The 144179-nt window shown below is 37.7% G+C and overlaps 5 protein-coding genes across 13 annotated transcripts; 2 read left to right on the top strand and 3 right to left on the bottom strand.

The window, feature by feature from the left end:
- Positions 1–33993: 33993 nt before the first annotated feature.
- On the top strand, positions 33994–89782 carry LOC108039442. Of its 9 annotated transcripts, none has more exons than XM_044460426.1 (10): positions 33994–34094; positions 35613–35973; positions 82435–82644; positions 83098–84048; positions 84699–85046; positions 85518–86200; positions 86907–87045; positions 87756–87880; positions 88096–88491; positions 89489–89782. In XM_044460426.1, exons 3-10 carry the CDS (start codon positions 82453–82455, stop codon positions 89616–89618), a joined length of 2964 nt encoding a protein of 987 aa, XP_044316361.1. In that variant the 5' UTR covers positions 33994–34094; positions 35613–35973; positions 82435–82452; the 3' UTR covers positions 89619–89782. The 9 variants fall into 9 exon arrangements, with proteins under 9 accessions (XP_044316361.1, XP_044316360.1, XP_044316362.1 ...); XM_044460425.1 differs by having other exon boundaries at positions 34025–34094; positions 35304–35973; XM_044460427.1 differs by lacking the exon at positions 33994–34094 and adding an exon at positions 34176–34250.
- LOC108047967 (TNFAIP3-interacting protein 1) lies at positions 65114–67767 on the bottom strand. Its single transcript, XM_017128406.2, has 2 exons — positions 67379–67767; positions 65114–67077 (listed from the first exon to the last, which is right to left on the bottom strand). Exons 1-2 carry the CDS (start codon positions 67557–67559, stop codon positions 65306–65308), a joined length of 1953 nt encoding a protein of 650 aa, XP_016983895.2. The 5' UTR covers positions 67560–67767; the 3' UTR covers positions 65114–65305.
- Positions 75992–94501, bottom strand: LOC108039443 (rab3 GTPase-activating protein catalytic subunit). The gene is made up of 5 exons (XM_044460430.1): positions 93112–94501; positions 92586–92758; positions 77144–77673; positions 76856–77085; positions 75992–76790 (listed from the first exon to the last, which is right to left on the bottom strand). Exons 1-5 carry the CDS (start codon positions 94426–94428, stop codon positions 76290–76292), a joined length of 2751 nt encoding a protein of 916 aa, XP_044316365.1. The 5' UTR covers positions 94429–94501; the 3' UTR covers positions 75992–76289.
- A 282-nt stretch (positions 94502–94783) lies between these two features.
- On the top strand, positions 94784–95661 carry LOC108039444 (myb/SANT-like DNA-binding domain-containing protein 4). Its single transcript, XM_044459410.1, has 2 exons — positions 94784–95135; positions 95194–95661. Exons 1-2 carry the CDS (start codon positions 94808–94810, stop codon positions 95610–95612), a joined length of 747 nt encoding a protein of 248 aa, XP_044315345.1. The 5' UTR covers positions 94784–94807; the 3' UTR covers positions 95613–95661.
- Positions 95662–96024: 363 nt separating this feature from the next.
- On the bottom strand, positions 96025–97884 carry LOC108039445 (cytochrome b-c1 complex subunit Rieske, mitochondrial). The gene is made up of 3 exons (XM_017116463.2): positions 97700–97884; positions 96575–96954; positions 96025–96348 (listed from the first exon to the last, which is right to left on the bottom strand). The coding sequence occupies exons 1-3, from the start codon at positions 97791–97793 to the stop codon at positions 96130–96132; spliced, it is 693 nt and encodes a 230-aa protein (XP_016971952.1). The 5' UTR covers positions 97794–97884; the 3' UTR covers positions 96025–96129.
- Between the last annotated feature and the right edge of the window lie 46295 nt (positions 97885–144179).

The raw sequence follows: 144179 nt of genomic DNA, 5'->3' as shown, positions 1-144179 counted from the left end.
AATGCCAGTCAAACAATGGGCAAACAATGGGAGCCCGGCCGAAAGAAAAGCTGAAGGCACTGCTGAAAATGAACCCGCAAAATATGGCTCACAAATAGGGGACTCTTCTGCAAGAGGGGCAGAATAATGCGGGGATGGAGAGTGGTAAAGTCTTTCGATGACACAACGGAGATGAACGCGTGAGAATGAGTTTAAAACGGAAAATAGTGGTTATTTAATAAAACTGTTTACCGATATAATCCAAAAAATTCTAACCATAGTTTGTAGAGATATGATGGTATAGTACTTCTTTAGACCATAGTTTGTAGATATAGGATAGTATTTCGATGATTTCAATTCTAAACAAAATTTACTAGTTTCAGCAAAATCCTTTTCTTAAAAAATAAAAATTTTAGAAATAAAAAAAACCCACAATACTGCTAGCAAATGGATTAATTGTTAATATTTTAAGAGGTGTACTTTGCCTTGAAAACAATAATATTTACTAAACTTTTTTGGTATTTTTAAAAATATATAATTTTTTAGTTATATCATGAAAACTAGCTTTGTCCAAACTCTTGTTTTGTCACATTTTTTGAGCATTATTACGGAGATCCCCAACCGAATCACGTGCCCATCTCACAGCTGATGGCACTAAAGTCGAGGACCGGCAGTCCAAACCAATTGAGACCCGACTTTGGAAGAGCAGCATCCAGAGAGCTGTTTTTGGGGCTACGTTTGTCGGAACTGTCACATTAAAATGGATGATTTATTTGCGCCCCTAATTTATTGCGCCACAGTCGCAGTCACCGGCCGCGTTTCGTCCTGGCAAAGGACAGGATATTGAGTACGCGTAATGCATGAGCGAGTGAACGCCGGAACGTGGGAATTGGGGAGCGGAAAATGGGAAGTGGGGACTGGGGGAATGTGGAACGGAAACGGGAACAGCGGGGGGTGGCAACAGGAAATGGGGGGTGTGGCAAGTGGCAGTGGGGCTAATATAATGAATTTTACACGACACCAGCGCACTTGGCACTTAATAATCGCATTAGGGTGCTAAGCAGCTTGATGACAGGGCGGAACGAAGGGAAACCGCAAAGCGGGGAATCCCCCAACTTACCCAACTTCCGTTTCGTTCCGCTTTGTTCCGTTCCCCAGCTTCTTATCGGCCTCGAAATGTTTTATTGTATTGCTTATTGCTACAAATGAGGCCGTACTTTCCTCGCCTTTGTTGGGTCCTTTATTTGGTCGTTCAAAGGCCCAATGCTGATTATACAAATAAGGATTCACGATCATGGGAATGGCCTCACGATAAGAGCAGGTGTCTGCAATTTACCTCAAGGGTCAGCAACATAATGGTCAAGATAAGCGAGGGAATAATGTCAGCAATTGGGTTGGAATTACCTTCGAAAAACACACAAGTTACCCGGAATTACACATGCTGAGTATAAATAATAAGTAATAGAATAAGAATAAGAATAAATAAGTGTTTTTAAATAAATTGCTTATTATTAGTTTACAAAACTAAATTTAACATTTAACATATTGAAAAGCACAAATTCAATATATTTAACTTATAAACCTTTTAAATCAATATTGTTCTTGTCACCTTAAAATATTTATTTTAAGATGCGAGTATTAGATTTAATCTATTTGAATCCCAAGTTCCTTTTAGCTGCCAATATATTCAATCTATTCTGCTGTTTCTCAAGTATTTTAATCTCTATCCACCAAAACCAAGTAACGTTGATTCGGTTTCAAAGGAAATATCGCAAATGAACTGCCACAAATACCTTTTGCCCTTTCAAGACATCTCCTGAGTATCCATTTCCCCCAAGAATCTTTGCCGCTTTCCTCTAATTTTTACCTTGCAACACATTGATAGCAAAGAGCAAACGGAGAAAAGTGAAAGAGACAACTGGCCAACCGAAGAAAGAGAGGCAGACAGATGGAAAGCTCATCAGTTGACACCTCATATCCTTTGAACATTTTCCAATCGAAGGACTCTTCTTGCCTTAGTCCATTAGAAATATTGCGCGCCCTTCGTTCAATTTCTTTATTACAAAAATCGTTCGTTTCTTTTTTATTTGTTTAGCTATTTCGTATTTCTTTCTCTGTTGCATTTTGTGGGAGAAAGGGGGGAGGGAAGAGGACCAGGTCCAAGACCAGGTGAAGCCGTGATTGAAAAACACTGATAGACTCTGTAAATAGATGAAATGCTGGCCCAGATGTGGACCAGTATGTGAGGCAAAGACGAAGGAAGCGGAGTGGCTGCCACATCGCCTATTCAATTGGCTCTCCCCATTGCACTTTGCGAATTTGATCGAGTGAATGGCGTCACAAAGCAGCAACTCGAAATTGAAGTTTTTTTTAGATTCTTTTTATACATTTTTCAGTCCATATATTTCACTTGCTCTGAAGGGTATAATGGAATTGATTATGTTTACATAACAATATATTTTTGTTTTGATTCACTAAGTTTGAATAGAATTAATCATAAAATATATTTATTTTTATATATCTTATAAAGAAAATTGCCAAAAGAAGGAAATTAAATATTTGTATTTTATATTATTTATTAGGCATTAGTATTAAGGCAGCAATTATTAAAAGTATTTTTATGCAACGATCAATAAATACATAGTTATTATTGAACAGTTTAAATGTATTTATTTCTGTATAAAAAAAATATTTTAAAATAAAAGCGTTTCTTATACTAAACTGGTCAGGGTAAAATAAAAAAAATTATTCAGTATTTGTTTGGAATAGTAATAGAAAACTTATAACAATTAAAGTGTATTTATCCATCTGCTTGCTAAAACTTCAAAGCTTTCCCCCAAATATAAAACATTTTCATTTTGTTGCCAAAGCGAATAAATCAATTCAAGCACATAATATGGGAAAAAGGACCAGTAAAAAAGATAAAAATTAGAGAAATAAGAGCTGCAGCCAAACAGTGGCAGACAATTGAAAATGTGGCAGTATGATAAAGGGAAAACCAGGATCAGGACACGTGTGAATGCTACACACAGCCCACAACCACAGCCCAGTTCTCAGGCCCTAATCAACATCAACTGCCGTTTTGGCCTCGTCTGCGGCTGCTGCATGATATTTTGTAATTAGCGAAAAAACATTTTCCGAATTTTCCGTGCTGAAATTTGCAATGCAATGAGGTAGTTGGCCGGCCGAAAAGCAAACAATACGCGAACATGGTAAAACTCATTAGTGCCAACGGCAGCTGCAATTGCGAAAAGACAAGCATTGTGTGGCTGTTCGATTAAAATTCACAAATTTCAGGATGATTCTATGCACCCGCCACGCTCAAAACCAAACATATTATTGTTAATTAGTCCTAGGGGATTTGAACTTTGTGCCGATTGTTTTAGGCCAGTGCATAAAATTTGATCCGTCATGGCTAAAACGCCATTTGCTTGTACCGAATTATATTCGTAATTTACATGCAACATTAGGTTGAATGGAAAATGCGCAAATTTATCGATGGCATAAGTCATCATCAAGCTGAAATCCTGCCAGCAAGCGAAGGAAAATCAGACAAGGATTTCAATTGAAAATGTGTCACTTCGATTTAGTGCTATAGAGTGCACTAAATTATTGGGGATTTGGGAAATTTGTAAACGGAAATGATTATTAAATGATTATTAAATGTATTTAAATGTATTAAATGTATTTATTTATACCACTTCTCATTTCAGATAAAAATCTTTAGAAAGGAGATGTCCATAATATAATATGTACATATTTTGAAATTCAAATTAATTTTTGTTTCAAGTTCAAATTTAATTGTAAGTTTTCATTTTATTTCTTCTTACTTCAACTTTGCCCTATTTAAGGCAGTTTTAATTGTGGGTTCCACTTAAGTTTTAAATGTAAGTTTGCATTTTCTTCACCACCTTCAGATTGAAGACGATCCCTGGCGAAACAAAAACAAAAGCCGAGCAAAGGAGCCCAAATCTCATTTGCCCGCATCTGGTGAGCATTTGGCAAATAATGCCGTGAGTTTCACACATTTAATTAGTTTAATTAGTCGCCCGCGCACACACAGACACACACCCGCACACACTGGCCACGCCCATCGAGCCGCCCTCAGCTCGCTTAATCATTAATCAGCTTTCATTTTCTTTGACTGCTACAAACATTCTTTTCGCCGCCGCCCTTCAAACGCCTTGCGCTGCTCGCTTAATTTTTAACTTTTAACACAGATGCCAGCTTGAATGGCACTTTGCCACGCCCCCCGCCCTCTGGGAGCACCACCGCCCCCTTTTGGCTAATTTGCTTTGAGAGCAAAGTTGGAGGAAAACAGGCCACTGACGTCATTACCATCACGACAGGCTAAATATAGCAGATGAAAATCGAGGTGCAGGGCGGGGAAAACTTTTCCAAACTGTGTTGTGTGGCATTTTGTCACATCCAGACATAGAAAATTCGGATAATTGAATATTTTTCAGGGCGTCGGCAACAAAAACGCTTTCGAAATTGGGTTAATTCTTAAATTTCCCACGGCGAAGGAGGAGGGGAGCGGTGAGGGGTGGCCAAATCCAATCCCAGCCACTTGGACTCGCGGAGAAACGGATGGAAGGCGAAATCATTAAAATTAGATTACGGAATCCCTCTCACATTTCCGCCGGAAATTGCACTTTGCGTGCGGCAGAGCATCGCAAGGATCCTGCGAAGGATCTGGAACCGGAGTGCAGACCTGGTGACGTCAATCGCAATCGTCCTGAGCTCCTCGGCAAATGACAGATTAGTTAATAAAATCTTTTTTCCGTCCGCAAATGACTTAGCCAGGAAGTGGGGACGACGCCGGCAAATGCAAGCCAAATCCCGTCTAAATTTGTCATCCGTCATGCTAATAAAATATGCAAATTTCTTCTGACACTCCGGCGGGTGTTAAAGCAGCTTTTTTCGCTCCCTTGCTCGCTGTTGTTATTGTTTTCATGATTATGTTGCATTTTTTATTTCAGCGCAGTGAGGGAAGTTTTTCATTCTTTTACCGTTTGACTTCCCTTTCTGGTTTCCCTTTTTGTACTTTATTGGTGACTTAGTAATAAGCTTAGAGAATAACATTGAAATGATTTATCATTTATCAAAGTGCGTTGAATTTATTTTTCAAACTCATAATATTTATACCTTAGAATTCTTTTTTGTTTTACTATTTATTTCTTTAAATAAGGATCCCATAAATTATTTACGCCTTATATGGTGGTATTACAAAATGGTAAATTATAATCTATTTTAGCAGAAAGAGTTAATCGGTTTTATATTATATTTTAAGTCCAAGATAGTCTATTTTATATTTAATTTAACTCGGAAAGAATGCATACATTTTGTATTATTTATTTACTCTGAAATACTTAAATATTTAAGTATAGTTCTAATATCATTTAATATATTTTAATAAACTCCCTCTGTCCACAACAAAGTGCTCACTTTTCCACCACTTCATATCTAAGGGCAACACGAAATAATTTTCTAGACCTGACTTGTTGCATGTTTTTTGTGCAGTTGTTGTTGCCACACATTTTTTCCTGTCTGTTGTTCTTGTTTTTGGGTTTTAGGGGAAATACATAAACATGTTATAAAATATGCACATTATAAAATGTGAGAAGAGCTAGACAAAAGCCGAAAGTAATTTGCACACTCATGGCCACCGAAAAAAAATATGAAAAAAGAATGCTGAAAGGAAGGCAGTGGGGCTCACATTTTATACAAGTTTTTGCTGCTGTCTCTTGGTTTTCTGTTTTTGTTGGTGTTTCGACTGGGTTTCATAATTTCCTTCCTGCTTAGGTTTTGTGCTGACAACTTGCTGCAAAATATATTTTGGCATTTATTTATTTGTGTCTTGCATCTTGACAGTTTTCTTTTTTCGCTCTCTACTTTTCCTGTGCACTGCAATCGCATAAATATTCCAAAGCACGAAAAGCTGAAGTAGTTTTCAAGTGCAGTCAACGCTGCGTATGCGTAATAAAAGCCAATTTCGTGGCACAAGAGAATAAGTTTGGTATGAGGGGTAAATGGCCAGAAACTATAGAAACGTGTTGACTTGTACAGCAAATTTATTGCGTTGTAAATTTTATTGTATTTCTGAAATGCAATTTCAATGAAATCAAATAAGATGCGAAACCGTTTAATATTTTTATTGCGATTTTAGTTCATCATTTGGTTATCTTGTTCAATATAATTGATCGATTGATGCTCAGCAAAGTACAAATTTGTTTAATAATTGTTTAATAGACAACAAAAAATATGAAATTTAAATGCCACTAAGAAAAGAAAGTTAGAGGGGAGAAATCAAAGAGATCGTTAGATACTGATTAAGTTGTGATTAAAAGAAAATACTTTCATGACATCTAAGAATATACACGAAATATTATAAGTGTTACTGCTTTTAAAAAAAAACATATTATCACTAGTTTTTAATTTGAAGTGGTGCTGCTTCTTATTTAATATTTGGATTTTCTGTCTGCATCCTAGCTGAATATATTATTTTTACTTTTAAATTTTACCAAATACTTTATTATTTTATTTTTTATTTCAAAACTTTTAATCACTCTTTTTAATTTCGAGTATGATATAATTATTTAATTCCATATTGAACTTGGTAAACCACTTATACAGGGTATTAATACCGAAGAACGTAGCAGAAACACGAAGCCTCAGGCAATATGAAGTGCAGTGAACTGTGCACTCTACTCTCATGCCATCTCCCTCCATCCATAGCCCCATCTCTCTTCCTCTCGCAGTTCCAGCCAAATTGCAGTTGAAGGCATTGCCTGCTGATGAGATGAGCGCGAGCTGCCAGCCAAGCCATCTGCGTTCCACATGGCGTATGTGTAATGCTTCCTTCTCGATACTCGCGTTTCTGTATGTGTTGCACACAAAATGCACCCGGGTATCCGGAACTGCATTGCTCCTTCCGAAACATTTAGCTCGGGCCAAAGTCACAGCTGAAAATCAGTGGAATTCACTACATTCGAGTACTGAATTCCACGACATTCTCAGTACCCTTAAGGGGATTTGTTTTTCTTTTTATATTTGGTGTATTTGTGCCAGTTTTATTGTTATTGTTGAAGGAGTCTGGAATTGTCAGTTGCTTATATTTGCAGAGAAAATGTTGTGGCAAATTGAACGGACTTTAAGTAAAGAGGACAAGTTCGTTATGGTTATGGGGCAATTTGTTAGTTTGTCAATAATACTTCCCATTATAATTCTTGATTTATGATCGCCTTTCTTCATAGCCTTCTCATAATGTAGTGTGTATTTAATAGTCTTTCAATTAGTTTTCTTATCTTATGTATTTGTATTATCATATTTTAAATGCTGCAGATGTCGCTTGTTCAAGACTTAAAAAACTTGTTTGACCATCAACTGTAGGCTTATGCAAATAACAAGTTTTGCATCTGCTGCCAATTTACGACTGGTTCAACAATTTGACACAATGACTTTTAACATCATTTTTGCTTACACAGTGTCATGTTTATCAGTAAGATTTGACTAAAAATTAAAAAGGAAAATATGTGCTCAAATAAAAAGAAAACATTTGTAGAAACAAATCGAAACAGAATAAAGTAAAATGTAAACCTTTCATTTAGAAATTAATGTTTATTTATAACAGCATATTCTACTATTAGAATTCCAAGTTATCAATGTTTTTTATATTTTTTAATCAGTGTGTCTGCTTGGTGTTGCCCAACAAGAGGTAAATAAAAAAAGATGAGCCTGCAGATGCTGCCGAAACCGCTAATCTACGTCAGCTGAAAAACAACTCCCAAGATTACCATCACCATTATCATCAGCCTCGGAAAATGTGAATATTTCGGTTGACTCTTCCGCTGATTGATTATTTATGGGCACTTTGTTTTGTGTGTGTGGAAATGCGGAATGCCTTAACCCGTGTACCCAACGGGCTTACAGAATCGAATCTGGTTTTTTGTCTGCCGCCATTCACGTAGCCACATAAAAAGCCAATTTCGTTTTGTTTTCTGACTGGGATCTCTGACAAATCGTGCCCCAATGCCCAGTGTCGTGATAAACGTCAGTCACTGTCTCTGGCTGGTTTTTGTCTTTGAATTTTTTTTCGGAACAACATTTATTTCAAATCAAAGCCATGACAGTGAAAAAAACAATGACTTACAATCTGGGCAGGGAATCCCTTTTGTTTTTGGTGATAGTTCTCTGCCCCAAATGGCTTTTTTTTTGCATAGGCTTTTACCATGACCTTCCATTAAGTCATTTGTAATTAACCTGGCTCCAGTTGGCAAATGACATTAAAGCATTATAAATAAAATTTAATAAAAGTCAACTTTTGACTCGGCGTAATTATAATTTACTGCAATGACACGCGCTGACTCCTGGTCCTTATATCCCCCACTCCCGCCTCATATTTTACGCCCTCTGTGGTGCAGGTGTAATTGTAATTACTCCACGCACCAACCGTCCAGAAATCCAACCAAAAACAACAAACAACAACCAACTGGCAGCGGCAAAGTGACTCGAAGCTCGCTTTTCATTGCGAGAAATGTCCATTTAAATAGCTTGATTTATGCCATCGTCGAGCTGCAAAACGGTAAAGTAACCACAGAACAGTGGATGATATTGAACTTATACTGGTCATAATCTCAGATACTATGTGATAAATTAAAAAGTATTTATTCCTTATTGATTTATTCTACAAAATGTTTGTAAGTTTGATATATAAGCTAAGCTTCCTAAAATCATATTGCAAAGTTCGAAGATTTTTTTCTTCATCTGAAGATTGCATTATAAAACTTAAACATAGTTCACAACAAATTTTTTTTTTTTTTAATGTCGTTATCATTGAAATCTAATTGCAAACTTTTTTGTTGGATATTTCAAATCATATTTATTATTTACTTTTATTCTAAAGTCAATATATGTTATTTATGATTTAAGAAAAAGAATTTTAAAACACTTTTTCATATTATATAGTAGTTCTTTATAGCTTGAACTTAACTTTTAATATATTTTTAAAGGAAGGAAATCTAGATGCTAATTAGTTTTAAAAATTCAATGTATTAGTTTTAATTAGTTTATATTTTTAATAAAATCCTTTACCCTACAGTATCCCATTTACGACCACTGTTTTGGGTATGTCCTGACCTAGTAGCAGTCCCTCATTTTCGGCTTTTGCCACCGAACTTTGTCCATTCCGTGGGAGAAAGGGGGCGTGGCGGGTCGACGCTTTCCTCTCGCTTTAAGTGTATTTATTTGCGCTTTATTTTTATGACTGGGCCCCGTGTAATTGGCGCTGTGAGCGCTTGCTCGCTCCGGAGCGCATTTTGATGGCCATATACAAGTTGGCAGGAGGGGGAAGGTCCTAGGGGGAGGGTCATAAAGTGCACGCTCCTTGTGTTTTATACGCTTTATTTAAATTCTCCCGTAGCTTTGGCCCACTTCCACGCCTTCGTTTCTGCGAATCCGCTAGCCTCCACCCTTCATTTATTTTTCACAGTGTTTGCTGGTCCATGTGTGTGTTGTTTGGAGTCAGTTGAGAGTTTACTCAGTTTTGCGCATTTAAATTTTTAATTAAATTTAAAAAGTTCAATGTGTGCGGAGTAATTTGTTAAATATTTATTTATTTATTTTCCTAGCACTCTGAATGGCCACCGAATGGCATAACTCAAAGTGGCCGGCAACTAAATGCCAATCTTAATTACAAACCATTTAAATTGCATTTGCAACAAGCCACATAAAAGTCATTCGATTATTTCTGAAATAGAGAATGAGAATGGATGAGACCAACTGATAAGCTCTTAACGATCCATTTGACTTTAATTGGTTTCTAGGCTAAGATGACTCTTTTGTAGGTAATTTTTGGTTTTGGATTTCTTAATTTGAATTGTCAATAAACAGTAATGAAGGAAAACTGTTTCAGTTATGATGATCGAATTGGTATAATATTCAAAATATTTTCTTTTAATTACATTTTTTTTTTACAGTAAATACAAATTTTATTTTGAATTTATAAATTTATAATATAAATATTTTGATAAAAAACATTTTTTTTTGTGTATGAGATTCATCATAAGTTCACAAAATTCTGCTTTTAGTTTGCTTACCATTATTTAGAGCTTTGCCCTCATAACTTTGTTTAATGTTGATAGCTTATTGCTATTAGTGAAAACCATTTTACATTTGCTAATTAGAGAAAGATTATTAATTGCATTGTTCAGAAAATTATCACATAGTGTTATTTATAGTTTTATAAATGGAATAGTAAGCTTATTTATATTTTGAAATAAATGCCTGTTGTTTTTTATTGATTCAATGCATTAATTTAAAATATTACATAAATAAACATATTTTTATTATTATGTGAAGTCTATGCAGTAAATTAATTATTTAAATTGTGTGAAAAAATTTGATCCGTTATTTCCGCTTCGGCTTGTTTATTTAAAAAGTTCGGAGCAAAAAAAATAACAACAAAAGCTTATTAAATTAAATGTGCTTTATGGATTCATTTAAACCTTGACGCAGCTTAATTGGTAGTTGTTTACAAACATATTTCGGGTAAACAACATTTCAATCTCTGTCCGGAACTGGGTTCAATGCATAAAACTCGCTGAAATCATGCGTGACCAGAAGGCGGCGACAATCGCAATCGCCTGGCCACATAAATCACGGCCAAAAGCACTGAATGGGATGGCAGCAGACAACAATGACAGCCGCCGCCGAAGAAATTCATTTGCATGCAACACGTTGCCGTGTGCGCAAACAAGAGTGGGTGGGATGGATGGGCGGTGGGTGTTTGGCCAGGGGGGCGTATGAGCGACGTGTGCAACGCGGCGTATGTGTAACGGTTGCAGCGACAGATGCAGCTCCACAGATGCGACAGTTGCCACCCGGACGGGTCCAAAAGCAACAGCAGAAAGCAGCACCGTTGCAGTTAACTAAACAAGACCCGGTCAGCGGGCAAATTGTATTTGTGTGTTGACCAAATTGAACAGGGCTGCAAAAGAGGTTTCAGAAACGTGCAAGCCACAAAGAGGCACTTATCAAAATTAAAAGCAAAATTTAGGCCTTGAATTAAAAAAAAAATAATGTATTATTTTATTGTAAATTACTTTTACAATTATTTTCTAAAACAATATTTAAAAATCTATTTTATTTGTTTGTTTACTTTCGTCATCCAGTTAAAAAGAGTAGCTTATTTTTTAATTTACAATATTGAAATGATAATGATTTTATTTAACATTACTTTAGCTATTTCCAAAATAAGCAGTTATTTAATTTAATTGTATTTAATTGTATTAAATGTTTAAATTAGTAATAAACATATTTTAGACCAAATTTTAAAGCAAACAAGACTTTTTAAGCCACTAAAATTAAGAGAAATGCTTGGCTCTGATTTTGAAACTCCTAACCCACTTTGGCTGGCCATCCCTGGTCGCCACAAATCACGCACAATCGCACACCAGCACGCCCAGACGGTCGCAAACACACTCGGTGTAATCTAATTGCTGACATGGCCAGACGACAGCGAATGGGCCAGACCAGAAAGCAGACCAGAATCGAGATGCCAGCACCGGCCAGCTTGTACCATCATCAATGCTGTGGAGCAGAATCGAGAGCCGAGAACCGAGAACGGGACCCAAGCCAATCCAATCCGATCCGATCAGAACCGGATGCTGGTTGTGGAATTATTGTCACCCAACCACATTGCATGGAGCGTAGAACGTGTTTCGCCTGAAATGGGCACAACTTAATCCAAACAAGAAACTGTGTCAATTCTGGGAGGGAAATAATTAAGTGGAATTTGATTTTAGCTGCAATTTTAATTTTAATGCGCAGGGAAAAGTTGCGGAGTGGCTAAAAGGAGGAGTACTTACCACTTACCACCTACCACCTACCACTTGGTAATTGCGAGTGGGCTGCGCTTTTACTCTGTGTGGGCTGCAATTCATGAGCTGAATTTATTAGAACCACTCGTTCTATTTGTGTATGCCCCTCCATTTTTGCTCTTCTCCACTTTTAGTTAGTTAGTTAGCTACCGCAAAGCAAACACACACACACTCGCACACGAAACGCTTAAATGCACTGCGACCCTGTTGACCTTGCCTCGATTGTGTGTGTGTGTGTGGGTGTGTGTGTGAGTGGGCTGATGGCTTGTATACATATGCAGTACTCATGCTGGTTTAACAGCATCCAACCAACTCGATTCCGTTTGCCATCATCTCTTGACTGGAAGTTAGTTACACTAACAGGTAATCATGTCACCACCCGAGGTGAGCTGCAAATGCCAATTCAACGGGGAATTCAATAACAATTCCATTCCATAAAGCGCTACAACATGATAACTGAAAACCAATTTCGGCTAAATTAATTTACAAACTAACCAACTGGCGAAATAAAAGAGATAACTTGTATCGTTTAAATCACATTTTATTGCACGCACTAGGGGTTAGCAAATTACATTTCATTATTCCTTGAATTAAATTATTTTTTATTTATTATAAACGTATACGAAAGCCAAATGTAGTTATTAACTCACGGATTTGGTCAAATAAAAAATACTTTATTTAATAAAGTAATGGGGAAAATACATTTATTGGCCAAACAAAATCAATTTGAAGTTTCGGGAACTTGAGCATTTCACATAATCACATATTTTCGTATTATTTGCAATAAAAAGTTATAGTTAAAGTAATAAAAGTTATAATTTTTACCTGTTTTTTCCAATAACTACTATTTGGCATTACAGCAACCAACAAGCTGAAATAAACTTTATCTAATGTAACTGCTGACTACTTTTGCCACAAATGCTCATGTGTTTCCTAAAGTTCCAAAGATTTTTGCTGCCAACTCACTGTGGGAAGTTGATGCCTGGATTTGGCATCTAATGAGAAAACTGACACAGACTTCAGAGTTATATGTGTTACATGAACCACACAGGTTATGTCACAGTGATGAAAGGCAGGCAAACCCTTAAAAAGTGTCATAATATTAAGAAAAAATCAATGAATTCTAAAATTCATTTTGATTTTAAGGTAGTTAACTTACAATATAAGTAACAGATTTATTCATAGTTTTTAAATCAGGCTAGATAAATAAAGATCTTGAAATAACAAATTAAAGGAATAAGGAATTATGGAATAATAATAAAATATTTTCCACATTGTAAAGTCTTTTCTCTTTGCATTTCATATTAAGTTCAAATTCATATGCAATATTATTTACAAGTAGTAGGTACTATTTATACAACCACTAACCTTTTTTTCCTTTCGCATCACTGATCCGACAATCCCCGCACTTTTGCCTCCACTTCTGCGGAATGTTTCTCCCACACTTGTTTTAATGGCAAATGGTTATTGCATTTTATGCTTTACTTTTGCTTTCTCACCGAGGTAAGGAGATACTGTGTACTGTATACGGGTGACTATGTAGCGAAAGAGCCAAGGCCCCGAGCTCATTACAGCAATGACAAATCAGTTTTCTTGTCAAACGCAACGATGATGTCAAGTGTGGCTGTGGATGTGGGTGTGGGTTTACTACTCTGTTCCTGTTTGTTGTTCGTGTGCAACTGGCGTTTTCCAATTTTCCAGCCAAACTCGCTGGCCAGAACCCAGGGCGGATTAGGATCGGACTTAAGCCCGGGATGAGGATGAGGATGAGGATGCGGGACGTGTCCCAGTTCATTTCGTTTGTCTGCAGACATTTATGACACGCTGCCGGCTGCAGCTGAAGTTTCCAACAAATGCAATTTAAATTGAGGCATTACTTTGGTCAACACAATCATCTGTGGGTTGAGAGGGCTTTCAGGATCAACTCGAGAAGATGCCAAGACAGTAACAGTTCTAAATGAAAAGTATTTAGCTTGCGCTATAAATTTAATTATGTGGTGATTACATAATTGTTTAAATGTGCTCTTTAATGGAGTGTTAAAATTTTAGAAAACAAAGCCATGGTAAATCATTCTAGATAATAAGTAAAGGTATAAAGGTAAAAGGTATTTATCGCACATCGTTTTATAGTTTAATTTGTTATACCAAATATAAATGTTCCATATCAAATGAATATCAGAGTTATTTCTTTATTTTTAGATAACATCAATTTATGTTGCCTATGAAATTATTCAAATATTAAATTACCATACAAGGCAACAAAATCAGCTAACCGAAAATATAATTAATAGCCGAAAGCATAACACACAGAACTTAAAAAACAAGAAGAAAAAAATATGTCGCTTCAAGTGCCTAATGTAAATTTCACTTTCATGAGATATTTATGAACTTCTCATTATGATTATTTAAATTCACTTGGCTCTCAAGCACGAGTCTAATTGCATGGCCCAGCTTTCCGCTGCTTTCCATTTCATTACGGTTTCAATTTACTGGACAAAAGTCTCTTCTTTAATTTTATTTTTCCGTGGTCGGGCCCCGAAAATTTCCATTTGATTTTCCTTCTTATTTACTTGGTTCTTTCACTTGCTTTTTTTGGCACAACTTTTATTCGCATTGAAATGATTTTAATGACAGCAATTTGTGTTTCGAAATCGCGCAACATTAGCTTTGGAACCCAGATATTCGCCGCGGGCGGATGAACTGTTTTTGGGGGCTGGCGTTAAATGAACGTGTTTATAACGCTTAACTTTCAAATTAAGGCTCGGCAGACATGAGGCGGAAGTTTCGATTTGTTGTCTGCGGCTAGCCGGAGGCTTTGGGAAATTGTCTTCGTCTCACAAGAAGGATAAAGGGCCCCGAAAATCCCCACAGCCGGGTCATTACGTCAGCAAAGTCTTCCCCTCGAATTTTCCATCCAAAAAGGGAATCCTCTTGCGCTATTATTATCCCCAAACCGAATTGTGGGTTAGTGGCACGGCACTCGCTAGTTGAAAGAAATGCTTTGTGATTTCTCCCGCTCGTTATTATCACACTAAGATTTTGATTGATGAGATTTCGCAAACGCCTGTCAGCCGGAGCACGTGACCCGCCCCGAAATTTTTATGTGGGCCCTGATTTTGGCCAACTTAATGGGGGAGTTGCGGCCAAAAGCCGCGGGCCTCGATTAGTTTTTCTTCGTTTTTCGGGCTTAGTTTGTCTGCCGGCAAGTGGCAGCGTTTAAAGGCTGAAAGTGACGCGAACTTCTGGGCAGGGGTTTCATTTTCTCCGCTTTGTCTATTAAATGGTTCGGCAAGTGGGGCGAAATTGCTTTTGTGGGATTGGGAACCCAAAAACAGACAAATTTTCTGCGGATTTTAATGGTAGTATTTTTATTCGGGGATTTAAGAGGAAGAAGAATATTTAGAAAAATTCTTCTCCCGCCAATTTTTTCTAAATATATAGGTAGATTGAAAACGATATCTTTACATGCTGAATTTAATTTAAAAAGTTTTATTGCACCATTTGTATATAATAATTTATATAATATTTCCATTCCAATTTTGTCATTACATTTCTTTCATTTTATATCCTTAAGTAATGTTCATGATACAAATTATCTGACCATAAATTGGCAATGCTATCTTCATCCAGCCAAAAATAGTTTTTATGCAGCCACTCCAAAAGTTTCCTGTTTTCGCTGGCCATCAGTAATGCTGTCTATTACGCCTGTTGGCTAACAAAAATAAAAACAATAAACAAGTTGCTACAAAAGCAACACTTGTTGCCCCATCAACGGTGCCACAAACACACACACACACAGAAATTTAACGAGGCTCGGGGCACAGGTAAGTGGCAAAGTCAACACCGAAAAAAGAGAGGTGAAAAAACAATTTGGCGATTATATTGTTCACGTGTTGCCAAATTCTCCCCTCTGCCGCCACAAAAAGCGTCCCTTACTTTGTGTCTCTGCATCTGTTTTCATTGCTGCCTCCCTGCTTTTTTTGTCATTTTACAAGCATTTTCCCATATTAAATCATAAAAGTATAAAGGTGAGATGTACAAGCGGCGCGCGAGTGCTTGTAATTTATTTGTACGGCTTTTTTATTTACTTTTTACCTCTATTATTAGTATTATTTGTGTGACTCGTGCTGCAGAGTGCTTGGAATGAGAATGGCGGTGAAAATACCCTGTACAAGTTTGGTTTAACTTGAATGAATTAATAAAAAATTCTTAAATTTAATACAAATATTGAAAAACTCTAAATAAAATAGATAACAACATCATTGACTTGTCTGATAAGTGTAAAATGTATTTATATACCTTAAAGTTACTAAATTTTATAAGTTTCTTATTTCTTCTCTTAAAGGTTCATGATAAACAATTTTAATAGTATACAATCTGATTATTTTTTATTTTGACAATAATTTGTAGGCTGTTTTACAGAGTTCAAGCTTCAGTTTAGTAAGTAAGCCAAGTAAGTCCCCGCTGTTGCAAATTCCTTTGGGTGTTGCAAGAAACTGCGGCAAGCTGTGTGATAAGTTGTTATACCACCGGCCATAACAATTCCACTTACATCTCTTTTTCCCGCCTGTAATTTTCGAGGGTGGTGTCTGTCAAAAAAGACAAACGAAAATATTACCATTTTTTATTCGTTTATGTTGCCAATTTCAACCGAATGGCTGATTTTGCAATCAAGATGCGTGTGAGCCAAATTATGCAAATGGAAACGGGAGAATCACCAGAATGATTAAATTTAATTGTTGAATGCATTTCTGATTTTAGTACTACATCTTTTGCAATTATAATTAAAGCTTGCAAATATTATGTCCCTTAAAAATTTCATTAACAATTTTTTTTAAAAATCTACATTAAAATAGAAGACTTACTTAGTGATACCTCGACAATTGGTAAATTTGAACCACGCTCTTGAAATATAATCGAATTTAATTTGGGAAATTCCTGCTTCGTGAGATGACATATTATTCACTGCGAGCTTTGCATTTCAAATAGAAGAACTGAAGAAATATTTATTTATTTATGTAGAAGATGTCGACTGGAGGCAGCTGCCCAACCCATCGAAAGATTTATTTGGAGGAAGACAAAAAGCATCGAAAGAGGGAATTCGAGTGCCCACCCGACGCAAACTCATCAATGAAATAATTTAGTGCGCTCTTCGTGGGCGGGGGATTGGTCAACCACGCCCCTTTTGCCGTGGCATACTTAAATTTATTGAAGCTGTGCGTGGAAAATATCTCTTGCTTCTGACGTTTTCATTGCATTCATTTGTGTAATTGAACACCTTGGCAAATGGAGGAGTGTCCAAGAAAGTGTGGGCTCCAGAGTGAGATATACAAAGATGTACAAAGATATAGATATATATAGAGATGGCCCGAGACTAATTATACAATTGCCGCGCAGAAAACGACGGCTGCTCCTCTTTTGGCGTGCGAATTAATTAAAGCTTCAACCTTGAAGAATTTTGCATACTAAAGAGCCTCAGCTCTCTGGTTCAAGGTGTGTTCACTTAACTAAGAAATTCACTTCGAGTTCTTCGGTAGGCCTGCTCTGCGATTTGTCAAAATTGAAGTCACCCCAGAGACCATTTCTGGCTTAATGACTTTGACAGCTAATAGCTCGTACTAATTGCTCTGATCCCTGACACGAAGCAAACTTTCAGCCGGGTCTGAGCTTTGAGCAATCCAGACAACAAATTAAATTATATAAATTAAAACGCCTTTTTTCGTCACCAAAATGACGAGCAAAAAAGTGAAAACATGTTTAAAGAGTTTTTTTTATTTAATTTAAGGGTCATCCAAATGCTTTAAGCTGTAATTTTTTTTAGTAAGCACTATTTATTAAACACGACATATTTTTATTTGATTTTAATTATTCACTATTCTTACAAATCAGAAGAAGTTGTGTGCAAACAGGGCTTGCAGTAGTAAAGGTTTATTGAATTACTTTTTTTTTGGCTATTTATTTTAAAATGTAAAATTATTTTCTACTACTTTCCTTTTGCAATCAGCAATATCCCCCTTTATCCTTAAACCTCACAACCACTGTGCTGCATCAAGAAATCAACAAACTTTTATTTTGGGTACGCCTTTTTCTCTGTGGGCGACATTCCGTCTCTGGCTTAAACTGCCAGTTGCCAGTTAGCAGGCAAATTGCGGTCTGGGCCAAGACGTTTGCTGGCTGACTCTTGACGGTAATGATGACGCCCGACTAAGAAAACAAAGAGCCAGACAAAGTAGTCGATGGTGATGTAGTTTCACAGAGAAAAACAAGAAAGGAAAGCTAACTTCGGGCGGAGCCGAAGTTAAAATACCCTTGCAGAATATTCTGCAAATTATATTCTCCAAAATTATTCATATGATGCGTTCTTAATACTCATAAAAAATTCAAACTTCCTAACTTTAAAAACACCAAAGTTATGGCATTTCCAATCGTTCAATTATGTATATGGCAGCTATAGAATATAGTCGGCCGATCCTTATGAAATTTGATATGTCGGATTGATTGGGCAAAAATAAAACCCATAGAAAATCCCAACTTCCTAACTTAACAAACACTAAAGTTATGGCATTTCCGATCAATCAGTTATATGGCAGCTATAAGATATAGTCGTCCGATCCTTATGAAATTTGGTAGGTCGGATTAATTGGCCAAATATAAAACCCATAGAAAATCCCAACTTTCTAACTTTACAAACACCAAAGTTATGGCATTTCCGATCAATCAGTTATATAGCAGCTATAGGATATAGTCGGCCGATCCTTATGAAATTTGGTACGTCGGATTGATTGGCCAAATATAATACCCATAGAGAGTCCCAACTTCCTAATTTAACAAACAGCAGAGTTATGGCATTTCCGATCAATCAGTTATATGGCAGCTATAGGATATAGTCGGCCGATCCCGGCCGTTCCGACTTATATACTGCGTGCAAAGGAAAGAAGGGTGTGTGCAAAGTTTCAATTCGATATCTTTAAAACTGAGAGACTAGTTCGCGTAGAAACAGACAGACGGACAGACAGACGGACAGACAGACGGACAGACGGACAGACGGACATGGCTATATCAACTCAGGAGGTGATCCTGATCAAGAATATATATACTTTATAGGGTCGGAGATGTCTCCTTCACTGCGTTGCACACTTTTGACCAAAATTATAATACCCTCTGCAAGGGTATAAATATACGCAACTCTGACTTTATTATAGGAAAATGAATTTTTATATATGGCATTGATCATGGTTTTCCGATAATGATTTTTAAAGTATTGTTGCTTGCATTTAAAAAGTTGTCGTCAAACTTACGTGAAATTAAAAAACTGTAGCATAACAAGTAAATTTAAATATAATATATGCATCATTTTATCATAGCTCTAGAATTTATAGTATTTTAATAATTTTTGGATTATGTGAAGTTTTTAATTAACGGAGTAGGGTCAATAAGAAATAGGATTTGTTTCTAAAATGCAATGAGTGAAACCTAACATTTGGAGATAGTTTAGTTATAAAACAATTTATATATTGTTGCAAAATTTGTGGAAATTTAAAAGAAGTTTTGTTAATCTATTAAGGACTCTGAAATTGTATTTTGTTTCGAGTGAATTCCTAATATTTTTCCAAGTTTAGTAGTTATGGTGCACACACCCAAAATGGGCCCAAAAACGGCTGCTGCTGCCCTCCAAAAAGCTTCTTTACTGACCCTATTTGCGGGGGCGGCAGGGATAGGGGGTGTGGCAGTCGCGTACAGTGCGTGCTTAAGTAATGAGGCCCAAAAAAGAAGACCGGGCCAAGAAGATGAAGAAGTCGGCGGCAATTAGAAGACGTGAAAAACGAAACTGAAAACGAAAACGATGACGAGGGCGACAGAAGACCAAAGACCAAAGACGCTGACGAAGTCTGAATGACTCGAGTCATTTGCTGGTGGGCGTGGCAGTGATTGCGCTGACACAAGGTATTACAAGGGGGCGTGGCACCCGGCCCTTTAACACCAGTGTAAGTGCATGTAAAGGTTAAGCTTTCAATTAACTCGAGTGCAGCGGGAGAAAAAACTGAAGAAAAAGCCAGAAGACGTAAGCGATTCGAACTCAAAACTAACAAGAATAAAAAATGGGGGAGAGTCAGAACAAATAGAGGCGGGGGAAAAATCATCAAACTGACCAAAGTAATAAAACGAAATGAAATGAAACGGAAATGAAACTTAACGACTTCCAAGTAAATACACAAACAACAGGCAAAGGAGAAACTTTTCACATACCGTTGCCATGCACCCGTTTCTCACTACCAATTTATAGTGCTGCCCAAAAGTTGGAGGTCCTGCGAATACTAGCCCTTACAAATTTAAAGATCAGAGGATCTTAGAAAAAATATACCTCAATATCTGTTAAGCTGAAATTAATGAAGGGAAAGTCGATAATTTAATAATAAAATATTTTAAGCACAATTTATTTTGTAGTTGATAAGATTAATACCCTTTTGACACTTTCAAAATGAATAGAAATCAATAAAATCGGTAATTTTTTTATAATCCTTTTATTATTACGTTTGTTCTTATATTCCAAAACAATTGACTGTCGAATTCAAAGGTTTTTAAATGATTATTGAAAAATGTAATAAATAATATCAAAAGGTTATGCTCATACTCTGCTTCGTAGTACACTAATATATTTTGCTGTAGACAAAACTATTAAATAAAATGTATGCTGAAATGATGAAGAGTATTACCCATCAAGAATCCTGCCAAATTGGCATCGCTACTCTCGTGGCTTATTGCATTCCATCAGCTTCTTCCCACTTTATGCGTAAGTGTGTGTTGTGTTTGTGTTTGTGTTCGGCGCTACTTAAACTTTATCATGGCAAAAGGACAAAAGGGGAGATCGAGGCGGCAGAGGGAGATACAGCGCCAAAGTTTGCGCTCAAAACAAGCAAGGATTCCTCCTGCATTTCACAGCGCCTTCTACTCTCTTCTCTCTCCACTCTCCTCTCTCCTCCCTGCTCTCTCCTCTATCCACTCTCCTCTCACCATTCTCCTTTCTCCTCTCACCTCTCTCCACTCTCCTCTCTCCCTTCTCCGTTTCGCATAAGTCCTCTTTGGGAGTTTCACTTCTCAAGTTCAGACTACTTTCCCTCTCCCACTCGCGTTTAATGCCAAGTTTTATATTAGTAAGAAAAACAAAGGCATACATTGACTCGCTTTTTACTTTCGACTCCATTCTGCGATGTGTCCCCTTTCCAGCACAGAAAGTCAAGTTAACTTTAGTTTATTTTATTCGATGCAACACATATTTTCCTCCTTGTTTTTCTTCCACTACTTCCACTGTCTCTAGTTTGGCAAGAGTGCGTAAATTTTGTTGGCCAGTCCAAGTTCTGCCATATAAAGTTGCTAATGAATTGAAAGGTGCCACAAACTCGGCTGGTACAACATATAGTAATCCAGGCATACACATTTCCCCCCCGCCCGAAGCTAAAACGGAACTGGTATTAAAAGTTCATAAAACAGTCAGGTCTCGGATAACTTCACAAAGAACTTAATCGAATAACTCTTAACACTTTTTAAGTAAATTTGAGAGTAAACTTTTAGTCTCAAATGTACTGGCTGATAAAATAACTAACACATTGCTTTGCAAACAGATTAAATGCCCTTAAATGCATTTCAATAAATTTAAACCATTAACGAAACCTAATCTATTAATCTCCCATTTATCCATTCAATTTTTAAATTTATTTTATTTTTCTATTTCTTTTTTTTTAAATTGGTTTTCTCCATTACACATAATTTGCTATTTTATATCACACAACCGACCATAATTGTTTAATATGTGTCGCACACAAGTAAAAATCAAATTAAATGTTTTATTAAATGAATTATTCAATTTATTATACGGAACAATGACAGTGTCGTTTATTATGCAAATCGAATTTGATGTAGATTGTTAGACAATAAAATTTCAAAGTCAACAAACTGACAAATGAAATTGGTTTTTAGTTCAGTGCTTCCGGTTTTTCCATAAAGAAAAACACAGTGGAGGGGAAATGTGTTTAACTGAATTTGCATGTAAATAATGCAACTCTTTAAATTGTAATAACATTGGGGCTGAATGATTGTTAGGTTTTTGCTTGTTTCGCACAATTTTAAAGCCAATTTATAATGCGTGTGACATCTAGAAAAGTTGTGGTTATATTTTAGTATCAACGGCTTTGCTGTCCATGTGTGTCTGGCTAAAAATAAACCGAGACCAGAAGTCAGTTTATGGGGCTAAATCCACTGCACAATGCTGCCCCGAAGTACTGGCCATTACTTTGCGAGGAGGGGGGGGGTGAAGTGCTGGCCAAGATTATAGCACACTTTAAAGGGCCCGCAACCTTATATTGCACTTAATAGCACATAAAACTAGGACGTGATAATGCAACGCACCAACCGAAAGTGGCCATAACAGCAACGAGATGGAAGCCAAACCAAAACAAACACAAAATAGGTGAGCCAAGGAAGCTGGAGATAAAAATTCATGAGTGGGGAAGAGTGGCACCCAAAATTGTATATTCCTGCGCTTACATAATTGGGGATATTAACATACAAGTTATGACCTCCACCGCCAGCTGTTTAAAGTAGATAAAAGGAGAGGAGGGTGCAGAGGAGGTGGTGAAGCAAGCACGGGATCCGTAAACAGAGACTTATAGATAGAGATAATATTAGTGGTAAGGGAAATGTCAAGGAAGAAACTATCCATAAAATTACAAAATGTTGTAAACACTACTAAATAATCTTGCCGTGTAAAATATTTTAAATATATTATTATATTTAGTACCATAACTATTGTGTATATTATCATCATTGATAATGTTGAAAAATTACAAGGTAGAAAATAACTAAAGTTAAAAACATTTCAAACTATAAAATACTTCTTAAGCAGTTTTAACAACACTGTATTTATCCTTAAACAAGAAAGGAAGGGTATTTCGAGATCGATGAATATGCTAGAAAATACTATATCTCAAAGTATAAAGATATATGTTAAAAACAACGAAGAAAGACTGTTTGCAAAGTTTCATCCAGACGGACATGGCTAGATCGACTTCTCTGGTGATTCTGATGAAGAATAAATATACTTTATAGGGTCGGAAAAATAATAATACCCACAGCAAGGGTATAAAACTACTATTCTTTTTTTCTTAAAGTTATACTGAAAACCTTTATCCTTGTCATTGCCACTAAATCTGTTTGTCCTTTAAGTCATCGAGCCAAGAAGTTTACAGTTTGAAAGCTTTCAATTAGTTTGTTTACACAATATTTTAATTTACTTAAGTCAAATTGAAAAATCGGAATGTAATCCCAATCCTTATCCAAGCTCAAGTCTGAAGCACCCACTCACTCTGATTAGTTTGCCATGGTTCTTCGATGGTCGTCAGCCACAAACAACATTTCAGGGTCCTTTTTGGCACCCATCCCCGAATATATTTATACATCTATCGCCCATCTATCATCGGTTGTAAGCCCTGAACTTTGGCCACAGCAACCACATCATTCATTATTCGGGCGGGGGTTCTTTTTGCTTAATTGACAACTATTTCGTTTTTTGTGCTGCGCTGGTGCTTAAAACTTCCACTGGCATGTCAAATGTCAGAGTGTCCGTTCGGAAAATGGCAGTGGGGAAAACAAGAGCCAGCAAAACAAATTGTCAGCCAAGAAGAACCGCAAGCAGATCGACGTAAACAAAAGAACGGAAATCCAAGACGCATTGCACACATCAGCAGTTCAAACAGAGCTCAATTGGGCGTAACTTATCGGCTGAAATGGGCCCTCCAGCCACGCCCACCATCAATCACGCCCACACAGTTTTGTGGAACAAGACTGGTAAATACACATACAAATTGGTCGTTTCGATTGAAATTTTTGCCACTTGCCGAGAGCAAAAGTTTTGCAAGCAAACAAGAGTGCAGAAATGACCAGAAATCAAATCAATTTGCGACTTGAAATCTGGTAAACATTTCACTCCACAACAATTGCCTTGCACCTTCTCTATCCCCTCACAACTTTAAAGTTGTCTGATTGTCAGTTAGACATTCAATTGCAGTCATTCACTCACTCAGTCACTCACTCAGTCAGTCAGTCATTCATAAGAAGTCATTCGTACGCTTTCCCTCCGATCCACAGACACAAAAACCATTTTACTACCAATGTGAGCACTTGTATCCATCCTCCTACTTCCGCTTCTTCATTTGTCTGCTTTAAAATGGTCGCTTTGTTGTGCTTTTCAAGTGCTCACTGTGGCAGGGATATAAGGATTACAGAGTGGCTTTCTATATCTGCACTATAAGGCAGAATGATATACTATCCTTAATTCCAGATTAATTCGGTTGAATTTCCTAATAATAATATTTATTTTTCAACCCTATAATCGATGGTTCGAAGATAAATTCTATTTAAAAGCGACTTTGAGCAAAGATTACCATTTCATTAGATATTCTTTCTCAACCATCTTTTAATCTCCACATATCCTAACCTTAATTCCAGATACATTCAGTTTAATATCGAACGAATAATTTCCTAAGAATGATATTTATTTTTAAACCCAATAAACGAAATTTCGAAGAGAAATTCTATTTAAAAGCGACTTTGACCAAAGATTACCATTTCATTAGATATTCTTTCTCAACCATCTTTTAATCTTCAATCTCCACATATCCTATCCTTAATTCCAGATACATTCAGTTTAATATCGAACGAATAATTTCCTAAGAATGATATTTATTTTTAAACCCAATAAACGATAGACCAAAAAGAAATTCTATTTAAAAGCGACTTTGGCCAAAGATTACCATTTCATTAGATATTCTTTCTCAACCATCTTTTAATCTCCAATCTCCACATAAAATCGGAATCGGATTTTAGAGAGCCACACGAAATTCATGGAATATAAAATGCCAGTTCCTCGATCCCCTCACATTGGTTTTTCATTTTTCAGGTTACAATACAGTTTTGTGGTTGAGCCCTTCCATTGTTTCGCCCAATTGCTTTGGGGGCACAGGACCAATTCCCTCACTGAAATTTTCCGATGTGTGTCAATAAAGTTTAGAGGAGTGGGGGAAGTGGTTTGGAAATCCTTTAATTGACTTTGGGGTTTCGTCCTGAACATTTTTGGAGAGGGAAGATGAGTGGCAACACGATTTCTTTGCCGAGTATCCCTCGATGAGTGTCCACATTTTGCTGTTCAAACTTTGCCTTGATTTCTTTTTTGTTGTACTCTTGCTTTCTGCTTTGGCAAGCGTTTTATTCTATTCCATTTTATTTTTGCATAATCGATTAGCAGAAGCTGAGCGAAAAGCGGGACTAAGCCGAGGCTGTCAGCTTGCCATGACACATGGAAATCATCTGCGGAGGGGCTCAGCACACAGAACATGCCCACAATAATCATCATTCCGCTCATCATACCATAATGACTGGTATAAAAATCTATGCAAATTCCGGAATTGGGCAACATTCGTTGACAATTATAGATACTCACAGTGATGGGCTGCATTTGGGGGTTATAAAGATAGAACAGAATGGAATCCGCCATGAATATGCTGAAATTTTATTGCCGGGTTAAATACTCGTGGAACAAAGCAGCCACAAAATATATCATAAATTCCGTCACTCATTGTTCCCTGGGATACGAAAGTGTGAAAAATCATAGTAAACTTTATAAATGAAAGACCCACTGTTTGTGATATTAGGTGTTATTTTGAATTGCCAACTGTTAAATGACTTTAAGTTATAAAATTAAAAAGTTTTTAAACTTTTTTGATACCTATACATCTTTAATTATACCCGTAAATGTATATATTTTGTAATACTGAAAACTGTTTTAACAATTTAAAATGTCAGCTATTTATTTATGCCTTATGCTGTTTTATATTCACCCACATATGCCAGAAATGTATTGATGAGGTTTTCTTTTGCATGCCCATTGTTTGCCTCTTTTAACTTTGCTTCTATTTCTAGTTCATCCTATTGTTCAGGAGATTTGCTAAAGGGTTCCTGGCACTTGGCCCCCTAATTTATGGGCAACAGCCAACACTTTTCTTGACCCAAAAATTGAAAGCGTTTCTGGTTTGGCAAATTGAGAGCTGGCCATTAGCCAGTTTGAGTTATTGTGGGTTCTATGGATGGGCTTTCAGGTAACACATTTCTGCTTGGGAGATATTACCCACAAATGAGAGTAAACCCTCAAATAAATTAGACCTTATATTGAGCTCAGATTTTGTAAAACTACTTCGTTTATTTTTACTTTTGTGAGTGCCTGCATCAATTATTTTTGCAATAGTTTACTCCGTTTACAGCTCTCTCCAATCTTCATTAATTTGAAAATATTACTTAATTAAATTACAATTTAGTTTGAAATTCAAATTGATTAGCACTCCACTTAGTTGGACAGTTGCTTTGCATAATTCATTCATATTGCATTGCAATTGCTCAATTATGTATACGCCATGTTGGCCTGCAGTTTATTCATAATTTTGCGCATTAAATGTGACAAGGAAAAACAAAGAACAAAAAGAAACTCAGCAATAATTTATGTACAAATAAAACACATTACCAGCGACAGGCGTTTCACTTTCATTTCAATTGACATCAGCCAAAGCGAAGTCACTTAAATCGTGTGCTCAACATTTAAATTAATTTCATTTTATATGAGGTGTGCAGTGCATGTCATAAAGGTATACAAAATTATTAAACAAAAGTTGAACATTAATTGTCAATAGTGGAGAGCAGATTCAATTAGAATTATGGAAAATGGTACTTATCTTTTTGAAAACAAAATTATACAACTTTTTTTTCGGCTATGAAACGCACTGTTTTTTGCAGATGACAAGCAGCAAATTGAAATCAAATGTTAATGTTCGTCCTGTTTCGCTTGAAAAAAATAAATAAATAAGTCACTTCAATTGGCCAAATAATTGATATATATACGCATGCACACAAATACAAACGCAAACTGGCACGTGTGCCTGCACATTAAATAAATATACATTTAAATAAATAATTGGACAGGATTTGTTGCCATTTTTTTTAAGCCATTTACCATCAACTTTCTAAATATAATTGGCAAAATGTGTAATTTTTAATGGCCAACGGCTGTGTGAATATGTTTGCGGTTTGTTTAATTATATTTGCATTTCAGCGCGAAATTTCCGCCATCATCTAGGCAATGTCAAATAATTTGTGGGATGTGAAAAATGCAGAACACAAAGTAAATCAGAATTACTGCGGAAATAGCGCTGAAAAGTTGTCTGTTCAAACATTGTTTATGGCCCAAAATGTTTTATTTAAATTTGCATTGCATTCATATGTGGCCATTAAAAATGGGGTAAACAGAAGGCGTTTAATTAGAGTTGATTTATAATGCAAAGTATCCCTAAACTTGTTTAAAAATTACGCCGAATTACGATGCTTCGGCTAACTTCTGTCCATAATCCTTTATAATTAGTCTGCGCATGAGGAACCCTTGATTTCCAATCCCTTTTCATTGTTTCCGTTGAGAAATGATGCAATGGTCCTGTTACTGAGTCCTGCAGCTGGATATTGATGCCTGCCACTCAGTTTGCTGCCGGGGCGAGTGACATTGATATGCCTAATGAAGTGATGCATGCACCACCTCACATGGCCATAGAGGATTCCCTTGTTCTCGCTAATAATGCTGCACGAAAGGCGCTACAGCCAAACACAATCTAAGACTGGATCTTTTGATTGTTGTGCTTTGAGGCCCCGCGAAATCCTTGTTTAACTCAAAGAAGACAAAGCCCATTGAACGAACGCTGCACTGGTCAAAATGAAAAGACAATTTACACATTTTTCGTGCTCTACACAATTTTAATATCCGCTTTTGATTAACGTTAACGAAAATGAATGCACATTAACCAGAAAATGTAATAGTAAAGTGATTCTAAAATTACTCCAACAAAATAGTTTTCCATTATCTTGAATTTACCAGTTTACACAATTAAAAATAATATATTCTTTCTTAAAAAGGTTTATGTTTAAATATTACCACTGTTACAAAAATAAAATGTAATTAAAAATAAATTAAAAGGTGCCTAATACCATACCTTAATAAATTTAACAAGAAAGTTGCAACTTAATTTTTAAATAAATTGATTATTATTATCTATATTTAGGACTACACTTAAAAACAAATGTTTATTTCCTGGAATATTAAGTTGCTTATTCCCTAGTGTATTTGTGGACTTGGGCAAGGATAATGAAACTGACCGCAACATTATTGGCCCGAGTGTTGCAAGTGTCAGGTGGCAAGGGGTGAATTCGGTTGGGGGGCTTAAGCAGGTGTAAGTGTAAGCTTATTGTGGGTTTGGCATGTGTGTGGGAAAAGGGGGCGTGGCAGGGGGAATGCGAGTCATGTAATGCAGGTTGGGCTTTAGTTTGGGTCCCGTGCGTGCCGCTTGACAGAGTTAACATTTTAATTGTCATGAAATATTCATCAAGCGGGAGTTGCGGCCAGTCTCCTAACATGGAAATAGTTTTGGCACGGTATGCAAACCCTTGCTGAAAAGTGGGTCGGTTTCTTTGTAATCCATAAAATATTATGCGAGACCAAAAAATGTTTAAAAATATTTTAGTTTAAACTAGTTGTTTAACTAATTGTTCAAGAAAATTCAAGGAATTTCGTGGAGTTTTAAGAACATAATAACAAAATATTCATTTGGAATTATTTAAAAGGTCACCTTCATAACTGTTAGCAATTTTTAAAAATGCATTATAAATAAGTAATACACACTTCTTATATTTTTGAGTCTATTTAAGCTAATTATCATTAAATATTTTTTAAGTGCTGTTGTTGTAAAATCCTGCTAATGGAATTCAATTAAAAAACTTCATAGCAAATTACATTTCGTTAAGAAAAAACATGTTTTTGTCGAGTCTGCTAATGTGCTAATTAATATTGCAGCTTGAACTGTAATGACCAGCTAACAAATGCCCTTAAAAAACAAAACATCAAAAGCAACCTCACAACTTTTGGACCTCCCCTCGGGCCGCCATTACTCCCTATTAACTATTTAAGGCGTGACAATAAAGGGGCACGGCATGTCCGCAGTCGAATAGCCGAGCAGTCTTTAAAGTGACTTTGGGTCGCACATTTAAAACTTAGGACAGGCATTATCTTCCCCGCCCCCCGAATTCCCCCATTGTTGTTATTGTTGTTATTGCTGTTTATGTGGGGGCGTCTGCTTTGTTTGTCAAGCGATTAAGTTGTAATTATGCGATGCTACGTGTCCAAAGACTTGGAATGGTTTTTGCTTTTTTGGTTTTCTTTGCCCTCTCTCCATTTTATTTGCCGGTCGGATTGTCCTTCCAAACAAGAAAGGAAAGCTAACTTCGGGCGGAGCCGAAGTTGATATACCCTTGCAGAATACTCTGTAAATTATATTCTCCAAAATTATTCAAATGATGCATTCTTAATACTCATAAAAAATCCCAACTTCCTAACTTTAACAACACCAAAGTTATGACATTTCCAATCGTTCAGTTATATGGCAGCTATAGGATATAGTCGGCCGATCCTTATGAAATTTGGTAGGTCGGATTGGCTGGCCAAATATAACACCCATAGAAAATGCCAACTTCCTAACTTTACAAACACCAAAGTTATGGCATTTCCGATCAATCAGTTATATGGCAGCTATAGGATATAGTCGGCCGATCCTTATGAAATTCGGCATGTCGGATTGATTAGCCAAATATAAAACCCATAGAAAATCCCAACATTCTAACTTTACAAACACCAAAGTTATGCCATTTCCGATCAATCAGTTATATGGCAGCTATAGGATATAGTCGGCCGATCCTTATGAAATTCGGCATGTCGGATTGATTAGCCAAATTCAAAACCCATAGAAAATCCCAACTTCCTAACTTTACAAACACCAAAGTTATGGCATTTCCGATCGTTCAGTTATATGGCAGCTATAGGATATAGTCGGCCGATCCCGGCCGTTCCGACTTATATACTGCGTGCAAAGGAAAGAAGGGTGTGTGCAAAGTTTCAATTCGATATCTTTAAAACTGAGAGACTAGTTCGCGTAGAAACAGACAGACGGACAGACAGACGGACAGACAGACGGACAGACAGACGGACAGACGGACAGACGGACAGACGGACAGACGGACAGACGGACAGACGGACAGACGGACATGGCTATATCAACTCAGGAGGTGATCCTGATCAAGAATATATATACTTTATAGGGTCGGAGATGTCTCCTTCACTGCGTTGCACACTTTTGACCAAAATTATAATACCCTCTGCAAGGGTATAAAAACCAGAGAATGGGATTATGGTTAGCGGTGCCTAATGACTTGACATTAATAGGTGTGGCACTCCAATTTATCTCAGATATACAAGAAAAGATTCATGTGCAAAGAAATTTCCAGTTGTTGAAGAGCGGAAAAGTGTTGAAAAAGAGTAAGGACAAAGAAAGGCTTGTTAAATCCCAATTAGAAAGAGGAAAAAATGCAACTGACGACATCCATAAGTCAAAAATGAAGAAAAGAAGAACAAAAAAAATAATGAAAGGGAGCTAAATAGACAATGGTAAATTTCAGGAAAAAAGGAAGCCAAAAGAAAAAATAAATGGAATGAAAGAAAGCTCACTAAAAAATGAAACTACAAATAAGAAGGAAAAGCTAGAGTCTTCACAAAAAAATATGCGTGTAAACTGAAGACCGCATGTAAAAAAATTAAAAATCGAATTAAAAAACTTTGACAAGTCATGTATGCTAGCGCATAAATATGTTCCCAATTAAAAGTGAGCATCAAAACAGGAAGAAAAATGAGATTAAAACAAGCGAATTCTGTATTAATTAATGACTGTAAAATAATATAGCATACTTTTTGGGGATTTTGCAGAGTTATTGCAAGTGCTGCAACCTATTTCAACAAAACGATAAATTATTCAGCCTATAACGTTGAAAACCACCATAATGGTGTAAATATTTAAAGTTTGAACCAACACGAAAGCCGATTATCAATTATCAAAATTATTCACATTTAAAACAACAAAATACGGACTAAATAATTACGAGTATTTGCGCTTAAATCAAATCAACCTCTCCCCTGTGTTTTAGATTAGATGGTAAGTAAATAATCCACTGGCTAATTAACATATGGACAATGCCCCTGATAATAGCACGTTTGATGGTTCAGAATACCTGGCTTTAAGTTCTGAGTAAACAATTTGCGCAATTAAATGTGAAAAGTAAATATGAAATCAGCTTTATGTCGGCAGATTAGGGAAATTATTTTCATTTTCCAGCGGAGGAAGGGCTCGTGTCTGCCTCACGTTTGCCGTATTAAGATATCGCCCCAGTCGTACACACACATATACATATTTAATGTGCTAATTTTTCAGCCATAATTTCCCGCCTGCGTAATCTAGCGGGGCAGAAAGAGAAGAGCCTGTTAAGCTGCATGCCCCACGTGCTGCCAGTGGCATTTTCCTGCCGGCACTGCTCCTTCAGGCGGATATCCTTTTGTTGTCGAGCGCCTTCGACTTTTATCGCTGCTAATAGGCCACGTCACCTGCGAAAAGCGGAAAGCAGGGATGAGGCCAAAAAGCGGCCAAAACGAACGGCAAGAAAGGCCAAAAGAAGAGACAATAAAAAACCAAGTGCAGCCTTGAGGCCTCAACTCAACAGCAGCCACAACTCACTCAGCCCAAAAGGAGATAACCGAAACAAAACCAGAAACCAGCCAGAAAAAAAACAACTGCCAAACAGAAGTACAGTGTTTGGATGCATGGCTAAAAAATTAAATCAATTTTCATTTTTTTAAGCTTTTTGCTTTGAGTTCTTAAAGTAAAAATTATTATAAAAAATGTTTTATTCGTTATCATAAAGCTACTTAAAAAATGTTTTATTTGTAAAATATTTTCTTATTTAATTTTAGCAAGTTATTGCTCTTAATAAATAAAATAAATTATACTGTCAATTTCTAGCTCAACAATTTCAAGTAAACAATTCTATATCCTTTTTTGTTCAAATAATTCTTTCTAAAGTCTGAAACATTTGGGTGAATATACTTATTTTGCAGTTTGATACATTTATAGATATATTTTATATAATGCAACAATCCTTTCCTGTACGTTATTTCTATAAAAATTTTCAAAAGCGGACAACAAAGTATATTTATTTATTTTTATATTTCAAAAATAAGCGAAGGACTTTTGTTTACTTCACAAATCACTGCAGCAAATTCCATGCATTCAAACTGCAACTTGCTAGTATGAGTGGCATATTTGAAAAGTTTCGGAGTAAGAAAGTGTAAAAGAGGAAGTGAGGTGGCGAGTTCAAGCTTATGGAAAAACGCATTCGCATAACTTGCACATTCTCTCGAAACTTGCTGAATCTTTGAAGCCCAACTCGAACGTGAATGGGAACTCGGGAGCATTTCAGGTATTTCAGGGACTTGTCTTAGCACCCAACTATTTAAAGCTGCAGAAGCGCTCGTATATTGCCCCACATAATTAGTTGCGCTTAAAGTTTGGTGTTCGTTCCTCTTTTTTGTTGGCTTGTTAGTGGGTGCTCATTCCTCGAGAGGATGTTTGGCTTGTGGGTGGAGGGGGGTGAGTTACGGCCCTTTTTTGTGTTTTTCGACTTTTGTTTGGGCGGTGCGTGGTCTCTGTTAAGTCTGGAGTTGGCCAGCGCTGTAAATCAAAGCCGGCTGTTTAAGTTGGCTGTTACATTTACGACATTGAGACTAATGTTAGGCAACAGAATGCAGTTGTGAATCGAACCAATTCATAACATACGATATTACATACGACGACTACAGGATATTACATATTTTTCTGTTAGTTAACAGAATTTTGGCAACGCCGGGATGGGGAGGGTCTTGAGGAGGTCAACGCTGGCAGTCTTGAGGTTATGATTTCGGTCGTGAGGCTTTCCTGCGCTTTTCTGATGGGGTCCCAGGGTCGTGGCGGTAAAGATCAGTTTCACGGTCTGGCAGCACTGTATTTTGCACATGGGTAACACACGCGACGGGAAAACAGGTGTATTTGATCACTTTTCACGGAAAACTGTTCGCGGCGACCTGCCCCCTACCCCCGGCTACCGTCGACAGCACTTTTTCTCGCGGAAAATGCGGCGGAACGGAGAATTTCGCGACACACAGATTTCAGGTACAGGCAGTGTGACCAACTTTGGGATTAACGCAAATATTCTGCGTTTTCTCCAATGTGGTCATACAGTTTTGGCGCCGCTGTCCAAAGTTCTTAAGTTACGTAAACAATTTACGTAAATGTAAATGTATTTGAAGATGGCCCACAATAAATAAATAAGTAACAATAACTTTAATTCATATATCTAAACAATACAATTAAATATTAGAATAGTGTATCTTAAAAGATTATCAACGGTCTTTTAATAAATATTATTCTTATTTTTTAACTGATATTCCATATTTGAGATGATCTGATCTCACTTTTATATATCTTTCTCTCTCTTCCACCTGACCACGAGCTGTCAACATGAAATAAAGTGTAAATTCTTATTGTGAAATAATTATATTATTCTATCAACCCAATTTGAAAGTGGTCTTACAAACCATTTAGCGTGATCTATTCACCAACAGCTATTTATATTTATTGCTATTTGGTATTTAAAATCTGCACAAGTCTGGTGTACATTTTCATAACTTCCGAAACTAAACAACTGGCTCATTAAGATCCCATTCAGTTGGTAATAACCATGTTTGTATTAATTTTGCATCATCTTCAAATGGCTGGCCGCTTCCTCCAACCTTGCTAACTTTTGTAGCTAATTGAAACCCAATAAATTGGCCTGCATGTCTGGCCAACTCAAGCAAGGCGAAAGCAGAGGGTTTAATGCACCCCCGAAAAGGCCAAATAAATATTAGCTTGGCATGCAAGAAGATATGCCAGTTAGCAGAGGGTTAAAAGCCGGTTAACACTGAAATAGAGTCGCTGTTTGGTGTTAACATTGCATGAGCTACCATTCTTGTCCCTCTCTCAAACCTGTTAGGATTTTAACATTGCGCTCTCTCAAACCTGTTATTGCAAACATGAGCTGTAGGACGGTCGTCGCTGTTAGCTGTCAACATTGTGTGGAGCCCGACTTCAGAGCTCCATGCTTGGCTTTCAGTCGCTTTCAGTCACTTTTTAAGGCCCAAACGGTTCGAACGTTTGAACGGCGAATAGCGGAAAACGCGGAAGAGAATCGCGTTGGCAAGCGGTAAATTCAAAAATAGTGTTTCGAACAACGAAATTAAATTAAGATTCCTACACACTGCGTCTCCGATTCTTGGCTTTCAGTCACTTTTTAAGGCCCAAACGGTGCACACGTGGACGGAGTTTTTCCGGAAAACGCGATTGGGAAAAAATCACGATAGTGCGTACGGATTTTTGTGTTCTTGTGCTTGTTTGTGTGTTAATTTTCCTGCATGCTTTTCCGCTTATCATTTGCACTTGCGAATATGCATTCTATGCTACCAACAAACACCAATCCTGTTCGAAAACCAGTTTTCTGTTTTATTTGGCTTTGATTTGGCGGCGATGGCGAACAACGGTTTCCAGCTGGTCCAGAATTCTTGAATGCGCGCCGTGACGTCGCCGAGATGAACGCTGGTTTTGGCCAAGAGGAGACTTTGGCCAACCGACTCGACTCGACTCGACTCTATCAATAGAAGTTTTTCATTTGGTTTACCGTTAGTCGGCGGCAAGTCTAGAGCTTGTTGTTGTTGCTGCTCTCGAGTGGGCAGCGCCAGCGGAGCGTGCATCACCTGGGTTTAGAAAGCCAGAGAATCGGATCGACTCGGTCGTCTCTCCATCTTTGGCTCCTAAACGAATCAAGAAAAATCAAGAGAAAAATAGTAGAAGAAAAAGCACACAGAAAAACACCAAAACACAAAAACCAGTAACAGCGGCAGAAGGCTTAATTAAATTTAAAGCACACACTTATGGCCAGACTTCACTGATTGACCGACTTCTTGTAGCGAAACCAACTGAAATGTATTGAAACCGTTAATTGATTTGTTTATTTGTTGTTTAAATTGTTGCGGAAAATTGGACAAATACTTCAGTCGGAAGTGTAAATAAAACGAAATAACTTTGGCGGCTTGTTTGCATATAATTATGTGGCACAATTTATATCTCAGCAATTGAATATAAATTTAGTCATATTTTAAAATAACTATTCTTCATATAAAAATATCAAATATTTTTGTATTTAATAAATGCCACATAATAAACAAAACAATTTAATTTCATACATTTTGTTCGCAAGAAAAATCAGTTAAGACTTGAAATTTAAATAAACTACAAACCAGCACTAATTGAAATTTAAATAAAATTTTGTTTTAATTAAATTTTCACAATTCGAATAATCACATTGAATACCAAATTCCATAAACGAACTAAAGAATTCCCTTTGATAAATGCGCAGCAACAGTACAAAAAACGACCAAAACGAGAACGGAAATTACAAAGATTTTCGAATGCAATCATAATTATAACTCGTAGCATTCCAGCCGAGTTTTCATTCTTTGGGAAAACCACACGAAAACATTCCGGTGGCAAACAGGTTGCCATGAGCCCGAGAGCAACAACAACAACAGCAACACCAAAGGGGAAAATCAAACACGTGCACAGAAAGGAAAAGGTTAACAACACAGAAAACGCCAGCAAAAATAAAAACAGCAAACAGCAGCGGTAACAACATTACGTTCTCCCTTTTTATTTTGATCAAACACAGGAATAAACCAAATTTTAAAACCGCGCGCTAACTGAAAAAAAAGAAAAATTCGAATATAAAACGGGGGAATATAAAAAACGGATATAAAGGAATTTCAAGCGTTTGGCATTTTGTCAACCAGTAAAAGGGCCAAGTGACGAACAAAAAAAATATAAAACAGGGAGAGGCGCACAAGTGGCTGCAACAAAGGTTTCCCCTGAACCACCAAACCTGCAACCTCTGACACCCCGAAACAAAAAAAAATAAAAATCTACCTTCGGCCGGAAAACGCTTGTTTCGGCACGCGAGCGAAAGAGACGGGACGAGAGCGAGGGAGGGAGACAGGGACAAGAAACAACAGCAGCAACAACAAAACAAACAGGTGAGAAGAACACTTGCACGAATGAATGAATGAATAAATGCCGGGGTTGAGGGATTGAGGAATTGAGGGAGGGCGAGTGTGTCGGAGTGAATGAATGAAAGCCACAACTAAGAACTACAGTGATCCCCCGGAAATAATCATATATAGGTGGAACCCTTTTTTCATGTCTTTATTTTTACTTTATTAGTACTTTTTTTAACCACCATTAGCCATGATTCACCTTGCTGAGACTATGTGCACTAAAAGAAAGATTATTAATTGCATTAAAATACTTACTTAGTTGAACTTAAAAAAAAAACTTTTACAAGAAGATCTAAATTGTTTTAAAATTATTTTGATTTAGAGTTTTTCATATAATTCTATATTAAAATTTGTGTCAGAAAATATTTAGATCTATTTAAAAATGTTTGTTTCTATTTATTTCCTTATATTAAAATATAAAGGATTAATATTCCCTGACTTGTCTTAGGTATTTAAATAAAATTCTGGTTCTCTTAAATATATAATATCCATCAACGGCAGTGCCCACCGTCTTTTTTTAGTGCTGGATGCGATGGAGTGATTGAATCTGATAAAGTACAATAAAAAAAGGCTTTCCTCGTGCACGAGGATTTGCCCAAACAATTCTTTCCCGCCGCGGTGCTTTTTTGTTCCATTTGACTTGCCCTCGTGGAAAACAGGGAGGCCTGCTCAATAAGCAATTAATATGCACAAGTGTCTGCCCAGCGAGTTCCACCCGAAATCTCCGAGTGGATTTGGGCCCCGAGTTGTGTCTGTGTGAAAATTGGGAAATAAAAGAAAAGCCGAGCCCAGCGTGGCACATTGTTTCGGTTTTCCACGCAGTGTTAAGAGCTTAATTTAATTCCGAAAAGGTTTTCCAACTTGAAAATGGAGTCAGAGAAATTACAGACACCGAAAAATCAGTGGACAAATTGAATTAGAGATATTTATATGTTTATTTCGCTTCATTTTTCAACGTGAAATCGAAGAACCTTTTTCCTCCAATTAAAGGAAAATTCTTTCTTCGAATACAGAATTTCCATGTGCAGCTCTACCATTAATTTGAACGCAAATCTGGTTCTATTATCTCAATTGAAATTTTCCTTTGAGTAATTTGATACAAAATTTGATTCGCTTCTCGCCGGTGACTACCATTTTCCCCTGCTGTTTCTCCATTTCTCCAGCTTACCCCAGTCACGATTGCAGCTTTAATCTATGGCAATTTATATTTGCTTTTGTTGGTACTAAGCATATTCACCCTGAAACACACACATAACTATTATTGAGAACAGGAGCGTAGTCTACAGATTTTAGAGGGGTATTTTTGGACCAAAGGGAATTATAAAATATCACAAAACATGGAGAGCAAACGTCTTCAGTTCCTTGAAATAAGGTAGAACCCCTCCCATTTCTAAGCCCCTGACCTTGGTGGAAATTCTTCTCAAAGTAGCAACTAAAGTTAACCAGGAAAAGTTGGAAAAAGCGTCAGAAGGAATGCCAAAAATACGCAAAACAAAGGAAAGAACGCCGGCGAAAGAAAAACGAATTTCGAAAAAGAAAAACAATGCCATAGAAGAACTGATATAATGCGCTCCGTATTGTTGTAGCCAACTCGATTCCGGCGAGACCCCTGTGAAATATCGCACTTTGCTTATAGAAATGCTTGGTTATCTATGCTGGAAATAGAAATTCAGGAAAAGTCCGAATAAACAAAAACACAAACAGTAACAAAACGTATGGCAAACAAAACGACCGACGAGCGGGGAGGAAAACCAACTCGCACACACAAAAGTAATGTGAAGCACAATAAAAGTGTCTAACTGTATGAAGAAATGAAAGTCAAAATGTGTGTAAAGGGAGGGGGTTTTGGCCAGAACACATATACGTATTTGTATGTGTATTTGTATATGTATTTGTTTCAGTGTTTGAAAGGGGACCCCCCACTTCCGCCTTACTTCACACAGCATCTTCGCCGGCTTCATTAGCGGCAATACAGTTTGTATTCTCTTTCGTTGATCTTGATCGTGAACTCGAAGATATTTAGAAAATGTGTTAAAGCCAAGAATTTGAGCGGCAAATAATGGAGAGTCGGTCTAATCGAGACTCGTGTCTGGGTTTTGAGAAGAAAGCGTGCAAATTATGGTTTCTACGAAACTGGGTGCCTGACTAAAGAAGACTGCCTACCACACCATCCATCCACCACCTGTTCCATCATACTCCCTAGATACAGTGGTTGATATAGCAATTAATGTATTAAATTTTGATTGCTCGGTAATTACTATATTTCTTCTTAAAGTCTGCACTGTAGATCACTTCTTTCTTTATGATTTAGCGGGTAATTTTAGGGGCATAACCATTTATTTGCACACAATTAAATGATGAAAATTTAATTGGAAACTTTTTATGAAAGTTGAGCTTAGAGTTTCCAGAAAACTAAAATAAAGTATTTTAAATAGACTTTATATCTAACTAAATTTTGAAAAAGAAGGTAATGTTTAGACTTTATTGCTTTCATATTGCTTTATTTAGTTATTTATGCAAAGCATTCCATTACTACTTAAATTCCCCACAATCCATCATATTGCACCTCTGCACTTCAAGAATTTAACAATCCATCTAGCTGAAAGTCAAGCTGTTTCCTCCGCGAGTCGTAAACCATTTCCTTTAGCCATCTGGGTGATTTGGCCACCGAAGCCGTAACCGCTTCCTCGGATTCTATTCACTCCCGAAAGAGGGGTTCCCTTGCGGATAATTGAATTATGATCGGGGAGTGTGTCAAGAGTGGGGAAAAAGGGGGGCTTACAAGGCTAATGAACACAGGCTGAAGGGTAGTCGAGTGGGCCAAGAAGATGGGGCCAACACTGAGGTGATAATGATTTTCGTGTTCATTATGATAATAATGATTATGCTGCCACTCAGAAGCGAGTGGAAAATGTTTGAGACATAGGAGAAAAAAAATAAGTCGCGGCAATGAACTCGAAAGAAGAAATGCAGACAAACAAACAAAGAGAAGTGGTAGAAGAAGCATGCATAACTAAGTAACTGCCACAAACAGAGAAAGAGACAGCAGCAGGGGGAGGTCAAGAGATAGCAACAGAGCGGGAGAAAGAGATAGCACGGCACGCAGCATGCAGTTTCAGTTGTCAGTGCATCATTATCCAGCTGAGATTTTTGTTGGCCTATTAGAAGGATGGCCAGTGGCAAAAAAAAAGTTTTCATCTCTCTAGCTGCAAAATGGAACTGACAAACACTGAGGAAAATATTGATAAAGTAATTTTTAGATAGTTTACCTATATATTTAAGCTAGGAAATATTCAGATTTATTTCTACAGTATTTAAATAAATGACAAATTGAAGTTTAAATAACTTTTGTTAACTACTACTTTATAAGATAAGATAAATTTTCCTTTATCAGTAACCATTAACATTTTTCTTATTTCCCAGAAACGAATACAATTGAAAATAATTATTTTACCCAATACCAAACTTTCTAAAATGTATTAATAAGCTTTGATAACAAAATGTATTAAAATATATTAACAAAATCATTATTTTAGCCTTGATTTTTTCTTCAGTGCATCTTTAAGATGCATCTGCGTCATCTGTTTTTGACTAAAATGTAGTTGGTAGAGGCGAACGAAAAAAATAGTTCGTTTATAAAGAGAGAGGTCATTCATCCAGCGTTTATCACGTTATGCTATGCCTAACCCCCTCCCCCCGTCTTTATTAACATATTTCTCTTTCCCTTTCTAACTACCTGCTTTTTGAGTTGCCACTCGTGGTGTTACCAAGTGTGATTATGGCCTCAGTTGTTGTTGATCTTTGTGTTATTCTACTTCTTGTTGCCAGTTCTTTTTATATTTACTTTTCTGAGATTTTAGGCAATTATTTTAAGTACTTAGCTTAGTTAGGATAACAGATATGTGTTCTTAAATGGCTTTATTAGAATCTTTAGTTTTATTATATAATTCTGCAATTGTAGAAAGTTTTTATAGAAATGTATGTACTTGAACTTTAGTTTCGTTTTATTTTTTATTTTTTAAACCCATTAGTTCATTGCCACTTTTGTAATGAGTCCAAAGTTTTCGAAGGGTATTCCCTGGACGATTCCTTTTGACTTCTCTTGAATTGTTGCTCCTTTATTCTGCGGGATTTTCCTGTCCTCATTTCCTTCGCAGCGCCCACCACTCCTAGTGGCTAGGGAAATGGGAAAAGTGGCGGAGAAGTGGAGGCTGTCGGGAAAAGAACCCAACTCGAGTCCAGACTCTCCCCTGACCAAATTCTCGCTGTCGTTCCACGCTTCTTTTACTGCTGCCGGTGACGCTTGCTTTTATGCATGCCTGTTTTCCCTGCCTTTTTTTTTTTGGCCTACGGTTTTTGGCCAACAGGAAATAGCCGACATTAGACTGGGCTGGCACGTGTTTATGTTGCTTTGCTATTTTATTTTATGCTCCACGCTGGGGCAGGAAATGCGACAGAAAAATGCATTTTCTGTTTGGCATGGAATTCAGGAAAAACTGTTGGCAGTTTCGCATCTGCTTTTTGTTTTATTTTGTGCAACCAGGCTTTTTTTAAGCGATCTATGCTTTCGGGTTGCTTTAGATTTTATTTTCATTCCGGTTAAATCCAGAGGAGAAATACATCTTTTATATGTGAACATTGCTGCAGAAAATTACGTTTTTATGCCAAAATAAACGAGAGACTTAACTAAATTTTTATTTTTCAAAGGAAATTGAATCTTTTATGGTAACTATAAAGTTGAACTAAACGGTTTTTTTCTGCGCTAAATATTTAATGAATGTGAATAGTCTACTGAAATACGTTTAAGCTGGATTAACCATGTCTTTTTTATGGGACCTATTTTAATATTCTGCAATATTATACTCAAATCCTTTTAAATTGAAAAAACAATGCATTTTTATAGGAACTTTAACAAAAACCTCTGAAGTACTTGGCTTAGTCAAGAATCCATTTAAACCTTTTAGTAAAATTTAAGTAGTAATAGTAGTAAACTATAACTAATTAGTTTTACCCAAAGTCCAAGACAACAATTGTTTACATTTTTTGTATCCAAGAGACTAAGATATGGTTCAGTTTCCTTCGTTTCCCAATTTATTCGAAGCCCTTTAAGAATATTTTATACCACTCCTTCACTCATTAAAAGAAAATTCTGTTGCCGGGGGCTACTTCAAAAGTCACTCTTCCCGAAACAACAGCAGCTGCACCATCCATTTATCCAACTATCCATCTACACTGTGCTGCAGGGCATTTTCCGTCATCGAGGTGAGGAAAATGAAAAATGGTAAAGAAGAAAAGCTAAATGAAATAGTTTGAAGCTTTGTTATCTCCGTTCTGGTCTCTTCCACAGTTTATATTGTTTTGCATTATTTTAATTCATTTCATTTGGGTAATCCCCCAAAGAAACGGGTATAAAGAAAAACTCTAAATTGATGTTCTGTATCAATAAATCAGTATGAAAATGAAAGCGCTGTGGTGAAAATTGTTACGGTTCTTGGGAGAGCAACCGTTATGCTGACTGCATACACTTAATTAATTTCCAAATAAAATGAATAAGAAAACCCACAAGAGGGGCCAGCAGCAATCCATATGGCAAAACTTTTAACTTACAATTCAATTTATATTTCAGCAGGAAAACAAGAAAAACTGAAAGTAGAACAAGAAATAAAAGGAAGGCAACAAAGGCGGCGATAGAGCAAAGGTAAAAAGACAAATTGCAACTTTTTGAGGCACAAAAATCACAGTTAGCAGATAGTTTTACCCCCTCCCTCGCCCACTTCCTTTTCCATTTCCCTCCTCCCCTTCCAAGGACATAAGAAGAAACTTTGCCCTGCCGCCAGGACACTTGAAACAAATTGCAATTTGTGCCTTTGCCTACGGAGCGGGGTTTAAATGGTCCTCCCCTTTAGTTTTGTGGGTGGATGTTCGTTGGGGTCTCCAGTGTTGCCTATAAATTAAGTGCAGCAATTAATAATTAAAAAAGCGTGTTAATTAGATGGCCACATACAGGGCCTAATAGAAAAGGGGGGAGAGTGCGGGAAGATAGAGCTGGCGGAGTTGGAAATGTTTCGGCTAATTGCACTTTCAATTAGCCGCATTACAAAAATCCTTTTGGTAAATTTTGTATAATCTGAAACGAATTTTAATGGCATTTTAAAGTAGGGAAATTAAGTTTATATTGCTTACAATGAACTTTATTTTAGTATAAATATTTAAGAACAATTTTTAAGTTGCAAAATTCTTTCAACTTTGTTTTAATTTATAATTTGCTTTCATAAAAAGCATTTTAAAAGATACAGCTGCTTATATGGACACTATACATTTCTTTCTTTCTATTTTATTTATTTTATATAAACACAATAAAAATTAAGTCTTACTATGTAATAACAAATATGAAGTCCCTATAAATAGCCAGTAGACAATCTTAATATTAAAATCGTGTGAATAAATCGAGCATGTCACATCAGCAGAACTAACTGCCTTTGTTATGGTTACTTATCCGTGTTCATCGCTTTGTCTGCCCGCAAAACAGTCAGCGGAATAAGTTTTCCCGCACCTACAATGCTTTCCAGCATTATTCGAAGGTGTATGCGAACTTTTGGCCAGCACTGTGCTGGGTGTTTTGCCATTAAGGTGGTTATTTCAGCTTCCTTCCGATTTTTTTTGCCCTCTTTGCGCGCCATTTCATCTCCAAAAACATTTTTCGCTGACAATTCGCTTGGCCAACTAACGGGGAAATCCCCGTTCCCATATTTCATTCCATGGCAAGCCATTTCTCCACCGCTGGATGGATGCACCCAGACAGAATTGGCGACTGCTGACTGCTTAATATTTCACCGGACTTCGTCGACTCTTTTATTACATAACTCGGATTAGGTTTGTCCAGAAGCAGCAGCGTGTTCTCTACTCTCCCAAATCTGAAATGCCCCGCACGTCCGTGGCTTTGCCTAATTTAGTTATGCATCCAGAGGCACTATTTGGCCCCCCGATTCATAACCGACTGCCCATTGATTATTCACAATCAATCAGCGTATTGAGTCGGGCCTATTCCCGTTACGATCCCATTTCCCGTTACGCCTCCTATTCCGATTACATTTCCATATCCATATATCCACTTGAAGACCACAATTAGATGGGCAGGCCAGCCACGGAATTCCGTTCTTGGACTCGCCGAATCGCAATTGGATTTGGCTGTGCCAATTAGTTAATTAGCAGATAAGTGAAATAGGGCAGCCGAGTGCTGGGAATACCAAATAAATAAATAAATTAGGGGAGGTGCAAGAATCCATTTTAATAAACTGCTCACAACTAATGAAGATCGGGAAAAACTATACGTTGAATACATTGGGAAAAAAACCAATAAGGTAAGTTAGGTAAAAGTCAACAAATCGTGGAAAAAAGTACAGTAAAATATTTAAATAGTAAATAGTTTAAATAGTAACAAATGAAAATGATTTTTTTTCTATGTAGTAGTTATTCAGTAGAATAGTAGTAGTTTACAAAATATCAAAAAACAGGTTCAAAAAATAATAAGCTCGACTTTAATGAAAATTCCAAAAACTAAACGACAGCGCGTGCTTAAATCACCAAACAAGTAGCAAACTAATCAAGCCAAAGCACATAATTATTTGCACTTATTATGTGCGAATTGGAATAGAAAATTGCAGACTTGTCCGCAAAGTCCACAAAGACCCGAATCGAATGCCAAATGCAATTTATGAATACTGTATAAACTGAACCAACGACATTTAATCGAGATCCAGAACAAAGCACAACAATGCCCAATGCATATCGAACCAGTACCAATCCTAACCGAATCGACTAAAACCGTTTCCGAATCACAAGCCAACAAACAAAATAAAATAAAGGCTAAGCGGCTTTTGTTGAACCGCAACCTGCAGTGCGTTGTGCAACGCTGCGTATACGCAACAATTAAGTCAGCAATTCTCTATGTCTTTTTCGCATTTAATTTATTTCCTGGCTCACCTTGCCACATAATAAAATCGAGCAAAAACAGACAAAATTTAAATAAGTACAAATACCAAAAAGTTAGCAAATAAAACAAACTATTTGCTCAGATCTGGACCATTTTAAATGAGTTGAATTCGGTTTTAAAGAAAAATATTATGCGAATCCAAACTAAACCGAATGGAAAACCGCTGAGCACAGCAGTAGCGAAAAAAAGGCCACAAAACATAGTTTCTAATGAGGCAATTTGAGCAAACGTCAAACAATTAAAGCAAAGCCAACAAATGAGCGTGTAATTATTTTATAATTAAATTCCATTTAGCCAAGACTCATGTCTGAAAGACCACGACAGTTGGCCTATGTTGGCCTGAAAATTTGTGTAAGCTTTGTGTGCACTTACTGTTTGCAGCAGGTGCAACAGGTGTAAATTACGACAGCGGGGCAAAAAACAAAAAGGGTGACAGCTGTAATCGCAGCAATCAACTCGAAAAACAACAGCTAAAAGCACAAAAAATCAAAATCCGTTTCCGCCACTGAAAATTAGTGAATTTTGTCGGCAGCATTGGGTCAACAAAATGCCTTTTGACCAACTCGTCAGTAACCAAGAAAAAAAGCAGTAAGCTAAAAAATAAAGACAACAGCAAAGCCAAGTTATGAAATGCAATTAAGAGAAGGATAAAGGAGAAAACTAAAGTTGTGCAAGAAAAATATTGAACTTTTTTATACACTTTTCTTGGTGCTTTAAATAATAGTGTAAGTCATTAAAAAATATATATTAGAAGGTTGATATAGGTTTAAACTATTAGTTCTTAAAGATCAAAACTTCTATTTAACTTTTTTTTGTTTTTTAAGCTACGGAAATGTAGTTTTTGGTTTTTATTTTTAAATTTTCAACTTTCATTGTACTAAAAGTCAGCACAGTTCACGGTTTTGCTTTCTACATAAAGCCAATCGTGCGAATAATACTCCACGATACCAAATGTTAAAAGAAATAGTAAAATAGAAACGACCAGAGCACGTTTTCAAGTCAGGGATCAAAGACGATAGAGATTTCAAGGACTGCCACGAGTTAAATGTGATAGAAATAGTTTTCAATTTAAAGCTAGAAATAAAGAAGAATTAAATCCATCACCTTTGCTTTACTCTCACTCATTTTCTGTACAATAAAGTTTTATAGTAAATTCGAACTACTCTCTGCAAATAGAGTAGAGCAATTAGGCAGCCCGCTGCACTTGGTACTTTTCCCTTTGTTGTGTTTATTCTGAGTTGGCAAGACAAAGTTATGATTTGTGTTATTGTTTTATTTGCCGTCGGGTTGCCAGTTTTGTTGCAATCGAAGCGGGCTAAAGATTGGTGAAAGTCAGTCGTGTAATTTTACTCATTTTCGCAGTCACTCGTATGCGTGCAGCGATTTTAGTTGTATTTTATTTCAGATATTTGCTGGCTGTTTTATTTCGTTTTATTCGGTCTATGCCTTGTGGGAGGTGCTGGCACTCGATTGAGCCTTCTAGAGTGGAGTGAACTAGTTTCCATTTAATAGTTATAGCCCAAGAGGCACTGGCCAAAGAGAGCATGAAATGTGCAACGAATTGTGCAGCCGCACAAAAAGATTTATTGAAGCCGTTGCTGCTGGTGCAGCTATTAACAAAATTACTTAACAAGCGGCCGAAAAAAATCCAGAAAAAAATAGTATAAAACTACGTACAGCAGCAGGAACTCCCTGAGTTATTGCCAGTCGGCTGGGTTTCAGTTTTGGTCAGGTTAAGAGGACCGAGAAGGGAGGCCAAAAACCACAGGAACTCTGGGCGACAGGGAGCAGGCGACGACCTTGTGAGGCGGCGATATATTCTATTTAATTGCATGCGCGGTGCAGACCAAAGAAGACCAGAGAGGCCACAACTCTAAGCCGTTGTCAGTATTTTCGGGGCTGGAAGCCGAGGATTCGGGTTCCGCCTTCACATGTGCTGGATGGCCTGCAAAACTCCCAGCACAATGGGCGAATGTTAAGCCCCGGATTACAACGGACATCAAAAGTGGGCGGTCCCTGGGCGCTCTGATTTATGATTGCACAATAGAAAGATAGTGGGGCTTACACACATATGAGTGCCTATATTCAACAGTATTTAGTTAGGCTCTGCATGGAGTGCAATCCAGGGAATATTCTAGTGGAGTTTGATCAAAAGAGGCCCTAAGGAGGCCGAAGAGTTGCTCTGTTTTAACCTTGTTAATACCACCAATAATACAGTACAGTGGTTGATGTTAACAAGCTAAAAAATAAATAATATAATTTTGCATTTAACTGCAAAGCCGTTTTGGAAAATTTAATCGGATTTAAAAACCGTACCTTTTGCACACCATAATTTACCAAAATGATGTTAGACTTCATAATCCCATAATTTCTGAAAGTCAGTTTTATATTCCATTACAAATTGTAGTTAAATTAAATTTTGGAAATTATTAAAGGAGTAATGGCATCAGCGAAAAACAAAAGTATTAGTACATATTTAAAGAGAAATAAATTACAAACTTTTGGGGGAATAGGGAATGGTAACCCCGAAAGCCTATCCTTTTGGTGCCAAATTGAATACCCTTGCAAATCTGGGAGTTTAATCGAATCCCCAGCAGATCTTGGGGCAAAGAACCCATTCGCAGCACCTCACAATTTGCCATTGATTGGAACTTGGCCGCCCATCGAACCCTTTGCAGTCAGCCGCAGAAATGTTATCGCCTGCTTGCCTTTTCTATGTTATAAATTTCCGCTAACGACGCCCCTGGCACTAAGAGGAGTTGCTTTGTTTCGATGGCTATTTTCTACTCCGGGTTCCCCCCCCTTTTTTTGGGGGGACTATCGTCCAGTCGCAGCTTTGGACAGCAGCAATGGCACGGCAGCAACATCGCAGCGACAGCAGCAACATCGCAGCTACAGCAGCAACATCCTAGCTACAGCAGCAACAGCAGAACCAATTGCGGTTGCCGCCTGCCAATCGGCAAAAGTTGACGACCGCAGCGCAGCTATTGCAATGGCAGCAAAAACAACAAAATCGAAGGGGGAAGGGGGAGCGATATTGAAGGACATTCAGTGGCGATCCAATTTGTTATTTTGAATTTTGCAATTTTCGAGTCGGAACTATTTTTGCGCACCAAAAGCAATCGGAAACCGGCACAAAGCGATGAACTCGTGATGGGGGGAAAATGGCAGCATCCAGATTTTCCTCTTCTCTGTCTGTTATTTAATTAAATGTTTCGCGAATTTTTGGTATGGAGTAGGGGAGTGATATGTTTCCCAGAAGAGAGAAGAGGGCGAAGAAGGGGAATGGGCGTGGCAGCGGCATTGGTAGCTCTATTATTAGCCACCAAGAATTGTTAATGATTATTGGTTCAATGGAAATGCAAAATTATGCATTTTCTTCAACTATTTTTAGGGCCCATCACCGCCACTAACCTTTTTGATTGTCGTTTCTTACTTGGTTTCCCGTCAAGGACGCAGTGGCAAGCAAAAATTCAAAAAAAATCCGAAGTCAAGGGCTAAATAAACTTTGTCGCCCGGGCAAAAGAGCAAAAGTGTTTGACAATCGGACACTCAGAGAAAACTAAGAAAAGTTGCAAAACCAATACAAACATACGTAGCATTTCCAATCGAAGTATTTTAATAAAAATAAATAAAAGCTTGCCAGTTTCTATCGTGAAGTTTTAATTTACAAGGACCTTGCAATTTAAAAAATAGTTTTAAAGTAATATCAAAGATTTATTTATGTAAGTTTAAATTACTTAGCTAAGCACACATTTATAAAATATACAAAGGGATTTATTTCTAGTAATAGCAAAATTTCGCACAATCAAAAATCGAAGTAAATTGGCTTAGTTTCGTTTATATAACCCAATCATTCTGACAATCAACTCTCGAAATGGATATTTTAAGTGCCTTTTACTGGATTTTTATTCCCTGTGCAGAACAGCTCAGAAAATCGCATTCCACTTGAAACATCTATCGCTTTTCCCTCTTCACTACATATAGATGTCTATCAATTTGAGCTGCTATCCTTGTGCATATCCTTTAGCCATGGCTCACTGTCGACAGCTTGTCTGCCTCCTTTAAAATTCCCCTCTTTGTTTTTCCCCTGGCTTTCTGTGTAGAAAATTTATTGAATTTAATATGCATATTGCACGAAAAATGCATGCACTTTTTTTTTGCCATATGCCGGTAGCTTTCTTCTGACGAACCATACTCCTTCCCTTTTGTCATTAAGCGTTATGCAACGTCAAATTGTTTTCATTGTTGTTGTCACTCTGAGAAGGAAATTTCAATTTGGATTGTTGATGGCAGTATTTTCAAGTGAAAAATGCTCGAATGGCTGAAGCAATTTTGATGAACATTTTGGGGCTTTTTTAAAATGTATAAAACAATTGAAAATTTTGGTAAGCATTCTGAATATTTAATTTATTTGCCTATTTTTAAAATACAAAAACACTCTTATGTGTTTTTAATACATTTTCCTTTCTTTATAATCAAATCAACTAATTTGGTTTTCCTTTCTTTCTTTCTAGGTAAGTTTTTTTAAGAAGACACGAATGTCAAGGTAAACCCTCTAAACAAATCTATTAAATTGGAACCTAAATTTAGTCACAATCTCCCAAAGACCCAAACTTTGACCCACTGCGATCCCATAGAGGTTTCAACTAATTACGCGTGTGTGTGTGTGTTGGTCAGTGTGTGTTGGACACTTTTACGAACTGCTCTCAAATGACCCATTAAGCTGGGTCATTAATTTTTAGCCCAATGACCCCGCTAAGACGACGAAAAAAGCGAGAAACCAGAGAAAGAGAGAGCAAATTAAAATTAGAAATATTTGAGCGGCACACAAATGAAACACTAAAATTGCGCATAAAACAAAATAAATAACCAATTAAGGCGGCGACGACGGGATTGCGAGAAAAATTCCCCCGGAAAATCCAGTGCGAAATTCATTAATTAGCCATAATGGTCGCCTCGCCGCAGGGGGCGTGGCCTTCAGGGGGCGGAATGGGTGGTGGGGGGTGGAGGTAGAACGGAAATGTCTGTTGGCTATTGGCTATTGGCATATCAGAAACACATGTCTCTTGTCATGTGTGCCAAATGTGGCATGCAACATTTAACTGCGGAACAACAACAGAAGCTGCGTCAACTGGCAACAAAAACAGAGCCATAAACGCGGCTAATTGCCAGAGGAATGCCGCCAGAAGGTCAGGTCATGTCACTGCGGAATGGCACTTGGGGGATTCTGAATCCAATACAGGCAGCCACATTACACTCGAAAAAGAATCTATTAAAATGAGAAATTATCAGAAAAATGTTCTAATGTAATGTATCCTCTTGAGGCAAAATTGTATTAATAGCAACAAATGAATATATTAATTGTAATATTAATTATTTATTAATTGTAATAGGATTGATTATACCACATAATTTAAAAGCTACAAAAATCTACTGTACTGTATGCAGTATTGAACCAATCTAATAAATTTGGTCTGTCTACGGTAACGTAGATTATAAACCTGTACAGAAATTGCCACCGAAATGACCAATATCAAGTCCAACAGATTGCTCTAAAAAATCCATTCGAAATGCTTTCGATTTTCCTCCTATTTTGCCTCGTTTCGTTTTTGTCGAGTGTAGAGAGGCTGGCACATAAGTAATATAGTTTGGTATGTGACACGGATTGGCAGTTTCGAGCGGCGTATGGTGCGTAAATTGGTGAAGAGCCCAGATTAACCGTTAATGGCCAAGAGTGTTGGGATGCCACCGATGTTTTCAGATGTTGTTGCTGTCTGAAATTGCCACGCTTTTTGATTTTCGGTATTTTTCGGCATTTAGTTACGCTTCCCAGCAACGTTTTAAACTTGTTTGTTGGTCAGTTGGCCGGCGATATTCAATCCCCGACAATCGCCCAACTCGATTGACTCGTTTTTTCGGGTTTTCTTCTCTCCGACTTGGCCAAGACATAATAATGATGTTTGATGATGCGGTAACTGAGATGAGGCTCTGTGGATTCCGTGCCGCCGTTTAGACCATTGGCAATTTGCCGATGTTTATATGCCTATTTGAGGCCGTTTTTCAACTTGGCTTCATTCTCCGCTTCCAATTTCAATTGACTTCGACTTCGTACAGTTTGCCATTGGCAATGCGAGTCGAATATATAAACATAGTGGTGTCGTCTGCTGCAGAGTTGGGCATTTGGAACCTGCCAGCCAGCCGACTGCACTTATTTCTGTGTATTTAGGACAACGGGAACCCCAGAGACAAACATATTCCGGAACGAAATGAGCTCGGGGAATGCAATTTATGTGGCACTCATTAAGGATCAATTGATATGGCCCACAGTCGAGAAATAAACAATGTTAGGAATTAGTAAAACGTGGTCTATAGTTAAGGCTTGGCAGATACATACAAATGCACTCTATAGCTATTAGAATATTCTTTAAATAAAGGATTCATCAATTAAATGTCTATAGCAATAACCAGAAATGTATATATTTTTTGTTGAACTTGAATTTGTTTTTACAATGTCTCATTAAATCTCTGAAACCTGTTTGCATTACAGAATTGTAGCAAGTGGACCTAATAATTAAATGTTGATAAACAAATATAATTATTTATATTTACATAGATACAGAAGATGATTCACATTTTTTGTTGGCAATTTACTACCTTATCAGAAGGAAAAAGAGTGATGAAAAAGATTTATTAAATGCATTTTTTAATTACATTTTTTTCACGCACACATCATAGATTTACATGCAGTTTATTTGCATACTTAATTATGTTTTTTAAAGGACACGGATTTAAATCTAACCTGTTCTCAGCCTATATTTTTACAAAATCCCAACGATACCAAAAAAAAAGGGTCCCCAACGCTTAATACAGAGGCGACAGGAGTTACAACATACTCGTAAATAAATAACAAAGCCAAAGCCAACGAAAATTCGAGCTGAAGTCATGCGTATTAAATACCATGGAAAACGAACAAAAATCAACCAAAATCAAATGCAAGCGGGGATAAAAAAAGACCGAAATCGACTAGCACGAACTAAATTGCAGGCAATCATTTGGAAATACAAAAGCAAGGCACTAAAAAATAAGAAAAAAGTTCAAAAATCACAAAACAAACCAGTGTGTGCAGTCACGATTAAATGTTTATGTGTATGCATGGGTATAACTAAGCGTAAACGGTTGCAGTTAGTGATTCATGTTACTAAATACAGCTATATTAGAGCCGGCACATTTATCGCCATCGATATCTTTCACTCGCGAAATGGGGGGGAAAAAATTGTGCCACTTGTGTAATTATTCCATTTGACATGATCCATTTGGAGGGGGACACTCTTTGATTTACGGCGATCAGCCAGCGAGCGAAATCAGTGCAACTAACAGTGCAACCTGTTTGCGCCACGGAAAACAAGTCCCCAACTGCAGCAGCCTGAAAATTGGCCTGCAAATAGCCACGGAATTCCCGCCAAGCCCCGCGTCCCTCGAAAAATCCTTTTATTTCTTCTGCAGCTACACATAAAATAATAATTGCATAGTTTTCTGGTTTCAAAATGTAAAGTTCAGATTTGAGAAGTGAGGTACTCCTATAAAGTCTTATTTCACATTGTAACATTCTTAAATCATCTATTGATTAATTTGACTTTGCTTAAATACACTTATACTATCCCAATTAGAACCAAGTAAAACAATTTTATAAAAATTTCCTTGAAAGTAAATCTTTTTGTTTTGATAATTTGATATAAGACAGAGTTACTTCCTGTTTTCTCCAGTGGTTTTCTTCCTGAACTTCCACAGCAGTCGACAGCGAACGGGACACTCAACGTTTTGGCCATTGACAACGATTAAAAACAAGTTTCCCCACCGGCCACGCCCTCCGCCGCCCGACGCCCCCTTTTCGGGACCATGGGCACACTTGTCCACTTGTTTGCTTAACCGTTCTCGGCCGCAGCCGCAGTCGCTGCCTCAGTCGACGTCGACTGCATTGCTGACCCACATACAAAAGACATTCAATCGAACTGTTTTCTTTTTCTCCCTCCCTCTCGCCCGGCCCCCAGCCTCTCCCCCTTCCACCCCCACTCGCACACTGCCGTCTCTTTCTTTTGATGGCCTTGAGTGGCCGGAGTATTATGATTTTGATGGAGAGCCGGGCTCAAGTGGGTCCAAAGGAGCACTTCGAGGGGCAGCTAAGGCACTAAAATGATAACTTTATCTGCTGGGAATTTAAAGTTGCTTGGGAAAATAACAAATTTGAGTAACTAAATTTAACAAGTTACCAAATGTCTAATTTGGGTTTTAATTACAATATGATATGTTATTTTAAATAATACAAGTTGCTTTATACTATAAATTAATTAAATTGTTATGCTGAAATTTGCATTTGCATATTATAAATCCTATTGGCTGTGACGTTTTCCTCTGGTGCTCAGGGTCTCGAGTTGAAATCCATGGCGTATGCTTATTTTTTTGAGCAAAAACTTGTTAAGTATTTGAAGTGCAACTTAAATGCTTGAAATATTATTTATGGATGTATTCAGACTTTAACTTTTTATGTAAATTAAAAGAATTTCATAATATCAAACAAATATTGTTATTTATTTTTTGCTGCAGAGTAGACTCTATTATTTTTATTAATTTTTATTAAATTTAACTGCTGAAGAGTATATCGGATTCGTACTGCCCTTCCTTAATCCTTTCATTGCTGTTATAAATAAACATTGAACTGTGCCGAAGAGTATGTGAAGGAGACAGGGATATTCGGTGGCAACTGGCGAGTTTTGTCGTCATCAAACCGCGAAGCTTGTGTGTGTGCTCCGTGTGTGCCACTGTGTGTGTTTGCGAGTGTCTGTGATGATTTACCGTTGTGGCCTCGTCTACACACATATACACATGGCCATTCTGCCGTTGAAACAGAGCCAAACTGCGAGGGGTTTTGGCCAAAAGTGGGAGGCTGCTGACTGCCACTATCCTCCTCATCCTGCAACCCATTCTGCTGACATTGCTGTTACTACTGCTTTTGCTGTTCTCGCTGCCTGTGTGTGCCCATTTGAACGTTAGCTACACATAGTTGGCTTGTTAGCCAGTTGCAGAGTGTACGGTACTCTGCTCTCGCTCAGGTGCAGAAATAAGAGATCTGGAAAAAAAAAAACATGCAATACGAGGAAAACCCAAACTCTCTGTAAAGTGGAGAAATGTATCAATTTCCAGCCAGAATAAAGAGTTCATGGTGTAATGGCTTAACTAACGAGAAATGTTAACTCGACTTTAGAATTAATTTATGAATGCCCGTTTTAAAGTGGGTTTTTAATCTCTTGCTTATTTAAAAAAGAAGCATAATCTTTCATGGCATAATTCTAAATTAACAGTTTAGGTTACTGAATCATACTTTTTTGTGACCACTATAACATATAAATTTAACTAAAATCTATATGACTTTTACAGTTTTTAAAATGATCTTAAATCTTAATTATACGGTTGTAGTTTAAATTTCCTTTTTTTTGCTCATATCGTACCTCTGGTCACTCGAAGTACTCCTTAATCTCACCTGAGATTCACCTCTGGGCATTAGCTGAAGTCAGAAATTTTCGTTTGTTCCTCGAAATGATGATGTTGGACCGTTTGGAGCCTTCAAACGACCGCAAGGGGAGACGGAGTAGCTTCATCTCTCACAAAAGAGCAAGTTGGCGAAATGAATAAAATGGGAACACGCACAAACAAAGCACACACACTTTGTTGGGCCGTTGAATTCTCATGTGTTTGCCACGCCCACACAATACACCGGAGGGCGTAAACAATAGGTAACAGCCAAATGAAAAAAGTATGATGTGGATGATGATGTGGAGCCCGCAAGTCATTGCAGGTGAGGGATATGTGTATAAAAAGGGGGCGTTCGAGGGGTCGGAATAGCCCTAGTTGCAACATAAGTATTAGCTTCATTTTTGCAGCATTTAACTTGGCTTCCCCCCTCTTTCCCCCACTCGTTACCCTTTTGCCTTTGTAACTTTGTTTGCTGTTTTCTTCTTCTGCTGCTGCTGCCATGGCAATTTTTTTTTGTGCGCTGCCGAGCCTCAAATGAATTGAATGTGAAAAATTTAAATGCAAACAGCCGCAGTCGACGCAGCAAAAAGAAGAAGCAGCTTTGACACTATGCGAAAAAGTGGAGTCAATTATAAGATGAATATTCTAAAATAGCCAATAAAACATTTTTGGATAAAATACATTTTAAGCTAACTTAAGTGTGAGTGTGACTTTTTCATTTTAGTAGTTTCATTTTGAATATTTATTACAGTATCTATATCATTGCTGATATTTCTTAGCTTATATCACAATTCTTGTTCCTCTATCTTGTTCCTCTAGTTTTCTCAACTTATATAAGATATATTTTGTTAGATAATTTGGCTTATTAACTTCTTAAGTAATAAATCTAAGACATGAATTTTTTTCTAAGTGTACTGGTTGCACCGCTCGCGATTTTCGCCTCTTTACCCCCCTTTTCCGCTGTGATGTTTCTGCTTGCCTTGCATTACACAAGTCGACAAGCCTTACGGCTCCTCCAACTAAAATCCTCCTGCCACCCCCTCAAAATCTCCCACTCAGCTCAGTCTAGCAGAGTTCATTGTACCATCTCGCTTAGTTGAAGAGTCTATGAGTCCAAAACAAACGATGCTTTTGATTGCCAACGAGGGGTGGACCAAAAAAAGGGGGGGAGATGTTTGTTAACGCCGCCAGAGATCGGGTCAAAGACTCGACTTTAGGCCTACGTTGGGGCTTTGGTTGGGGGCCAACGCATTGCTCTGAATTTCATGTTCCCATATTTGTTATGAGTTTTTTATCTTCTCATTATTCAGGTGAGAAATAAATTGCTGGAGATAAAGAGACTGTTTATTTTATTTTCTATATGGGCTTAGTGATTATCATTACAATAATTCGTTGTTTTGTTTTTAACTCAATTTAAAAAGACTTTATAAAATTGCAAATTATAATATATTTTTTATTCCAATCATTATACTTTGAATCGCTGATTTTGCCACTCCTAACCTTTTCTAAACACTTTCCTTCAGCAAAAAACAGTTCATTTGCCAATCAAATTAGTGAAATCACTTTGAAGAAATGTTGTCCACCAGACTTGACAACCAAAGATCTTTTCAAAGATCTTTTACTGCGATGCTCATTAACGAGACATTTTTGTACGCTGAATAGATTTCATTTCGTTTCACCTCGCGAATCCACTGAGTAAACATTTCAAAGCGAAGCTTTAGCACCTTCACAACGATTTGCTTTTGAGAGACAGTTGTGAAACTTTCTCAAAGAATTGTGAATGGCCAAAGAGTTGGCCACAAAAATTAGCACTTGTAGATGTCGACGAAGTACAAAGAAGATCTACAAATTAGCAGGTCGCATTCCACCCACTCAGTGGTAAAGTGCGTAACATAATTATAAATTGTATATACCCAGCAAGGGATTATCCAAGGTTAAATGTGGGTATTATGAGGATTTTATTTTGCATTTAAGTTACCTTTGCACGAGTGTGTTCCTCTTCAGACAACTGACGACTGTTGGCAAATAATTTCCCTCTGCAGTTAACCCACCGCAACCCCCTTAACCCACTAACCACCCCTCAAAACTCTATTCATTATTCTAAGCACGAATTCGCCATGAGTTTGTGGCTGGGCTATCTGGGCGCCGTGCTCTAGTCCTAGATAAGGACCCTCCTTCAGCCCCGACCCCTTTGGCGTATTTACTTTTTTACAATGTGTGACCCCAGTGAAAACGCGACGCGACTCATTTATGGCTCGCCAGTAGGCTATTCATAACTATTAAGGCAAGTGTTGGGTTTTAAAATATAACAAATTTAGGCAAATGACCAAAACTTTTACTTAAAGCATTAATGACATAAGTAATAATATTTTGTAATATTTAAGCAATTTAAATATATATATCTTGCTAAAAATATTTATGGTGTTCTGAATCAGTATTTAAAACATAAATTCGTCTCTTTTTGATTAAAAACAAATACTGCCTGAAATTGATATCTAAAATAAGTTTAAAACTCTAATAGAAACTATGTTTGTTTATTTCGATATTTCCCAATTTTACTACGTCAATACGCAATGTACTTGTTAGTTTGCGAAAACTCTCGCACAACGCAATTTCCATCTGCAGTTTTTGGTCCAGGACATAAATAACGTATACGCCGCATTGGACAGCAGCCTCATCTTTCTCCCTTTTTTTCCCCGGCACTATCTCCCATTCATCCGCCCGGTGTTCTCCCATTTCCCAGCATATTCCTTCAGTCATTTATCATTTTCCATGGCGTTGACACTTTCACTTGTTTCACACAATAAACTGGAAACCACAACAAGACAAAAACGAAACAAGGAAAATAAAAAACCAAAATGAACCATTGACAAGTCAATTTTTGTATGGGTCTCCGCCCAACTCGAAGCTCGTTATGGCCTGTCAAATTTATTAGTTTCAATATAATTTGACAACAAGAAAATTTGTTCGCTTACATTTACCTAGTTTGGCCCCAAAGGCATGGACATTTATCAACGGTTTTGACCTCTTCTCGACTTGTTTTTGTTTTCCCGATTTTTTGCGTACTTTTTTATGTTTTAAATGTTGGCTCTTAGCAGAAATTTATGTTTATTGCACGCCGGCCTTGGCCAGAAATTATCATAAATTGCACTGTCATTACAACAGCAACAACGAAAAAAAATTGAGGCAAAATGGTACCATAAATATGAAAATACTGTTATTCAGCGTAATTGCGGCTTACTTTGGTTCATTTTCAGTTCACGGCAGTTCATCGCTAGATCACCGCAGTTCATTTTCAGTTCACTCCAGTTCATTTCACTGCCATTCAGTGAAATTTGCTTTCATCTTCGAGCGGCGGCGGTAAAAACAAAAGTAAAGCAAAAAAAAGAGCAAAAGTGAAGTTAAGTGCGAGTCTGTCCGTTTGCTCCGCTTTGTGTTTTCTGCTATTTTCACTGCCTTCGCATCTTCTTTTTATTTCGCTGTTACATTTTTGTAATCTTTTTGATGTCTTCATTGTGCGAGCCAGCTCGCTTTTTTTATTGGGTTATTATTTTTACGTTACTGATGAACTTAATTAACATTTGGCACGACTTTCAATGTCAATGGCAATCTCACTCTGCTCTGCCGCACAAATGCCAGCAAATTAGTTAATTTCTTTGATCGCCAGATAAAAGAAATACTTTGCACTAATGATCAGACATAAGTGCGGCAAATGATGAGAGAGTTGCAGGTTGAAGAAAGTGATTTGGGACATGCAGATACAAATTGCAGTAGCTTTTTACCCATACCCAAATGCACAGGTGTGAATGATCAGAGATGGTGAGTGCTTGACATTAGTTTCATCTCAAGAAATCAAGATTAGACAATTATAAATCAATAAGAAAATGTTTCCTTATATTGTTGTTATACCTTGTTCTAGGAACTGCAATCTTCAATTCAATTTTGTTGTCTTTACATTCACTCAATTTGTTTTCTTGCTCACTTCGCTCAATTTCAACTTACATCGATATACACTCTTACGCACTTCAGAACCAATTTAGAAACAGATAGACAGACCGAAATTCAACAACTCCCCCATCAAATGAACCCGAACACATTACAAACTCTAAAATATCTACGTACATATATACTTTACATTTAACAAGCACTCAAGTCGAGCTGAAGCTTACGAGCCAATGCACTTAAGTTTATTTGCTTGGGGACAGGACGCCGACCAAAACGGGATGAAAAGAGTTGAGATGACGGAGGGATATATATAAAATGGAGAGCCCGAAAATAGCAGGAACCGGAACATAACCCATTGGGCAACATCAATTCAACAATGCTACTTATCGTAACCATAAGCGGCAAGGTATGCGCATTTGTTTACAACTCACTTGGCTGGTCACACTTGACCCAGCAGGCCATCTTTAACCCAAAACCCCATTTCCATCCACATCTTCATCGATCCCAGTGACACTTGAAGACACACGAGAGTCGCTTGAGTTTGAGTTTCCCCCTCAAGAGATTTCACTCAACGGGCAGCATAATTTATTTGCTATTTTCGTTGATGCCTCTCCACAGTTTTATATTGATTAGTTGTCATTGATGCTTCATGCTTGATGCTGACCTTGGTGCCGTCTGCTGAGCCAATAGATAAAAAATTTGAAAACTCACGTTTTAAGCACTTCCTCGAACTATTTTGGATACAGTGTGAGTCGCAAATTTATGTTCAGTAGAGATCTAAAGTTGATGTTCAGTTTATTTTATTAGAAGGTGGCCCATAACTGGACTTCCGAAGTCCATAACTTTACCAAATTTTATCCGATTTCAAAGTGGCATACCTCTAAAGACTCGTAATTTGATTCTCAAAAAATCTGCTTCAAAATTTTTCATTTTAGCGTTGGTCCAATTTTTGACCCATTTTCATGTCATTTATTTCCAAGTTTCCGACGTGTTGCTAAAAGGTGGCCCATAACTGGACTTCCGAAGTCCATAACTTTACCAAATGTTATCCGATTTCAAAGTGGCATACCTCTAAAGACTCGTAATTTGATTCTCAAAAAATCTGCATCAAAATTTTTCATTTGAGCGTTGAACCAATTTTTGACCCATTTTCATGTCATTTATTTCCAAGTTTCCGATGTGTTGTTAAAAGGTGGCCCATAACTGGACTTCCGAAGTCCATAACTTTACTAAATTTTATCCGATTTCAAAGTGGTATACCTCTAAAGACTCGTAATTTGATTCTCAAAAAATCTGCATCAAAATTTTTCATTTTAGCGTTGGTCCAATTTTTGACCCATTTTCATGTCATTTATTTCCAAGTTTCCGATGTGTTGTTAAAAGGTGGCCCATAACTGGACTTCCGAAGTCCATAACTTTACCAAATGTTATCCGATTTCAAAATGGCATACCTCTAAAGACTCGTAATTTGAGTCTCAAAAAATCTGCATCAAAATTTTTCATTTTAGCGTTGAACCAATTTTTGACCCATTTTCATGTCATTTATTTCCAAGTTTCCGATGTGTTGTTAAAAGGTGGCCCATAACTGGACTTCCGAAGTCCATAACTTTACTAAATTTTATCCGATTTCAAAGTGGCATACCTCTAAAGACTCGTAATTTGATTCTCAAAAAATCTGCATCAAAATTTGTCATTTTAGCGTTGGTCCAATTTTTGACCCATTTTCATGTCATTTATTTTCAAGTTTCCGATGTGTTGCTAAAAGGTGGCCCATAACTGGACTTCCGAAGTCCATAACTTTACCATATTTTATCCGATTTTGCATCAAAATTTTTTATTTTAACGTTGGTATTTTTATAATACCCTCTGCAAGGGTATACAAATATTAAAAAACTTATTCCCAATCAGCTTTAAAAATGTGAAATGCGCTGTACTTACCTATTTCTTAAGATCTACCCACATCATTTCGGTCGTCATCGAAACTGACCAGCATCACAATCTGAATAACCATCTTATTTATAAGCATTAACATCGCATACCGGAATACGTGCCATATTTTGGCTGATGTCTGTTTTTTTTTCTCTGGCCCTCTGGCATTTGGTCAACTTTTAAATCGGTTTTAGTGGCTTAATTAAATGTGATTTTTTTTCGCTGTCAGCTTGGGATACGTTTTACGCTTCATTGTAGATGTTTTTCCATTAGCATATTTTTTGTTTGTTTGCGACTTGCTCAACTCTTCGACATTAAAAGTTTCTGCGATTGCTTGGCAAGTTTTCCCTCCCTTCTTTTTTATTAGAACTCTATGAGTTCCGATTGGGGAAAAAACTTTGTCGGTTGTGTTGCATAAACAGGAAATCGAATGCCGAAATGTCAATTCGATTGCTGGTAAACATAACAGTCTGTTATGATTATTTATCATTGCCTGATGTGTATTGTAACGTTCTGCTGCGGGCTTGAGGATCTGCTCGGTTAGATGGCCTGTTTATTTATAGACAGATGATTATGATTGTGTTATGCATAATTTGGCACGAAACTGGTTAACCGACGGAAATCGGACATCAAACAGTGATTGGGTCTCGATGTCTAAGGCCATCAAAATCTTTAAGATGGAATGGCATAGGCTGAGATATGAAATTTGAACTTAACTTTCGGAGAACGTTAGCTTTTATGGTTACTGCTGGCTGTTTGCTTTATTGTTATATATTACACTAATGAAGGAGAAGCATTGTAACATTTTATTTGCATAAACTTTTACTTTTCACGAGCTAGATAATTTGGGTCAAGGTTTAAACTTTCATACTTTGGTTTATTTGGTTTGGTTACAGAAATAAATGTTTGTAGGATAAGAGTTTTCTCCTTTTAAACCTAATTTGATAGTTAATTTTCTGAAATTATTTTCATTAATTCTTATTATTCCATGTGAATAAGCTGAATGAGACATTGACAGGGTTTGGAGCCATTTTCAGTCCAATCTTGCATTTCAAATACGCTGAAGTTTACAAACATAACAGGCATGATTCCCCATGGGACTTAATTAGTCCAACAACAAACTGCAGCATAAATATATTCATGTATTCTATTTCGGACAATGCCACGACGAAAATAATACATCTTCTGTCACATGCATTATATTAATATAAATCATCTTTGGCTGTCCATGGACTGACAACAAATCTCTTAATGTATACAAATCATATTTTCCAATTCTGAGGCAACCTTCATCTCCACCCAAAATACACCATTTCCCTCGATCCCAATGGCATCGCCCAATTCACGTAGCAAATCACTTTACAACTGTCAGACAAACAATGCCAAAAACTGATGGCCAAGAGAGGATTGAACACGGAGTGTGGCCAAAATGGTTGAAGGGGCGAAAGGTCCAAAAGGGGCGGGGCAGTTCGGTTGAAAGATATCCTTCACCGGATCCTGTCCAGGCATTTGACTTTATCACGCAAATTGATTGCTTTGACCCGAAACGATTGACGAAATTTGATTGATAACTTATTAAGTTGGCCATTGTCTCTTTTTTGCCTGTCTGTATGGGCGTGGCCCGCCCCTATCTAATTTTTGCATGCTGGCAAAAGTTTTGTGTGCTTCATGCTCTTTTTGAGTCACGCATGAATGAATGGCTAATAAAGATAAATATACAAGATGCCAGCTGGAAGACTTCCCCCAAATTTCGCCTCTCATTCCTCCATTCCTTTTTATCTGCACTTGCCCAGCAGCAGGTTTTCGGGCTGAATAATATATATATGCATATATATATAAAACACAGATTTAAATTTACGAATATATCACTTTTGTAGCGGCTCACATAAAAATATAAAAATAACAAACATTTAAGTTAGCTCGTTGAAATATTTTTCTTAAAAAACCGCCCAAAGGCCAGATAAAATACCAGAGATGAGGAGGCAGAGCCAAAGAAATTATAGGACGGACTTGAACAACCGAAAAAAATATAAAAAAGAACCTCAGCATCAACAACAAAAAATGCTAATTCAAAACAAGCAGATTTTGCGGTTTATGCAAATGTCTCTCCGACCAGAAAAATACCCAAACAAGTCATAACAGCAAGAGCAACAGCCACAAAGATGGCTCTCGTTTGTATATCTTTGTGTTAGAAATATACAAATAAATACAGATTTAATGTTTGTCTGAGTAGAAGTGCAAGGCGACCAAAAGTAAATTACAAAGTTATATAAAACCGGAGTGCAGTAATTTAAGGTTATTTCCAAAATTAAACTGATAAAATTTTGGAATAGGCTTATGCATTTAATTAAAGATTATATCAGCTTACCCATAATAAATCATATAAAAATCCTTTGTTTAGGTAAGAATATTTATAAAAAAAATATATATATTTATATTGGCAAGAAAACAAAACAAATTTTTGAAGGAAATACAAGAAAAACTTGAGTGAAATATGTTTGTGCTTATTTGTTGCTCAGCTGCGTCAAACTGTGCAGTTCAAGGCTATTTCGTCTTAGCCCCAAGTCATTTTACTTCGGGCCAAAAAAAGTTGAAAATAGCAGGCAAGATAATGCCGAACATGCCTTTCTTTTCAACTACGACTTGTATGTCTGTTTTTTTTTGGTCCTCTTATGTTTATTTAACACACTTTTGCACACACACGCACATAAAAGCCAAAATGAGTTTGGCCCAAGAGCAATAATTCATTTTGACTTCCATTCTTGGCTGACTCTGATGGAAAACCTTTCTCCTCGTTCTATCGCCTCCAAATTGAATTCCAACTTAAACATCATTTGGCTATTTTGAAATGGAAACGATTTCGCATATGTGAGAGTGTTTGTGTTTGCTTATGTAAGCTGCCCCGCTGAGCTGCGATATTGATTACATTTTTTACCAGCCAACTTTGAATTTCTGTTCATTAGATTGGTTTGATTTATCTTGGGTTTTTGCTTTTTTTTCAATTTATTTGTTTCTTCAATTTAAAGTATGAAACTCTTAGTATTTGTAAAAAATGTATACATATTTCCATGGAATATTTTCGTTGTAAAAGCTTTAAGAAAGAAAAAACAATACTGAGCTAGGAAGCCTAGGCTAAGAGCAGATTTTAACTTGAGTACAAAAAGAAATGGTAATATCGAATTTTCATGTTATCTTCAATTTCATGTTCTCAGTCAATATTCAATTTAATATCAAAATAATGCATTAAAGATGACCATTTTCTCTTTCTTTCAAAACATGACCAATTCAGGTCAAACTTCATCATTACAAATGTTTCAAATTTTTTACTTTTGGTGGACCACAAACATTCCGCACAAATTATTTGTCTTTTATTATTTATTTGTATATCACCATTTAGCTACAAAAGAACTTTTCCATCGAGTTTTGTGTAGAAATGTAGAAATATTGTTGCGAAACTTTTCCTCAGCTTTTTTATTTCATCAAGGGGAGGAAGAGAAAACCGCAGAATGGAAATGCGGACTTCTCAGCCCCACATGCAATAAATAATTTCCATGCGCAACTAAAGTTTTCCCCTTTTTCGGCCGGGCAAATCAAAAAGTTACTATTACCCACTATCAATATTAATCACTGCATATATGTTCTTTTCTTTTTAGGTGAGTCTGCAAAGTTTTAAAGCTCGGGAATTTGCACAGAGATAACAGAGTGCCGCAATCGATGTTGGTTATGGGGTAAGTGAGACGTGGAAATTGGCTCAACAATTTGGCTCAAGCTCAACACTTTCCTCGGCCCCCGCCCACCCGATTTCCCGCCCACTCCAAATGTGACCTTCAAAGAGCGACAACAATGGCGCATCTTCTTCCCATGCATACTTTTTTCCGGCGCAGTGTCTGTCTCTACCTTTTTTTGGGTCATTTCCGCGACTTGGTTTTTGGTTTTTGGCTTTTGCTTTCCACGATGTCGAGATCGAGAGACTTCCGTCGAAGCCTTGCACTCAGACCCCAATCTGAAGTGTTTACTGTTTACACTCATTTTCGTTTAAATTTGCATTTTAATTTATTTGCCCGATGTCTTTGTTTTCCTTTCTGTTTGCTTCTTTTCCCTCGTTGGCCATCTGCGGTGTCCGTTGCACAATTCATGGAGTTGCAGTTGACATTATTGCCGCTTTTACCTAAGTCGCCTGTCATCGATGCACAAAGAAAAAGTTAAGATACTAAGAAATATTACCTTCAATGATTTATGTTTAAACCAACCTTTTAAACCAATTAAAGGGGTAAATGGTATTACATTTTTGACAATTTGGTTATTTTTTTACATTTAAGATATGTTTTTCCTTGTGTAATTTTTACTTAGTTATTTCAATAGCTGTTATTGCTACTGTTTTGCCAACTGAGTCCATTTCTGTTTACATTTGGCCTTTTTTCGCCTTCCGGCTTCGCCCGTTTTACTTGCAGTTTATGCACTGACCTGTTTCCATTTAATTTTCGTTGCTGTTGTCTCTCTTTTACATTGCTGGCTCTAATTAATTTCAGCGCTCACTTATGTGGTCTTAATGCCGAGCACTTGTTTTTACCATTTTGGTAAATCAAAACATCAAATGAAAGTTGTTTGCCACAGTCAATTCAGTTTATATAAAAGTTCTTAAAGGCCTTGCTAATGCTTCATATAATAGTATATAATAATAACTGCTGACTTCTTTGTAAAACTTATTTGTGTATAATTAATAAACAAGATAAATAACAATTTCTGAATTTTTTAATTTTAATTGCACATATGTGTTTGCATACTTTCCAATTTAAAATTTATGGATGTTTAAATCATAGTAAAGATGTTTAAATATTCTCAGCTCAATTATTCATGTTCAATATGTAAATGGCAGCCGACTAATATGATGAATAATTTAAAATTTATATGGAAGGAAGTGCGCCTTTGTAGTTAACATTTGAACAAGGGTAAATGACATTTTTGCCATATTTACGGGTCTCTTTTTTTACATTCCGGCTGATGGCCTTCGAACAACCCCATCAGGATTTTATTTATATTTATTCCTGTCATGTTTTGTAGCTGTTTGCTTGTTTCAATTAATTGCAAATTTATGCATTTAATCGTTAGCCTATTAAAACGAGCCCTGACAGTCCATTCAAGTTATTCATATTAAGCCCAGAATCCGTAGCAGAAATAAACTCACACCCAAACGGGACAATAAAAAAATGTTTATCAATCGCTGCCACAAGCACGCTTCGAATGCTGCAATGCGAAGTTAAATTTAAATGAGCCGCAAAACGAAAATAAATATTTTAAAATATATATCCGTGAATTTGCGACTGCTGTAGGTAACGGCGTCAATTAATATCTCACAGTAAAAAAGTGCAATCAATGACAATTTTAAAGTGTCGCACACAGTCATGGAAACTTGAAAATTAATGCTCTTGGCCAAAAAGTCCATTAACATAAATCGCTTACAGTCAACATATTTTATTTAATTCTCTTGTAGTATTATACGGTGATGCAATGAATATTAAATTGAAGTGTGTCTTGTGTGTTCTGAGATTATAATATGTGGATATGGGATCTAGAGTGTGGATATTACATATTGTGCATATTAATTGTTTTTTACAGGGTGGCTTTATGTTTTAAATATGTAAGAGTTTCGTAAACTGTTATTGACAGACACAAAAGAAAATTAAATCTACTTTTGAAACTTTTTTCATAAGAGCACACAAATACACACCATACTATTTTTATTATGACTGAATGTAATTTTTAGATGTCGCCTGATCTTAATCTTTATGAATATCCATTTTATTGTTTTGCACACTGCAATATATTTAATTTTGACAAGTTATCATGTGTAACAATGAGATAACTACAGTAGTTAACTACGTGTAGATAAAGGATATATAAGTGTTTCTGGTTTTATGTCCATCCAGTGTTCTTCTTGGAGAGCACGACCTTCTGCATGTGCTCATCCGCGGTGTGGGTGGTGTGGCTTCCGCCCGCATGTCTAGCCGTGCACTTGACCATGGGAACTCCGGTGGCTCCTTTGGTCCAGGCACTTGTCGAGTGCGGGAACTCGTCCTTCCGATAGTATCCCATGATGCCGGACTTGCGGATCTGGCCCAGTTCGTAGGTGACAATGGGACCCAGGCCGGTGGAGCCCTTGGCATTCGGCAGGGATGGCACCTTGGAGCGCTCCACTGTGCGCATCACACAGGTGGTGTCGCAGGCCAAACAGGCCAGGTCCTGCATGACCTTGACCCTGCCAGCGGCAGCGGCACAATCATCGTTGGTCATCTCCATGTACTTCTGCAGGGCCTCGGCTATCATTTGAACCCTCCTCTCGATCATCTCCCGAAAGTCCTTGAGACTCAGCTCCAGTGCATCGATGCCCAAGGTCATTCGCAGGTTGTCGATGATCTGCAGCACATTCTTCTCGTTCAGACTTACGATATGCCGCACTTCGCAGAACATCTGCTCCAATCTGGACTTGTACTCCTCGAGTTGCTCCAGCGACACTTTGGTGGCCAGTTGCTGGAAGTCCACCTTCTCGGCGAGCAAAAGTTCCACCTCCGTCTTGTCAATCTTCACCTCATCCAAATGGGCAGCCGACTTCTTCAAGATTTGTATTTGATTTACGCAATCATTGAGGCGAGTCATCATGGTGCTAGTCGCTTCCTTATTACTGGCCATGTAGAGCTTTATTTCGCGCACTGTATCGGAGAGATCCTTCATCATGTCCATGAGTCTCTGGGAGTCCTGCTTCAGGAGAGCCGCGGCCAGTTCATTGACCTTGTTGGTCAGGGCACAGAACTGGGACTTAAGATCCAACAGCTCACTTAACATTTTCTCGGGCGAATAGCAAAGTGGCTGTTCCAAGCCCAACTCCTCCTCCTCCTCGGGCTTCTCCACTTCGGTGGGTGCAGATGACTCCTCCTGGACCTCCTCCTCCAGGAGACCCTCCTCCTCATCACCTTCGACTATGTCGCCACTGGACCAACTAACTGAAACCTCATCGCCAGTCGTACCCATCAGCACTCTCAACTGCTTGGCTATGTGACGGAGTATCTTTATCCTCTGCGGATTCGGTTTCCTATCGATCAGCATATGGGTCACATTGTTCACCTGCTCCATGGTGATCTTCAGTTGTCCAGTGAGATTGCTCACAAACTGATGCATTTCCATGCTGGCCTGCTCCTTGTGCAACTCGATCTTGGAGAGGCGTCTCTCGAGACGCGTGATATTGTTGACCAGCGATCCATCGAGTCGCGAGTGGGACTTTTCCCGAGTGGAGGATCTCGAAGAAACCCTGGAAGCCTGGGGCGCCAACTCATCTGCCTTGCCATCCGCCTTTGGGGATGCTTCCCCGGCTTCAGGGGCCATCGGTTCCTCGGGAGCAGGAGTTGGAGCAGGAGTGGGTTCGTGGGATGCCACTGCCTCTGGCGTTACTACGGCAGCTTCCGAAGGCGCTTGTTCAACCGGAGGTGGCTCCACCGGTGGTGGCTCTTCTGGAGCCGCTTCCTCTGCAGCAGGAGTCGGTGCAGGAGGCGCTGGACCGGGCGTTTCTTCGGCGGGCGGAGAGGGAGGGGCTGCCTCCTCGGCTGGCGGCTCACCCGCCGGCTCAGCGGCTGCGCCTTCTTCTACATCCTCACCAGCGAACAGACGGAACTTGGATGTGTTTCCCAAGGTCACTACAAAATTATAAAAATAAACAAATTATAAGATATTAATATTTTAGCTAGCGAATAGTCAAAGTGTATTAAAACTTTTGTTAAATAAAATAATAGACTAATAGATTAGATGGAATACATTTTATTAGAATTCTTACAGTTTGACTCCTATTTTGTGAAATTTAAACAGATTTTATCTTATCCTAAAAATGTAATAGTTTTTCAGGGTCGCGAGTTATAATTTTTTCAATCTTAATTTAAGAAAATACTAATAAAAATGGCACTCTAGCTTTTATATATGAAAACTCTCATTTCTACTCACATAAACTGCTTTGCATGCGGACATTGGCCACCATGTAATCTTCCTGCTCGACGACCTCATCTAGGACCTCCAATCGCTGGGCAAAACACGTGAGCAGCACATGCAAGGCGTAAAAGTTGACATGTCCCGATTCCGGGGACCCAATGGCCACGTCAATTAATTCCTTGTAGGTAAACGTCATTTTGTTGGAAGGAGTCAGTTGTTCAAAAGTGCTCGAATTTAGTGGCAGTTCTATCAAACAATTCCAATAATTTTTCGCCTTTCGAATGTGGGCCAATACCGAAACAATTGTGAATAAATGAAATGTGAACTGAACCAAACGAGCTTGTGAAATGGAATAAAAAAGTATATAAAGAGTTGATGGAAAAATCAGAGCCTTGTGATTTTGAGCTGCTAGTCTTTAGAGTTTGCTGAAATGTGAGAGATTATTTTACTTTATATAAATGACACGAAAAGCCTACATTTTTGGAAACCTTTTAAAATTATAATACATATTTTCAATGGGGAATGGCATTTTCAGTCCCAGGATCATTAAATGAAATGTTATGGCAGCCACTAAGGTAAACCAAAATTACTTGAATATAAAAGAAATAATGTTATTAATTATGGTCTCTTAAATTGGGTTTCTCAAATTCGCTTTAACTCCGCAGAAGCGATTAAAATTATGCATTATTAGGTCGGTGTGGGTAAATACGGAATGCGTTTTACGCAAGCTTCGTTTCGTGGCTGCGATAAATGCTTCACAGCTATTAGGGCTTAATTAATTTTTACACCATTTTGTGTTTAATATTTGTTGCCCTGGCAGCTATTATGGTTGCTTTCGTTTAATGAACATCATCAACACGGTTAAGTTTAATTTTATGAAGCTGCTTCTGTGGTTTTTCTTTTCTGCTTGCCCTTACATTTTTTTGTGTGAACCAACGCAGATGCAAAATGATTGGGTGATTGTGGGTGAAGATGATGCAATTAAGACAAATCGACGAGAAGTGGAAAGGCCTTGGGCGATCAGGCAAGACGTTGTCATTTCAATCCGATTGAGACATTTGGCCAAAATTAATGTTTCAATTAGTGGTAAAAGCTGCCAGATTTGTGGCCCAAAGTCACATTCGGTTACCTTTTCAAATGCACGAAAACTCTGCACATCCTGTGAGATAGTCAGGAATGGAAATCCCATTTGTCATGCCTGCACTCGACTTCACCCGATGGGTCGGGCAATCGACAGCCCTCAAATGGGAGGTAGTCAATGTTTGTGGCCTCGTAAAATCTAATTTAAATGCAAACGCAAATGTCAAAAATTGTAGAATTAAAAATCACATTCAGCTTGATTCAGTCAGGCAGCCACACATACCCCACCATCCAGTGCAACTATTGCTCAAGGGGTGTGTAGTAGCTAGCGGTAGACAGGGCGTATACGCAACATATTTTCAGCAAACTGTCACATCGCGTATACGCAATCAGTCGGCAGTCAGTCAACAGGATGCCACATATTGGTAAAAATTCACACGGATAGTAAAGTCTACAAAAAAAACAGGCAATCAGAAAAAGAGTCGTCTTTGGGGAATACTCTTTAAAAAATGAATACGTTGATTGAAAAAAGTTAACAGGACTTGAATTGATAAATTTGTTTGGGTAAAACGAAAAAGAGGATTTATAATAAAACCTTTTTTATATTTTAAGTCCGCCATTCATTAATATTTATTGAATATACCCCACTTGCCAGTAGAGTATCATGAAAAATAACGAAAAACCCTGGTTATCTGCGAGATGCGTTTGAAAGGTTTTTACATCAAATGTCAACTATGTTGATTGAACTGCCTGAAAGCTGTACACCTCCACGGAAAACCCCTACCAATCATACATATATATTTACCCATTTGTGTGGCCATCAAAAATAACAAATTTTTTACCAATGGCAAGCTAAATTTCATCAATATCAAATGCCGAACGACCAAAAAAGTCTGAGCCAAATATTGAAAAATATTAAAAAGTGTCAGGTTTTTGCTGTCATCAGATTATAAGCTTCATGATGTCGGACAACCGGTTTAAAGTTGAGAAGTTATAAATAAATTTGTGGACGAATAGCCCGTGGTTACTGCAAATATTTCATTACAAATTGAAATTCGTAAAGTTTCATTTATATGCCATGCGGCTCGTATGTTTAAAATATAATAATACCCTTAATTTATGCGCAGGCATTGGGCGACAGAAGGGCAGCCAAAACTGCAGCTCAGGTCGCAAAAAGAGTTGGCAAAAAGTGCAGACAGACACCCACACACATACACACACACACACATACGCTTTTATGCAGGAAACGGAAACGGAAATATGCGCAATTTCTCAACAAGCCAATGTCTGCAGCTAAAACAAAAAGAGCTCGAACAGGAACTTCTCCTTGTCATTTTCGTTTCTTCAACTTTCCCCAGAAACTGCTGAAGTTTTGCTCACTGTTTGAGTTTGCCTCAAATGTTTCTTTGTCTTGAGCGCATTTTTAATATCAAACAGGATTTGCCGAATGGAAAGTAAGTCATAGAGAAACTTTATATAATTATGCAAGTGTCTGATAAAGCTGCTGGAAGTGTGTGCGAACAATTTATGCATAATTAAAACTTGATTATGCGGTTTGCGAGCCTGGACTGCTTTGCCGAGTTCCTTAATACATTTTAAATGCGTTGGGGTACTGAATTTTGGATTTTAAATTACAAGTTTTTTATTAAGCTATAATTATAGAAATATTTCAAAAGATTTTACTTACATATTTGCTTTGATTTGTCTTCCCCTCCACTGAGTTTTCACTTAAATTGTAATAAAAGTCTTTTTGCGAATCATGCCCAATTGTTTGCCCTTCCACTTGAGCAAATTAATTTAATTTGTCAATTGCACTTTCCTAGGATTCATGATTTTATGCTTTTGTCAGCTAAGTAAAATTTTGCCATTCAAGCATTGTGAGCAATAAATAAATTGAACACCATATCTTGTCAGTTATTGTGCAGCAGTGACTTCTTCGGCAGAGAGATGAACAATTAGAGATGATTTGCTAGCATTTGCATTTAGCACTTGGGTCAAACGCACAGTGAAGCAGTTAATTCCTCGGCTGGCTTTATGTTTTCTTCTTCCATCTTTCGTTTCAATGGGTCGTAAAGTCAAGTCAAACGCTTGACTTTCTGTTCACAGCAAGTAGCCAGAAGCAACTCAAAGTTGGCTGGAAATCTCAGCTTGTGGCGAACAATGGCCGGCGATAAATGGCAAAGTCGCAATAACATTAACCGTTAGGCAGGGCCTCCCCCTTTTTCCCGCCCCATTCTGCTTCCTCTTCTTCGGGCCAAAAATGCGCCAGTTGACCCAATTCGTATTGAAGCGCGTTCCCAGCCAACTCAACTCAACTCTCAACGGCAATTCCATTTTGCCTCTGCTCCCATATTTGGAGCAAAAACACACAGAGATACGCACAGAATGTTGGGGAGACAGTACACTGTGAAAAAATATTAGGTACATGAGTATTCATCACTAATTTGGGAACTTTATTTATCATATCACTCATATCTTAAGATTACTTAAGGTTACTCGTAATACTTAATCGTATCGATATTTAAGATGTTGTTCTATAGAAATATATTTCGATTTTTACTCAATAAAATAGTTTTAGGTGGTAGTGAAAAAATTACCTTTTACAAATTTTAAAATAGATTTATTAAATGATTTATTATATGAAAGGCCTTTTCATTGTCTTCCGTTTTAATTTTATAACCACAATTAAATGGGGCTCATTTATAAGCCAATATTTCTGATGTCTTTCGGAGTTTTTCTCTCTGTGCATTGTTGTATGCTTTAAGCAGCCCATGTTGGCACTTATTCCACATTGTCTCTTGCCGTCTCTTTCCCTCGCCCACTGTTTCTGCGGCAAGTCGCTGACGTAATTTACTTGAACATCGCCAAATGCATTTCCTATTAGAGATGGCCAAGTGCCTCTGGTAAATTCGCAGTAAGGTGCGTTCGGCGTTACGCAAAAACGTAAATGGCAAAAACTGAAAATGGGTCAGTGATGGAACGAGTTATGATGAGGTGGTCGGTGGAAGTGGGTTACCAAACCATTATAGGCTTTGATGAATGGATTTTTAAATTTACAATTTTAAGAACCAATGGACTTAAGTTGTCAATAAATATAACTTTCCATAAAATAAACTCTTTTTTTGACCGCAGTTAACATGCCCCAAATGTTTGAGAGACCAAGTGTTTTCTTGGCCAACAGTGCGTATGTGTGATTTTGTGCAAGCACATATCTAACCGAGTCTTTATTTGTCCACTGCGGTTGTTGCCTTGAAGTTCAATTTTTGTTGACCTGCCGGCCACTTTAAATTCTTTGGCCAATCTGTTTCAACTTTAACTTCTGCTTTTTGCTTGCCAATTTAATTAGCCATTAAAAATGAAAAAGCCGCGTTGAAGCGGCAGAAAAATCAACGGACACGCGCCGAATATTTACCATAAATATTTTGTCTGTTCCGCTGGCACACATTTACAATATTTTTTATCATTAAAAAAAAGAAATGCCCGTCTTGGCGGGTAATTTATATTTATGCCACATCGGTCGGATGGTAGCGAAATTTACGCAGATTTCTTTGTGCCTCCGCTCGACACTTAAATTTATTTATGCTGATATGTGAGATTCGCTTCATCATCATTTCGCCCCTCGTCTGGATCTGCCACTTAACACCTTTCTGGCAGCATCTGCCCTTCTGCCACACCCAAGCCATGTTAATAAATGTCCGCCCCTGAGCCCTCAGACTTCAGGCACCCATCTTCATCCCACTTTCCTGGCAACCTCCTGACAGATGAGTTGATCTGCGCTGCCTTAACTTCGTCCTCATCTCGGTGGCCATCTGCAGCGATATTACAAACTTTTTAAAGCTTTAAGCTGAGCGTACGATTCCCCTCCGAATTGCAAATATTTGCTTCGGTAGGGGCAAAGAAAAAAACAACCAAACAAACAAACAAACAAGCGAACAAGGTTTACGAGTCTCATATCAATAATCCCATTTTGGCAGATTCTCTGGTTCTCACTTGAGCTACTGGAAAATCGGTTGAACAAGAGGAAAGTTATTTTTCCAACAGTCAAACCAAATTAAATTTGTTTTGCACTTTTCCCAACGTGACAGGAAAATAATTGTGCGGAAAACTTAATCTCACTTAAATTGGGTGATGATTTATTAAAAAGTTTAGAAATCCAACTTAAATAAGTGACCGATAAGTAAATGTATATTAAGATTAGATATCAAAAACTCTTTTTTACTAAAAACATATTATATGATCCCTCAGATTTGTAAACACAAGCTGCCAGAAAATTATTTTATGAGAAAAAAACGATTAGTCCATCCACGATTTGCATATTAGTTAAGGTCACTTAGCGGATATTGCTTCAAAAATATTAGTAACCAATACATTTTTTTGTTTAATGGCCAAACCCTGTTTAACATATTGCCATATAAAGAGATGATTTCATCGCAGCCACAAAAAATGTACGAAAACAAAAAGCGATGAAGGCGTCAATCAGCAGCCTCCACAAAAATTCATTATTCAGCATACATCATTTTATATACGCAAAGAAGGGGGCTAATTGCTGGCAAACAATTGCCATCTTCAATTACAATTATTTGCTATCACTTTGCAGAGCTCAAGTGCCAATAATCTGGTGGGAAATGGGGAATTTCGAGGGCAGGTGAACCACTTGAATCTGCCTACGAGCATTCATAATTTAAACTCATCTGCTTACTTATGCATACAACAACTGAAAATTTGTAATAAGCCGCTTAAGACGCGTGCTCCCCCAGATTGCAGTTACAAATATACGAGTGTACATACTACAGGATGATTTAAAGGCGAGACGAGGCTGCAGTTGACAGGGGAATATGAAAGAAGACATGGAGTAATCCCACCTGCCTTCACCTGAATTCGTCGCCACTCCACTTGTTGTCATTGCTGATGATGCTCTGCCACGATTTAAGCTTAATTTTTCATTTAATGGGAGATTTTCATGCATGTGTAGCTAGGGTTTATCCGACGGGATGCTCTGATTGGGGAATAAACAAATTAAATTTACAAAATCTGATTTATAATGTAATCGTTAAATTACGATTTATGTAGACTAACGATAAAAGTGGTGGAATACTAATGTTTTTTTTCAGATTGTGTTTTCCAAATGTAAATTACATAAATATACTAAATTGAATAAAGTTAAATTTATAAATATTTTACAACATAATATTATTCTAGTAAGCAAAATTAAATTTAAAAGCATGGTACATTTTAAATGCAGGTTTCTCTTATTTTCAGGTAATATGGAAATAAAAGAGTATTAAAAGTTCCATCACTTTTAACACCCTCTTGATTTTTAAACACGATTTTCATTTTATTGCTTACTTTTAATTATTGAGTTGTGAAACTTATCTGCCTCGGTTCAGCCAGTTTTTTTCAGTTTGCTTTCTGCAATGAATATGCAAATTTGTGCAGCTTAGCGGCGATAGTAGATGGTAGATGGGCTTGGGCCTTACTTACTCCCATGGATATCTCAGTATGCCCTATTATTATTTAAGGTCTCTGGCACTTGGCGAGGCCTTTGCATATTTTATTGTGAATTCGAAAGAGAGGGGAATCCAGCTAAATTATGGTCTGTGGGTGGAGCAGTAGAAGAGTGCTTATCATTGCAGTTTGTTGGCTGAATAATTCATGGTCCGGGTAGAAATGCAATCGCCTCCGGTTTCTCGAAAAAGGACTTGAAGAGTTTTACTTTTATGATTTTTTTATACTCCAGTTTTCTTTCGTTTCATTCAGACTTTCCCGTCAGGTCAATAGAAAATTGAAAATCTCAACGAGCGACGACTCAGTGGGAGTATATGTGTGTGTTTGCTATAATTCAATTTTCTCCACAAAATAAAAAAAATAGGAAAGAGTTTCATTAAAATTCAACTGCATCAGCAAGATTGTAACATCCACACGAAAACACACATAGACAAACAGAGGTGGACCACAAAACCGCCAGCAAATCAATTGGAAGCGAACTTCACTTTTCACTTGTCCCTCTTCCAAATCGAACCATTTCATGCCAAATTGAATGCAAGAATTTAATTAAGCTTCTCTTTGCCTTTTTTGCAATATTATTTTATTGAATATAGGTAGATATATAAAATACATATCTAGCTGCGTGTATGAATATCATTTCAAATATGTTTTCCTTGCTTTTGTATGCACAATTTATTCTTTGATTTATGGAATGGCCACTAGCTATGAATTCGCATTCAGCAGCCAACAATAAATTCATTGAGTGGGGTCCTTGGTGGGATTCGATTGATGGCGTCATAAAATCATCCGCTAGGTGTCATTGGCAGGAAAGGGAAAATGCGTCAAAGAAATCCGAGAAATAAGAGAGAAGTCGAAAAGCTTATTGGCAGACTAATTTTAGTTAAATCTGCAGAGGCAAAGAGAAAATATCAAATGTTTTCTTGGTCTAAAAATTCTTATTAACAATATTGCTATTAAAAGTAGCTTGAAAATACTTTCTTTATGGATTATTATTGCTATTAATGAACTAAAGTGAAGTGAGCAATTTTAAACAAAATAGTAAGCATTTTTATTAAAGCCTTATATTTTTATCAAAATTGTTGATAAATTGTTGATAAATCGTTAAATCATATAAACTTCGGCTTTCCAAAGTTAGCTTCCGTTCATATGTATTCGACAATCCTTGAAATATTTTCATCACTGAAAAAAGTTATCCGCATTTTCCAAAAATAACCTTACCTTACCTAACTTGAAACTATTTCCCATAAAACTCCGACGAAATTTAGTAAGCGATAAGGTTGCAAAGTTAATCTACATATACGCTATTACCACCAAGTTTAAGCCTTTAAATGGATGTGAATGGAATGTGGAAGCCGGTTAGCCTGGGCACTAACAGTCTGCCGATCCCCTTCTGCATTTAAGCACCGGGGCAAGTGCACCGAAAAGCCCGGGCACTCACATAACTCCTGCCCTCAAATGCAGTAAATACAAATTTATTTAACACTCTTACATTTTTGGTTAGCAAAAGGGGCGAGAACGGGGATAGTGCTTCAACATTGTTGCAGGCTTTACGAGGCAACAACAGGCACAACCGACATGTACACAAAACAATTATTGCCCGTAGGTAATTTAGTGGAGAAAACATTACCAGCAAAACCAGAGGAGCAGCGACGAGGAGTGTGAGCCCAGTAGAGAAATGTTTTATGTCTGGTTGGGTCCTCGTCTCCGTCCCCCAATTCCGCATCTTTCTCCTGGGATCTTGGCCCGAAGTGTGCGCTTAAAATAATTCCAGTTAAACATGGCCCACAATTTGCTTATGGCCCAGACTGAACTGGGCACCGCCTCCTCGCATTTCGGCAACTGCCTGGCCAAAGTTTGCTAGTTTAAGAAAAGCAACTCGAGAGCTTTCCTCGCTTTTCTCGTCTGTCATTCAAGTGGGGTTTTCATGCGGATTTCTTTTGGCCCCGAGACTTGCGGCTGGCAAAGTGATTATGTGATTATATGTGGCCCAAGATCTCCGAGGTCGATTCTCCAAAAAGGTTAACTAGAAAGGATGTTCTCAAATTAAGTTGATTAATTGCATTTTTTATTTTCTTCATATAGCACCAATAACACCAATTTGAGTAGCATAATAAATTATTCATTCTAATATTATTTTATAATATTTAAATATTTTTTGTGCTGCCTGGAGTTTTAAGAAGCAAATGCATGTCTTTTCCAAATAGTTCTATTCAAAACCGTAATGGTTTCTATTTTGATTCATCGTTCAGTTTACTAAGCATTATTCTTGTCCTGATTTGCTCTTCAATGATTAAATCCGTTAAAAGATAACATTTATCACTTACACAATAGTTTCCCATTCTTAAACAAAAGCTGTACTTTCGGTAAAAGCTCCACAAAGTCTCAGTTTCTCGCCGGTGACAATGGCCCTCATAAACTGCGGACCCAAGTACAATCCCTTCTCTGTGCTATTCGTATCGCCATCCAGTCTGATAATATAATCCTTGCTAATCAGCCGATCAGCCATATCCTGCTCCAGCTTGGGTATGAGTACATCGTATAAAGTGCCATCTCCAGCTGCCGTCAGTCTTCGATTTACAATTGTGCAACAATTCTCATTGCGAAGGATTTCCTCGAACTGAAGTTTAACTTGGCGAAGAGAGCTCTTTTTTGGATATCCCGAAAGCCGTTCGAAGCATTTGAATTGGTAGAAGCGACGTTCCAGTTCAGCCAAGTCATCTAGTAATGGTTTTATTGGGGGAAGTTGATCAGAATGTGAGCGTGACAGTCGACACAAATCGGTGAGAAGTCGCTCGATCTGTGAGCAAAATAAATCCTCTACGTCGGCATTGCTTAGAATGTCCTGTAAGAACAATGTTTAAGGAATTTGTAAATAAAGATTTCCTGAAAGAGTTTAAAAATACTTACTATAAGTTTCAATATAGACGAATGTAGTAAGGGAACTATGGTCAGATTGTAGATCTCGTGCATTTTACGGGTCTCCATATAGTGAAGTACCTTTAAAGCTTCGTTGGTGTCATCGAATAGTCTTTTCTGTCTGGTTATAGGAACCGCTTGGGCCTGTTCCCAGACTTTCTGCCAGGTATTGCCCTCAGTAGTCATTCTTACGCTTAACTGATGTTTCACCTCACCCAATTCTGAAAGAAAATGTAGCACATTGATTAAGAGTTTCTAGGTAAGATTAATATCCCCTACCATCAGTGACCTCCTCCCAATCTTTGGGACTGTACCAGCGAATAAAGTCCTCCATTATGCCCCTGGGATTGGCGGCCTTAAAGGCTTCCATGTCGGATAGCAACGAAGTGCACATCATTTGGGTGGTCAAGCCGGAACCGGGTCCCAATTTCAGCATGACCTCGGCATCGTCCTGCAGCTGATCTTCGGTTTTTGGCACAGGTTCCTGGGTCTGTGGGACATATATATACTCCTCCGGTTCCTCCAGCAATCGCTCATTGTTTAAACGGCTCAGTCGACCCTCGGGTTTTAGGCTAAGAACTGCCTTCGTGGGAGCACCAGAACCGGCAGTCAGATCATCGCAGTCGAAGAACTCGCCCTCGTCCTCCTCGTCGTCCTCCTCCTCTTCGGAACTGACTTTTCTCACCATCCCCTCAGATTTTAGTTTGCTATTCGCCTCCCGTTGCACGCGACGTTTCACGCAAACGTTGAGCATCTGCAGCTTTTGGTGGAGGAGGCAGGTGCGCGTGTCGGGAAAGCCAGCGGAAACTCTGGGGAAATTCAGAGGAATTAGAAGTGTTAGCATGTTGAGAGCACAAGCAGGGGTGTTGATACATACACCTAATTAATTAGACTTATGTTGTTCTGACGCGATTTATTCGCTTTAATTGATTTCATTAAGTATTTTTTTTTAATATTTAAGTATATCGTATTTCTTCTCTAATCCCAACTAAAACTAGCTTTTTGTTACGTTATTAAGCCTAGTCTACATTTATTTGACGTCTGTCTGATGAATTCTATGACCTTATCATATTTATTATCTTATAAAAAGAAGAAGTTTAAGTCCTTACACATATCATATCGTATCATCTTATTATTATAATATTTTCAGTGAGCTTCAGAGTTCACTTCTTCTGCGAATCACAGTCTTCATCTTGGGCATTATGCGTTTAAGATTTCATCTGCGTCTTAATCGTTTCAACCTTTTCATGGCTGTCTTGCCATGCCCTCACCTGGGCCAAATCATCCTCCGCCTCGCGGGCATATCAGTCACATTCTTTGGGGCAATCTCAGTCAGCTTCTTGACAATAAACCCGACAAAGGCGACAAACGCCAAGCTGCTATGCATACATCAGGGTAAAACTATGCGACTGTATACCCCGCCTGCTCAACCAATTGATATTCACGCTCATCATGGCTGTCAACGCGTGCGTGGCCCTATGGTCTTGCATAGCCAATGAGTCCCGTCCCGAAGTGGAGGTGACTCAGTCGAAAGAGTTCGCTGAACCCTGGGAGTGGAGTGTAGAGTGTGGAGTGTGGAGTGGGTACTTGGGCTGCATTGGACAAGGGGAAGTGAGTTATTTGGACCACGACAGCGGATGTTGGCCAACCCGAAAACGGAAAAGGGAGCTCCCCTCCGAAAAAAGGGAGCCTCGGAGCTGCTGCACTTGGCATTTGCATAAAAGTTGCCTTATTAGTGGCTGCGTGGACAGCTGCGGGGAAGGAGCAGCTGCTTAAAAGGTTTTTAAAGTGGCTAAAATTGCACTCAACAAGGCAGCAGGAGACCGGAGCTAGCTGACAAATGGCTCTTGGCTTTTATTGACCTAATGCTGGCCACTTGATAATGCCCACTCTCCTCGACACTTTCGTTTTAGCTGCAATGAAATAAAAACATCGTATGTTCTCCAAGTCATTAGTTCTATGTCTATGTTTTCCGGCATCACCATTTTCATCTAGTACAATAAACTAGCCCGTATTACGTTTATTTTTGTGTGGCAGACATAATAGTTTGGGCGACTTTCATGGCCAGAAGGATAAGCTGCGGTTAAATGGAAATTGTTTTTTGGCCTCCCAACGAAAGTGAGTTCGCAAAAAACTAGAATGTTTAAGTGTACATTTTAGCTAGCTAGGATTTTCAAAGAATTTATTGGATAATTCAAGCAGCTTGTGGTAAGGCAATCTAGAGGATTCGATTTAATATTTGCTTATATAAAATAAACTTTTCAATCATATCAAATGGCCATTTGACTTTTCAATGTTCAACACACTACCTCAATCTCGACCCTCTTTGAATATTCCTAAATACCTTTATAGAACCTTTTCAGCACCAAGGGAAAAGTTAATTCTCCCCTCAAAATACAAAATTAATATGCCCCAAAAAAGCGTTCAAACTTCATTGGTCGAAGCTCAAACAGCAACCCAGTTTTTTCTCTGTCGGTCACAATTTAATTCCTGTGGCTAAGCTGACCCAAAAGATTATCAACCTACGCACTCACACCTAGCCACTCACTCCAACCCAAAAACCAACCAGTTCTATATATAATCCCATCTATATATAAACTTTTCAGTTGACAACTTTTCCCACAAGAGCGAAAAAAAAGCAAATTCACTTTTTCCAACCTCAGAAATTCTAATCCACTTAAATGCTTAACAGCATTATGTGACCTTAAGCCCAGACACCCATGGTCGCCCCAAATCCACGCCCACAAGAAGTATGCCCGGCTTTTGTTAAATAAAACTTCAATTAAAACATTTTTGTGCCTAGAGGTGTGTGATGGGAGCAGAAGATTGCCCAACTTGGCCCGAAAGGCAGGTGGATAACAAAAAATCTAGCAAAACAAAAACAGAAAGAAAAAATTAACCGCTGGACCATTGTCTAAAAATGCAAATTTGCCAAGCCACCGACCACCAAATAAAAAAAAAAAGAGTGAATAATTATGCGGCCACAACAAAAGAAACAACCACTGAGTGAGTGGGATAGAAAAATCATTTGCACCTTTCAAGTTTTCGGGTGGGAAAACAAAAAGTTGCAATTTTGGTAAATACCCTGGGGAAGAGTTGAAAAATGCCAGAATAAAATGTTAAAGGATCAAAAGCTGTTGTTCCAAACTTGAAACTTAAACACAATTAAAATAATAATTGAAAACTTATTTTTTGCTTAAGCCGTTTTTAATAAGGAAAAATAAAAAACATTTAACAAAGTTTTAGAAATGTATTTTCATTTTTTAAGCTTGCTAATATTTTTGTTATTTTAAATACAAATACATTTTGAAGAACAATCAATTTTGTATTTTTAAAGGGTATTTAAATAAACCGAACTTTTAAAAATATAAATTTTTTTAATTTCTTTTTTTGCTGCCCAACTGTACCCGATTCGTTTTTCATTTATTCACTCAGTCAGTGCTGCAGTTCTTCCTTTGTTTTCCCGCTGCAATTTTCGCACTTTTCGCGCATTAAAAAATTTAGTGATGCAATTAATACGCAGAAGAAAAACAACAAAAGGCGACTCGGCGCGAATAAAAGAAAGGGAATAAAATGGTGCAAGAATTTTTTAATTAAATTTGTGGCCAGACAGTTGAGTGAGAAATGAGAAATGAGAAGCGAGCATAGGGCATAAAGAGAAAGAGCTGGAAAAAGTGGGGAGTGCACAGTGGAGCTTGAAATATTTTTCTGCCTCCACCTCCTTTTTATCCGATTTAGCCACGTAATGCAATTTATAAGTTGAATTAAGGAAGAGACAACCCAACAAAAACCCAAAATGCCATGAAAAATGAAGTCAGGCGCAACGGACAATTGAAACATCAGCCTCGGCAGGGGAAGTATCTTTCGGATTCAGGGAGGCGTGACACAGCTGCCGAGATGAAGAAAAAACTATCAATCAAAAGACAAAATGTTGATTATTATTTGGGATGCAGCGAAGCGTGCAGTTTAATTATTATTCTGCGGTTTATCTGGGAGCCGCAGAGGAGCGATAAAGTGGACGGGGTACTTTAATTTGCATTCGAGAGAAATCTCCACAAACTTTGCTTTGATTTGAAATTATACAGGAAATTTGTACAAGTAAATTGGATTGTTTAATTGATTAGGGCACGAATTGCAGCATTAGTTTACTGATGAGATTATTCAACTTGAATGACTAATAGTTTTTTTCACAATTGAAAGACATTTAAAAAAAGTTTTGTTTAATGATTTTATTTATGGTTACAATACAATTAAATTAACAAAATGTTGCTTACCCATTATTTTAAATCAAAATCTATTAATCTTTATATTTAATCTTTATCTAGATTGATTTGCTTTAAAAAAATAACCGAAAGTCCATTCACCTGTTCTTCTTCCTCCTTCAAAATTTCTGCTTGAAATCACATAATAGAACAATGATCTGCGAGAATAAAAAATTGTCTCAAACAATAACAACCGAAAAAGGGAGAAAGGCGGCGAAAACTGTGTGTCATCATAACTCATGATTATGCAAAAAGGTCAACAGCTTCTTTGCTGACCCTTAAGTTACTAGCCAATGTTTGCATTGTTGTCGAAAAAGGGGGTAAAGGGGGTCAAAGTGGGGGGTTAAAGGGGGTCAAAAGCCTACTGGTTAAGCAGTGAAAAGGGGGAAATATCACGTGCTTGGCTTTTTTATGACTCGGTCAAATTAAATTAAACGCCTAACAAAAAGCTGCGCCGCGTAACACTTTTTATTTTTTTTGCGTTTGGCGGTTGGTCCTTTGAAAGAGTCCAGAGACCCAAAAGGGATGCAAAGGATTAACTTTCGCTACGTCTTGCTTTTCATCCTGGCATCCTCGTTTTTATGCCCATTTTATGGCCTAAAGGAGGAGCGAGAAAAGTGACTGGGAACTGAAGCACCTCGTTTGACAGGCGCAGCCAGGCAGACGGGCAAATTAATCAAAACTAAACTGCCCCAAGGATAACGAGGAAGGGGCTCTCCTTTCACGCACTGTTTGTTGTCTAACGAGCATGAAAATGAAATTGAAAGTAGCCTGCCAAAACTGATTGATAAAGCTTGCCCACTTGCACTTCCCATGAGGAGAAAAAAGATGCTGTATTTTGCTATTAAAATACTTTTATATCTCTTTTTCGCTATTAAAATTTCGTTCAGAAAATCTGTTGTCTTGAAATCATTCTTATATTTCTTTTATAGAAATATTTTAGTCTTAAAACTTGTAGATTTAAATATTTACTATCATTTGATAATAACAAATTAAATTGTAATCCTAACTAAATAATAATTCATTGCCAGAAAAATATTTCGAAATTATTGCGAAATAATAATATTGGGAATGGGGTTATTATTTTTCTCTGTGCACTTCCTGTCTTATACATTTACCTCAATCCCAAGTGTTGACCAACTGACCAATGGAAGATACTAGAAAATAGGGAAGGAGATTTGCCTGCCAGGCGACAGTATTAATTGGGTAATTTATGGCCCGACTGGCCCAGACAACCTTCACTTTTTCATTGAGCCCCGAGATTCACTCTCTCTAACTGAAACGCTGTCTTCTTCCATTTATTTGCAGCTCTATGCCGGCACCAAGATGAGACCAGGCCGAACGACAAAAGCAACAACAGCAGCGACCACGCCCCTGCTCCTGCTACTCCCACTAATCCTGGGAAATGTCCACTTGGCCCACGCCCAGTGTCCTTGGCAGAGGGATGTGCCCGACCTGCAGACGAGCTGCATCTGCGCCTACAACTTGGGCAGGGAGCTGTCCGTGCAATGTGATCAGGTGAGATTTGGCAAATGGATATCGATTTCATGTTCGATATTAATGAATTCTGGGAGCATCTAGGGCCTTGATTAAATTGATTTCATTTACATTGGAAAGTCAAATCAAGAACTTCTTCAATAATAATACCTATTGACAACCATTTTTAGATTTACCAATTAAATATAAGTGTTGATGTTCTGTTAGCATCATTAGAAATGACCACATAAAGAACTATAATTTAAATTTACTCTTTTACTACTACTTGTATACAAAAGTAAATTTAATATACTCAAAATTGCTTAATCTTAACTATGATTAAATTAATTAAAAAACTGGTTAAACACGTGCATCTTGATTTGTACATATTAAATTTTTGATAAATCTTTAGTACTGACAAATCTTAGGCATTTTAACCTAATAACTAAAAATAGCTTCTAAGATTTTTTTTATTAAACTGTAAACCTTTTTCAGGTGGATTTCCCGCAACTCCTGGAAGCGATGAACACTCATGCCAGGCTGAAACCCGTGGACTTGCTGTACGTAAACAACTCCACGATTGTGGAGCTGCCAGAGGCCATTTTCAGCAATTTGAGCCTGCACAATGTGCAGCTCTCAAGTTGTGGAATTCAGAGGATTGCGAGGGGTGCCTTCAAGGGCCAGGAGTCAGTGCTGCGGAACCTCAATCTGCAGGATAATCTCCTAGCCGATGTGCCAGTTGAGGCGCTAAAGGTGCTGGGCAAGCTGAACCTGCTGGATCTGTCCAAAAATCAGCTCAGCCAAATACCCGACGATGCCTTTGTGGGTCTGACAAAGCTCTCCACGCTCAAACTGAACGACAACAATGTAACCCTGGCAAGCAATGCATTCAGGGGACTGGAACCGAGTCTCAAGAACCTGAATCTGAAGGGAACCAAACAGCGAAAGGTGCCGGAAAGTATTAGGGGACTAAAGAGTCTGGCCTTCCTCGATCTCTCACAGAATGGCATCAAAGAGCTGCCAGGTTCGGGTGGAATTCGAGTTTTCGATGGTCTGGATGCACTGACAGCCTTGAATTTGGAAAGGAATCTCATCCAGAGCATCGGCGAAACGGCATTCGCGGGAGTGCGAAAAACATTGAGTTCGCTGAGTTTGCTCAACAACCTGCTGGCCGAATTTCCCATCGGAGCGGTCCACTCGCTGAAGGAACTGCGAGTCCTGGACATTGGCTTCAATCTGCTGACCACTCTGCCGGAGGCCGCCTTCCGGGGCAATCCCGGAATCACGCTGCTGGCCCTGGACGGAAATCCCCTGAGCAGCGTGCCCGAAGGCGCCTTCTCCCATCTGAACGCCACCCTGCGAGGACTTTCGCTCGGAGGCCGATTCCTCCACTGCGACTGCAAGCTGCGATGGGTGGCCGAGTGGATTCGCAACGGCGACTTGCAGGTGAGTGGATCCACAGATCCGGGGTACAGATTCAAGCATCTGGGGTGCCACTTTAATTATTTTCAACTTAGGAATTATATTCAGTTTTTATTAGCTTTATAAACCGAAAAATGGGAACGTGTTTTATTTACAAACAAAAGATAATGAATTGGCAATTTAATTTAAAATGTTTGGTTTGAAGATTTAAATACAATACTATAAGTAATTATAGATTGTTAAATGCCCCACAAAGTATGACTTCTTTTTAACTTTATACTTCCATTGCAAATGTTATTAACTTGTAACGAAACCAAAATATTTATTGAAAACGAAATATATTCACAGCTTTAGTGATTATTTTCATAAAGTATGTAAATAAAAATTTAGTTTTATTAATATACTAAAGCAAATATATTCCCTCTTATAAATAAATACAGTCCCCTATTGTAATTCAACCCATTTTTAGTTTGAAGATTAAATTACATTCCCCTATTTCAATAAAAATATTTACAACACATAAATTTACAAGTTGGAACCCCTATTTGTCGAAGGACTTTAGTTGCGCTGATAAAACCTGTTGTCAAATGGCGCACTTCCGATTGGATCTTTTGCAAACTCGCTAACGTTGTTTCATTGACTTTGGCAACTGTGTTTGGCTTTCCTCTCCCCAGGTAACATCACGCGAACGGAATCCGCAGTTCTGTGGCACCCCACCACGTTTCCGGGACCGGGGCTTCTACTCAATTCAGCCCGAGGAGCTGAGTTGTCCGGACATTGCCGATGCCGCCCTGCGAGGACCCGTTGGCCTGGCCGACAACCTGAAGCCAACTCTGTCCTCGTCGCCCGACTCCGTGGAATATGAGACGGGTACGGGCACGGAAACGGGGACGGGTACAGTGGGCACTGGCACGGCAGCCTCTGCTCCGGTGACCAGCAGTGTGAGCAGCTCCACTTCGACAACGACACCCACAACAACGACCACGACAACCACACCAGAACCAACAACCAAACGGAGCACGGTGAGTGGGCAGGTGATAAAACAGGTATAAAACACGATGGGATCGTTAAGTTAAAAATTGGGGGGAAAATAAAATAAAAACCCGGGGAAAGTATATCATGGCGGCATAAAGTGTCCGAACATTGGCGGTTCCTCAGCGACACTTTGTCAAATAAAACATGAGTGAATCATGTTACTCATACTTTTTTAAGGTAATAAATTAAAGTTCAATGTTTAAATGTTGCTTTTGAAATCTTATATAATTTGAGAAAAAGGTTAAACAAATTGAATTAAGTTTTAAGTATAAAAACAATTAAAAGAAATTTTAATTTGTAACACCAAAGTTTAAATTAAACATTAAAGCTGACTTTAAACTGTGAATTAGACATAAAAAATTCAAATTTCATACTATAAAAATGATTGTAAGCAGAAAAGATACAAAAAATCCAGATGTATCAATAAGACCTTTTCTATATTTTTATCTCCCCAACAGACTCGTCCACCGACCAAGTCAACTGCAAGTACATCGGCCACCACAGCCTCGCCAGCAACGAATCTCTCGGTGAATGGAACGGGCACAGTGCAGGCCACCTCCATCACCACGAGCAGCAGCTCCTCCTCCTCCTCGTCCTCTTCGTCTACGGGCCATGGGAATGGCAAGCAGGCGCCAGGATGGCGCCAAGGAGTGACCAATGGCAATGGCAATAGTGGAGGAGCAGGTGGCCTCCACAAGCCGCAGAGGCCACCACTTGTCCTGGGTTATCCACCGCAACGGGGAACTCGAATCGACGATGCCAACGAGGTGCAGGTGAAGCACGCCTTCCGGCAGGACAGTTCCGTGATCATCCAGTGGGATTCGGACACGGCCAACATCCTGGGATTCCGAGTGGTCTATCGTCTGTTTGGCGAGAAGGCCTTCAAACAGGGTCCGCCATTGGAAGCCAGCGAAAGGGAGTTCAAGATCAAGAATGTCCCGGCCCAGGAATGCATCATCGTGTGCGTCATCTCGCTGGAGGAGCTCCATGTGACCCCGGAAACAGTTCCCTACCAGCAGTGCCGCGAAGTGCGGACTGTCGCCTCGCAGGCCTCCAACATGGACAAGATTACGATTGCGGCCAGTGCGGCCATTTGTGGCACCATTATTGTGGCCGTGATTGTGTTCATCGCTGCTAGCAGGTGGGTTTCCCCAGTTACTCCTACTGCTCCTTTCATTGTGCCTTCCAAAAGTTATGGCCAGCAACTGAGCCACCGACAAAGCCAATGCCTGTGCAAAGTGGCTGCCTGATTTATCGCAGGTCCTTAAGTCATTGCCACTTTTCTACACAGTCTATTTTCGCCCTATCGCACTGCGTAGAATTTGTTACGCTTTATGCTCTGCATAGTATCTACACACTTCATCATCTTCAAGGGCTAGCCCCATTGTACTCTATTAAAGGATATTGTAATTTGTATTGCTTGTTTATTGTGAGCTAGCCTTGGGTTATCCAACGAACAAGACAAATTCGTTAAATATCCAAGAAAAAGCTTTTTAGAAATAGTTTACATATGCCACCACAAAGTTAATTAAATCGGTAATATAAATTTATGTTATTATATGTAGGTTTTATACACCTTCGCTTTATTGAAAAAACATCATATTTAAATGCAACACATCTCAAATATTATAAAAAGATTTCCTTTAAAGTTTTTTCTTAGAACTTACCTAAATTTTTTGAACAGAACATTTTTTTTCTTTTTATATCAAACCAAAAAAGTTTGGTAAAGGATTGAAAAAATCCTGTTCTCCAATTGTTACAATTTAAATGATGCAATTAACTATTTGGCAAGGGTGTTTAGGCCCCCATTTCGTAGCTAAACTCATCCTTTTCCCCAATTTTTGCAGACGTTCCCGCAAACTTCAGAACAGCCAGCAAAAGAGTCCGCTGCCAATTGGAGGTCTGCCCGTTAATTGCTGCGGTCCGACCGGTTCACCGGGACCACTTGGCTCCATTGCAACGCTATCGGCATTTAACAATCACAAGGTGAGTTGCCCCAGACACCCCGCACGCCCCCCTTGGCCTGGCTTAACTTGCGGAGGAGCTTGCCAAGAAATTGTTGCCACTTCTGGCTCCCGGCTGGCTGGCTAACTATATAAATGGCTGACTGTCTGACTGGCTGACTGGCTGTCCGGATTGTCAGATTGTCGGAATGTATCTGGGAATGGGTGACTGTGGATGGTTAGACCATGACTACGGGAAATTGGCAGCGCTGCGATTTGATGACTGTTGATTGTATTTATGGGGGACAACAAATTAAATGGAGCGAGGCATAGATAAATACTGCGAGTGCAAAAAGTGTTTCAGATTTGCAATCTTCTCATTACTTTTTTGGCAAGGCTGCTATTGCACCAAATTTTAAAGTATATTTGGCGATAAGTGGAATAAGGTGGGGAAAATTCTTAATTAAGCCTGGGATTAGAAAGTTTATTAATTTAAACGAAGTGTTATTTAAAGTGACTTAAGAAAGATGATGAAGAGAAAGAAAAGTGTAAGGATTAAGGTAATGGAATTGTTTGTTCTAACTGCCACATGAAATGCAATTTTATATATTTTTAACTACAAATAAGTTAAAATAAATAAGAAATGATTATTTATAAACTGAAATTAGAACAAGTTAAAATTGGAAATCTCAGGCGGAAATTTTTTAAATTCCTGACGTTTTCCTAATGATTTTATGATCTTTCTTCTTTCAGGAATGGGATCAAGTGTCAGCGTACAGTGGTCGCTCGATACCTAGGCCGCGTATCTATCCTGTGGAACAGCCTGACGATATGCGAAGCCACTTCTCCGGAATGCCCGGCAAGGTGGGCAAGTCAAGGTGAGTCAGCCCCCTTTTTTGTGAGTTTTTTAGCCTTCAGCAATCGAACCTTTGCTTGCCCTACATTCCGAGCTTGCTGCATTTTTTCCAAAAAGCCTTCTCGTTTGTTTTCGTTATTATTTATTTACTTCGTTCGTTTGTTTCATTGTTTAATTTTGCATCACACACACACACGCACCCACCATGCAACACACAACACACACACACGAATGCAGTAGATCCCTGGCGGATGGACAGTCGCAGCACAGTTTTTCGAATAATTCGCATCGCGGCTATTTGGGCAGTGCCTTCCCCTCGAACTTGGTGAACTCCCGGCCGGAATTGCGACAATCGCGGCAATCCCTGGCCGCCGCCTCGGAGCGAATGTCCCGGGCTTCGTATGCGGGATCCATTCACGGGGGCGGAAACGGAGGAGGCGGTGGCCTTGGCGGCAACGGAGGAGGAGGAGGAGGAGGCGGCCTCCCGGTGAGCAGCCTGATGGCCATGAGCGGCATGGTCGGCGGCGGCGGACCGGCGAGCATCGCCTCCAGCGCCCGAAGATCGCGACCGCGTTCCAGATCACGCGAACAGCTGAACGCCACCCACATACATAACCATCGACCGGGAAGTCGGTAAGTAGAATATCTCACACACACAAGAAAAAAATGGAAACCATAAAAACAAATTAAGCCGCAGACAAACTAATTAAAGCCAATCCGCACCCACTCAAAATCTCACACTCTGTGATATTTTACTACGAAAAGGTGCTTATCGCGGATCACAAATCACACATCCTAAATTACACTTTCAATTCTTTCTTTTATGTTACTCGATTTCGACTTTTGCGTTGAAAGTTTCTTAATTCATTGGTTTATTTTTATGGCTTTCCGTTGGTCATTAATTTAATTAGCTTTTTTATGAATGGGGAGGGACTTTGATTTATTGGAGACTGTCTGAAAATTCTCAATGTCAAATTTAACTACTAATGATGATTTCTTTTCGTGGGAAAAAATACAAGTATTTAATTATATTTCGTTGATTTAATGATTTATTTTATTTAATTTTTTGTAGGTATTTAATGCTTTTTAAGTAATAAAATACAAAATGTGGGGTTTCTGGCACATTTCTAACATTTATTTATAGCTATAGATTTATAGCTATAAAAACCGATTAATTAAAGATATTTATTGATCTAATTAACATTAATTGCCATTTCTATTTAACAACTCGATCCAATAAATGACCCCATTCATTTGCTAACTTTTCGAACCTCGAACCAAAACACTTTCGAACAACTTCCTCGCTGAGCTTTATTTTCAGTTGCCTTGATTGGCAACTATCCATCGCCGCAATCAAATCAAACTTTCATTCATGTACAAAATTCTGTAACTACATTGTATACATGCATTCCTTTCACCACTAACCCAAAGACCCCCCCTCCACCCCTGTGTACGCCACCCCTCTGTATAAATTTCCACTGATTCCATTAATTTTAATTGCGTTTCGCTTGGTTTCAAGCATTTTTACTGCACAAAATCCATTGGGCAATGCGTTAGTGTTGCACTGGTGAATATCTGATATAATCGATACAAACAAGTAAACTGGTAAACTGGTACAATGCAATTGCAGATACTCGCAGGCGGGATCGACGCACACGCTGAACAACTACTGCGACACATCGGACAATTGGACGGATCACGACATGGACATCTACATGGCCCGCAATCCGACGACGCGGAACGGTTTAGTGCCATTATGAGGGCGACTTACGTTGTCCTGATATTTCAATGTTGTATTAAACTGGGACGGCATCTTCTGACAATATCTGACGCCGGCCATTGAGGGGCAGGAGGGCAGGGGGCATGGTCGGCGTCAGCGGCAGCAACAGCAGCGTCAGCAGCAACAGCAACACCAACAGCAACATCAGCAGCTGCAACAGCAACTGCAACATCAGCAGCAACATCAGCCTGCGCAGCATTTGAGGAATGAGCGACATCAACAACGACATAGAAACAATCAGCAATTGGAGCAGCCATATCAGCCAGCACAGCAGCAACATCAACGATTACACTACTATATGCCGCAGACACAACGCTGCACCTCGCCCCCCGATGTGGTGCCCCGCGCAGCCAATTTCCATAATAGCAATACCACTACTACTGACAACAGCAACATCGCCAGCAACAGCAACAGCAACCAGCAGCAACAATCGCCGCTGGCCGCGTTGACAGCAACGCTGGAAGATGCAACAGCAACATCATCCACAGAGGCATTTGCAACGGCAGCAGCAACATCAGCAAGTGGCATTGTTGTCGAGAACTATTTTAACGAATATGAACGTCAGGAAATCATTTATCATCATCCCACTAGCAACAGCAGCAGCAACAGCAACAGCACCAGCACGGCAGCAACACGCCAACTACCCCGCAGCAATGCCTTCCGTTTACAGTTACCCGCAATGGCAACGGCAACGACTAACAATATTTTATATAATATCAGTAATAACCATGATGCAACCGGCAACATCGGCAATTATAAGGCGCATACGTTTAGTGATAGCTGTAATTGTACATGTAATTGTAGTCTAAGCGAGGAGGAGCAGCAGGATGTGGCCACTGTGACAGCAGCAGCAGCAGCAGAAGCAGCAATTCGAGTGGAGGACGAGGAGCAGACCAACTCATCCTTGGCGGGCAGCACCTCGGTGTCAAGCATAGAACAAGTGCACCGGCAGGAGGAAGAGGAGCAGGAAATGTCCTTGTCTCTGAACTTGACATTGGCTGACACTGGGGAGGCAGAAGAAACAAAATCAGCAGACACATCTGCAGACAGGGCCAAGCCTTGAGTGGAGCTACTTCAGGCTGCTACTGTTGTCACTGGGGCCTCTCAGAATCTGCATAATGCATAACAATTGCACGGCAGAACGTTAAAGTGTAACACAGAAAAATAGATATTTTTATATGCTGTTTAGAGTGCAATAAATACAACTTTCCCTAGTTCTTTTTGCAATTAGTTGAACAGATATAATGTTGAGCAATCAAAGAACTACAACTTAAGTCAATATGGTACTAATTATACTTAATAGCTATTAAAACTGATTAACTAATGTTTAGCGTGTAAGGAGGCAAGGTCGTTTTAATGCTGGGATAGACAGGCATAGAAGTCGCTGAGAGAGCACAAAAAGCAATATGTAAATAAATTAGAAAGAGCAAAAACCAGTCCTATAAGATGTAATTTACACATACTGCAAGTTTTAAAAGATTCAATACGTTTATGAACTAAATAACCAGTTTGTAATAGGTCAAATCAATATTTCACATACTTTAAAGCATTCCCAAAACATTCTCTAGTCTGGGCCTTTTATCATTTTTTCAATTCATTTATATTTCTCTCTATGTTTGTCTATCCCAGCCTTAAGCTGATTACCCATTTCAGTAGTTTTTGAGCCAACCAAACCATTTTACTGCCTGAACAGTTTTAATTTAACTCATATTGAAGTCCGTTTCAGTTCGAAATCGATTTTAAGTTTCGACTTGTTTCACTTCGTTTTGTACAGAAGCTTCAATTGAAACATTTGCGTGCTAAGTTCTTTCTTATGTTTATGATTTCTACCTTTTAGTGAGATTTTAATAAAAACAAATATATTAAAAATGTTTCGTTTTCGTTTTATTTTTATTTTGTTGGCTTGCATTATGTTTGCTTGTTGGTCGAGCACCTGTACATCGTTGTATATAGAAATTCGTAGGCTTAAGCGTTTGAAACGATTTCAGTTTTAGCCTTATCATTATCAGTATCATTATCGTGGGAGGGACGAGTCCGGATAAACAGTCCGGACGAGTTCGGGCGAAACACAGTTGACAGTTAACAATATTTAGTGCCCGTGGGCCGGATTTCCTTCGAAGTCCACAACACGCCCATGTCTGGCACTAGATACTTAGTGAAGTAAGCTAATATCTATCTATATTTACTCTGTACTCTATCCCTAAGGAAATCAGTTATAGACAAGGCTTTGAGCATTAGAACAGTAAGCACAATTTAGGTGGAAAACGGGAGCAATTATTTAGAACAAACAGTAAACAAATATTCCAATAAAACGTAGGCAATAAATTCGATGAAATTCCGTTAAATGTTTCACTTGTAAAGCAAGCAAAGGAAAAGTAGAGGAACAAATATCCGAAATTAAAATAAGAAACCTTAAATCAAATTTAGTGTTAAGCAATTACAACTTAATTAAACTGCCTTAGCACATTGATAACGATGAAGAACAACAAAACGAAAGCACGTGCTTAAATTTAGTTTAGCTGCACTTGAAAAACACAAAAGAAGAGATGGGCATTTAATATTATATTATCGGTGACACCAAAACTGCCAGCCAACAAAAAAATACTTATATCTTAAACTGGAGGAAGGAATCGTAGAGGAAGTCCTTCAAAAATGCTCATCTCAAGCGTCACACTGAAAACGAAGACACCAACCGATTTTGAGGAAGATAACACCACCAACCCAAAACAGTTAGACTTATAGTACACGATCCCATAATAAATGTGCGTTATATTGTTAAATAAAAATCAAATTCAAATGTTAACTTTGCGGCTTCACAGATTAGCAAACTAAATTTACTAGAAAATTTACGAAAAGTTCTGTTTTTGGTTTTTAGTTCGTACGCATCAAGTTTCAAATAAAGCATATTTTTGTTACTATTCGTGGGGTGATATTGTGTTTTACTCACCCTGGAACTGTTAAGGAATTATCCCACAATAATCGAAGTTGGCGGGTGAAGGCCGCCCACACTTGTGCCATGCCCTCTACGCTGCCCAAGTGGGCGTGGCAGGTGGCCAAAAGACAACTGAGACGGCAAACCAAAGAATTGGGAACGGCGCTCTTGATTCTCATGGGATCGAACTGAAAAGGAGTACAAATTCATCGTGAAATAAAGTTGAACTTTAAACTTTTTAGAATTTTAATAAATAACAATTATAATTGCCATTGTTTGGATTTACAAATTTGAATACCAAAAAAAATATACAATAAAATTATTTTGCAAGTCACTTGTTAGTAAAGGTTATATTTCAACCAAACCACAAAGTTATGTTAATTTTGCTAACTACATCCAAAAGTAGACAATTGGTCAATTTAAGACTTCAATAATAGTATTCACTAGAAAATCTATAAGAAACATAAAATACTTATAATATTGGTCGGATAAGTTCAAGGTTTGGGTAAGTTATGATCTCTATTATCTAGTCTAAACTCACCTTATCCTTGAAGCTCTTTTTGGCGTAGGGAAACAGCGCCATTTCTGGATGCATGTCGGGGAAGAGATAGGCCAAAAGTTCGCTCAACTCGCTTTCAGTCATGGGACCTGGCAATCGTTTGGTTAACCCCGCCTGTGAGGGCAACTCGTAAGGGCGATCTCTGCGCGTGGTGAGCTTGTGTTCCGTGATTCGATCCAAAGGATTAGATCCTGCTTCAGCTCCGCTGCTAGTGCCCGAGAAATTTCTGCCCACAAAGGACTCCAGGGATCTAGTAACTCCGGCCACATGCTGATAATCCCGCAGGCAGCAGGATAGATATGATGAGGCCTCAACCGAGAGGTAAATCTTGCCGAGCGGAGCTTTGGAGGGCACAAAATCTGTTCTCTGCTCGCTGTCGAAGGCCACGTGTTCGGATAACTCCGGCCAGGTGTAAACCAGATAGATTTCCGTGCAGGACTCAGGTGTGTAGCCATGTGGTAAGGCATAGAACTGTTGAAGTTCCAGTGGCGAAACCTCGCCGTCGACCACAATGTCCTCAGAGCTGAGACCACGATCAAAGGGCACATACATGGGCATGCGGATGCGCATGGTGTCCAGAGCATAGGTGGTGCAAACAGAGATCATGGCCGCCTGGGAGTACGACGTGGGTACCTTTTCCCTGAACAAAGTGAGCAGACCCATCAGAAACCGACACTCGGACGGGGCCTTCTCCAGTCCTATGAGCCTGAAATTGGTCCTCAAACCAGGAGCTAAGGCCACGCCCGTGTAGAAGTTCCATTTGGGATCGTAGATCTGCACAAAGATGGGAACCACGCTCTGAACTTCAGCGGATACCACGGCCACGGCACTGAGAAAGAAATTGAACTCCGAGGTGGACTTCATGTAGTTGAGATTGGGATTCACGGGATGCAGGACGATAAAGCGTCTGAGGCCGTAGATCCTGGCCAGGATGTGCAGATCCTGGGAACTTCTGATGGGAGGACCAAAGCTATTTTCATTCGATATGAGGTCATGATGGCAATTGGTGCGCTGCAGGCAGGGATTCTCCGTGATCTCCTCCTTGGTTAGTTCCTCATCTTCTAGGATGGCCTGATGGTACTCCACTTCTATGCCATTTTTAAGCATGTCCAACGTTTCCATCTCCACTTTCCACTTGCAACGAAAGATTTCCTCAGATTTGAGACTCCTGCCCACGTCAGATTCAGCGCAGTCCCATTTCTGCAGGATTTCGCCGAGTTGGGCGTTGAATACCTCCCAATCGGAATCCGCACTGAAGTTTTCCCGGTAAAACTCACTGTCGTCGATTTCCTCGGCCATTATTAAGGGTTTTAAATTCAATATCAATATCAACAAAACACAACAAACTAAAATCGCAGACAACAATGGACTGGGCTGCCAGACCTTTTGCTTATCAGCTGATGGCTAGGCCACCCTGGATTAAGTGTTGAGAAGTGCAAAATTTGTTTTTTGTATTTTATTTAAAAAGGTTTAAGACAAGATTTAATAACATTTATTCAGTAATTTGTATATAGTTCAATTAGTTCAATTAAACAGTTTAAACAGTTATCTTTCATAATATACCAATGTGTAGTTGCCTTTTTTAAGTTTTCCATCCCTGCAAAAACTGCAAAGGGTGGCAACGCCACACAACCAGCTGGTTTTTGTTTGTGGACTTAGTTTATATTTAGTATTTACCATGATTGGAAATAGCAAGAGATCTCGTGCGAAAAACTTCACCATGGGGGAGGAATTGATACTGGAATATCTGATCCTGCAGCACAAGGATGTGATCAGCACGCAGAAAAGCGGGGCGGACGTTTGGCGGCGAAAAAAAGACGCCTGGAAGCAGATCGCCGCAGATTTTGCAGTTCAATCCGGAATTGGTCGTCCATGGCAGGCTTTACGTGAAAAACACATAAATTCGCAGCGGTTAAAGCGACTAAAGATGCCAATGAAACGGAAAACCACGGGCTGTCCATTTCAGCAGTCTCATCGATCAGTGGAGCTGTTAAATGTGAAGAAAGTAAGACACTGGCTTGGAGGAATAAAGCTTTGCTTTTGACTGATAACTTAAATCCCTAGGTAGCACCGACTTCGATCCAGAATATGAACACCAGAACACTTTAAGCAACACCTCCAGCGAACCTCAGTTCGAGCAGGACAACTCAAACCATTCAATTTCAAAAATTAATGTTAGATCAGTCCATGAACTAAGAAAAGAAGAGGCCTCAAACGACCTCATAGATGAAAAATTGAATTTACTAAAAGCCCAACAGGCTTACTATCGAAATCAGAACTCCAGGGCAGCCGAGCAGCACGAAGTTGAGATGGAATTGCAGAGAACCGAACTCGAACAGCGGAAGATCGAGCTTGAGAGGTACAAACTGGAATTGGAGAGGTATCAGGTGGAGCTGCAGGGAACACGCCTGAAAAACCAACTGCTCGAAATGGAGATCCTGGAGCGACAAGGAAGGATTAAGGAAAGCGATGGGACTTCTTAAATAGGTACTACATAACTTTCTAATAAGGTAGCTAAATAACTAAACGTTGGATTATATGTAAATTCATAAGCTTGACATTTGATTCATTGCGATCCTTTTTTTCATAAAATCCAATGAAGACTTTATCAAAAATAAAGATCGCTGTGAACTAAATGTTTAGAATATGATTTTACGTATAATCATATTTAAACAACTCAAATTAATATAGGTTCTTTAATTTGGAATTAAAACTGTTAGGGTTATCACTTCAAATTTAAGATTTACAGGTTTTATTATGACGGGAATATTTAAATTTTCATGAATCTTAAAATCTGATTCCACTTTCTAAAATGTTGAACTACATTTTAACTGTTGCACATCTCCATTGTCCTTTACTAAGATTTATCCCTTCTCAATTCGAATGAATGTTTCATTTATGCTCAGCCGTTTTGTTTGGTAGTTTTTATTAATTTACATCGATCCATTCACTATGTAGTTCTGGGGCTTAAACGATAACAACGCTACGGGTGTTGCTCCTCTAGCCGACAATGAGGAGGCCCTCGTTGGGGAACTCGTGGGTGGGCACCTCCAGATTGAGGGGCGCCGGTCCCTTGCGGATTCGTCCAGAGGCGTCGTAGTGGGAGCCGTGGCAGGGGCAATAGTAGCCACCCCAGTCACCGGCATTCGCAATGGGCACACAGCCCAGATGCGTGCACACACCGATGACCACGAGCCATTCGGGCTTGATCACACGTTGCTAAATGAGATTAAAAGGTTTCATTTTAGTAAATTATCATAGTTTTCGTAAAGGAAATAGAGAAGGTAGATTTGTACTATTGGGTTTTCTTAAAGCTTTTAGGAAGCTTACACTCTATTTCTAGACCTAGCAATGTTACTTTCATTTAAGTACATGAAAATAGCATTTACTCTAGATGGATATTACCAATTTTCCAATACAAATCGACCCACTCTATGGTACCTACATCATCGGTTTCCGGGTCGCGCAGTGTGGATGTGGCCACTCCTCGCTCGGTCTCGATTTCCGCGGAGGTACGGTGGCGGATGAAGAGAGGCTTTCCGCGCCACTTGAACGTCACCGACTTGCCCTCGGGGATGTCGGCCAGCTTGATCTCGATCTTGGCCATGGCCAAAACTTCGGCGGAGGCGCTCATCGATCCAATGAAGGTGTTGACCAGACCCTTGGCCGCATAGGCACCGCCCACAGCTCCAGCTCCCACGAGCAAGTAGGAGAAGGCCTTGCGCTCCTCAGCGGTCTCGTTGCGGCGACGGCTGTCCTTCACGGAGTCCCGTCGGTACGCCGAGAAGTCCGGCACCTGCAGATCGGTGTGTGCCTGGCGGTTAGCTGGAACACATGAGGAAACTATTAGATATGTTATAAAGTTTTGGAGGAGTTTTCTTGGTTTTCCTTCTGCACCTTTTGATTTGATTTCAAAGTGGATGTGTAACGTTAGAAATAATAACTCTAATACCGAGTTTGTATCGACTATCCTTAAGATTTTGTGGAAGGCAGTTAAATAGGTTCAAAGGTAAATATTATTTATATTTACTGGTAATTTTACCTTTTGTCAACATAACTTTTTTCAAATCAACTGCAATTGGTTTGTTTTTCAAGATAATTGAATGACACTAGGCCTAGTCTAGTTAAACTAGATTGTAAACAATATAGACTAAGTTTGATCAACATAAAAATACTATATCCTATAACTTCCTCAGGATTAATCCTCGTAAATGGGTTATGCCCATTAGTGGTTTTTAAAGATATGTTTACAAAACTTCACAGAGTAGTGTTATTAATCTGCGAGATTCTATATCCCAAGTTGGATCAGATTCGCATGTCTTTAGCCCATAGTTTTGATGAGATTGTTTGGAGGGTTTGAAACTCCTGCTGATTGTTGTTATTGTGCGAGGTTATGTTGAAATTACGTAAGGAAATTTGCCAAATCTCCTTGACGCTGACTGCAAATCGAATCCTGGTCGCCTTTCATAGCTTTTGGCCCAGTTAAGTGCGGTTTTTCCTGCTCCAATCGTTATGTAATGGTTGTGTTTTTCGCTGGCACCTCCTCAGAATCCACCTCGCAGAATCTTACCCATGGAATTCACGGCCACTCCGCTCGCCTTCAGTCCCGTGGAGAGGACCTGGGCTCCGCCCCGGACGTAGGCACGCGACACGACGTTCATCATTTTGTATGTTTTCCTTTAAATTTAAATGATCACGTATAGTTTCCTGTCGAAAATTTCGACGTTCGTCGCTGTCTAGAGGTGGAATAACATCGATGCTCACATCGATACCATCGATTTTTTCAAAACATCGGTGATATCGGAGTTATCGATGTTTTTCCCTTACTAACACTGTTGAGTAAGTCATCCATCGATAACATGGATGTCTCCGCTACCGGTTGTTGTCTCTGCTAAGGTTGCTAATATCAATGATGTCCCACCTCTAGAAAATGGAGTAAGTCCCGCTAACAGTGGTGTAAGTCACCGCTAATATTGCTCACTGACAAAAGCTGGTAGATATTCCATTATCACCGGATGGGCAACCTTTTCATAACGGTTCTGATTGAAATTCAATTTAATTTTTAAAAATCCAAAATAAAAAATGAATTAAATATTTATTTTTAATAAAACAATAAACTAGATCAATGCCCTAAGTCCAACTCTTTGGTTTAGCTCTAAAATGTGAGTTACGGTAAACCATATAATATTTGAATTCTTGACAAAATTATAGTAAAATAATCAGAACCTTTGTATATAGTAAAAAATAACTTATTTCTGATAGTTATTGTAAATATCTTAACAAATTTGTATTTGGATTTAGGCTGCTTACAATTTTATTAAGTAAGTAATCAATGTAGGTAATCAATTATCCAAACATACAAACTTCTAATCAGAAATTGAATTTTTCAATACAAATAATTAGTTTTTTAATAAGAGCATTAGTACCTCAAAGTATTCTTCTATTCTAATTTCAATTTTATTTTCAATGCATTTAATTTTGAATAGAAAATCCAGCGTGCATATAAATTGCATTTGTTTCACCTTGCCAATCAATCCCGTTTCATCCCCCTTTCGCTTACCCCAAAAGGTGAATCTCAGCATCCACCCCGGTTTAAGTGGAAACTACCTTTTGAATTAGCCACTGCAACGGCTTGAATTTTCTCCGGATGAAAAGGGGTTTCCATGGCAAACCGGTTGGATCACGCACCACCAACTTTTAGTGAAAGATTATGTCCAACCACCGGACTTCTACAATCCAGTTTTTCCACTGCACTTTTCCATTTCCCCCAGCAGCATCGTGATGTCATTGATATAGTCCTTTTGATGTTCCTAATCTTTTTCAGGGTGGTTTCGCTTAGCCTAATTAATAAGGAAATCCTTAAGTTATTATATTTCCTTCGCTGATCTCATCCAACGCATAAAACACTAGTAAAAAATTGCATAAAAAGTGGCTGGAAATCAGTATGGGAATTTGTTATGCGCATAAAAGTAGGCAGCCCAAACTTGGCCAAACTTTAAAACCGAAAAGGCAGTAAAAAGCGTGGAAAACTCTCCCGCAGCCTGCTGAAATGTAATTCCTCTGGCGCCAGTCCTGTGATTATCGAAAGTAGTTCTTTTTGATGTCGAAAGTTTGCTGCCACCCTCTCCCAGCCCCTCCCCCTCCCCCTCCCCCTGTCCCTTCTGCCACCCACAGTAGGTGGCAAGTGAAAGTGAAAGTGAAGGCGAATGTATGCCCATCGTCTATTTTGCAGCCGGAGGAGGAAAATCTGCGCACATAAAGGCGCCTCTATGTACTTGGCCAAAAAACACGCACACAGGCATAAAAAGGCGGGCACTACGGTAAAGTGCGTGAATTTTTGCCAAAAACAAAAACAAACTTGAAATAATAGTGAATGTGTCGACAAGGAAATACTCTTACTATTGAAATTATTATGGGTTAAGGACTTGGAGTTTTAGATTATTAAAGTGTGTGATTATAAAGAAAATTATACATAATAAATACTGTTATCAAAACAGCAAATGTATTTTTTAAGTAATTAAAAAGAAAGACAATAAAAAAATGTCACTAGAAAGAGAAAAAACTAAGTTATATAATTATGATTATGACAATGCGGTTAAATGCATATTAAATTACAAAAATATTTCCTACTTTTATTTAACAATTACAGAAGTCCACAGACTTGTATTTTCTTTTCCATTTAAATGTTGTAGATTAAATAGACTTAAGAAGCTACTTAGATAATTGCCCAGAAATGACCAAGCATTATATTGTCAATTTTCTTAAATTTACCCATACCTTAACGACCTTATCTTAAAGTCCAGACGGTCTTCTTTTTGGCAGTGCGTAGGAAAGTGCGTAGGAAAGTGCCAGGAAAGTTGAAACTATGCCGCGTAGGCGACGTGGCAACGGCATCTGCCCTTTCCCTGGATTTTCCTCCCCCTCCCGAATTTTCCGACCACCAAGCCCCCAACCCCAGAAACCCAACCGCATCCCCACTCCATTTTAACTCTGTCAAGCTTCGACTGCGTTACACTTTTCAGCAACTTTTACATGGAAAACTGGCGCCAACTACAACAGCAGCAGCAGCAACAACAACTTTCTGCTTTTCATCCCTGCCCCAGGGCAGCCCCTCCCCCCTCCCGCGCCTCCTTCTAACTCCCCACCCCCTTTTCACCCATTTCTGTGCGGCGTGTGCAGCGTTGCGGCTGCGGCAGCAACAACAACAGCAGCAGTAGCAAGAGCCAAGAAACACTGAGCGAAATATTTAACTCCATTTTATGCTAGATATTGGTGCAAGGTATTTGCTAAAAACTAGTTTACCTCAACCTTAAACTCACATAAATAAAAGAATGGTTCAAATATTAAAAGAATATACATTTTAATACAAACAATAAAACAAAATAGTTGACAAATTTGGAATTCCTTTCATCAGTACTTTTTATTTTCATTTTTTTTTTCAAAATAGAAATAGGTTCACTCAATAATATGCTATAACTTGTTTATTGCACTTTTGGTCATTCTAAAATAGATTGTTTAGTTGTTAAAAATATATTCACACCGTTTTTAGAGTCTTGTATTATTTGTTACATAGATTTTTAATCATTAACTTTCTTTTCCCAAATTAAAAATGCACATTCCCTTTTAACACTTTAATTAATATGTTTTTTAATACAACAAAATATTTTAAGTTAATCTCCATCTCTATTAAATAAATAATATTAAAAGTATAACATGTGTATACATTTTATACTAAATCAAGATATAAATATTTAAAAATATTTTGAGTTCTGCTGTGTAGCAGCGACGACATAGCCAGCTTATCGCAACATCAGCCAAGCATAAAGCTCAGCCCACCCAAAATTCACCACCCCGTTGGAAAAGTTGAAAGTGGAAAATTGTGCGTGGCAGGCAAAAGTTTTCTGAGGCCCCTGACTGACAGTCCTTCGCAGATGCGGAGGCGCAGCCACGCCTACTATCCCTATACACCCCTTCTCCGCGATGCCTTTACCCATTTACAAAAACGAAAATTAAATGAATCAGAATCAGAATCAGAATCATCTGTGCAGCATCAGCGAGGCGGGAAAGCCGCAAGGAACTCGGAAACTCGTGGAAATTTCAGAGAGTTGTGGCATGTGCAGCGGTGCTTGGATCCAGGAATTTGGCACAGCTGGCGGTCATTTATGTGCTTTTCTTCTCGACTTCTTTATCTTCATCTCCTCCGGTTGGGTTTTGCATTTGAAATGATTACTTCCCAGCTCAGCCTTCCGTTTTGGCCAAACGGGCTTAAGTTTTGGGCCATTTTTGGGCAGTCGGATTATTAGGTGACCATGACAATGGGCTCCTGTTTTGTTTTCATATTTTATTATGGGATAGCCCAAGGAACGTGGCTTTAGGGTTTTGTAAATAATGATCTCTCATCAGGTATTTATATCAGTCAGTCACTTTTCTCGGTACTGCCTTCTGGTATTTACTGTCTTTTTGTTGATTGTGGATTAATAACATTGAATTCCTGAAATTCCTGAAATAATTCAACATTAGAAGATTTGATTGTATTTGTTTGCCGACACTTTGCAGAAAAGTGTCCAAAAACTGCACTTCTAAGATCATAACTTTTCTTACAGACATTCGATTTCAAAAAGGCATACTTCTAAATGATTGTGGTTTAATTCTCTAAAAAACTGCATATTCAGTTTGGTTTGTAATTTTGGGTCGATATTTCGTCATTTTTTCATGCTAACCCTTTTCCAAATTTTTGAAAAATGGCCTTGCCGAAAAGTGTCCAAAAACTGCACTTCTAAGCTCATAACTTTTCTTGCAGTCATCCGATTTTAAAGTGGCATACTTCTAAATGATTGTGGTTTAATTCTCTAAAAAACTGTGTATTCAGTTTAGTTTGTAATTTTTGGTCGATTTTTCGTCATTTTCATAATTTTCGAAAAATGGCTTTGCAGAAAAGTGTCCAAAAACTGCACTTCTAAGCCCATAACTTTTCTCACAGACATCCGATTTCAAAAAGGTTTAGTTCTTAATGATTGTGTTTTAATTCTCTACAAAACTGTATATTTAGTTTGGTTTGTAATTTTGGTTCGATATTTCGTCATTTTTTCATGCTTACCCCTTTCCAAATTTTGGAAAAATGGCTTTGCAGAAAAGTGTCCAAAAACTGCACTTCCACGCTCATAACTTTTCTTACAGACATCCGATTTCAAAAAGGCTTACTTCTAAATGATTGTTGTTTAATTCTCTAAAAAACTGCATATTCAGTTTGGTTTGTAATTTTGGATCGATTTTTAGTCATTTTCATTATGCTAATTTTTGAAAAATGGCTTTGCAGAAAAGTGTCCAAAAACTGCACTTCTAAGCCCATAACTTTTCTTACAGACATCCGATTTCAAAAAGGTTTAGTTCTTAATGATTGTGGTTTAATTCTCTAAAAAACTGCATATTCAGTTTGGTTTGTAATTTTGGGCCGATATTTCGTCATTTTTTCATGCTAACCCCTTACCAAATTTTCGAAAAATGGCTTTTTCAAAAAACTGCACTTCTAAGCCCATAACTTTTTTTGCAGACATCCGATTTCAAAGTGGCATACTTCGTAATTATTGTGGTGAAAGTCTCTAAAAATCTTTTAAATCTTGGTTTGAAATTTAGATTCGAATTTTTGTCATTTTTATGCAATAGCTTGTTTAAATGAATGAATTATTTACTAAGGATTCTGTTTTTTTATTTTTAAATAATTTTATTACTCCAATTTTGGATTTCATTTTGCTTAGTGCTGTTGTCGACGTATTAATCGACCTAAATATCACGTTGTTGGGATCTTTCTACGCAATTTGCTGGCATTAAAAGTGGACCGAATCTACTCCTGCCCATATCCATATCCATTTCCGATGCCTATACCCAAACCTATGGCCTTCTTTATCTTTTTCTCGGCTTGAAAGTTTGTCAACAACTCTCGCCTTGCCTTCGGCTAAGTAAAAATACCAAAGTTCCTCCGGCAGGATTCGTTTTTATTTTGGGTTTAAGCGCGAATGAAACCTGCCCTAAATTCGGCCAAGCGGCTTAAATAAAAAGCAAGCGGGGGAAATAAAAATCGTGTGGCACGCGCAGCAGGAAAGCATCCTGGAAAGGGAATGTAAAGGAAACGACAACGTTGCGTTTTCCCCATCCGAAGGAAGTGCGGCGGTGTGGGGGGAAATTCTCTGCCTCTTGCGGAGGCGCAGCACGCATAAATCTACGGCCAAATTACATTATTTTGTCATTTTCGTTCGGGCGCCTCCCTTGGCGTTTTCCTCGACCCGCTGCAGTGTCCTGTTTGGTCCTGTTTGCTCCTGCCCGCCAGGCACATAAAACTCTGTCAAAAATAAACTTTCAAGAAAGCGCAAAACAACAAAAAAAAAATGCAAAAGCTCTGGGGCAAAAGTTTTCCCATAGCAGAGCAGCATAACAAAAAAAAAAAGGAAGAAGGCAAGTACATTATATGCAAGCAGTAAAGTAGGGGGTTTATTTTGGGGGGCGGGGTGGCATTATAAATGGGTTTGGGGTCTTAACTTTTTGCCTGGGGTGTCGGCTAAAAGTGAAAGTAAATGCACGAAGCCGACTGCGCTGCTTTGCGCCACCCTCCCCACCCCATTTCCCCGCCCAACTCCCCCTGCAAGTAGCCAAGGACATTGCGGCCATTAAAAATGTAGCAGCGAAAAGCTTCGCTTCGTAACCAACTTTTCTTGAGACAACTGCAACTTCTCTCTCTCTCTCTCTCTATCTCTCACACTCTCGCAAGGATGTGCTGCATTGTTTATAACTATTTTTGGGGGGAAATGCGCCTGCGTTGGCGCTCTCTCGCTTTTGTCTCTCCCACGGAACTTTCACTTTCCTCGGCTGCCTTGTCCTTTGCCTTCAACTTTCACTTTCACCCTGAAAGTTCGCCGACATGGCTACCTCTCCCGCTCTCTCTCCCTCTCCCTTTCTCTCCGGCACTCCCTGTCTCTTTCTCGCTGAGGGAACTTCCTGTGTGGGCTTCCGGTTTTGTTTTTACAACTGATAAGGCCTCCTGCCGGCGCTTTTGGTCCTTCGAGCCCGCACCTCCCCAAAAAGTATGCTACGCTTTTCTCTCTCGCTTTTTCCAAGGCGACCAGCAGGCGCCACTCTGCTTCTTCTACGCCACTTTTATTATGGCTGTGCGTTGCAAGGATCAAGGACGTTCAAGAAAATCCACGGCCAAGAACGAAAACAAAAACAAACCCAAAAGGGAAAAAGTAAAGCCAAAGTAAAGTAAATAGAAAAAAATGCAGGGCGGCGTTCGTTGGAGTTTTCTGGGGAGGATGACTTTGACACGGGTTTTCTGGGTTTGAGTGGGAGGTACACCCCCTCCACCCCTCTCCCCTCCCCCCTCCAATCCCTTGAAAATGTTTTTTTCGGCTGCAGCTTTATGTACTTCATCATACATATATATATATATATTTTGGCCAGATGTGCGTGCGCCGGCGCCTATATAAAACTTTCTTTTCAACGGAGCCGTAGGAATGGGGTTTTTCGGTCGGATTTTTCGGGGGGACGTGGAATTTACTGCAGTCCTTTATGGGCGAAAAGAAGAAGAAGAGGGCGCGTAGGAAAACTCACACCCATTAGCAGTCGACCACTCGCTGCGTTTGTAATTTTGGCGCCTTTGTGCGTGTGCAGCGGTTGAATTGGGGATAAGGAATAGGGCAAAAATAAGGATGGAGACATGGGCAAGATGGGCTGGTGGAAAAAGGGGAAATGGGAAATGGGAAAAGGGAAAAGGGGGTCCTGGCAGCTCGGGGATTGTACAGTGACAGAATGTAATTTGATATATTTTTGTGTAGGCATTTCCGAGGCGTAATGGCCTGGGATATAGTCGAAAAATTTCAGATTACTTAGGGCTGAATCAATAGCTAATAAAGTAAGTGCAAGTCGCAAAGTTAGTGAGTGGTTATTAATTACAATTTCAAGAAAATAAGGAAAATCAGAGATTAGTTAAGACTTTTATTTAAGCTGTTCAATGTGCTCTTGGAAATTTTTTAATAACTATAGAATAAATGTTTAACAACAATAATACTTTTAAATAAATAATTTCATTCTTCAAGAAAGCTACATTTATATCCTTTATTTTTTGAGAGATTAACCTTTTTTTAAAATAGATATTTTATATACAATAACTATATTTGATATAATTGCCTATTAATCAAAAAGAATTGTAAAAACCATACATTTTTTAATTGTATACTTACAACCTCGAAATTTAATATTAATTATATTTTTCCTTAAAATATCTTCTTGATTATCTTCTACAAAGGTTTTAACTTTTTAATGCCTTTTAAATACTTTGAAAGTTGCTTTTGAGCTTACATCTGTGGCATAAAATATACTTTAGAAATTACATTGGCGTATGTTTAACAAATTGTTTGCCTAATTTTCTTACAGTGCAGCAAGCTCATTTTCTTCAGTGTTATGTGAGTGACGTTGCCTCCACTGCGGTTACTCTTGGTTGGGTTCTATGTGGCATATACTATATATCGCAGGGAGTTGTGGTACATAGAAGTTTGGGTTTCTTGATTCTAGGCAGTAGGCTACTCCCACTTTTTCCACTTCGTGTTGCAGGCCTGCTTTTCACCAAATTGCGTAGTTCGGCCGTCTTTGTTGTTTCCTCTGCTGGAAATGCAAGAAAAGCGAAAACATTTTTCCCGGCCCCCAGGTTTCTTTGTTGGCATTTTCCGCCCCCGGCTGTTTTTCGCCTTCATCAATGTGGGTCGACTGCTGCTTCTTCTCTGTATTTTCCTCATCTTTTTATACCGTTTTCCTGCAGTGCATAGTGATGAGTGTGTTTGTGTGTGTTTAGTTTAAAGTTTTCTGTTTTTTTGGAAAATGGGGTGACGGTTTGATGGTGGAATTTTCCGAGTTGTGGCCGGAGCCTTCTGGTTTTCTTCTTTTTTTTTGCGGCGTCCGTTGGTTTTCCGAGGAGCGACGAAAATTCCCTTTGAGGTTTGAGGTTTTATGTTGTCAGTTTTCTTTCCCCCCTCCTACTTCCGTTTCCTCTTCATCATCTTTGCTTTTTTCCAAACAGTTTCTACGGTTTTCTAATAAAGTGCCTTCCTTGCGGCAAAGTGGAATGAGCTGTAGGCTTGGTTAACTCGAAAATTAATTGCAATTTTAAAGCTTTAGTGGTGACTACGCTGGGGGAAGTTGAATAAATTGAAGTGGAAAATAACATTAGCTAGTGTATGTAGAACCAAGTAAATATTTTATGACTCTAATTTTATAAAATAAAATATATTAAGGATATTGTCTTAACTTACAACTATGATTGTTCACAGGTAATACATTTTTGATCTTTTGGGCAAATACTTATTGTTTTTTAAAGGATTTAAAGTGCAATTTTTTATACGTGATAGTGAGTTATTTTTTGCATAAAAAAAGGGAAAGATTAATTTAGATTTAATATTTAAGGACCTGTTTTATCTTATTTTTAAATGCTTAGGACTACATTTTTTTGATCACATATTTTTACTGATCAGTAATAACCTTTTTTAATTCAACTAAAATTTTGTTCAAGACATTTGTAATTAATTAAATGAAGCTGGCTTCTAAACTTGCTGCCACTTGTACAAATGTTGCATTTTCCCTCCACCATCTCCATCCCAAATAAAGCCTGTCAGTCCAATATTTCAGCCCTTTCTACCTTTTCACTTTCAGTTTCACGTAAAATGTCAATCACAACATTACCTGCTGTCTTTTCGCCCCCTTCTCGCTTTTAATCTCAACCCTTCCATCTGCAAAACCAAGGACAATTAAAAAACCGTCAGGATTAAATGTATTTGTAATTATGTATTAGCTGAAAATGCTGTGCGAGTTTTCCGCTGTCTTTGGGTTTGCTTCTCCTGTGAGCTTTGATGCTGCTGCTGCCGTAATTGCTCTTCGGCTGATAACAAACACCAACACAAATGCAGACGCACAAATACATTATCAGAGTGCTTCAACACATAGAAAATCCCACTGTTATGTAAAAGGTTCGGGGCATATAGAAATGAGACGGGGAAAGGACGCAGACAGGAAACACAAGGAGCAGCAACATAAGCGGCGTCTTTGGAGCCGGCTTGCATTGACAAGACAGTACACTCAGAATAATATTTTTATACTAAATATTATACTTCTCATTGTGTACTCAACAAAATTTAAGTAGCACAAGTTGATAACTTTTCGGTAAATACATTTGTTACAAATATGTGTTTGTTTATTTTAATACACCATTGAGTGAAATTATCAAATAAGAAAATATTTATCGATAAGAAAACAGTTTATGCGAATATAATCTTTATAAACGCTTAAATAAAAAAAATTACATATAAATGAAATATTAAAGCTTTCTTCTTCATCTTAAACAATTGAACTGAGATTATTTTAAATTATATAATTAATATTATTCTACTGATTTTACAATCAAAGTAATTTTATATTCATTATTGCATTTAATTTTGTTAAAGCCCCAATTTTCTCTCGGTACAGTGAAGCCTAAGTTCGGCCCACGCACTAACACAGTCACATCCACACCAACACGGGGCTGACTTACACAGATGCAGAGTAATTATGTTTCCCCAGCAGCTTTCTCCTCCCACCACACACCACCCACAACTCCCAACCCACCACCCCCTCATTTAAGGTCCCTGGTATTTTTAGTTCGGCTGCTTCTTCCTCTTCTTCGCCGACTTGTTTTCAGTGCATATCTCCTGCGAATGCCCCCCTCTCTTTCTCCCCTCCAGAGAGGGCTGCCGTCTCTTTCGCACCCACTGGCCGTATTGACAAGCACCGCCTTGGCTCAATTGAAATTTGAGGATTTTTGTCTCAGTGCCCTAATTAATTTTACGTACCATGAAAATCATTGTTTGTTGCTTTTGCTTCTATTTGGTTGTTCGTCGTTGTTCTTTGTTATTTTGTTATTTTGTTGTTGTGCGTAGCGTACATGAGCATAATGCAAAATTGAATGTGTGCGTCTGTTTTTGTGAATGTGAGTGTGGGTGTGGGTGGAAGGGAAAGAAGTGGGAAGGAAGGTCAAGGGTGAGACGTGATAATACTATATTCAGTTCTATTGTGATATTTATAATGGTTGACTATAATAATAATATATATATATATATGTATAAGTTTTTACCGATCTTTGAAACAAATGTGAGATTCTGTCAAATCCTTTTCAATGATCTTTTTTATGAATTATAATTTCTTTTAAACGCATTTTTATAATTTCTTTCTTAATGTGTAATAATACATAAATAATAATAATAATAAAATTAATTACAATTAAAATGACTTATTTCTTTTACTTAACAGTTTACACATTACTTTATTTGAAAATTTAAAGATTACAATCATGGTTTATAAGCTTTTAAGTATAGGATTTCGTATAATACTATAATTTCTTATCTTCCCACAGATTTCATATTTTATTTAAGATTTCATTCTTTTCAATGATCTTTCAATCTTTCTCTTAATCCCTTCTTTTGTTTCCTTTCCATCGAAATCGCCATTCAGGAATTTTTTGTTTGTTTCTTTTTTTGAACACACAGTCTTCTTCCTGTTGAATATTCATTTGGTGCATTTGCATTTTTAGCACCCCGAACACACTGTTTCAGAGATTTTGCGAGAAACCAAAACTCTGAATCAGGAATTTCTAACCGGTGACCCCACCACTTTCCCTTTTCCCTTTGGCTGTCCACATTTGTTCGTTGCTTGGGAAATTCGAGAAAATTAGGTTATGCCTTTGTTGCCGCATTCGTTTTCCTCGTCTTTTCCTCACCTGAAGCTCTCCGCTTTTTTCTCCAAGGTAATTAAATGCTGGCCGGCTGGACCGCAGTTACCAAGGTGGAAAAGGGGGTGGAAAATGGGAGGGGGGGTTGCTTTGGTTGGGGACTGCTAATTAGCAATCCCAGTCGATCTGGCTTCGCCCTTCGGTGGGTGGTGGTGGGAATTATGCAAATACCCAGCGACGGCGTAAATTTTCTATAATAAGGAATTTGAAAATTGTTTTTTCATTGCTGCATTTGGGAAATATGTTCCCAGTCCCAGCGAAATTTTAATTAAAACTTGGTGAGTCGAAAACTTGAGTTGCATTACAGATTAAGTTTGAAATTTATGTTTGGATTACATTTTCTAACTATGTTTTCTCCTTCCTCCAAACTGGTAACAAGAACTTTTTCTGACTTCCTTCTTTTCTCAACTTAAAAGTGGTTTCTATGACAGCCATTCGAAGGACATTTTTGTGGCTAATTAATTGGATGGCCTGAAGCTTCTTCAAAAATGACAAATTCCTTTTAATTTGCTTCAGTGGTCAGAAGTGGTGAGCTAAATTTATAGTTGATTTCTTTAAAGTTTGGTACTCATAAAAAACCTACCTTTCATAACATTCCACTGCAGCATCTATGATTTATTCACTAGCCATTTCAATTGTTGTCTTTTTCGGTTGGATGTCGTTGTGACCATTAAATTAATTGCAATTTATCGATTTTCAAATTGCAATCTCAACGGGCCATAAAAAATATCAGCCCCAAACATTGTCCGTATAAAGCTGCCGTCTCAAACTCCATCGCATATCATCACGCAGCACGACCAGATAAGGGACCAAAAAAAAGGGAAGTACAAGAGGTTGGGAAATGAAAAAGGACGAATGGTTAGGAAGACAGGACTCTAACTGAGACTGGGTCAGGATCTGGGTGCGGGTGGCGCTTTGCCTGCGGCCTCGATGCGTTGCATCCACATCCACATCCACATGGAAGCTGGAAAAAAGTCGCGGCCTCTGGTGTATAGAAATAAATTGTTGGTCCATGCTGCAAACGGGCGACAGAATCAGACACTGCGTATACGTAATGCGCGTGGAATGGGAGAAGGGCAGCAAATCAGAGAGGGGAAAAAAGGGGCTAACAAGAGTATTACTTTGTGGATAAATGTAGGGTGTGATTGGGGTATGTTTGAATATGGCTTATATTACTAAACAGCTTATTTGGGTTTAATATTTTGTATTTTTAGTAAATAACACCCTCTTTTTTATTCGTTTATCTATTTTAAATTTATAAATTAATAGTGTAATTAGTTTTCTTAACAATATTTTAAAAACCTTATATTTTGTTCAATACAAATAAATAAAAATTGGGTGAGAACACTTTTCTTCTTGAATTCCTAGTTCTTTTTCTTGAGTTCCTAGCTTCTATAAAACAGATTTTAAGACATTGTATATATATATTTGTTTAATACTATATTTTTAAAGGGTAACCTGTTATTCCTTCATTTATACCTTCGTGATATTTCTGCCTGCTGGTCAACAAAGCAATAATGAAAAATATATGTGAGCACCATTAAAATACATCAGATAGGCATAGATCACATGCTCAGCGGGTCTTCCTGCGTGCGTCAGTGTGTGTGTTGTTGTTGAGTGAATGTGTGTTCCTGTGGGTATGCGTGTGTGTGTGTGTGAGGGAGGTCCTTTTGCTGGTCATTTGCTTGCCACATGCATTGACATTGCTGCTGTTGTTATTGCGTTATCTTTGCTGTCACAGCAACGTCAGGCGATGTCCGTCCATCCTCGTTTTTTTCCTGTGTGTGTGTGTGTGTATGTTTGTGTGTGACAGCCTCATGGGGGTGCGTGTGTGTGTGCGAGGGGGGGAAGAAGGGGGAGTTGAAGCTGTGTTAGCCTTATATGCAGGCTGAAGTGGATGGCGCGTTACTTAGATGTGAGATGGCTTCAATTTATCTTTAATAAGGTGTTGCCAGCATTCGGGAGAAATATCTATAACTTCTATCCTAAATAATTATAAATCCTTTAATTAGATTCTAGTAATTTCATGCTACATTATCAAAATTTTAAACCAATAAAAAATAGATTATGATGATTTATAAGTGGTACTTTGCATAGCTTTTGTATACCTATTTGTGTTTACCAAAGATTCAAGTACTAGGTACTTCCCATATCATGCATTCAAACTCATAAATGGTATTTAATGTATGAATTATTTATTTAATTATACTGGTATTCTATTACCTTAAAAAAGTCAACATTTTGTAAAAACTTCTTTAATTTTTAAAGAAAATCTTTTTTTTTTTTGCCGTAAATATCTGACAACTTTGTAAAGAATTAACCTACTTCCCCTGTTTATAATACATCCTTAAAGGGAATATCTACTCAACCCACGGCAACCGATTGCACTTGGCCATAAATCCCGATCCCTTAAATTGCCATTGGCCATTTCCTTAGAACACAGCCCATTGGCAGACAAATTTAAGTAGCTTATCTGCCGGAACTTCATGACCCCTCATCCCTCGGCATCCACTTTAAGCCAGGTTCGCTGCGCAATTTAAACTTGTTTCAATGCGGGGAAGCCAAGCTCAAGGGCCTCTTGACGTGTCCTACTTGTTACCAAGCGAAGAAGCCAACGGAAAGGGGGCAGCAAACCCCTGGCCAGAAGTAACTTTAGTTCGCATGTGTTGTGGTCTTTCATCATGAAGGAGAAAGGGAGTTCTGAAAAAAAAAAACTAAGGGAAGTGCGATGGCTAGGACCCATCAAGTATGCGCACTGTTGGCCCTGCCAACCAAACCAAAACCTACGGAAAAAGAGCAAAAAAGTGGGCTACGGGGAAAAGTAGCCGTTGTGTTGTGAAAAGTGCCACGTTACTTGGCTCCAAACATTTTCCCCATTTTTGCTTCTTTTTTTTTGGGACCCCAGCGAAGTGCGTGTGTCTGCATTGTAAAAACTTTTAATGGCCAAAACAGGCAGGGCTCTCGACTCGAATCGAAGTCTCCTTTTTTTTTTGCTTGGGACCCTGGGCTGCTGCATGTGTGAACCACAGGTGCTTGAGTCTAAAAAAAGCCCCATCTCCTTTTCTCATTTTATATTTCGGTAACAACTTTACAGCTGTTACCTCAATTCCCGGCCATAATCATTAACATTATTGCTCAGATTGCTGAAGCGAATCGCTCCCTTTAAGCTTCATTTTTTTCGGCTTCCCTTTATTCGTTTTCCTCTTTGTTACTTTCTCTTTTTGGCGCCCAATGCATTTTCGATATACAGTTGACAACGTCGACAATTTATTTGTGCTGGGCCCATAAATCAAAAATGCGTAAAAATTTTTACTTCGTACGCATTGGACAGGATGGGGCACGCCCACAAGCCCCCTGCCACATCCTCAGGTCCCAGGAAAAAAGTATGTATAGGGGAAGGCCCATTATCATCATCAACAGTCAGCAAAATGGCCCAGAAGGAGGTGGGTTTTTTCTGGGGAGGGACAGGAGCAGGCGGAATAGCAACAAGCAGGCGCACCTGAAGCTCACAGCAGGCAGTGCGGGCTTGGGCCAGTTTGGTGGGCGAGGGTAGTTACAAGAGTTTTCGGAATTATTACAAATAAATCTCTTAAACAAGGTTATAAAAATAATATACATATTTACATATATACATACAATATACATATTTTCATAAACGATTAAAATATGGAATCGTAAATAAAAGCCCATATTTGACCTTGAATTTGGCAAAAACTCTTACTCTTAATAAACCAATACAACATTAGGTTCCTTTAAGAAGCATGATTTTGTATAAAAACAAAAAAAAACCTAAAGTAGTTTCTAAGAAATTTGTTTATGTTTATAAATAAAGAACAAAAAAAAACATTGAATTTAAAAATAAAACAGATTAAATCAATAGAATTTCATACATTTATTTAAAGTTTGTGATTAATTCATTATTCTTAAAATTATTATTAATACAATAAATTATTTTGTGTATAATTTCTAGACATTTTCAATCCACCCTCGCAATGCCACCCCTTTTTGTGAACATTTTCGGCAACAACGTTGCAATAACAACAGTGGCAGCAGCAGCAGCAACACGCACACCAGCAGAGAAGCGACTCCTGTGAGCAGCAGAAGCTGCAAGGAAGCCAAAGGACGAGGATTCGATGAAGGGAAAGCTGAGAGAAAGAGAAAGTAAAAGGGGGCGTGGGCAGGAGGCGGGCGAAAGCAAAGGGCAAGGGCCCCAAAGGTGCGTACAATCATTTTATTGATTTATATGCCGAAGCTATTACAACTGACATTCGAATTTTCCAACGAACTTTTGGATGAAAAGGGGGGAAGGGGGGTCAGAATGGCAGGGGAAGCAAAAGTTGCGTGTGGCAAGTGGCAACCCGAAAATGCCGAATATTGCCCGTTGTTGCTGATATTTCAACTCATATTGCTGGTATTTCTGCTCATGTTGCTGCTGTGTCTGCTTATGTTGCTGCTACTTCTGCCGTTGTTATTGCTGCCCGAGTTGCTGTTGTTTTTGCATTGTTGAGGCGGACTCGTGGCCGAATGTCCATGTTGCCCCAGCAACGTGCAACAGCAACATGAAGAAGGAAAGATAAAGGCGCAGCAGCAGCAAAAAGCAGGAAAAGTGGCAGCAGCAACCGAAGACATGGCACTGGCAGCTTCTTTATATACTTGGCCATAATACCCCCTCCCCCTTGCTATAACCACCCAGCCACCCCCTATTTTCTTTATGTGTAGCACACTTTTAGGCGAGGCCTTTGTCTTTTTAGTTTACTTACTTCTGACAGGAGGGGCGACTGAATGGTAGGCGTTCTGCGAAAGATGGGGCAAAAACAAGAAGGCAGGGGAAAGTGGAAAGGATCTCGGCAGAAAGGAGGGAGAGTCCTGACAGTCTGACAGCCCACTCGTTACTTTGACAACAACTACCCACGCCACTCTTGAAAAGCAAAAACCACTCGACTCCTCTTCATCCCCCAACTTTCGGTATCCGTGAGATACTTTTGCGCGCTGCGCTTTTGCACTTTCACTTTCATTTCCCGTCTTTTGTACATAATAAGGAAAATCAATTCCCTACCCTCCTTTTGCACTCCAGCAATGTCACTGGGCCAAAAATTAATTAAGGTCGCAAAAGGGAAAGTATCTGTGCTGCTCCTGCTGCCTCTCTTTCTAACTTTTCAGCGGCGTCTGTGTGCGCGAGCTCTAATTAAAATTTATATATTTATATATGCGCGATAAGTTTTTAGTGGCTTACTTCGACTTCGACTTCTACGCCGTTTCCTTCATCTTCCCTCCATTAGGATTTTCTGAATTTGACAGGGGACGACAAGTGGCATGTGAGTGTGGAAGTCCGGAATCAAAGTGATATAGCCTTAAATATTCATCATCGATCTAGGTTGGGATAAGATTTTGCATAGCTTGAAATGATTTGTGGGCCAGACATAAAACTATGATTATCTCTATATGAAGTTAAAGTACATATATTTATAAATCAGATTAAATAAATAGTTCAATAAACGTATAAGCATCATAGTTTGGATAAAACTCAACTCATTAATATAAACCATTTAAGTGTTAATCAATTAAAAATGATACCAATTGGCTTATATCTTTTACCACCTTTTATACATTTCCAAATTAATTAATAAACGATTTCATAAACGTGATAATCTCATAAATGTTCGCATCACGTTCCAAATCTCTTACTGAAATCTGTCCCCTTGTCGTTAACCGCTTCCAAAAACACATAAAACTGTCGTGAAACAAGTATGACAAATTTTTAGCAAATTGTAAGCCAATTTCGGATATTAATTACATACATCGTTAATTTGTGGCATTACAAGCACGACAGCTACAACTACAACTAATGATGAGGAAAAGGCCAACCCTTAAAGAGAAAAATACAGAAATAAAGGGGGTTCCATAGCAAAGCACAACTCCAACTCGAAAGTAGTGAAAGTTGTAGAAAAAAAAAACTTTCTGACACACTTTGCCACGCACAAATACAGAGAAAAGAAAGGACGAAGGGAGAAGACAGGAAAAACTGGGATAAAGGACCAAACACCTACATGTGTGTGAGTGTGAAAAAAGCGTTCAAAGTAAAGGGGATAAACATGTTGAAATTTATTATATTTAGTTGTAAATATGCCTGTGCGTGTAAACCCCCCGAAAATCCAACCGTACTTGGTCTGGCGTTAAATGAGATATTTAAGTCATTCGGATGCTGTTGGCTGATAAGCAAATTCAGGTCAAGCCTTTTCAGCCCTTACCACCACTTTTTCCTTTGGCTGTGTGTGACCCAAAGTAGGTGAATAATAATGGTCCAGGTCTGTTTATAATTTGTTTTTATTTCGGTCAGCAGAAAGTTTTATTTTCCCTCGCATTTTACATACATTTTGGCAAGCGAAAGGATAATTACTTGCTATTTGATGTGTATTTTTGTAATCTGTTTAATTTAAAAGTTTTATTATGTAGCCATATTAAGTTGGTTTTGGTTTTTGGGTTTTCTGTGTTTATAAATAGTTTTGATTGGCTGTTGTGCTTAAAGAATTCAATCAGGTTGGGTTGTAAAAAAATCTGTAGCAGACTTTTAGGGTTCACAAAACTGAACGAAGAATTGAATTTCTTAATTTTAAAGGCATGAAATATATAAAGAAAAATATAGATTATGGGAAAACCATAATTAACAATGAACATTCATTTACATTACAGATTAATAAATCATGATTTATAACATTAAATGAAGGTCTATTATATCATGAAGGCAAATAGTTTATTATTGTAAAATAATAAAACGAGATATCACTAAAAATATTTTTTATTGTACCAAATAATTTTGTTAAAGACTTTTATAATCATATTATCCCTCAGCATTGTTTTTCAGCTGTCTAAACTCTTTTACATAATCTATTGTTAATTGCATACAATTACCCCCAATTTATCGTTATCTGTCCTCCTGTCTGCCGTCCGTCTCTGCCAACTCAACCTATAAAAATGGTTAATATATGTCAAACCTAAACAGAAAAAAAACGAAAAACCAGATAAAAATAACCAGTAGATGACATTCGCCAGCGAGCATACGCATAGTTGGTAGGTGGCCAGACCTAGACTAACATAATTATCATCTTAGATTATATAGAATCAGCCACACGCTTCGCCAGCCAGCCCCGAAACAAAAAAAATAAAATAAAAACTGAACAAACTATCAAAAAACACACACATTTGTGTACATATAGACACATGCGTTTGCCCGAGAAAAAATCGTAGTATGTTGTTGTCGGCGAAATAGAACGCACGATCGGCCAGATAAGATTCGGTCGCTTAGTGTGGGCCTGTTTTGTCAGACGTTTTTTATGGGGGAATATATACTATAGAGAATCATGGAAGTGAGACATAGTCCGAGCTGCGATCGAACCACGCACTTTTCTCTCTATTCTCAAAGTTTCTCACAAGCTCACGCTACACTAAAAAAAGTATTTCGAAAAATATATTTATACGTAATTAAAAAAAAAGTGCGTATACGACATGATGTTCTAAATATCATGCGATTTAAAAAATGTAACTCTGGTCTAAAAATGTAATTATAATTATCTAATAATAAAATGGTATATAAGAGTGCATCCCTTAATAAAATATAAATGATACACTAGAAATAAGTATTTTGAAAAATACATTTATAAACAATTTAAAAAAGTACGTATACGTCATGATATACTAAAAATTATCCGTTTTAAAAAATGTTACTCTGGTCTAAATTATAATTATCTTATTATAAAATGGTATATAAGAGTCTATCCCCTTATAAAATATAAATAAAAACCTTAAAAATTTGCACTTTATCGCACGCACATATCAATGGGTTCTTCTGTCTTTATCATTCCCTCTTTTTCACACTCCTCTAAAAAATATATAAATGCTTATACACAATCTAATCGCATACACATGAATAGTTCTCCCTGCCAACAATAGTTAAAGCTAATTTTTCGTAGTTCTCTGGTTGCCTTTTTGCTTGTTTTGTATTTAATGGCCCATACCTTGAACTTCACCGTATTTTTGCCATTTGTTTTGAACACTCGCAGATGTTGTTGTTGCTGTTAATTTGTGTTTTTTCGCATTTCTATTTTGCGAATGCCGATAGTTTGTTATTGTTTGGCTCTTCATGCGTGGGGGTGTGCGAATTTTTTGTATTATTTTCTTTGGCCTGGAACGTAATCAACTTTGTTGCTGCTGCAAAATAGTTTTTGATGATTTATGTCGGATGGTTGCCTATTTTAGAAAGGGGGAATTCGAAGATTTGATTAGCGTGACTCATAATACTTAATTAATTAATAGGACAACTAATTGCAATTTAAAAATTTAAAATTATATTAAACATAAAATATTTCTATATAAACTAAACCAAGAAAAATTTAATAAATCCAATAAGATAAAAGTCATTTATTGAAGTGTATGTCCCACTTTAAATTCCCATACTTAATATCAAAACCTAACTATCCCAGATCTTGCATCTAATTTTTGTTTGTCTTAAAGTTCGCGGCTATAAATCCTGAAAGTCGAGACTAGTTGGCCACAACAAAGAATATTAAATGAAGCCCAACTAATTCCGAGAACCGAAAGTGTTCTTACTACCCCCGGTTTTAGGTTGTAGGTTCCAAGAGCTTCTAACTTTGCCGAAAGGCAAATAAAATAAAAAGTGGCCATAAATAGTCAAAAGGAATGGCGGCGCAAAAAATGCGTATATATTTGCATTGAAAATGTTGACCATTCAGGCCCCATTCCCTCTCTTTCCCCCAACTATCCATCTCTTTTACTCCATTCTGATATGCGTGTGTGCGGTTTCTTATTTTTTGTTTTTTTTTTGCGTGCAGCCCAAAATTTTGGGGCCTCGAAGAGTCCGGCGAGAATTCTGCGTCCAAATAAATTATGTTATTTTTGTGCAAGTTTTTTTGGACTTGGGACGTTGCGTTTGGCGTGAATGAACTTTTCAAGGTGAAACTAGAAAGAATAGTCAAAGTGAAAATAAAGAGAACGCCGGCAGAGGCAACTTGCAAAAAGAGAACAGGAATTGCCTCGATGTGTGTGTGTGTGTCTGTTTCAGCATTTGTGTGTGTTGGTGTGTGTGTGCTGGGGAGCGTGTGATTGGGATTGAATCAACAACAACAATCCATTCACGCATGCGACGTTACACAGTAAAAAATATTGTATAAATCACCTTCTTGTACATAAGGCAAATCAATGAAATAAAACATTTTATGGGAAATTAAATATTAAATCTTAAATAGTTAAACATATTGATGATTCGTAGCATTTATATATTTAAAGATTAATATTGCATTATCAAATACGATAAAATATCCATAATAAAATTTGTGTACTTTAGAATTTGAGGCCCCACTGCGTATGATTTATTTTTCTACCAAGCGACCACACTGCGTATGATATTTTTTCAGTGCGTTGAATTTGTATCTATTTTTTCAGTTGGCGATTAGAGGAAAGAGTCATCGCTTGCAAGTCGACTTTTAGAGGATAGAAGTTGATGGCTGAGACCACGCACAGAGCAGCAAAAATAGAGAATTTCGAATAGAAACTGAGGAGCAAAGAAGAAACCAGCTAAGAACTGCTAGAAAAACTTTGACTTTGGCTTTCGGCTCGCTTTGTTTGGCTTTTGCTCCGACTCGGGCTTGTTATTCTTTTGGTTGAAAAGTCATTTTTGTGGGCTCTGTTGTTTCTGCGTTTATTCTTGGACCTGAGCTGCCCCATTCCCCCCGTCCAGTATCCCCCGATTCCTATCCACTGGCTTTGACTGGTTGCCGATGCTTTGCACTGCCTTTTTTTACATTTTAAAGCCCCATCAGCAGCCAAAGATTCTGTTTTGTAATTTAGAAAATCATTCACTTTAAAGTCGATATGGAAATTTAACATGAAAATAAGCTAATTAGTTTAATACAAATACAAATTACAAATATTACACTTTATATTGCACTTTATGCTGTGGAAATTTTTCTGATATTTTAATCTATAAACTTTTGTTTTTTTATAAGCATAAAAGATGTTGGTCTTGGATTGAATTTAATTTTATCGCACATTAATTTATCTATGCTAAGTTAATCTAAACAATCTTATTTTCTCCCAAAATTAAATGAATTGCTAATGATCCAGTTTTATTGATCTAGCCCAACATTAATTGTCTTTACTTCCAAAAATATTCATTAATTTGAAATAGCGTTCAATGAGTTTTTGTGCTTGCCCCTTCAGAACGAAAAAACGAGTGAATGGTAGGGCCCACGCATCTGAGACTTCCTATGGCCCCCACTTTTTAACCAACCCCCTTAAGCCCCCACCTTTTCTTTCGTTTTGCCAATCAATTTGCCAGCGTTGAAAAACTTTTGGTTAATTAATTGCTTAACTGCCGAAAAAACCGAAACGCAGCAACAAAATTTATTCAAACTTCACGCAGTTTCGAATATCGTAAACCGCGATTGTAGTTGGTATGCATAGAGTGGAATGATCGCTTGTACAGTTTTTCAAGGTTATCGCATTCGAGACGCGTTCGTCTTCTTCATCTAGGCCTATAGTTTGCCAGAGAACCATTTATCTATATGTAAATTAGTAGGATTTGTATGCAGTATATGGAAAAATATTAATCGTTTTGTCTACTTCCTACGAAAAGAATGGGTGGGGTTTTAAAATATATATAATATATTCATGTTTTGGGTTGTTTAAAAAAAAGTAAAAGTTATAAACGGGAACAAATTAAAATTCGAAATAGTTTGTGTTACTTTTTTATTTCACTTCTAAAAATGAAGAACATTTTTGAATTCCTCAAACTTGGCTTTAAAATAATTTACGAAAAATTATACGCAAGCATTTAGCATAAATGTGCGTGAAGTCATCTGCGGCCAAAACTTTGTTGCCTTCTTATTGTTTTTGTGGGCGTCGCACATAAATTGAAATTTATGCTTTGCTAATAGCCTCCGAATGAATTTATCTGCATAATGAGAGGCATTAATTGAATGCCTGTTGAACGTTGAGTGGGTGGAAAATAACGAAAAGGAAATGCAAGAAGTTTTTGAATCAACATTAGAATATTTAAAAATGTAGAAAAAAAGATTCTTTTATTATTAAAAAAAAAATAAAAGGTTTTTGTTTCAAATGAATCATTTAGCAATGATCACCGACTAAAGAATTTTGAGCTGCCAAATAATACATATAATGAAGATAAGTAGTTATTATTTTAATTATTTGTTTATTTATTTACTTAAGTATAAGTTCTTAAGGTCTCCATTAAATACCCGACTTTTTTGCAGATCGTGTGAGATCTTCAAAATGGGGACAAGTTAAGAGAACTGAAAGCCCGAGATTAAGAGATTCGCATTTGGGAAAGGAAATGCTCTAATGCTGATTGGTGCAGGGCAGCAACAACAACGTTAGCGAACCCATGGCAAAAAATATAACAATGTACACCATAGAACCCATATTCTGGTATGTGTATATAGAGATATGGCCACACAGACTGGTGCAAACACATGTGCTGGATTTATTAGAAGTCGTTGAACTTTTCTATGCACGATGCGGTAATTTTTTTGCCTCTGCTTTCGCGAAATTTCGCTTTGAGTATTATCTTTTTTCAGCGCCGATTTATTATTGCCTTTTTGGCGTTGCTTTGGTCAGAGTGCAATGACTGCTGACACAGCATTAACAATGATCACCATAAATTAATATTTTGACACGAGCGTGGGAGACAATAAATTTAAATTAGTAGCGGACAAATTAAACAAATATAGAACATATAGAACTATAGATAACTAGGTAGTCTTTAAATCTATAAATTAGTTCTAGATATTAGTAAGCGAATATCAATGAAAAGTGACAGTATTGTTATACTTTTCATTTTTCATGGCACAGAAAGGGGTCATAAAAAAAAATTAAAAAAAAACTTTTTGTTTTAGATATAAACAATCTTACCTGTAGATCTTTTTTATATGTTCGGTGTTTTTTTGTGTGCGTGCGAAAAGTAAAATTAGAATTTATGTGCGTACGCCGCGAATGGCTAATCATAACAAAGAACCCGAGTAAAAGTTGTTTTCTATTTCTTATACGTTCTCTTTCTCCCCCTCCCCCTTTTTATCACACTCTTTCTTTCTATTGCTACCTCAACATAAAATTCGGGGGACTCCATAGCTATTCAAGGTCATGGGGTGATCTTGTCAGGCATTAAATCATGTTTCGATTCACAGGCTTTATAAATAAGTTTTTTGGATCGAAAATATTTTAATAAATATGCGACAATAAGTATCTAACCTATAAAAAGCTATTAAATAGTTAATTGAATACGAAAATGAGAATTATTAAATTAGTTTTTCGTGATTATAATTTCGATGATATCATAACTATCATATTACTTTCATATTAATTTTTCCATCAATTTCTCAATAGTTCTTCCATCTTTTAACCTACACCATCTTATTCTCCTTCCCTTTATAAATTCTTGATTCTATTGTCTATCTTTCAAATGCAAAAAACTTGTTCAGCTCGGACTTTGATGAATCGCCTTCGTTTCTAGTGCGTTTGTTGCCCATCACGGCTATTATTCATGCTAACCAGTCCCCCAAATGTTTTTTTCCGCACCCACCCCCTTTATTTTCATTCCCCCACTTTTGGTAAACCCAATCCCACATATTTCGCTGCGAATTAGAATTTCGGAAACAAGAACACAAAAGTCACAGAAACCAAAGTGCAGAGTGCGTGTTAAGAAGGCAGGAAAAACAGAAAAATATAAAGCAATGAAAGAGTTGGGGAACGAACAAAGGTGAAGAAGAAATCAAGTATAGTGAAACATATTTAAAAAAAACCTAAATCAATTAATAACTCTCAAGTTTTCTTGCTTATAATGTATAAATATTTCAAAGGCTCCCCATAAGCATGCTACAATAAATTACTTTAAAAATAAGGTATTCCCTTTAGCTAAGCTCCACTGTACTTAGAACTCTGTTGCTGACTGGGTGGCGTCGTCGAAATGCGTGTATTGCATCATCAAATTTAGAAAAACAAACTACACACACCGAAAAAAAAAGCGTACACTCTCACACACAGCCAATCTGGAGAATTGCCGAAGGCGTTCGTCACTCGGTAAAAAAAAAACAACAGAACTTCGGTTCGACTTTCGTGCGTTTTTCGTTGCGCTTTTGCTGCTTTTATTTATTTATTTTCTGTTTTTTTTTATTCTGCCCAGCACGTGTGTTGGTGTGCGTGCGCGTGTTGCGTATTTATGCTGATCATGGATGGAATTTTTTTCATACATTTTGCACCAACACAGTGGCAGAACTTTTGCCGCGCTTAATTGCGCTGCGTCGCCTACTGACTTTTTTCCTTCTTTTTTTTTGCTTATATTTTTGCCTTTTTTCCTGATTGTTCTATGCTGTATTGTTGTATTTCTTTCGAGCATTAGAAAGTGCAATAACCTCGTGGAGGGAATTTTTCGGCATTCGAGCAGTCAGCGCTTGACATTTGGCCAAGTGGTTTGTTATTTCCTACATTATCGCTAATTTGTGTGTGCAGCCGACGCGGCGTATGAGTAATTTTCTGTGGACCCTTTGTGTTGATAAATTTGCACGCACTTTATCAACATAGTTCTTAAATTCTTTAAGAATACAAAGTAAGTTTTGTTAATTTTGTAACCAACAAATTTTAAATTTTGTTTAATCTTACACATGCTTTACTATTACACTTATTTAAAAATTCCCACTTTATCGGGCTGTTACCATGTCGTATGCGTGATTTCTGATCTGTGTAATTACTCATACGACATGTAAAACGATTTTTTCTTAATTATGTTACGACTTAGTAGCTGATTCTTGTATATTTAATATCAATAATTATTAGTTGGCTTTTGTTCGATGTGTTGCCACATAAATTTCATCTGTTGACATTAAACGCATTAAACATCGCCATTTGTTTTTAAAATGAGCTCACTCCGATTCGTTTTTGCCGGCACGCATTCATCACCGTCACATGATGCCCAGCAAAAAAGAAATAGTAGTTCCCCCTGCGTATTCCATTCCCCTGCACATACATAAAGTTAGAACTCGGCAACCATTTTGCACTAAACAAAAAAGCAATAGCCAAAATCTGGTTCCAAAGTTGTTTACGAAAGTGCGTGTGAAGGTAGGGCAATGAGAATTATTCCAGTAAACAACAACTGCTGCTACCTGCAGCGTCCCAAACCCACACACTTTTACAAAAACTCATAGACGAACTACCTGTCATTATTATTTGTGCCTCAGTTTGAGTACCCTGTAATAAATAAGCTGTAGAGCATATTATTTTCTGTAATGACTTAGGGAAAGTGCTACTGAAAATTCAAATAAATATCTAGTCTTCAACATATATAGTTAAAGTTAAGGGCCTATCTAATAATAATATCTTATACAATTTACTTTTAAAAAATGATGTAATATAAAACAAAATGAATGTCCTAAATTCATTTTTATAAAAATGAATTTTCCCAAATATTAAATTAAATCAATCATGGTAAATATTATGTTAAAAAGTTATTTCAATTCCATGCTACTTTAGATTTAAGGACCCCAGCCTGATATTTCAACACTTTTCGGTAGTTTCCCTTCATTTTGCTCGATTCTCCCCCACTTCCCATATCTTTCTGCTCTATGACATTTCGTTGTTTTTATTTCTTTCGCCTGTTCTCCACGCACTGCCACTGAAGAATCGAAAATGCGAAAAGGCTCAATTAAATTGTTGTTATTTCGGTTGCTGCTGACACAAGGCAGCAACAAAAAATTCAAATAAAAATGTAAAAAGAGAATGAAATTGCCTCTATCGCATTTTCAAAGTCAGTAACCCTCTAACCTTGAATGTGGTTCTATGAGGAAGCCGAGGCCACAGTGCGTGTGATCCCATGATCCGCGTCTGCGTCTATGCTGTTTTGATAATGGAACGCAGCGGGGTGCTCTGAAGCTACAGTGAAGATAAATATATGTATACGTATACATACATATATCGCATATGTGGTATTATTACTTCAATGGATTTGGGTTCGACGGAAATTGCAACCGGATGTGAGTCTACATCGGATAAAAATTATCACCACTTTTGTAGGTTTCTACAAGTGCTTAATGCAAACAAGAATGCAATGAAATATACATAAACGAAATGAAACTAAATGTTTAAAAGCTTGAAGGACTTCTGAAATCTAAAAAATGTTCTTTACTCTTACTTTTAAAGCGTATAAAGCACTCACAAACGAATTAATACAAAAATATATTTAAAACATATACTTATCATTTTTGTTTTGAAAAATATACAACCTATATTCATTTAAGAAATAAGTTATTAACATATTATACAATTTTTTTTATATTTGTAAAAAATGACGATAATTACACGTTCTTATTAGATTCTATTCTTATTAGGTTCTATATCTTTAATGACTAACGAATGATTTTGAAATTGTCATTGTTTTTTTTTTTTTAAACTTCCGCTTAGCTAATGACGAACAGGTTTAATTTTTTCAGGTTTTCCATTACTGCGTGCAAAGTGCGTAAGCTGCATAAAAAAGACAAAAAAAAGATGCGGACTTAAAATAGTGAAGAGGGAAATGGAAGACACAAATGCGTGGCTCGAATGACAGCTGTCAAATGTTTCGGTAAGTTTTGGTTTTTGATTAATGCTTTTTCGGTTTTTATTTTGCCTGCCTTCAAATTTTGCCATATATTTGTTGTATATTTTTAAATATTTATTATTAGTGAACTGCTTAAGTGGCAGACACAAGTGACAAAATGTTGTGGTAAGAGCAGAATTGAGGTGGAAGGTGGACGGCATTTGTCTACTGGGTGATCTGATCTTGGTCTGGCAGTTGTTTATTTTGAAATATGCGTGTGATTTATACCGGAAAATTTGTCTAAATTATCTCTAAATTTTCCAAAAAAAGGAGGAAGTGCCCATACTATTCTATATTTAAAGATTTGTATGTTCTATAATTTCTAATTTAATTTTAAATAGAACCAAATCAGATTTAAGTTCTTTAAACTCATATTTTCTGATCTATTTAAATCATTTTTAGATGAACTACTTATTTATTTACTGAAAAGATCATTTTTTATTTAAATTTACTAAACTATTAAACAATGAGTTACCAAGGAACGCTATAATTTTAAATATAAAATCATAATTCAATAAAATATATACTAATGGCGCTGTAATTGCAGCACGTCCATAAGGGGAAAACACGCTCTTATTTACATACGTACCTACAGATACTCATTAAACCGCTCTTATTCAGTCCGCAATCGTATATCTCCCTGGTAATAGAAGACTTTGGCGGGCGTGCCAAAAGTCGCGGAATGAATTGAAAAAGGTTTTTGGGGGAAAGGGGGAAACCCACGAAATTTCAAGGGGGAAATGTGGGTGGAATTAGACGCATACAGAGACGACTGTTTCATAAAATTTAATTACACATTCACACTTGCCTTTTGTTTTGCATATTTTTGTAGGTGTGACAAGCACGCGATTTTCTTTTCCCCGTGTCTCCGTGTATTTGATCCCCCTTTTGTCAGTCCATGAATCCCACTTTTGAGCTTCTGTTTGCGGCTACTTCATTTCTGACTTTGATTTGTTGAGCTCCGCTTTGGACAACGACATTTAATGGTGACAAATGAACGCATATATATGCTCATATTTATATTCATGTACGTGGGCGGATTTCTTTAACGCCGGGACCTTCGTGTCTTGGCCCAAACAAGTGCATTGTTTTGGCCCTCTTGCTCTCGGCCTTTGTTTACAGCTTAATTACGGACCCACTAATTACGGGCCGAGTGTCTCCGTGAGTTATGGCATTTTGATTTACAGTTGACAGTCGTGATGGAGTCGCAAATGGGTGGGTTCTGAATTAGAGATTGTAGATTAGCTTTCAGCAGTCGAGCGGTAATCATATAAATCAGGAAAGTATCTAAAAAGTTAAACGCTGTGATTAGAAATCTTGAAAGGTGATCCAGGATTAACCACAGGCAATTGTGTTCAGTTTCGATCAATTTGTTTAGTATAAATATACGAGCATTTAAAAATTTAAAAAAGCTATGTAATAAAATCATAATGTAAGAAAATCATTTAAATTATTCGATTTTATTATTCATATTTTATTAAGGCCATTAAAAAACGTTTTGTTTAGAAACCTAAAAGCAATAAAATTTAGTTGTCAAGATTACAATATGATCTAATGATCTAATGACTATTCTTGCCATTTAAAAAACGAGCTCAGAAAACCCACTGACCTTGCAATGAAAAATATTTGTAATATGACTTCATCGATGTTTGGGCTGCAAGTTTTTCTTAATTTAGCTTGTTGCCTTTCTGTTTGTTCGTAGAGCAGTTGAAAACGCAGCTAGAAATGAAAAACGAGCAACGAATCGTCAATGGAGTGACCTTGAACACCAGCACACACACTCAAAAATACAGACACGAGCATTATTTTTCTTAAGGGCCCCCAATATTTAGCCCTCTCGTTCTCGCTCACCAAAAGCCCTATAAAAATGCCCTTCACATCGGAACTTCAACAACGAAATAAAATCAACAGAAACAATCGACAGCTTGCTGTTGTTGTTGTTTCTATGCTATCAATGCGTATATCAATTAAACTTTTTTTTGTTATTGCTGTAGACCTTAGGCCCTTCAATAAAATGTGTGTGTTTTTGTATTCGGACCTACTCATTTCCGCACACGAACACGTTTTCAAACACGATCTTTTTGTTGTGCGAGATTAAGGCTGTTGAAAAATTATCAACACAATATTTAATAATTTTCGATGGTTTTTCATTGGAAAAATGCCTAAAAAGGTATCGTTGAACTTGCCAAGGCTAAAGTAGTCCAATAGATAGGTTAATCAAATTGAACTTTATTTAAAAAGGGGTTATAATCCGTTTCACCCGGCTGATCAATTTTTGACATTATATCCTTTTTTGTTTGGCTAATTTTTCTATTATTTTACAATCCTTTAAATCCCCCTTCAACATGTTCAGCATTATAAATAGATGTGTTCAATTAGGAATGTACAATATTTCACATTATTTCCCTGGGAGTCTGAACAGCTGACTTGGATACGCCTTAAAAATATTCGGTTACCTGTTACCAAAAATTTGTAGCGTGCAATGATTTTTGAAGCCCCGTCCCTCCATTTCTTGGGCTGTTAAAATATTTAAATTGAGCCGTAAACTTGTAACCTGTCGGCTGTTTTCAAGGTTGCCATTCGATTGGCCCCTTGATGGATTTTGGTTTCGGTTTGTGACCTCTGGCGGTGCAGGGCCATTTAAAAACCGTTGGAATGTCCAATGCACGTGAGTCGTTTTTCGGTGTATCTGGTATCTAGTATCAATATCTAAACTTTACTAAATGCGCCATTCGATTAACTGAAGCTTTTGTTTGGCCAGGTTTTATGATCTCATGCATTTCATTACACGATGATTTGGAATTCGATTTATGATCGAGGAAGGGAAGCCAATCTTGGTTTATGCACGACTCAAGAGGCACTTTAAATATTCAATAAATTGCGGGGTCATGTAAACAAGATTTTAATTACCGTAATTAGGCCTGTAAACTTTAATTGGAAATGGGAGTATTGGAAAATTGTTGAAAGTTCGTATTGGGGAAAGTAAGTCAAAGGAAATACTTGGAATATATATAGATTTAAAAAGGATTGAAGTTTAATAATGAAAGTTTAATACTTTGCGGGTAAACCCCCACTAACTAAAGGTCGCAAAGACATTAATAATTAGATTTCAAAACCTTTTAACTAAAAAATTAAAACCAAATATAATTGATCCAATATTTTCCCCGAATCATTCCAATTAAAAGTCAAAATGTAATTAACCCCGCCATATGTATTTTCAATTGTTGCCCTTATAAATTAACATATTAATTGTAAAGCTAATTAGATGGGGTTTGGTATGTGCATATAACATACGATATGAGTTTGTATACAAGTATATGTATACTTCCATATTTAATGCCAGGCAATGTATATAGTTTGCACTGCAAATACAAATCAGTTGCGTAAATAATGCGTATCGCTACCTCAAACCCCTTCCCCTCCCTCAAAAAAACAAGCTTGTTGGCATTTATAAATTACAGCCAAGCATTTTGATTAGCAGCTGCAAAAACTACACAAAAAAAAGGCAGCAAAAATATATCTATGTGTGTAAAAGCTAAAGTCGACGAAAAATGCGTAAACGCACTAACGAAAAATCCGACTGCTAACGAAAAAAAGCGACTGAAATTCGTTTGTCGATGCGGTGCGTATAGCCCTGAACATAACCTTGAGTTGGGTTGACTTGTGTTTTTGTAGTTGTAGGTGTTGTTGCTCTTTTTTATTTAAAGATTCGTTAATTTTTTTTCATAAATTTTCAGAGCTTTTGTCGAACGAAATGCGCTAGAGCGGGATGGTGAGTGAAAAATGCGTTACGCACATGAACAAAGCTATGAGATAGAGGCGAATCGCACAACATACAGTATTCGGACACAGATACAATTCACACACACACACAGATACAATCCACACACACACAGATACAGTCGCAGCCATAGGCGCATGGCACTCGAAGGCAACCGAAAAACTAGCAACAGCAAATACACCAAAAATTATGCGCCGATAAAGATTTTTGTTTGGGGTCATATGGAATGTTCAAATGCGCTTCAAAAATATTACGGTTTATAAACCGGATTTTAAATTCTCTCAAGAAACCCAAAAGTTATTTAAAAAAAATTATCTTATTTTATCTCTATAAAAATCCACTCAATTTCAAATGAAAATTTTTTATTTGTTAAATTGTAATATTTACTTTAAATATTGCCACTATTCAGAACATGGTTAAAAAGCCAGAAAATGTGTTAATAAATTTGAAAAACCAATTTAAGAAGAAGCAAAAGACAAGACATATAAATAATCCAAAATGATTTGACTGCTTAGACATAAAAATTACATATTATTTTTAGTTTTTTTCTTTGTTTTATTCAAATACTTTAAATAATTTCAATAACATTTTGGGGAGCTCATTCCCCAAGCCCTTAAAGCCGAATTTTCGGAATAGAAGCCTATGACCAGATCTACGAAAATGAATCGCAAAAGCAAATGGCGAATGACGAGGGGCCAGAAGACACAAGACAAAAGAGAGAAGACGAGGGGACAACGAAATCGAAATCTTTTGCCGAGCGCATAAAATTCTGCGTGCGGTTTTCTGTTTCTTCGACCTGAAACTCAATTCAGGCCCAAAATACTAGACCCCCGAAAAACCAGAAATACATTTTGTGTTCAAACATTTGTGTTGCCAAGCGTCAGTGAGTTTGTCTATGTGAGAGGCCCGAAATCTGTTGGCTTTATGTGGGCTTGAGATTTAGTTTTTTTCATTTTTTTTTTTTGTTAACACAACACGCATTTTGTGCGTAAGGTCGACGCAGCTTCAGCGTACAATAACCGGTAATTATATAGCGAAATATACACACACGCATTTACTTAGTTGCGTATGACTGCAAACTCGGGCCTGAGAAAATCTCTGAAAGACATAGTCATCAGCACATAAATCTCCAGACATTTCCGCATTTCAATTGGCCAACCACATACAATGTTAATTTAAAGCTTAAAAATTCGCTGCAATTTATTGCCTCTGAAGATTTTTGAATTCCCAACGACCAAATTTATTCGAGCTGCAAACCAACTTAACGAATGCGCAGCACACTTTTGCTTTCGTTCAACTTGACGAAATTCGATGCACTCTTAGATACTTTTTCTCTCTTCTCTTTTAATTGGCCAAAATAAGAGATTTTGGCAGTTGATAAATCAATTTTTTAAAATATAATTTTTGATTTATGAAGTTGACATTGAAGACATGAAAATATTTAGAATATTAATAAATCAATGGAAAATCAATCAATATAAATACAAACAAATAAAACCTTTTCAATGTTAAAGAATATTGAAATTAGTATTGATTGATAAAACTTTTCTATTGCCGTTAATCTTTTTTAAAGTAATTAAAATCAAAATCTGCAGTAAGCACATGCCGCTTTAATTTCTATTCCCCTCCCTCTAAAAAAAAACTCTCAAAATATAAAGCCCCAAATTCATTATCCTTATTGATCAGCTAACATTTCTTCTTCCCAACTTTTTAGGGGGACAAGTTTCTGTCAATTGTCCTTGTTGTTTGTAGTTGTCATTGGCATTATTAAGGCGACAATTTGTGAGGGGATGGACACGAGAATTGGGGCTAAGTTAGTCCAGAAAGTACTTAATGTATTGGCTACCATAACTGCCCCCCTTCCACCATTTCCGCCCCACCCGCCAAAAGAAAATCTCAATTGAAATAAAGTCTTTTGTATCCCTCTGGTTTATTTTGTCATTGACTTTCGCTTCCTGCCTTTGGCTTTTGGTTTGCTGGTAAATGTGTGCCACATGTTAATGTCTTTGTGCGATTTCTGCCAGGACCCAGATTCCAGATCCATGAGAACTGTCAGTACAACTTTTGCCTTTGACAGCCCTGTTTTATTGCCATTTTATATTTTTGACATTTATTGGCAAGTTGTTTTTTGAAGTGTCCCCTCTCCGGATGAAAACTTTTAAAAATATCCAAGTGGAGAGGTTCAATCTCCCATTTCAGTTTATTTTCTTGGGGAAATGGCCTGGGTTAATATATATCATATTATAAAGTTCCTATATATGTAGTACTAAAGGAAAATATAAATACAAATGTACATTAAATTAAATAATTTGTAAAATATGTAATTAAATAATCAATGCAGACAGAGATAAACCTTTTTTAAGTTGTCCTTTTTAATGTCTTTTGTAATATAGCTTAACTTAATAAAATAACCTTTTGTATGCTCTTTAAAATATTTTAGAGTGCTGTTGACGCAATATAATATCTTAAAAGTAAATAAGATTTTTTCTTAGCTGTTTTGTTATTTTTATCTTCCTAATGGCAGCATTTAAAGTAGTGTGACTTACATTTACACCCAACTGAAACTCAGCTTTATGACCACTTCTTATTTACTCCCATTTACACCCCTCTGGAGAAGAGTTCCCCTGTTTTTCCTTCGTATTCTGACTATCAGTCGACTGGCATCGAGTTTGAGCCACCATTTCTCCCCCTTTTTTGGCCACCCCTCCATGCAGTTTGGCCAAAGACAAATTCTTGCTGGCTCTATATTTTTTGTTTTGGCCTTTCGCTTATCAATTTAATGGGCAACTGGCGTCGGCGGGGGGAGGCCGAAAATAAGGAGTCTCCCACAAATGTCACAAACAGAACGCGGAGGGCAATGTCAGAGGACACAGTGCACCACAGACACAGATATATGTACATTTTATTCGGGCCGTGAGTTAACCATTAAACCCCGCCTAACCAGACCCCAAAAGTTGTCAGCGTCGCCAGAATGCAATAACATTGTCTGGGGCCAGAAAAGTAGGCGAAAAACAAGTCAAAGATTAAAAACAAGCGCATGAAAAAAGAAAAAAAAATACGCACACAAAAATGTATATAAACTATATAGATGAGATTTGTGCTGTGTTATTTTTATGGGCCGTCAGTAGGCGCCAGGATTCCTGCTTCCTAGCTCCCTAGGCTCGATAGTTCCTCGCTCCTCCTCTTCGGATCCCCAGAATTTTTCTGGCTTTTCCCCCAGTCAGCGATTTTCGCCTTCACTTGCACATTTCATTCCGTCTGATTGGATTGGTTTCTGGTTCGGTTTTCGGCTTGGATTGCCTGGCACTTCCTTTCCCTTTCACTGGCTTGTTTTTCACATCATTTGCTTGTTTTCCAGCTCTCCTCTTGGAACTAATTTGAATGAATTTTTTTCCTCGAATAGGCATAAATATAGCATTTTTTTCTTAACTTTATTATCATATTTTTGTTTGGCAAGATTTGGTAAGGGAAGAAAGATGTTATAAACGTTAAATGTTCAAATATGGAAGAAGGAATCAGCAAAAGGGAAACCTATAAAATTATGATGGAAGAAGCCATAAAAACTATTAATAGCTACAAATTTTACCATAATTTATAACTAAATTTTTAGTTTTATTTATAAAAGAAGTGTAACCCGTTTTAAAATATTACAAAATAATAAAAGTAAAAATTCAAGGAACTTTTAACAAGCTTGTACATATACTTAGATATTCAAATTATAAACGTTTATGTGATTATTTTTTACTTGATTGAAACATTTCCGCTAATAGAATAAAGAAAATATGCAATTCCAGCCAGACGTAAATCGTTTACCAGACAATTAGCTTAAAGTTAATTTAACCCTTATCTTATCAATAGACCGATTAAAATCTCATTTTGATTACCTTTAGCGATAAGGTGTCAACAATTGCTCAGACTTAATACTATCTTTTAGCATTGAAACTATTTTCTTTTTACCAACCGGCAATCAGCTTTGATGACCATTAGCCATTGCCACACCTCCCTTAACCGAAACTGATGAGACACGGCAACAAAAAATTGTAACTGAAAACGCAATTTTCCTATAAAAACATCCATTGAGCCCAAGACAAGCCCTAAAAAACGCAGCAAATAATTAAAATATTAAATTTTGGTAATGAAATTTTATTTCACTTGTACGCATTAACGCAGAAGGAGGCAAAAAGAATGGCAAATTATTTCATGCATGTTACCAAGAAAATTTCCATTAAAATGCAATAAAAAAAGGAGGGTAGCGTAAAAGAACAAACTAACTACAGTCGGGGCACACAAAAATTTATGTGAAAATAATAAAATTAAAAGGGAAATTTTCGTGGGCTGGCCGGCGTACCACATGGCGTATGTGTGCCATGATTTTGAATGCCATTTGGCCATTAACTAATAATGTGGGAGAAGGGGCCAATGTGGATGTCCTGCAGCAGCAGGTGACCTGCGTGCTCAAACAAAGAATTATATTGCGTATACGCCGCCTTGGTTTTGCTTTTGTTAGAGTTTTGATTATAGTTCGTGTTATTTTTGTTGGTTTGTGGGCGCAGCTACATATGTGCACGTACTAGAAAAACCTTTTGCTGAATGTTTGATATATGCTTTGTAAACTATGCGATTTTTTACGCATTTTAGTGCCTTTAATGGGTATGTTGACTATGCCTCAAAGTTGATAAATGCACTTCAAAGAAAAATTAAATTAGGAAGCAACTTATAGTTCTATAAACTCGTGACAGAGAAATATTTAACCAAATTTTGTATTTTAATACAAATGAAATATGTACCATTATATTTAAAAAGTTACGAATTATTCCATAAAAATTATTGTCTTATTTTGAATATGAATAATTATTTATTAATCTTTGTGATTTTATACCAAAATGTTCTAAGAGTAACATTTATTCGTTCCCTAAAATCTACATTCGAATTTTCCCCACTTGTTTGATTTATTATTACAATAGGTTTTACGCACATTTTCCACATTTCATACTCCACCTTCCTAGAAATGCAAATTAGTATAATTATGTTATACTTTCCGCGTTGCGTGAAAAAACCGAAAAGAGGGCCTGATGAAAGGTGGCCAAGGAGTGCAGCTTACTTACACACACCCTTTGGTTTTTGATTTATGGGATTTCTATGCCACCAAACGTTTTTGATTAATTGCCACTCGACCGCAAAAAAACAACCAGAAGTAGTAAAATGCAAAATGGTCAAGCCCAGGCGAATGTAATTGTGGAACTCCGTCTTGTAATCAAAAAATTACAAAACTAGCTACATTTCCGGCATTTACAAGGCAGGCAGAATGACCTACCCCATAGCCCCAAAGAAAACCCAAGAAAAAACATAATGAACTGGCACAAAACGTTGAAGAACAAGAAGCCGCAGCGGCAACGACAATGGATCATTAATTCAAATGCTGCCTGGACCAGTTCTTGGGCTCCAAAACTTACAACAAAGCCAGAAAGCAAAACGCGAAACGCAGAAGCGACCAACATGGAGATCGCAGCAGGCAGAACATACAGAAGAGGCCACAAAAATAGTTTAAAAATACTCAATAGTTTAAAGGCCAAAAAATGTAGTTGATTGAATTGGAAATCATCATATGCTTAAATTTATTAAAATAAGCTAAGGAAGTATTTTGATTCTTTAATTTTGTAGACATTGCACCCAACAAATAAAATCATCTAAAATTGGTAAATTAAAGGATATGAATATATTGGCTTGGCTAACCTCATAGCCCATTAACTTGTTAGCTACTTCAGAATTTTCGATGAATTGCTCTTTTGTAGCACTAATTTGAGATTGGCCTTTTAAAAATTGTTGGTTATATTCTATATTTTAAAAATCCATTAAAAAAAAAATTTTTTTTCCATGATTTTAATGATGTTTTCCAGAAAGGTGATCCAAATCTGCGCTTTAGAAGCCCATAAATTGACCAACTAAACAATCCTATATACTGTAAATTACATTTTAACTTAAATTAGAAGTTAGGATGGCAATTTGGAGAGACTGCATCTAAAATGATGTGCAGTGCTGTAGGCATGGCCTTTGAGCATGGACCCCCCTCCCCCATTCCAAATTTAATGCGCACGCATTCCAAGCCTGTGCTTTGCTGCTGTTGCTATTCTGCTTTGCTCTTTGTGCTTTATGCTGCCATTGCTTTTGCTTTTCCTTTTGTGCTGACATTCGCTGCGATGAGGTAATCGGCAAAGTGCGTGCGTGTGTGCATGTGTGTGTCTGTGGGAGCGGGAGAGCTTGAGTGCGTGAAAAGAGTGCGGCTCTCGTTGCACGCGCCAAAATCCAACGCACCCTCTCTTTCCCCCCCGTCTCACTAGCTCCCCAGCAGATTATACGGCCCTTTGACATCCCATAAATTTCATGTCCACGCGGCTCGTCGACACAGATTAACAAAAAAAGCAACAAAAATAGCAACAAGCTGGTACATTAAAATACCCAGATTTTATTTTTCTACAACGTCGAAAACGTGTTTGTTTTATTTGGATTTTTTTTTTGGGGCTCAACACTATTTTTGCATTGCGGGAAATTCTGTTTAAATTTTGTTTGTGGAGCTGTTCACGCATCTGATTATGTTTTTGGAGATCGGCTCGTTAAATATTCAATTTTTTACGGCGAATAATATTTGTTTTTTCTTGTTTGATTGAAATCATAATAAAGTGTTTGATAAATGAATTTAAATAAAATTTTAATAGGCCCGCCAATAAGGCATTAATTTGTTCAATCGATTAAGTTGTAAATTTCTGCGGGGTTAAGATCATGGGTTCAAGGTATTTTTAATTGCTTATCGAAAAGAGTTTTTAATTTGCCAACAAGATAAATATTATGCCTACTTTTATCATGTGATTTTAATTCTCATTCTGTATTTATGGTAACAATTATAAAAATGTTTTCTTGAGAGATAACTATGGTTAAAAAATTGTTTCACAACATTTGTTTTTATTGTTATAATACCATAAATTTCAACCTTAAAAAAAAAATAATTTAAATATTTATTATCATTAAAATTGCATTACAAATAAACTATCTCTGGTCTACTTAGCAATTTATATATTTTCTTACATATTTTCGCAACCAAACTGATCGCCATTTTTGCGCATCCAATGAGAATCGTTTGTTGTTGCTGAAATGCGCAAAAAGCTCGTTCTCACACAGATACAGTGCCACACCAATACACTCGTGCTCAATTGGCGCATACAAATGCAATTCTTGAAGAGATAAGAGAGACAGAAAGAGATAGCAGCTGTGTGCAAAAAATTGCAATGTTTTGGAGCCAATTGCCGTCCTTTTCTAGCTCTTGTAGATCGCTCTGAAAAGAATAAGCAAAGTAATTAACTACAAATTGACAGACATATGATAGAAATGCTTTTTTTTTGTCTTACTCGAGGCATGTAATAGACAAAATGATTGATTAACCTGGGCCCAAGGGCTCTAGTATCTTTGAGATGCGCAAATATATGTATATATCTCATAGTTCTGCGTTCGCCGAAAGTCATTAATTTGCAATTAGTTCGCAGGCGTAAACTGTGCACGCGTGGGAATCGAAATTGCCTGCGATTTTCCCCAGTCGCGGCGAAACTTTTAGTGAATCTTCGGAGGTCTCCACCCCAGAAAATATTAAAATGAACGAAGCCTTGTTAATCATATGGTGCTTGAAAAATTAATAAAGCAATTTCCTCAGTAGGTTGCGTTTAACTTGGCTTAAAATGGAAGTCATTTACCATTTGCCTTACCAAAATATTTTTTGGCATAGATTTATGATTACATCTTAAAACATAATCTAGGTGTATATTTTGCTATATTAAAGTAAATGTATTTTGATTGCTCACATTTCATAAAGAAAAAAAATAAAAAATGGTACATGTATATGTATTTATTCATTTATTTTGTTCAAAACTATGTTTCTCATATTTTAAAATGTAGTGTATTGAAGTTCCAATCTGTTGCAATATTTATAAAAAATTAATTCAAAGTATAAATATGTTAATGGGTTTATTTCTTCAACTCCGAATCTATAATTATTTGATTGGCTCCAGCATCTTCCGTTATTGCGTAAGAGCATGCAAATAATATCTTCCTCAGCATTATTTCCCGCACAGATTCTAATATTCACAATTGCCTTCTTGCCCCAACCCCTCGCCAATATCTTAAACATCTGACACACAATTGAATTCTTCCGGTTGCTGTTGCAAGCACAAAACTTTACGTCATCCACCCCCTCCCCCTCTTTAGACCCAGCAATTTGGCTCAGCATTTACAATTCATGCATAATAAACAAATAAAGAAAATGTTGAGAATTGCCTATGAACATTTGTGTGTCTCTGTCTTTGATTCGGAATTTCTGTTTTCCTCTGCTGCTGCCTTTTGTGCCTATTAAATTGTGCAAGTCTTTTTTAACTTTTCTTCTGCATAATATAAATATAAATAAAGGAGAGGAAAGCGGAAAAACAAAAACAACCCACAAAAGAACTGGAAAACCTTTGACAATTGTGGCTACTAAGTTCTTTTCGGGGTTATTCGCTGGTCTTTCATATTATACAATTTTTTTTTGTTTCGTCCTCTTTGCGTTTTTAGTTAATTTAATTTATGGTTAATTGGGTTAAAGGTCCTTGTTTTTGGCCACTAAATGTGATTTTATTATGATGTGACAAGCCTGAGAGGACTTTCCTTTAGCTTTTAGGGTGTTAGACAAAATTAGATTCTATATGAAGTGTGAACTTAAAAGGAAATTCACAGTTCTCTTTACAAATTTAATTTTATCGAGAATTTTCTGTCACAATAAGCTCAAATGTTCTTAATTCTTAATTATATTCAACACAATAATTATGAATTTTTTGAGTGTTTGACAATAATTACAATTGTATAATTAATTTGTTTTTGTTATATTACTTGGATATCTTTACTGGTAAATATTTCCAATGTCTTAATTGAAGATATCTTTCTGCTAAGAACCACAAGCACATTTTATTGAAGAGCTATTTTACCCGCTGAAATATAGCTCTTACATAACTCGCTCGGTGGTTGCACACAGCAGCAAGATCACCAGCGATTGATAGATTGCATTCAGAACATTTCCCAACCCACCCAGTGGGAGGCAAGGGCAAACACAAAAGGAAAAACAATTATCGGGGCGAAGATCAAAGAGGGAACAGCAGCAACATCAGCAATATACGAACTAAAGCGGCAACATCAGCGCCATCATTGCAACATCCACCGAAAAGCACACGCACTCGCATTTGGATTATATGCAGTGACCCAATTTTCCACTCACCAAAAACGACATCAACAAAAAACCAGAAGCGAACTACAAATTTGTTGTTCAAGTTGTGCGTTAGAATTGCATTTGAACAAGGGGAGCAAGTGAGAAAGGTAGCGAATGAGGACTGCAGCAGTCACAAACGCTCAAATTTGAACTACAGTGGGAGCAACATAAGTAAAACTTAACAGATTAGCAAAAAAATATATAATTTACTTAAAAATTAAAAATTGCTGGGCGTTTAAAAGAAATTTTTACGTTTGAATATGAATAAATAGGCTTAAGAAAGGTGTATACATTTTAAAAATATTTCTACTTCTGTTTTACTATAATTCTCAACAGGTTCTAACTTTGCTTAGAACGAAATAAGCATAAAGGGCTAGGTAAACTAGCTATAAATGATGTAAGCTGTCTAGCTTTCTTTTCTAGTTTTATAAATGTTACTATTTTCCACTTATCCTTACTTCACTGTACCTCAGTTCTAGTTTGCATGCACCACCAGTCGACAAACTGCTCACCTCTGCACCACCCTCCACCACCTTCCCCTCTGTCCACAATCGCGTCGCATTGTCTGGGGTCTTTCGGGTTGGCTTTAGTTCGTAGTTCGGTAGTTTGGTAGTTTGGTAGTTTGGCATTGCTGATGATGTGTATCTGAACGTCTAACGTATCTCTTCATCTAGTTGGAGTGTGTTTGTTGCTGCAGCGACAACATGCGTGAGTGACCCAGTTTTTCCCTGACGCTCATCATTAAATTACTCCACCCCAGCTCTGTGGATCCATCCACCCGCTGTTTGCTCTAATTCACATAGCCCTGTGTTTCATTCAGCAAATTTCGAACATATTGGGTGTTCTCTTCGGCACAATGCTTGGAATGTATGTATGGTGGTAAAAAGAATGGGTATAAGAAAAGAAACCTTCTTAATATGGGTAAGAGTCGAAGGTGAAAAGGCAATCAAAGTCGTCGTCCTAGAACTTTGCCTTACATCCTGCTTCCTTCTCCATTCGCCATTTACCGTCCCCTTATTTTACTACCGATTGCGGGTAATAGAGCATTCAACTTGGTCCCAAAATCAGGACAAGAGCAACAGGAGTTCCCCTTTGACAAAAGCCGAGCGCAAAAATTATTACATTAGCCGGGGCTTTTCCTTTTCCCCGTGGCCGTCGTGAAAGGTAGTAAAAATTATGTGTAAAATGTCCTTGAAACCCTTTTTTTATCTTTTGTTGTCTGTCCTCCCTTTTTCCGCATTGTTTGTTTTCCTTCGCTCATTTTCGCCTTACTTTTGAATGAATAAGTGGATTGAATGAGGACAAGCTTAAATACGCAATAATTCTTGGGACTGCGTCACAGTTTTTCCTTTCTAATGGAAAATCGAACAACGAAAGTTGTGCTGATTCCAGGAATAATATTATATAGCACAATATTTATGAACTTTGAGCAAGCAAATGATTAATAATTTAGAAGAATAGAAAAACTATTGTTTTGGAGAAACACTTCTGATTCCTGAATTTCCCCATAAAACTCATTCCAAAGTAGTTAAATAAAAGATGAAAATATAGAATGTACGACGCAATCAATGCAATGGCAAAAATTAAAAATTCACAGCCCCAACATACATAAATAAAATGAAACAAAAACAAGAAAGGAAAGCTAACTTCGGGCGGAGCCGAAGTTGATATACCCTTGCAGAATATTATGTACATTATACTCTCCAAAATTATGCATATGATGCATTCTTAATACTCATAAAAAATCCCAACTTCCTAACTTTAAAAACACCGAAGTTATGGCATTTCCAATCGTTCAGTTATATGGCAGCTATAGGATATAGTCGGCCGATCCTTATGAAATTTGATAGGTCGGATTGATTGGTCAAAAATAAAACCCATAGAAAATCCCAGCTTCCTAACTTAACAAACACCAAAGTTATGGCATTTCCGATCAATCAGTTATATGGCAGCTATAGGATATAGTCGGCAGATCCTTATGAAATTTGGTAGGTCGGATTGATTGGCCAAATATAAAACCCATAGAAAATCCCAATTTTCTAACTTTACAAACACCAAAGTTATGGCATTTCCGATCAATCAGTTATATGGCAGCTATAGGATATAGTCGGCCGATCCCGGCCGTTCCGACTTATATACTGCGTGCAAAGGAAAGAAGGCTGTGTGCAAAGTTTCAACTCGATATCTTTAAAACTGAGAGACTAGTTCGCGTAGAAACAGACAGACGGACAGACAGACGGACAGACAGACGGACAGACGGACATGGCTATATCAACTCAGGAGGTGATCCTGATCAAGAATATATATACTTTATAGGGTCGGAGATGTCTCCTTCACTGCGTTGCACACTTTTGACCAAAATTATAATACCCTCTGCAAGGGTATAAACACACTAGCACATACAAGAACACACACACTCACACAAGTGAATTCAATGTGTTGGCAATGTACAAAAACAAATGATATCATCTTATCTGAAAACGCAACAACATTGATATGGTGAAGGGGGGAAGAGGGGGTGTAAGAGGTGGGAGGAGGGTGTAAAACGGGGTGGGGTTTTCAAGTGGGTGGGATGTCCATGAAAAGCAAGCCCAATGTGTGAGCATTTGTTTGTTTGACAGGCATTACAAACACAAATGCCAAGCCAAATGTCAAGCATAACATTTATTTTTGTGCAATGTTTTGGAAAACCCAAAGGTCCCAATTTTCAATAACATAATTATCTGGCAGACAAATTTCTGCATTGATTTAAACGAAAGATATCTGAATTGTAAAGAACTGTTAAATAAATGTCAGATACTTTGACTATCTTTAATTCTTAACCTATGCCTTATTTGCTTTATCAACAAAATAATTCTTGTCTTACTGATTTTAAATATTTTAAAGATTTTATTTTGCTGTTTCAAATCAATTAATACTTAAAAACTTGATTCGTTAAAAACTTCATAGTTTCTATGTTATTACTCCAAGAGTTTGATTTAAAAGAACTATTGCCTACTTTATAAAGGATTTTCTACCCTGTGCAGTAATATCGCATAACCCCAAAAAGTAATACCCTCAGCATGGGCATAAAAATGCAGTATACACACATAAAACAGTGTGTTTTTTGTTGTTTTTTTTGGCGGCCCCAAAGCAAAAGCGAAAAGCACAAACAAGCAAACATATTTATGTACAAAATACACAAACAAACAAATAAATATAGACGTGCAAGTGTATAGGTATATAAGCGAATGTAATTGCCAAATAGTGTACATAGGCGAGCCTACGCACTCACGCACACAAACGGGCGATGGAGAAAGAGGGAAAGAGAGAGGGTGAAAAGGCAGCAAAAGCAGCGCAGCAGCGGCAAAAGCAAAAGCAACTTTGCAGCGACGTCAGTTTGGGTACATAACAAATAAATGCTAAAATTTCACGAAATACCAAAAAACGCACACCCAAAAATGCGCGCACACCAATGCAAACACACACACACACACAACAGCAACGCACGCGCCCCACACAAATACAGTATCTGTGTGTGTATATAGAAGAGCATACAAACGCAAGCTGCAAAAGTGCGTTCAAAAACAGAATTTTGGGTTGTGGTGTGGTTCGGCAGACCAAAAAGTGGAGCATATAACGCACAACCACCCCCTCCCTCTGCCCCATTAACCAACCGCTCTCCCTTCCACACCACCCAACCACCCACAATGCACAGAAAACAAAGCAAACGCACCTATTATTAAATATTTACATTTCTTTAAATTTTTAATAAGTTTATAATGTTAAATAAAAACTAGTTCTATATATTAAATTTGAAAAAAAAAATATTCCAAAAATATTACTCATCCGCCTGGTTGTTTCAGTTTTTTTCTGTGTGTTAAACCAAAAGTTGCGTAGCTAAGCAAAAAGTTGAGTGACGAAGGGATGGGGAGAGATAGGCCCGAAAAGTGCGTGCAGTACTGCAAAAGCAAAAGCAAAATGAGAGCCAAGATGAGAAGCAACAACAAAGAAACAGGGCGGATGCCCAGGGGTGGATTTGGGGGGTGGGTGTAGGTTTCGGGGGGCGCCCAACCAAAAGAATGCAGTGAATCTTCTGTTAACCAAAGGGTTTTGGGCTAAGCATTAGAACATCTTAAAATAACGGAATATCTTTCTAACACTTTGCAATAGAGACCATATAAAAACTTTTCTTTCAGAAATAATATTAAGGGGAAAACTTGTTAAGTTCTTGAGGGCCTAGTTTCTAACTTTTAAGTGTATTGCATTTTAGTTTCAAAGTTGAGCAAATATTCATTTTCAAATTTATTTCTTTTAAAAATGAATGCTTATTAACTTTTTAAGTTTTGGATAAAATCTTCATATAGCAGTGCTCGACGAAAGATCTTGGTTTTTAAATCCATTTTTATTAAATGAAGAAAGGATTACCTTTTAAAAATCTAAATTCTAAGTTTCATGTTTCGAAAAATCTTCTAAATCAAACTGGGAACCTTCAAGTTTATCACAAAAACTTCATGTTGGTAATTAATTAAATGGATTTCAATCAATTTCATTATTAATTGCCCTGCAGTTAAAATTCCGTCCCTGCGACATGCGTTGCTGCCGGCGGCGCAGTCGGCGTCGACAGAGCGGCCATTGAATGCTGAATGCCAAAAATACGCAATACACGCACTCTCACACACACCCGCCGAAACGCTTGTATGCACATAAGCGTTGCATTGGTGTGCGGAAGAGGCAAAAAGCTCTTGCTTATTGGATTTTTTGGGCAGCAGCATAACAGCAGCGACGTTGGCAGCGCAGTCGGCACTCCACGTGTTTCTTGAATTGCGTAAATTTTTGGTTGCCCCCTCACCACCCCGCCCCGATCCCTTTGCGCCGCACAGGCTTTCATTGTCATTGTGTGTGCATAAAATGGCAGCAGCAGCTCCGCTCTCTTAAAGAGAGTGAATGAGAGTGCGACATGCGCTCTCCATTCTTTGAGATTTTGTTGGGGCATTTGGTAAAGGGGGGAAATTCTGCCGCCATAAAAGCTTCGCTTTTTTTGTCTCTCTCTCTCGTTTTATCTCACTGCAAAACGAATGCGCATTGTTATTGTTTTTCGCATTACTGCACTGAAATAAATATATGAATTAAAAATTCATTTTATAATTTTAAAGTTCTCACTTCACACACGTAATAATATGTTTGAGTCATAGTTCACGTTTTAATAAAAACAAATATACTTTGATATTTATTCCAACATTAAAATATTGATCTATTCCTTTGATATTCTTTTAGCTCTTTTTCTGAGTGTTGTTACTATAACTTTCCTTGCTTTTGAACAATTTTGTTCTGCCTTTGTCGCCAGTTGAGAACCCACTTTTAATTAATCGAAATAAAGGAATAGTTTTTCAACTCTTTTTGATTGAAATTAAATTGTAATTGTTTCGATTGTGCAGGAATTTGATATTTTTGAATGGGAACTGCATTAGAAAAAGGGATAGTGACACTTGTGGGAATAAGGGAAGTTTTGGGCTAAAAATGTCCACATTTTGAGGGTTTTTGTTCGGATTTCAATGGTTTGATCTCGAAGATCTCAGGGGATATATTTGCATATCAAGTATTTTGATATGAAATTGCGGAGATATTGTTCTTCTTTGAGAAAATTAAAAGTGCATTGTTAGGGTAATTTTATTTGAAACTAATTGTATTCACTTTAAAGAATTTTTCAAAATAAATATAGAACTACAATTTATATGTTATTGTTAAATAAAAGTTCAAGAACCCTTATAAGGGGAATTTTATCCGTTAGTGCATCATTAAGAAAACCCATAAAAAAAACCATCAGGACATGCAATTAAATTGGTTTTGGCATTCATAAGCCCTTCTTTTTGTACTCCCTTCTTGAAGTGGTTTTCCTATTATATTGCATCTAGTATTTCAAGACCACCTGGATGGAAATACCCCGCAGCGTAAATAGGTTAAGACCAAGTTTAGGTTTGCTTTTGCTATTTCTGGGCAAGATTTCCCTAAACATTTTCCACTTGAGCGGAGTTCTCCTAAATTACCTCATGTCCTATGCCTTATCCTTATGCAATTGCGCCTGCAAAAGAGAGAGAGAGAGAGAAGGAGAGAGCGGAAACTCACCCCCGGATTATAAGGATATATGTAATTTTTATCCTGGGGCGGCAGTGCATACACACAGAAAAAGGCATGCAAAAAAGCGATTGCAACGGGGATTATTTCCATAAGCCCAAGTAAATATTAACCATAGATATGGTTCGAAAAATATAAATCAAAGTTATCCTTTCGTCCTTTTTAATGTATCCTTATTAGAATCCTCCTATTTCTCAATTGCAAGTTGCTCGCCTGCATTCCAATTGGATTAATAGAGCAACCGCAACCACTTCCTCTCGGAGAGCGAGAGAGCGCCACACACCAGTGCTAAACTTTTGCATTTGCAATGGCAAATCAAAAACAAAAGCACACACACACTCTTGCATGCTCACCCACACCAACGCACTTTTATGCGGCGGGGGCGAGGGATCCAATTGGAACCAATGCAAAATGGGCGCAC

The sequence above is a fragment of the Drosophila rhopaloa genome, unplaced genomic scaffold (genome assembly GCF_018152115.1).
Source record: "Drosophila rhopaloa isolate 14029-0021.01 unplaced genomic scaffold, ASM1815211v1 contig_2, whole genome shotgun sequence".
Lineage (NCBI taxonomy): Eukaryota > Metazoa > Arthropoda > Insecta > Diptera > Drosophilidae > Drosophila > Drosophila rhopaloa.
The sequence above is the reverse complement of the archived record's forward strand: the minus strand, read 5'-3'. Positions and strand labels throughout refer to the sequence as shown.

What these genes read in the sequence shown, in the direction of transcription:
- LOC108039444 (XM_044459410.1), top strand. Translation starts at nt 94,808, where the DNA reads ATGATTGGAAATAGCAAGAGATCTCGTGCGAAAAACTTCACCATGGGG. An exon ending in GCTGTTAAATGTGAAGAAAG is followed by an intron (nt 95,136 to 95,193) that starts TAAGACACTGGC and finishes TTAAATCCCTAG; the next exon opens with GTAGCACCGACTTCGATCCA.
- LOC108039442 (XM_044460426.1), top strand. Translation starts at nt 82,453, where the DNA reads ATGAGACCAGGCCGAACGACAAAAGCAACAACAGCAGCGACCACGCCC. An exon ending in GTGTTCATCGCTGCTAGCAG is followed by an intron (nt 86,201 to 86,906) that starts GTGGGTTTCCCC and finishes CAATTTTTGCAG; the next exon opens with ACGTTCCCGCAAACTTCAGA. An exon ending in GGCAAGGTGGGCAAGTCAAG is followed by an intron (nt 87,881 to 88,095) that starts GTGAGTCAGCCC and finishes ACACGAATGCAG; the next exon opens with TAGATCCCTGGCGGATGGAC.
- LOC108047967 (XM_017128406.2), bottom strand. Translation starts at nt 67,559, where the DNA reads ATGACGTTTACCTACAAGGAATTAATTGACGTGGCCATTGGGTCCCCG. An exon ending in CCGCATGCAAAGCAGTTTAT is followed by an intron (nt 67,078 to 67,378) that starts GTGAGTAGAAAT and finishes ATAATTTTGTAG; the next exon opens with TGACCTTGGGAAACACATCC.
- LOC108039445 (XM_017116463.2), bottom strand. Translation starts at nt 97,793, where the DNA reads ATGATGAACGTCGTGTCGCGTGCCTACGTCCGGGGCGGAGCCCAGGTC. An exon ending in AGTGGCCGTGAATTCCATGG is followed by an intron (nt 96,955 to 97,699) that starts GTAAGATTCTGC and finishes CATGTGTTCCAG; the next exon opens with CTAACCGCCAGGCACACACC. An exon ending in GCGACCCGGAAACCGATGAT is followed by an intron (nt 96,349 to 96,574) that starts GTAGGTACCATA and finishes AATCTCATTTAG; the next exon opens with CAACGTGTGATCAAGCCCGA.
- LOC108039443 (XM_044460430.1), bottom strand. Translation starts at nt 94,428, where the DNA reads ATGGCCGAGGAAATCGACGACAGTGAGTTTTACCGGGAAAACTTCAGT. An exon ending in AATTCCTTAACAGTTCCAGG is followed by an intron (nt 77,674 to 92,585) that starts GTGAGTAAAACA and finishes GAATTTCCCCAG; the next exon opens with AGTTTCCGCTGGCTTTCCCG. An exon ending in CGTCTATATTGAAACTTATA is followed by an intron (nt 76,791 to 76,855) that starts GTAAGTATTTTT and finishes TTGTTCTTACAG; the next exon opens with GACATTCTAAGCAATGCCGA.